This window comes from Phocoena sinus, chromosome 1 (assembly GCF_008692025.1).
Source record: "Phocoena sinus isolate mPhoSin1 chromosome 1, mPhoSin1.pri, whole genome shotgun sequence".
Taxonomy (NCBI): domain Eukaryota; kingdom Metazoa; phylum Chordata; class Mammalia; order Artiodactyla; family Phocoenidae; genus Phocoena; species Phocoena sinus.
Window position 1 is genome coordinate 89,230,774 of NC_045763.1, and position 121,896 is coordinate 89,352,669.

The 121,896-nt window shown below is 36.0% G+C and overlaps 1 protein-coding gene across 3 annotated transcripts; it reads left to right on the forward strand.

Annotated features, from left to right (window-relative positions):
• Window positions 1-41,273: 41,273 nt before the first annotated feature.
• AGL (amylo-alpha-1, 6-glucosidase, 4-alpha-glucanotransferase) lies at window positions 41,274-120,099 on the forward strand. Of its 3 annotated transcripts, XM_032630633.1 has the most exons (34): window positions 41,274-41,620; window positions 42,160-42,309; window positions 53,478-53,688; window positions 54,008-54,174; window positions 55,571-55,774; window positions 62,654-62,835; window positions 63,000-63,111; window positions 66,174-66,297; window positions 66,641-66,743; window positions 66,839-66,936; window positions 67,595-67,734; window positions 68,780-68,967; window positions 70,727-70,850; window positions 71,439-71,602; window positions 71,900-72,001; window positions 72,114-72,269; window positions 72,363-72,513; window positions 74,734-74,858; window positions 74,955-75,067; window positions 75,186-75,320; window positions 77,743-77,873; window positions 80,744-80,880; window positions 81,150-81,283; window positions 82,190-82,365; window positions 86,621-86,723; window positions 89,941-90,166; window positions 91,369-91,480; window positions 103,868-104,003; window positions 105,341-105,453; window positions 106,307-106,518; window positions 107,718-107,815; window positions 109,376-109,463; window positions 109,573-109,706; window positions 117,648-120,099. In XM_032630633.1, the coding sequence occupies exons 2-34, from the start codon at window positions 42,228-42,230 to the stop codon at window positions 117,763-117,765; spliced, it is 4,599 nt and encodes a 1,532-aa protein (XP_032486524.1). In that variant the 5' UTR covers window positions 41,274-41,620; window positions 42,160-42,227; the 3' UTR covers window positions 117,766-120,099. The 3 variants fall into 3 exon arrangements, with proteins under 3 accessions (XP_032486524.1, XP_032486531.1, XP_032486539.1); XM_032630640.1 differs by lacking the exons at window positions 41,274-41,620; window positions 109,573-109,706 and having other exon boundaries at window positions 42,172-42,309; XM_032630648.1 differs by lacking the exons at window positions 41,274-41,620; window positions 55,571-55,774 and having other exon boundaries at window positions 42,172-42,309.
• Window positions 120,100-121,896: the final 1,797 nt, after the last annotated feature.

The window sequence follows — 121,896 nt, forward strand, 5'->3', positions numbered from 1 at the left end:
ATATAATACCCAAACTTCTGTCTACTTGTCTCAAACAAAGACATTGAATTTCTCCTATAGTAGATGAGGATAATAGGACCTGTAGCATTCTATTTATATTCCTTTCCCCATCCCCTCCCATCTTCTGTCAATGACTTGGTCAAGGTGAATAACATATTTACAGTCTATTCTGTAACCCTAATTAGGTCTTCCCTGTTTTGCCTGTAAATTGATTTCAAAATTGAAAACTATAAAGATACCTACATTATGATTATTGATTATTTTAGTATTGTTCACTGAAGAGTCAAGATGGATTTCCTAACTTATGTCTCCAAGTCTTGATCCAAGTGCCACTCAATATGACAATGTACAAAACGGATTCTCTTTTCTTACTTCCCACCCATTGTTAGAAATCAGACTACACTTTGTGTTGCTTCATGTTTAGAACATTGACTTTCCCATACTGTTTAATGTTTCTTTGTTTTGCCTTGGGGTTTCTTAGAATCTTTTTGTTTTTCTTGTAGGATAAAGAAGTAAATGCATTCCACCCAATATCTTTAATATCATCCAGTTTCTTATTCATTCCATCTGTTGCTTAGAATCCATATCCATTCCATTTTCCTTTAAGTCTATAGATTTCCTATTTTCGACTGGATTTTAGATTATGAGTTTCTTGTATAGTTTTTTTTTTTGAAGATTTTAATTGTTTTTCCTTTCTAAAAAAAATGCATTGTATGCTCTTTGCCATGTCCTAAAGTTCTTACCTTTTTTTTTTAACGGATTCAGTAGTTTCTTAAATTTTTCTGAGTATTGAAGGGCTTTATCTTGTTTTCAAATAGCTTCTGTTCTCTGAATTATCTATTTCCCTGAGAATCAGGTTTTTTCTTTCATTATTTTAGTTCCTCTTTTTTATATTGTAGGCTTCCTGCAAATGACAGGAGGTTCAGCTGCTTATTTCAATTTAAGAATGTGGCAGTGGAAAGTCTGACGAGGCCTCAACAGGAACAACCTCACTCTTCCTCCGTTGTGTGTCTCTCACTCTCACACTACTGCCACACTCACTTCTCACACCAGATGTGTATGCATTTTTCCTCACACCAAGCAATTCTCTGAGACACCATCTAGGTGTTCTACAATTTAACTGAATTCTGACACTATCTACCTGGAGATAGCATCAGATCCCACAGGTTAAGGGCTCAGTTCTACAAGACTTCCCCCCGCCCTCCCACTTCAGATGCCAATCACAAGTCCAGGTTGTTACCTAGGCTTCTGACTGACTGAACTGAAGGTTCCCATAACCCCCTCCTTGGGTTCAATCAATTTACCGGAATGGTTCCCAGAACTCAGGAAAACAGTTTACTTCTAAGATTACCAGTTTATTGTAAAAGGACATAACTCAAGAAGAGCCAGATGGAAGAAATGCACAGGGCGAGGTGTGTAGGAAGGGGCACAGAGCTTCCAGGCCCTCTCCAGGCCAGCCACTCTCCCAGGACCACCACGTGTCCACCAGCCCAGAAGTTCCCTGAATGCTGCACTTTTGGGGATGTTTGTGGAGGCTCCATCATGTAGGCATAATCAACCATGAACTCAACTTTCAGCCCCTGTCCTCTCTCTAGAGAATGGGGGTAGAGGGCTGAAAGTTTGAAGCTTCTAATCACAGCTTGGTCTTTTTGGTGACCAGGCCCCCTCCAGGAGCCCATCACATGTCAGCTCATTAGAACAAAACACATTCACAAAAATCCAAGAGATCTCAGTGTCCGCAACCCAGGTCAAACACCAGATATTGGAACAAACGACTGCTTAGGAAATTACAAGGATATTAGAAGCTCTGTGCCAGGACCTGGAGGCAGAGGCCACTGTTCATTGTCTCTATTGCCTCACGCCTTTTGTAAGAGGACAGGGCTTACGGTCAGATCACTTTTGTTTTGGGGTGGGTAACCTATTGGAGAATCAGCCCAGACATCCTACTGGCTCCCAAATACCAAAAAGTTAATCAATAGATCTAAATATGTAGCTGTAGGTAAACTTTGAACATTACTGAAGGCACAAAGCAGATGTAAAGAAACTTCCAGTGGGACCACTAGACCAGGCTGAAGAATGTAAGCAGAAGCTCTGTACAAGCCCCAAGTGGCAGCAGAGTCCTGGAGACAGCCAGGCTTAAAAGAGCTGCTGCCATTGCCACCACAGACCCAGAGTGGCTACCCATTCAATGCTAGGAGCGGAGAGTCATGAGCAGGACTGTCAGAGAGATGAGTTTAGGGGGCAGGAGGCTACCAGGACTCAGAGCTGCCCTTGTGGTGCAGGAGCTACATCTTCTTCTTTAGGCTATATTTTTGTGTTCACCCCCGTAACCTCGGCTCCAGTAACAGTGCCTGGCACGTAAATAGAAGTTGAAAGTCTCCCAAGTGCTGAACTCTGAAAACATAATCAAATGTATCTCAGCAAAGAGGAAGAAGCAGCATTTGTGGCACACAACACTAATTTTTCCTCAGTGCTTATTCTTCCCTTCTCTTTTTAGTAATAGATACTCTTCCTCTTTTCAGCGGGGCATATGGTCACTCATCAAGGAAATACACTTCCCAGTCTCCCCTGCATTTAGGTTACATGATTAAATTCTCTCCAGTGGAATGTGAGTGGAGGTGACAGAAGAAACCAAGCCACTGGATGATCTTGAGAAATAAAACCAACAATAGGCCTTGGCTTGCCTGTCTACTATTGTGTAAAAGAAAAATACAATTATCTCACATTTTGTGCTTTCTGATACAGCAAGTGTGCTTATCCCTCAGCCAATACTGTATTCAAACAACATAATTTGACTACTGAAGGAGCTCTCCAACAATATCAAGTTTGAAACCAATGACTATATAGAAATGGCACCAAAGCCAAAGACTTATGACGACAGAGAGACTAAAGCCCAGAGTCAACTGAAGTATTTTAATATGCCAAGAAGATTAATAAGGGCCTACCTGCTAAGGAACGCTTAAAGTACGAGATTGAGGAAGATAGAATCTCACTAAGAGAGCCAGATAGTAAATTTAAAAATGGCAGTGGAAAATAGAACTATCAATGCCTATTTTACTTTTTTCTCAATCAAAGAGAATAATCTTGAAAGTGGAAAGATTAAAACAAACATGATCACAGAGAATAAAATGAACAAGAGAGAGAGATGATGAAGTGCAGCTTCTGCATCTTGGGCCCAAATTACTTCCAGCCACTGATGACTTTTACCTGAAGCTTTGGTTCTCCCAAGTTTATAAATCAGAGAGCAGGTGTCAAACGCCAGACTCACAGGTGCCTTAAAAAGACTAGTGAAAATATGCCCTTGGGGGTGGAGGGCAAGGCCTCAGAAGGTGTGGAACAAATGGCCTGATTTGTGAGAATTACTCGGATATGAATTCATTTGGTATTTTTTGTTTGTTTGTTTATTTGTTCGTTGTCTTCTTTCCACACACACACACACATCATGCGTCAACTAAAATGTAAACAGAGACATTGTCAGTCTTGTTTTCCACTGTGCCTAGAATAGTGATTAGTACACCCACTGAGAGGGTTGCTTGATTGACTCTCTTCAAGCTTGTTTCTGGCACACAGACATGTTGCTGTTTCTCCCCACTTAACAAAAAATTTCCGTGACTCCATTCCCCCGACCAAAACCATCCCATTTTTTTTTTTTTTTTTTTTTGTCTCCCTGTTACAACATAATGCAAGAGTTGCCTATACTCTCTGTATTGGTCTGCTCTGGCTGCCATAGCGAAATACCACAAACTGGGGTGGCTTAAACAACAGAACTGTATTTCTCACAGTTTTGGAAGCTGAGAAGTCTAAGATCAAGGTGTCAGCTGATTTGGTTCCCAGTGAGAGCTTTCTTCCTGGTTTGCAGACTGCTGCCTTCTTTCTATGTCCTCACCTGGCCTTACCTCCATGTGTGCACATGGAGAGAGTAATCTCTCTTTCTTTCCCTTCTTATAAAGCCACTAAGCCTATTCTAAGGGCCCCAATCTCATGATCTAATTTAATCCCAATTACCTCCCAAAGCCCCCATCTCCAAATACCATCACACTGAGAGTTAGGGCTTCAACATATGAATTTGGGGAGATACAAACATTAAATCCATAACATTCTACTCCTGGTCCCCTCGAATCCATGTCTTTCTCATATGCAAAATACATTCATTCCATCCCAACAGCCCCAAAGTCTTAATTCATTCCCACATAAGCTCTAAAGTCTAAGTCCAAAGCCTCATCTAAATAACGTCTAAATCAGGTAAGTGTGAGTCTCCAGGTATGATACATCCTGAGGCATACTTCCTCTCCAGCTGTGAAGCAAGGTATGTGCTTCCTAAATACAACGCTGGGCCAGGCATAGGAAAGACATTCCCATTCCAAAAGGGGGAAGTAATAAAAAGGGAAAGGTGATGGGTCCCAAGCAAGTTCAAAACCTAGCAAGGTAAATTCCATCAGATCTTAAGGCTCTAGAATAATCCTCTTTGGTTCAACACTGTCTTACTTTGTTCTGCGGTTTTGCTGGCAGTCGTGGGGGATGGGGTTTGTCATGCCCACAAGGCTCTGCAGGTGGTCCCAGCCCCATGGCTCCAGAGGGGACTCCTAGTCCCAGGGTTTTATTTGGAGGTTGGAGGCTGTCTGGCCTATTGAGACTGAGGTGGATGCCCTGCTGATCTCTGAATCACCTTCGGGGTCACTTTTCCCTCTTCCTGAAGAGCAGCACACATTCACAGCCAAACAGCTCTATTGTCCTGTCCCATCAAATCCAGGAAGTCCAAAAGCCTTCCTTCATTTCATCCCATTTCCATCCCATTCAGCTCATACTGGTAGTATTTCTATTTATATAATCCCATAAACTCTTTTTTTTTTTTTTTTTTTTATGCGTTACGCGGGCCTCTCACTGTTGTGGCCTCTCCCGTTGCGGAGGACAGGCTCCGGACGCGCAGGCTCAGCGGCCATGGCTCACGGGCCCAGCCGCTCCGCGGCATGTGGGATCTTCCCAGACCGGGGCACGAACCCGTGTCCCCTGCATCGGCAGGCGGACTCCCAACCACTGCGCCACCAGGGAAGCCCCCCATAAACTCTTTATCAAGTGAGAGTCCAGCCACATCCTTGGTATTCTCTTCAGAACACACTTTCTCATTTTTTGCAATATGGATAGGCCAAGAATTTAAAAATCTTTAAGTTCTGATTCCTTTTTGCTTAACAATCCCTTCTTCAATTCATATCTCTCCTCCCACGTTTTACTATAAGCTGTCAGGAGAAACCAAGGCATTCCTTCAACACTTTGCCTAGAAATCTCCTTAATTTGTGAAATAAAATTCATATCTATGGCAGGACAAGAAAAATTTAAACATAAAAATTCTTCTCTGCCCTTTGGCCTCCCCTCTCCTCGCACTGTGCATTGTGTATCCTCATTATGCATTGACCAAACCTCCCCCATCAGCAGGAATACCTTCTCAACCATAAATAGCAACATTCTCCTAGCATCAAGACAACTCCTTGGGACTTCCCTGGTGGCACAGTGGATAGGACTCCACGCTTCCAATGCAGAGGTCCTGGGTTCAGTCCCTGGTCAGGGAACTAGATCCCACATGCATGCTGCAACAAGAGTTCACATGCCACAACTGAGGAGCCCATGGGCGGCAACTAAGGAGCCCTGGAGCTGCAACTAAGGAGCCCACCTGCCACAACTAAGACCTGGTGCAACCAAATAAATAAATAGATATTAAAAAAAAAAAAAAAGACAACTCCTTAAAAGATAACATCCCTTCTTGATCTTGTAAAGGGTCACATGACCCACCACGATGGCACTTAAAACTGGTTTATGTAAGCTGTCAATAATACGTCATTTAACGTACAGCCCTCTGTCTCAAAAAACTTATATAAACTGTGTCTTGACTTCTAAAGGGTGGAAAGGTTCTCAGAGCATCCTGAAATGGTCTTCCTGGTAATGGTAATCCTCAAATTTGGCTTGAATAAAATTTTCCAATTCCTTCTTAGATGAACTGATTAATTGTCAGCAGTTAAACGTCCAATTTCATTGCTCAAAAGGTCTACCTTTCACAAATCTAAAATACAACACAAATGAACATATCTATGAAACAGAAACAGATTCACAGACATAGAGAATAGACTTGTGGTTGCCAAGGGGCAGGGGGAGTGGGGGAGGGAAGGATTGGGAGTTTAGGATTAGCAGGTGCAAACTAGTATATATAGAATGGATAAACAACACGGTCCTACTGTATAGACAGGGAACTATATTCAATATCCTGTGATAAACCATAATGGAAAAGAATATGAAAAAGAATAAATATATGTATAACTGAATCACTTTGCTGTACAGCAGAAATTAACACAACGTTGTAAATCAACTATATATCAATAAAAAAAATTTTTTTTAAGTTCTACCTTCCACAGAGCACTAAAACGGGAACACAATTCATCAAGTTCTTTACCAGTTTATGCTAAGGATCACCTTTCCTCCAGTTTCCAATAATATGTTCTTCAGTTCTATCTGAGACCTCACCAAATCACCTTTAATATTTGTATTTCTAGCATGAACCTCAAAATTCTTCCAGCTTTTACTCATTACCCAATTCCAAAGTCACTTCCCCGTTTAAGTGTTTGTTACAGCAGCTTCTCGCTTCTCAGTACAAAAATCTGTATCAGTCTCTGCAGAGAAACAGAACCAATAGGCTGTATATATTTATATATATACAGTGACTCAATTCCTTATAATAAAACTCTTTATATTTCCTTTATCTTTATATTTAATTTTAAAATTTTGTATATTTAAAAAATTTTATGTATATGAAGAGATTTATTATAAAGAATTGAGTCACACAATTATGGAGGCTGAGAAGTCCCAAGTTGGGCAGTCAGCAAGCTGGAGAACTAAGAGAGTCAATGACACCATTCTAGTCTGAGTTCAAATCTGAAGGCGGAGAACTCTGACATTCTAGCCCAAAGACAGTCAGACAAAGACTCTTCTCTTACTCAGCCTTTTATTCTATTCAGGCCTTCAATGCATTGGATGAGGCCCACTTTGAAGAAAGCAATCTGCTTTTCTCAGTCTACCAATTCAAATGTTAATCTCATCCAGAAACACCCTCACAGACACACACAAAATATCTAGGCACCCTGTGGTTCAGTCAAGTTAACACATAACACCAACCAACACACTCCCTGACTCCAGCTCTTCTCTTCCCATTCTCAGCTAAGCCCACCCCAACAGGTTTCTGTCCTCAGCACTTCATGGAAACTACTTTTGTCAAGGTCACAGTGTCCTCTGCTCTGCTAAGTCCATCTTCCTCATCTAGTTTGACATATTAGAAGGATTTGACATGGTGACCACCCCTCTTCCTTGATATATTCCATTTGACTCCCAGGACAGCACACTCTCTGTGATTTTCTTTACCACACTGGTTCATCTTTCTAAGCCTCCTTTGCTGGTTTCTCCATTTTTCCATGATGCCTTTTTTTTTTTTTTAACATCTTTATTGGAGTATAATTGCTTTACAATGGTGTGTTAGTTTCTGCTGTATAACAAAGTGAATCAGTTATACATATACATATATCCTCATATCTCTTCCTTCTTGCATCTCCCTCCCTCCCACCGTCCCTATCCCACTACTCTAGGGGGTCACAAAGCACCCAGCTGCTCTCCCTATGCTATGCAGCTGCTTCCCACTAGCTATCTATTTTACGTTTGGTAGTGTATATATGTCCATGCCACTCTCTCACTTTGTCACAGCTTACCCTTCCCCATCCCCGTATCCTCAAGCAAATTCCCTAGTAGGTCTGCATCTTTATTCCCGTCTTGCCCCTAGGTTCTTCACGACCTTTTTTTTTTTTAATTCCATATATATGTGTTAGCATATGGTATTTGTTTTTCTCTTGCTGACTTACGTCACTCTGTATGACAGACTCTAGGTCCATCCACCTCACTACAAAATAACTCGATTTCATCTTTATTGTGGCTGAGTAATATTCCATTGTATATATGTGGCACATCTTTATCGATTCATCTGTTGATGGACACTTAGGTTGCTTCCATGTCCTGGCTATTGTAAATAGAGCTGCAATGAACATTGTGGTACATGACTCTTTTTGAATTATGGTTTTCTCAGGGTATATGCCCAGTAGTGGGATTGCTGGGCCGTATGGCAATTCTAGTTTTAGTTTTTTAAAGAAACTCCATACTGTTCTCCATAGTGGCTGTATCAATTTACATGCCCACCAACAGTGCAAGAGGGTTCCCTTTTCTCCACACCCTCTCCAGCATTTACTGTTTGTAGAATTTTTGATGATGGCCATTCTACCAGTGTGAGATGATATCTCATTGTAGTTTTGATTTGCATTTCTCTAATGATTAATGATGTTGAGCATTCTTTCATGTGTTTGTTAGCAATCTGCATATCTTCTTTGGAGAAATGTCTATTTAGGTCTTCTGCCTATTTTTGGATTGGGTTGTTTGTTTTTCTGATATTGAGCTGCAAGAGCTGCTGGTAAATTTTGGAGATTAATCCTTTGTCAGTTGCTTCATTTGCAAATATTTTCTCCCATTCTGAGGGTTCTCTTTTCGTCTTGTTTACGGTTACCTTTGCCATGCAAAAGCTTTGAAGTTTCATTAGGTCCCATTTGTTTATTTTTGTTTTTATTTCCATTTCTCTAGGAGGTGGGTCAAAAAGGATCTTGCTGTGATTTATGTCATAGAGTGTTCTGCCTATGTTTTCCCCTAAGAGTTTGATAGTGTCTGGCCTTACATTTAGGTCTTAAATCCATTTTCAGTTTATTTTTGTGTATGGTGTTAGGGAGTGTTCTAATTTCATAATTTTACATGTACCTGTCCAGTTTTCCCAGCACCACTTATTGAAGTGGCTGTCTATTCTCCACTGTATATTCTTGCCTCCTTTATCAAAGATAAGGTGACCATATGTGCGTGGGTTTATCTCTGGGCTTTCTATCCTGTTCCATTGATCTATATTTCTGTTTTTGTGCCAGTACCATACTGTCTTGATTACTGTAGCTTTGTAGTGTAGTCTGAAGTCAGGGAGCCTGATTCCTCCAGCTCCATTTTTCTTTCTCAAGATTGCTTTGGCTATTTGGGGTATTTTGTGTTTCCATACAAATTGTGAAATTTTTTTTCTACTTCTGTGAAAAATGTCAGTGGTAGTTTGATAGGGATTGCATTGAATCTGCAGATTGCTTTGGGTAGTAGAGTCATTTTCACAATGTTGATTCTTCCACTCCAAGAACATGGTATATATCTCCATTTGTTTGTATCATCTTTAATTTCTTTCATCAGTGTCTTATAATTTTCTGCATACAGGTCTTTTGTCTCCTTAGGTAGGCTTATTCCTAGATATTTTATTCTTTTTGTTGCAGTGGTAAATGGGAGTGTTTTCTTAATTTCACTTTCAGATTTTTCATCATTAGTGTATAGGAATGCCAGAGATTTCTGTGCATTAATTTTATATCCCGCTACTTTACCACATTCATTGATTAGCTCTAGTAGTTTTCTGGTAGCATCTTTAGGATCCTCTATGTATAGTATCATGTCATCTGCAAACAGTGACAGCTTTACTTCTTCTTTTCTGATTTGGATTCCTTTTATTTCTTTTTCTTCTCTGATTGCTGTGGCTAAAACTTCCAAAACTATGTTGAATAACAGTGGTGAGAGTGGGCAACCTTGTCTTATTCCTGATCTTAGTGGAAATGGTTTCAGTTTTTCACCATTGAGGACGATGTTGGCTGTGGGTTTGTCATATATGGCCTTTATTATGTTGAGGAAAGTTCCCTCTATGCCTACTTTCTGCAGGGTTTTTATCATAAATGGGTGTTGAATTTTGTCAAAAGCTTTCTCTGCATCTATTGAGATGATCATATGTTTTATCTCCTTCAATTTGTTAATATGGTGTATCACATTGATTGATTTGCATGTATTGAAGAATCCTTGCATTCCTGGGATAAAGCCCACTTGATCATGGTGTATGATTCTTTTAATGTGTTGTTGGATTCTGTTTGCCAGTATTTTGTTGAGGATTTTTGCATCTATATTCATCAGTGATATAGGCCTGTAGTTTTCTTTCTCTGTGACATCTTTGTCTGGTTTTGGTATCAAGGTGATGGGGGCCTCGTAGAATGAGTTTGGGAGTGTTCCCCCCTGCTATATTTTGGAAAGACTTTGAGAAGGATAGGTGTTAGCTCTTGTCTAAATGTTTGATAGAATTCACCCGTGAAGCCATCTGGTCCTGGGCTTTTGTTTGTTGGAATATTTTTAATCACAGCTTCAATTTCAGTGCTTGTGATTGGTCTGTTCTTATTTTCTATTTCTTCCTGGTTCAGTCTCAGAAGGTTGTACATTTCTAAGAATTTGTCCATTTTTCCAGGTTGTCCATTTTATTGGCATAGAGCTGCTTGTAGTACTCTCTCATGATCCTTTGTATTTCTGCAATGTCTCCTTTTTCATTTCTAATTCTCTTGATTTGAGTCTTCTCCCTTTGTTTTGGGTTTGCGGGCCTCTCACTGTTGTGGCCTCTCCCGTTGCCGAGCACAGGCTCTGGACGCACAGGCTCAGCGGCCATGGCTTACGGGCCTAGCCGCTCTGCGGCATGTGGGATCTTCCCGGACCAGGGCACAAACCCGCATCCCCTCCATCAGCAGGCAGACTCTCAACCACTGCGCCACGAGGGAAGCCCAGTCTTCTCCCTTTTTTTCTTGATGAATCTGGCTAATGGTTTATCAATTTTGTTTATCTTCTCAAAGAACCAGCTTTTAGTTTTATTGATCTTTGCTATCATTTTCTACATTTCTTTTTCATTTATTTCTGATCTGATCTTTATGATTTCTCTCCTTCTGCTAACTTTGGGGTTTTTTTGTTCTTCTTTCTCTAATTGCTTTAGGTGTAAGGTTAGGTTGTTTATTTGAGTTGTTTCTTGTTTCTTAAGGTAGGATTGTATTGCTATAAACTTCCCTCTTAGAACTGCTTTTGCTGCATCCCATAGGTTTTGGGTCGTTGTGTTTTCGTTGTCATTTGTTTCTAGGTATTTTTTGATTTCCTCTTTGATTTTTTCAGTGATCTCTTGGTTATTAAGTAGTGTATTGTTTAGCCTCCATGTGTTTGTATTTTTTACAGATTTTTTTCCTGTAATTGATATCTAGTCTCATAGCGTTGTGGTTGGAAAAGATACTTGATACGATTTCAACTTTCTTAAATTTACCAAGGCTTGATTTGTGATCCAAGATACGATCTATCCTGGAGAATGTTCCATGAGCACTTGAGAAGAATGTGTATTCTGTTGCTTTTGGATGGAATGTCCTATAAATATCAATTAAGTCCATCTTGTTTAATGTATCATTTAAAGCTTGTGTTTCCTTATTTATTTTCTTTGGGATGATCTGTCCATTGGTGAAAATGGGGTGTTAAAGTCCCCTACTATGATTGTGTTACTGTCGATTTCCCCTTTAATGGCTGTTAGTATTTGCCTTATGTATTGAGGTGCTCCTATGTTGGGTGCATAAATATTTACAATCTTCTTCTTGGATTGATCCCTTGATCATTATGTAGTGTCCTTCTTTGTCTGTTGTAATAGTCTTTGTTTTAAAGTCTGTTTTGTCTGATATGAGAATTGCTACTCCAGCTTCCTTTTCATTTTCATTTGCATGGAATATCTTTTTCCATCCTCTCACTTTCAGTCTGTATGTGTCCCTAAGTCTGAAGTGGGTCTCCTGTAGACAGCATATATATGGGCCTTGTTTTTGTATCCATTCAGCCAGTCTATGTCTTTTGGTTTGAGCACTTAATCCATTTACATTTAAGGTAATTATCGATATGCATGTTTCTATTACCATTTTAATTGTTTTGGGTTTGTTATTGTAGGTCTTTTCCTTCTCTTGTGTTTCCTGACTAGAGAAGTTCCTTTAGCATTTTTTGTAAAGCTGGTTTGGTGGTGCTGAATTCTCTTAGCTTTTGCTTGTCTGTAAAGGTTTTAATTTCTCCGTCAAATCTGAATGAGATCCTTGCTGGGTAGATTAATCTTGGCTGTAGGTTTTTCCCCTTCATCACTTAAACATGTCCTGCCACTCCCTTCTGGCTTACAGAGTTTCTGCTGAAAGATCAACTGTTAACCTTTTGAGGATTCCCTTTTATGTTATTTGTTGTTTTTCCCTTGCTGCTTTTAATATTTTTTCTTTGTATTTAATTTTTGATAATTTGATTAATATGTGTCTTGGCGTTTTTCTCCTTGGATTTATGCTGTATTGGACTCTCTGTGCTTCCTGGACTTGATTAACTATTTCCTTTCCCATATTAGGGAAGTTTTCAACTATAATCTCTTCAAATATTTTCTCAGTCCCTTTCTTTTTCTCTTCTTCTTCTGGGACCCCTATAATTCGAATGTTGGTGCATTTAATGTTGTCCCAGAGGTCTCTGAGACTCTTCTCAATTCTTTTCATTCCTTTTTCTTTATTCTGCTCTGCAGTAGTTATTTCCACTATTTTATCTTCCAGGTCACTTATCTGTTCTTCTGCCTCAGTTATTCTGCTATTGATCCCTTCTAGAGAATTTTAAATTTCATTTATTATGTTGTTCATCACTGTTTGCTCTTTAGTTCTTCTAGGTCCTTGTTAAATGTTTCTTGTATTTTCTCCATTCTATTTCCAAGATTTTGGATCATCTTTACTATCATTATTCTGAATTCTTTTTTAGGTAGACTGCCTATTTTCTCTTCATTTGTTTGGTCTGGTGAGTTTTTGCCTTGCTCCTCATCTGCTGTGTGCCCATGACCTCTTAATGTTGGGATACGTTAGGTTTCAGTTCTTGGACATCTCCTCACCTTACAGTCTTTCCATTGGAGATTCTATTCCATGTCATGTGTATAAACACATCTCTATGTCCACAATTCTTAAAGTTACATCTTTAGCTCTAACCTCTCTGCCGAACTCTCAGTTCATATGTTCTACGATCTCTAATAGACATCTCAACCTCAGCATGTCCAAAATTGAACTCTTACTATCTCCCACCTTCAGACATGCTCTATTCACAGCCTTTTCCACCTCAAAAGATAACTTTCAGCTTACGTGATTTCCATGTGTCGTTGAATACTATAGGTCACTCCAGTTCTCTAGATATTTTCTTAGCTACTGTGACTCCACCTTCTCCTAGTTTTCCACTGATGGCCCTGGCATCCTGAACTCAGCCTCCTACATGGACTTCTATCTATACTCTTAAAGTTTTGGACTTAAACATTAAGCTTCCTCAGACTTTCGCACACAAATCTGTTGCAGGAAACAGATCTGTTGCAGGAAACCAAATGTTTAAGTTTAGGACTTAAACATTAAGCTTCCTCAGACTTCCACACACTAATCTGTTGCAGGAAACCAATCTATTCCAGGGCCCAAGAATGGGCTCTTGTCTAACCCCAGAAATGTATTGTCTGAGGAGATGCACATGCTGGCAAGAGAATTTATTGGGAAGGGGGTGCCCGCGCAGAGAGCAGGAGTGCAAGGGAGCCCAGGAGAAATGCTCTGCCACGTGGCTCACAGTTGGGTTTTATGGTGATGGGGTTAGTTTCCAGGTTGTCTCTGGCCAATCATTCTGACTCAGGGTCCTTCCTGGTGGTGTGTACATCTCTCAGCCAAGATGGATGCCAGTGAGAAGGATTCTGGGAGGTTGGTAGGTCATACAGACTGGTGTCTCCTCTCTCCTTTTGACCCTTCCCGAATTCTTCTGGTTGGTGATAGCTTGTTAGATCCAAATTCCTGACCAGGACCTCCTGTTGTAAGATACCTCATGCAAGTGGTTACTATCGTGTCTGGCCAGGGTGGGCAGTTTCAGTCAGTGGTTCCCCTAACAAATCTATTTTTCCAAATACTCATTCTCCAAGCTAGAAACCTGGTGCTCATCATAGTCTCCTTTCACTTATCCTCTATATTTTATTGATCATCAAATCAATACTATCCTACCTTCAAAATATTGTTCATATGCTTCCATGTTTTTCTACCCCCTCTATCTTAATCCAGGCCCTCATTGTTTCTTGCCTCCTAGCTGGTCCCCCTGCCTCCAGTCTTGTACCCCTTCTAAATCCATCTACTACACTGGTTTGTATGTATTTTTCTAAAGTATAAATCATTATATCATTTCCTTGATTAAAATCTTTTCCGTTTAAAATATTTTCCATATTGAAAGTCTTCTGTTTTCACTATCAAGTCCAAGCTCTATAGCATAACACTCAAAGCCCTCTAGAATATGATTCCTGCTTACCTCTCTGGCATAATCTGCTACTTAGACACCCCCTGCACTCACCACTGAAAACTCTTTGCAGTGCCCCACAGCCAAGCTTGTTTCAATTATGCTGAAAAGATAATATAGTACTTTCTGAGTTTAAGTTTATGTAAGCCTCTATACCAGAGCTAAATAAATACTGGTTTTCAAAAAGAGATATAAATTAAATTCTAGAAACTGCAGAGCTAGATGACAAGCCTCTAGAAAGCATTGGCTCTACAATAACATATATGAAATTTAGTGTACTTATAAAAAAAGTCGTGGTTGTATTTTGGGATCAAGTTAATGGTCTATAATGACAGGGAGTCATTCCCTGTCCCTACCCTTGCCTTTTAGCACCACTTTCCTACTCATAGTCAAGTGTTTCATGGGGTATGAAACATTTTTTAAATTAAGAATAAAGTTTAATATCAATCTAATAACTATAGCCACAATAGTGTAATACATCTTGAATCTGACAAGTTATCCGACAAGCTGTGAGCTCTCAGCTTTAGGCCAAGTTGTGCCACTGCTGGATTTAAGCCTGTCCAAGCTTGTTTGGGGAATGACATAGGCAGAACCCACAGAGCTCTCTTTGTGTGAGGAGCTGAGTTATCACCTGAGAGAGAAATTTTCCCATAGGAATCAGGCAAAACAAGCTGATTCAGTAACAGAGCCTTGGTGGGAGGAGAAGGACAATTCTGAGCACAGCGTGGTGATTTTCAATTATATTTACTGCCAAGAACAATCTCCAAGGACTTATATTGCAGTCCTGTGAAGGGGGGAGTAATGTAAGCAAAACCAAAGAACTGTGTACTCATTATCTATTGTCATATAACAAATTAGCACACATTTAGTGGCTAAAAACAACACACATGTATCATCTCACAGAACCTGGGCATAGTTTAACCAGGTCCTCTGTTTCAGGGTCTCTCATGATGCTGCAATCAAGGTTTCTGGCATCTCATCTGAAAGCTCAACTGAAGAGGGATCTGCTCCCAATTTCACATGCTTGTTAGCAGGATTCAATGATCTATGTCCTGTTGGGCTGGGGACCTCAGTTTCTTGCCTGCTGACAGCCAGTAGCTGCCCTCAGTTCCTTTTCACTGGGCCTCCCATACGTGGATGCTTGCTTCATGCACGCAAGCCCAGAAGGCAGTCAGGGGAGTCTCCTAGCAACATGGAAGTTTTAGTGCTATGTAACGTAAGTATGGAAGTGACACCCCATCACCTCTGCCATAGTCTGTTGGTTAGAAGCTAGACACAGATCCCACCCACAGTAAAGGTAAAATGGTTACACAGGGCATCAATACCAGGAAACAGATAATTGGGGACCATTTTAGAGTTTCTCTGCCTCAAACTGACTTATCAAAAACTCAAAGTCATTGACGTATCAGCAGCATGACTTTAGTACTGCTTTAACACAGTGCTACAAAAGAGAAGAGTATTTAATGATGGAACCTCATTGTGAGTTTGAAAGCACAGGGAACCTAGAGGGGACTTAGGAGACAATCTGAGGTGAAGAGCACAAAACACACTTAAAATTCTTTGTATTTTGGCTTAGGACAAGCCTTTATGGGAAAATACTCATTTGAATTCAATAAATGTAAATACCCACAAGGTGGCAGTAGATGCCAGGAAATTCTAGGTAATTATAAGCCAGCAAGGTACAGAAGAGCAAATTTATCTTCCTATATGGCAACCCATGTTTTCCTTTTTGTCTAATGCTTCTTTCTGAGAAGACTCAAGAATTTCCGGGTCCTCTTCAAATGGATGTGATAAGGGATTGTCTCCTTCTTTATGTATATTCTGCCACAGTCTCCTCAAGCCCCATAAGTCTAGGATATTCCAGAGAGACTCCCTCAGAAATCTCTAGACTAGAAATAGGCACCAGTCTCTATATTCATGTTTACCCCAAATTCCAGAGGGTACAAGTCAAGTTCTCCTAATAATTTCATCACCATACTTCCATGACAGCTCCAGGGGAGACCTATGTGTTCTGTGACTCAGCAAGCATCCAACTGAGAAATAAATGCCCCTCTCCTGCTTCTTGCAGGCTTAACAATCTTTTCAATTAACTGTCTTAATGCTCTCCTGGATAGATTTGATAGATTCAACCCTTGGGAAAATGGTTGGGGGAAGAAATGAAAAGAACAATGATTCTGGAGTCATGGTCAGTTTGAATAGACTCCTTTTCTATAAGAATAGCATGAGGGAAGTGAGATTGCCTATCCTCATAAATCAGCTACTGCTGGTGCTCCAGGTCCTAGGCAGCCCTAAAGCAAGGGATTTAGCCCCAGTTACGCAGGGAAAACTTCTGAATTGAAGACAGGTACCTCCAGGGCAGATGTCAACAAGACAGCATCAAGGTGGTCTGGATCAATACCAACCTCACTCTCACTTGTTCCTAAGTACTGATAATAAGTACACAAGGATTTCTGGACAAATAAAAGGAGGGCCTTGAGGGAAACGGACCAGAACTGCTGCCAGTATAGGCCTGTAGAGCCTCATGTTCTGTTCTATATCACTAATGGGAGCTATTTCTACCCCAAATTATAAAAACATTAGCCTCAATTACTTTTTTTAAATACTAGGGTTTGTAAAGAAGATTTCACAACTGAAAATAAGTGAGCCAATGCAATGTTCTTCACACCCTCAGGCAGCCTCCATCCATTTGATGCAGCTGTCTGCTGAAATATGCCAACTGGGCAGTTAAAAATAGATGGCAGCTCCCTTAAAGGAGTTGCATGATTGATTTCTATAGCCTTCCATATTTATTTGTCTAGATCAGTTGTCTCCAAATGTTTTTTCCTGTGTACACGTAAAAGAAATTTGAAAAACAATGTATCCTTCACGAATTTTTTAAGTTGACCATCTAATGTTTTTTAATATGTTTAAAAGTTTATTTGTCCTTGGGTTAATATTACCTTATTACTAGAATGAGTCAGGATTTAGCTATTCCTGTTTTTCATTTATATTTATAGCACTAAAAAATCTTATTTTTATACATAATTAGATGAGAATGAAAGTTTTGTTAGTAAAATTTTAAATATATTAAGGATATATTTTGCATCTGATAATTAGAACAATATATTAACCTCAGAGAGGGAGAACTTGATTTAATAAAGCTGGTTTTCTGAAGTTTAGGGTACTATATCATAGGTGACTTTTTTTTTAATTTTGTTCTACATTCCTTATATATTAGTATATGTCCTACTTTTTTAAAAGCATGGAAAGGAATCATGAGAAAAACAGAAAGACAAAGAGGAAGAGAAATAGAAAAAGTATCAGGTCCAGGGATGGATTCAGGTTTTGTTAGCCTGAAGCCTATATAACATGAGGCGCAGACCTCTTTAAAAAAAGAGGACAACATTATAAATTTTAAAAATTAGGTGGAAAAGTAAATACTTACGTAACATGAGAATAAAATCATGACAAAGTATGCATTTTAAAGGATGATAAATTCCACAAACATCATATAACCTAGAAAAGTATAACAATATCAATAACAATATTAATTAATATCTCTATAACAATTTTTCTACACTTTCTGGCTCAATACTTTTAATCATCTCTTCAAATGGCAATGCCTTTTTATACCATTTTCTATGGGAAAAAGATAATGGAGATTTTTCCTCAACATAGTTGGTACATTTTATTACTGATAGTTTAGAAAAGCTACTTTCTGCTTCATTGTTAGTGGAAGTTACTGGTTAAGCCACATCCACAATTTCCTCCCAGTTTCTTTCTCAGGAGGTGCTTCTTGCCAGGGCAAGCCCTTAGAGACTCTAGCCCTTTGACTGGCCAGGCTAAAGCTCTGGCATGGGGGCCACAGCCCTGGGGACAGCTCTGCCAGGTCTCCTTGACCCCCTTTCTCACCTACCGCGTGAGAGTGCTGCTCTGATATGACTCCCTCAAGAGTAACTCATTATTTGCTAATAGTGAGAATATGAAAGAGGTAAGTTAGTCAAACAACAAAAACAAGAATTGTCATTGCACCAGCTGTCCCACGCTATTGAATCTGGAACATCCCCAAAAGGGTCAAACTACCCCTTTACTAATGCCGTGCCTCACACTTACTAGACATTCATATTAGGCAGGAAAAGGCAATGGTCTATGAAAGGTTTATGATTATAAGAGGTTTCTCCAATACCAATATGTTGATTTTTCCTCTGAAGATTTTGCACCCCAGGTTGATGCATCATAGATGATTTGGGTGGATAAGAGGTATTTCTTCTGAAAAGTTGGGAAATGGTAACTGTAAAAGAGAATTTGGGCAAGGGAAAAGGAGAAACATCATTAATATATATTCTCTGGTTGCTGGATATATTATTCTCCAAGGCTATACTGTTCTCTGATTCAAGCCAACATCGATACTGTTACTCCCATTATTCAAACCTTCTGTATCTTTTCTAATATTTTATCTGCTTAATCTATCATTAATTTTGTGATATATGTTGAAATAGTCTATTGTAATTGTAGAGTTATCAGTTTCTCCCTGTAGTTCTATCCACTTTTGCTTTGTAAATATTGAGTATGTTTTATTAGGTATACACAAGTTTAATATTGTTATATGTTTCTGGTGAATTGAATCTTATTCTAGCATTTATCCCATTATATTAATTATTAGTTCAGGAGCTTCCCTGGTGGCGCAGTGGTTGAGAGTCCGCCTGCTGATGCAGGGGACATGGGTTTGTGCCCTGGTCCGGGAAGATCCCACATGCCGCGGAGCGGCTGGGCCCGTGAGCCATGGCAGCTGAAAAAAAAAAAAAAAAAAGTACAAACTTCGTAACTCATCATTCAAATTTCTCAATGACCTGAATTCACTCATTTTCTCCTCACATACTAGAAAAACAATCAAACTGAAATCCTCACTAGCCTTACACAAATCCTACATCCCTTCTGCTTTCCACATATAATATTGAGATAATGGTATAATTTCCCTTCGCACTCTGCAAGTTCAAACCCTTTAAAGTCAATCTTAAAAGCCTCTTCTGAAAGTTTTTGGCATATTCACCCCAATAAAAATATTCTCTCCTTCTTTTGAATGATGTTATGGACTGAATGTTTGTGTTTTCTCAAAAATTCAAATGTTGAAGCCCCAAACGCCAATGTGACTATTTAGAGACAGAGCCTGTGACGAAGTGATAAAGGTTAAATGAGATCATAAGGGTAGGGCCCTAATCTGACAGGGCTGGTACCCTTATGAGGAAGAAACCCCAGAGCTCTCTCTCTCCACCATGTGAAGGCACAGTGAGAAGACAGCTGTCTGCAAACAAAGGAAAGAGCTCTCACCAGGAATAAAATCAGTCGGCACCCTGATCTTAGACTTCCCAGCCTCCAGAACTGTGAGAAATACATTTCTGTTGTTTAAGCCACCCAGTCTGTGGTATTTTGTCATGATAGCCTGAGCTGACTAACACAAATGACAACATACTACTTTATCAATATCTCTTCTTGGGTTTAGATTTTTTCCATTGAATTATCATTGCTCATGTGGCATGGTTTTTCTCAGTTATTAATGTCTAATAATTAATAATGATTCAAAGAACCCAGCAACCTCCATACCAAATAAATAATCTCACATGCATGCTTGCAGAACAAGGTTTACTTGTCAGATTTATATTTATTTGGTATCTTGTCATCAAAAACTTGAGTCCTTAAAAGTTTGTTTACAAGATCTTATGCGATATTTTAAAAACTAAAATGATTCTTTGTTACATAATCCTTAACCTCTGAGACTAAGATATTTGTTTTCAAGGTTTGTTATGAAAAATTATGTCTACTTATGTATTTAATATAGGAATTTGAATATGTTCTTCAAATATAAAATATTTGAGTAATATTTTTAACTCAAAGGCTCTGATTTCACTAATTGTGTTAGAATGAATTCACCCAGCATAAAAATTGTTTGAATTCTCCTAGAATTAAAAAAGCACCTATTTCCCTTCTAGCATAGGTTGTGCAAGTAAAAACAGTGAATGACTATAGTAGAATTATTTTTAAAAACACAATGCAGAATCTCTACTTTTTCATCTATACAAATGTGCTTTGTATTTATATGGCATTTCTTTTTCCCAAACCCTTTAATTTATACATTACTCTGACAGTTACTGCATGCCTGATGTGTCATGAACTGTGTTGGCACTGAGGGAAAATAATGAGCAAAAAAGTAGATTTGCAACCACCTAGAGGGGTGGGATAGGGAGGGTGGGAGGGAGACACAAGAGGGAGGAGATATGGTGATATATGTATATGTATAGCTGATTCACTTTGTTATAAAGCAGAAACTAACACACCATTGTAAAGCAATTATACTCCAATAAAGATGTTTAAAAAAAGAAGGTTACGCTAATCTTTCTTAAATTCCTTAAAAATAAATAAAATTATAAGAGAAATTGACATTTCTACATAACCATTAATGGGATTAGAAACTGGAATAACTTTTTGGTAGGTGTGACAACTGTGATAATATGTGTGTCTAATTCTATGAGTAATTTGACTTTTAGGAATTTATCCTGCAAATAAACTTTCACAAAATGGGGGGGAAAAAAAGTGGAAGAGACAGATTATAATTAAATTTTTTAAATTACAACTGATATTTACATAGTGCTTACTATGTTCCAGGCCCTGTTTTAAGCATTGTATATACACTAAATCATTTAAGACTCACAACAACCCTTAATATAGGTTCTATTAGTATCCCCATGTTCAAGATAAGGAAACTGAGGCACCAAGAATTTAAGACCCAAGATTCCAAGCCAAGCAGTCTTGGTTTGAAAACCCTTGCTCAACTGTACTCACCTCACTAATCACACAAGTAAATGCAAAACTGCTACTGTACTATGCAGTAAGAAAGAGATATACAAAGGCCATTAAAGGCCTCCATAACAGGGAGTGGGAGCTGGTCAGGAAGAACAAGGAAGGTTCCCTGAGGAAGGCTGCTTGAGTTGAGATTGGAAGAATAGGTTAAGTTGCAGAGATGGGTGGGAGGAGTCTTCCTGGCAGACAGGGCAACAAATAAAATAGCCCTGTGGTAGAGCATGAACAAAGGACTGAACCACAGCTAGTTGCCTCAAGCAGGAACACAGGAGGGATGATGATGGAGGATGAGATTGGGGAGGGTAGAGAGCTATGAGAGGTAAGGGTGGAGGCAGATCATTTAGGCCCATCTAGGCCAATTTAAAGAATTTCACTCATCTTTTTTTTTTTTTCCACTCATCTTTGTCTATGTTATTCTGATTAAGAGCTAGTTTTCTACTTCAAAAGGTAGAGCTAGAAGCAGATTTTTTGTTTCCTCTACAAGAGAAGGCTGTCACGTAAAGACTCACAAGCTATGGATAAACTACTGTATCCAGCTTTTTGTTGTTGCTGGTGGTGGGAGGGTTGACCTGTTCACCATACTGAAGCTAGTTCATCAAAGCTTGACGCACAAGTATAAAGGTGAATATTAAAGCTCTGCATGGGGATGAGAGTCCCCAGAAAAAGAGCAGAGTAGAAGAGAGTGCCAACATTTAATTGTCAATTGGCAGAGGATGAGCTCAAAAGATTTAAAGAAAGAGAAAAAGAAAGGGTTTGGGGGAGAGGAGAGAGGGAGAGAGAAGGAAAGAAAGAGTGAAAGAGAGAAAGGAAGGAAAGAAGGAAGGAAAACAGGAAGGAAGGAAGAAAAAAGAACAATCTGAGGGGTAAAAGGAAAATCGAAAGAGTGTTGTCAATAGAGGCAAGAGAAAAATGTTACAAGGCAGGAGATGTTAACAATTTCAGATACTACTGAGCTACCAAGTCAGATAAGAAATGAGATTTAGCATCATGAAAGTCATTGGTAACCTAAGAGGAGCCATGGGAATAGGGCAACAATTCTAAATCAGAGGCAATTTTGCTTTGCAGGGGTCATTTGGTAATGTCTGAAAACATTTTTGGTTGTCACAGCTGCAGGGAGAGAGCTGCTACAGGTATCTAGTGAATAAAGACCAGGGATGCTGCTAAACATCCTAAAATGTGCAGGACAGTGTTGCAAATATAAAACATTGGCCTAAAATGCCAATAGTGCCAAGGTTAAGAAATCCTGAGACAGAGCAATGTAGGCAGAAGTTAGATTGGAAAAGGCTTAGAAATGGCTAGGTGGAAAGAAATAGAAACCGTTTTTCAAAAATTTGAACAGAGGAAATAGGGTAGTAACTAGAAGGGAACGAAGAAATCTAGAGAAAATTTCTCTCTCTCTTTCCTTTCCTCTCTTTCTCGTAATTGGGAGATACTTGATCCTGTTTTTAAAAGTTCCAATTGAAGAGAGTTTGAATATTCAGACAAAAGATAATCCATAATTTCAGGTACCTTAGAAGGTGGGAGGGAGTAAAATAAAAGTACCAGAGGAGGGGTTAGCCTCAGCAAAAATAATTACACCCATACTGTAACCGAAGGAAACTAGAATAGTATGGACAGATAATGGGACAGGTGATGCAGTTCTCATTTAAGGGCTTCTATTTTCTCTATAAAATAAAAATCAATATCATATTCTGAGAATCATGGGTGATGAGAGGAAGAAGGTTTGAAGAAGCTTGAAATAATCATTATGGAAAGTGGGAGAGAGCTTGGCTGAGAATCCTTACAGGATTGCTGTACAGTTTGAAGTTGCTTTAATTACTTTTTTGTAATATCAGTAGGCCCTATTGTGTAACTCTCTCCAGCAGTGCTTGGCTCCTCAGGCACAGATGCAGAGAAAGCAGACAGTTGGTCTATCTATGGTTGCAGTCTTTGGCAGATGCCACAAAGAAGACAGAAGGGGAAGTTTAAGCTATTAGCAACAGTATTATTGAACACTACATCATGGAATCTTGCTGGACAAAGACAGATATGAATAAGGGAGACATATGGATGAGAAGAAAATGCATGAGTTAACAGTCATCAGTAGGAGGACATTTTATCCAAGGCAAAATGGGAATATGGCAGTGACTTCAATCTATGCTACAAATATACAAACTGAGATATGAACTCCCCCAAAGCAGGGTATGCAGAACAAAGCCTTGATTATCATCAATAAATGTGCTGTACAAGATGGGTCCCCTGAGGTTCACCAGAGCTCTGGGTGAATTTTACAATATCATATTAAAGAATATGCTTTATCGAGGAAACTCAAGGAGTCAGCAACAAGAAAAGTCACAGGTCCTTTGATTTTCCCATTTTTCCCATGAGGAAGTACGCAGGGCCCCCGGTCATCTGATGGACACTTGGTCCAGTATTCTAGGGCAGATCCCCCACCTCACTGTTGCTCTCCTTTCTTACAGGGCAAGCATGATAGCAACCTTAATCAGAGGAGATAAGCACACAACATAAATGTTAGGCAGTCTGGATTGCATGCAATATATTTAAAGGGAGTAACTGTGAAAGCGAACTGCCCAGCACCTGAGGACAGCGGAGATCATAGAAAGCTGTAGTTCCTGCAGGAGGGTAAAATAATGCCATCAGTCTAATAGGAAGCTGAGTTCAAGTGTGGCTTCTCGCACTGGTTGAAGGGTGATTCCTGGTTCCAGGTAGCCCAGTGCTTCGGTAACCAAGAGTGAACTCTCAGGGTCACTTTCAGACAATCCTGCCCCTTGTGCCATGAACTTTTATACATTATTCAACAAATGACATTTACAATAGCTTGTTGTAAATATATTTCAGCAGACTTCTCTCACTTTATTTCTTCAACATCCTGTGTGGTTTTTAAAGAAAAGGAAGAAATAGAGGATATGGTTTCAAAGTGAAGAGAGGTCTTATGAAACAAACCATAATGTTGTTGGCACTTATCAACTAAAAATGTTTAAGTGTAACTTACAGAGAATATCTCTAAATGTGACTTATGATACAGACACAAAAATAATATACATATAAATACCTAAATTTCATAATGGCAACATATTCCATGAGGGGTTTTTCCTTTTATAACAAAGATAGGGAAAAAAAAAAAAAAAAGCTGGGCTTCCCTGGTGGCGCAGTGGTTGAGAGTCCGCCTGCCGATGCGGGGGACACGGGTTCGTGCCCCGGTCCGGGAAGATCCCACATGCCGCGGAGAGGATAGGCCTGTGAGCCATGGCCGCTAGGCCTGCGCGTCCGGAGCCTGTGCTCCGCAACGGGAGAGGCCACAGCAGTGAGAGGCCCGCGTACCGCAAAAAAAAAAAAAAAAAAGCTAAGAAAACAGAGAACAGAAAATGTCCAATAAAGATTTTCTTTAATTGGTTTAGAGTTCTAGAATAAAATAACAGAATGTTTATCACTAAGACACAGAAAGTATAGCTACTGCCAAGAGACATGAAATTTCTGAGGTCCAAGATTTCTGTAATATGAAAAGTTAAACAAAACAAAAAGTTGAACACAGCAGAGAAAGCTACCAAGTAGTCCTTTTTGTGGTTTTATTTTATTTTATTTTACTCTAAAGCTACTTAAAAATATGCAATATTGATATTAGTGGCAACTCACATTTATGATTGAATTTGGCAGTAAACAGAACCTCATTACCTCAATGTTATTGAGAGAGATGCCGTGGGAAAAAGTCTTCAAGTTGATCAGAGAGAGAATATGTCCCCTGGAAGCTAGAAGTGATGGTTTGTCTCCAAAAACAAAAATCATCAAGTGAAAAGAGGTGAAAAATATGGAGAATGCAAAAGAAAAAGTCCCTTCTCTGACAAAACAAGGAAGAGACAGCATAGGGCACACAATGTCACAGGTTTAGAATTTAAGAAACAACCAAATGAATTGGCTAGCTGATAGCCTACAGATTCCAGAAGAGTAGGAAGTAGAGCGTGCCTAAAAATAGAGGTTTAGGAAGGCATGACCTTGAGCCACAAAGGTATAACTAGTGCTTCTTAAACTTGAATGTGCTTACAAATCACCTGGAGATCTTGATAAAATGCACTCTGATTTAGTAGGCCTAGCATTAGACTTGAGATTCTGCTTTTCTAACAAGCTCCCAAGGGATACCAATGCTGCCTTGTCCTTGGATCACACTTTGAATAGCAAAGCATCACACTGATGACACCAACTTAATGTAGCATCCTGGGAACCCAAATAGAAACTTTCCACATATTTGTTCAGCCATAGAAATGTACAGACCTTCACAAGACTAGGAAATTAGTGACATGGAGAAAGAAGAGTTTATTAACTTTACATGTGAGTCATTGAATTAATTTTTGCCTTATGCTAACCAAACTTTTTTTTAAATTTATTTATTTTTTGGTTGTGATGTGTCTTCATTGCTGTGCACGGGCTTTCTCTAGTTGCGGTGAGCGGGAGCTACTCTTCGTTGGGGTGTGCGGGCTTCTCATTGCGGTGGCTTCTCTTATTGCAGAGCATGGGGTCTATGTGTGCAGGCTTCAGTAGTTGTGGGCTCTCGGGCTCTAGAGCACAGGCTCAGTAGTTGTGGCACACAGGCTTAGTTGCTCTGCGGCATGTGGGATCTTCTCGGACCAGGGATTGAACCTGTGTCCCCTGCACTGGCAGGCGGATTCTCAACCACTGTGCCACCAGGGAAGTCTTATGCTAACCAAACTTATTAACATAAACCTGTCATGAGAATACCTGTGCTATTTTTCAGATAATCCCAGAAGCACTGATAAAGCAATATATGCTCACCTGTCAACATTCTATGAAAATACACATGGGACTTATTATAAAAGACAATAGCACCCATTTTACATGGAAACTTCACAGGTGTAAATCTGTGGACTTATGTGAGCAGAGCATCTCACTTAACTGTCAGGTAAAGCACATGCTTTATAAGTTGAACCATGTGTTCAGGTGCCAAAGAGCACTGTTTCTTGCCCCTGCCCACTTGAGCTCTGTCCAGCAGAGAGGACTAAAGACATCTGACCAGCAGATTGCGCCCTGCTAATGAGAATACCTGGAATATGTCAAAACATCTACAATTAGCCTATTTTCCTTCTGTTTCACTTCTGGGGTGACATCCCCCAGCCTATTAAATAGCAGCAGTCTCCTGCCCAAACATCATGCCCAATTCTCACTATGTTTCTCCAATCTTTTAGATCTGAGCAGCTATGCCAGTCCTGACTTGTGTTCTAATTCTGCAGCTAAGACTGGAACCTGGCAAAAAATCCTAGACAATATGGCTTCTGGGGGCCCTGATATTATGCTTAAGTCCTTGTGACCCTTCCCCACTTCTTCACTGTAGATCTGTCTGTGGTCCAACTCTACCCCCAAGAACAAAGATCCTGACATTTGACTAAAAGTATTATAATTAAGGCTATTTTTACCATAGCTTACCCAGTCAGATTGAATCCTTGCCTATTTATGCCATCCTGGACAGGATTCATGGCATCTCTGAAATTGTACTGTTTTAGTCTACAAAAAAAATAGCAGTGTGCTCTAATATGTTCCCTCTGTCTGTATGTAGTCCATAATACCTTGTGACTGCACCTAGAAATCAAAAAACTTAGAAATTAGTTCCCTTCTACCACTGACTAGCCAGACTATATTACACAAGTCACTTTACATTTCAAGACACCATTTTTCTTATCTATAACATGGAGTTAGTTACTATCTTGTCTTCTTTGCAAAATTGTTGTGAAGATTAAATGAAATCATGAATGTTGCAATACTTTGAAAATCTGTAAAGTACTGTATAAGTATCAAATATTATCACTGATATTGCAAGTTTAATTTAGCAGATGAATAAATGACTTTTAAAAGCAATTTTTCCAAGTCTGGATTAATAAGTGACAGTTAACATCACATTCTGCTGGGATTTCCCTGGTGGTCCAGTGGCTAAGACTCCACACTCCCAATGCAGGGGGCCCAGGTTCAATCCCTGGTCAGGGAACTAGATCCCACATGCCTCAACTAAGACCCGGTGCAGCCAAATAAATAAGTTAATTAAATATTTTTTAATCTGCCTCTTGAACCCAAAGGACTAAAGGGACAACTTGATCTGTGGTTATGCTGCCAAATAAAATGCAACCAACTTACATGGCTTTAAGTACTCCTCTAGGTACTGACTAATAAAACATAACTACTGAACTTGTAGATGTCACAGTATCCTGTGGTTCACTTATTCTTTGTAGGAAAGCAAATTCTGTACTTCCATAATTTCTATTTTTTCTATTTTTGATATTATAAACCAATTAGATAATTATAAGATATCAAAAGGCAATTAGATTGTCTTGCACTGAGTAGGTTCCCAACAAATATAATACTAAATAAAGTATCAAAGAACTTTGTCAACCCAGAGATGATGCAACTCATGGTAAATCTGACCATATGAATATCTGACTATATGAATTATTCCTATAGTTTAATATTCATTTTCCAATATAGAAAATTTGGAAAAAATATATACAAAGTATAAATTGATTCCAAAGTATTCATACAAAAAAATCATATTATTTCACTAAATATTTCTCAGTGTTGCTGAGAAATTCCATTTTGGTCCAAGCTCATAGTATCTCAAATGAAGAGATGGATACAAGATACCTAGGAGGCTGGACACTAAGTGTTAAAGCTTACAGTGGTAGTGAGAGTCCCTGGAACTGAGTGTCCAATTAGGGAAGAGGACAGCTGTAAAGACCATTCTTAAGCTTACCTGTAACCCTGCCTGATCCACAGTGGATGACGAGCTCCTAACAGGAGTATTATGTAGCAGAAAGCGCAATGCCAAAAATGGTCCAAGGATCAGAACTCTCTCCTATATTTATGGGTCCCACCTAGATCCCTCAGGATGCCTGTAAATTCTATGTGGGAGAGAGACATGTTGGAAGTCTCAACATCCCCAGAGACTCTCCTCCCCATCACCATCCCACACCTCCTTACCTTGTTGAGTGAGGGCATGTCAGTGAGGCATGCTTGGGCTTCCTCAATTTACTGCTCAGAAAACAGCTATCTCATGAGTTAGGCTGTCCAAGATTCCTCCCAGTCTTCCTGAAACGCAATATCATCCAATTATGTTTAGAGAAATTGCTCTAATTTCTGAAGTATGGATAGTTCCTCACTGTGGATTCTATTCCTAATGCACATGTCCCCTATTTATGCATTCTAGCTTAGAGATCATTGTATTGACACAAAAATTAAGGCTTTAAGAGTGACTTGTCCAAACAACTAGTTAGTGACTCAGCAAAGTTTTTAATCATCCTATCTAATGTGCACTCTAGTGTCCTTCCTTTTGTGACACCTTGACTCCTAACAGTCCAGAATTAACACAAGAATGTTGTTTGACATCTTGATTTTAATGTTACTATTAAGATATAACATGAAGGAATCAGAAAGCACCTTAAATTTTCATTACTTTTTAAATTGTTATTTTAAAATATAAAAAAAAAGTCAATAAGCCTTGGGAAGGAGAGAAAGAAAAGTCAAGATGGGACCTAGAGAATATGTTAAATGAATATGATATGATTTATCAGTTGAAAGGCTAAATATTGAATCTGTTCTGAACTTAGTATATATTTCATATATTTGTACTTCAAAAATACCATTATTATCAAATTTAAGCCTCACTTTTTTCTTTTTAAAAGAAGAGTTATATTTCATTTATTTATTTTTAAATATCAATTACTCTATGTATTTATTTATTTTCAGACCTAAAGCAGGTATACTTTGCTATCCATTTTTCCTTCCAGTTTCAACGAGATATAATTAACATAAAGCACTGTATAAGTTTAAAAGTTGTACATCATAATGATTTGACTTTCATGCATCATGAAATGATTACCACAGTAAGCTTAGTGAACATACATCATTCTATATAGATGCAAAAGAAAAAAAATGTTTTTCCCTGTGATGAGATCTCTTAGGATTTACTCTCTTAACAACTTTCATCCTTCCCCCAACACCCTCCCCTGCCCCCCACTGCCTCTGGTAACCACAAATCCAGTCTCTTTTCCTGAGTTTGCTTGCTTGTTTTTTTGTTTGTTTTCAAAGTATAATTGACTTACAACGCTATATTAGTTCCTGGTGTACAACACAGTGATTCCCAATTTTTTTTAAAAAGTAAATTTTACTATGTTTGAATCTCTAACTAAATTCTTTCCAGTAAAACATTTTAAAAAAAGTGAAAACTTATTAGTATTTTTCTATAATCGAAGAAGCAATCATTTGCCTTGACAGGACATGTTACCTATGTTCATGGAATAAACTTTCCAAAGTGCTGATTAATTTAGTCTTAAAGTTTTGCTGATTATCCACTATGTTACATTCATGATATACAAGCCCTTTATCACTGTGTAAGCAGTAAAATGACTCCCACAGTCACTGTAAATTGAGAAGAGGGCTTTTTTTAAACCTTAGGCAATTAAAATAGATTGGCCTTTGTAGTTATACCATTGACCTTTCATCAGAATTTATTTGATCATCAGTGAAATACTTGGGTCAAGTGTTCTGCTAAATTAGGTTATGTTGGTCATCAAATTGAGAGTCTATAAAGCAGGTATCACTCATAGATTATACTTCATCTCATTTTATTTTTACACAGTGTACTGTGGTGCTTTTCATAACATAAAGCCTACTTTGAAAAGTTAGTCAAAGTACCTCTATTTTCCAATTCTGGCTTTATATTACAGTTTGTACATCTACCCTCAGACAGCCTATCAACTTAAGTTTTGAGAATTAAATAATGCATGAGCCTATACAGCTTTGGAATAAGAAAATAATCAATAGTGACATGGTTAAATAAAAAAAGTACATTCCTCTCTTAATACCAAAATCTAAATATTTCAATTCAACAATACTAAGTCAAATTAAAATGCACAATTGCTCACTTTTGCACTATTTGCAGAACTTGGATACTTTCATATTTATACTTCACAATAAATTAACACTATGAAAGTTACTGAGTCTGATGCAATCGCTCTTCGGGAAAGGAGACGGAATAAAGGGCAAGGGGAACACCGTTGTTCTTTGATACCCTCCAAGATGTTTTATTAAGTGTTTACTATACAACAATCTCCAGTTCCAGGTAACTGGGGATAAGGGGAAAAGATATACTCTCCCCTCAAGAACTCACTCTCTGGGTGAGACAGATCTAAGACTGTTATTGTCAGGATATTTTATGCATTCTTCCATTTTGAAAGCTTTGTTTTGAGAAGTTTGTTTGTTTTCCACCATTTGAGCTGGGCTGTGGCTTTCCACCATGAAATCAGCTGTCCAATCGACTCTAATTCATAACTGAGAAAAAATTTAAACTTAACCAAAATTAATAATAATAATTAATTAATAATAAGAATACTACTTTTGAAAAGACAGTAAATGCAGCATTGTTAGCACCATGCTAGCCATGGACTTATTATAGTGTCATGAGAAACAGCAAATTCAAGCCCCGTGGCCTTTCCTATGACATTTCAAAAGGGAAAAGGAAATGCATATTCTTAAAAAGAAATAAAGAATCACCTCAATTGGTGCAGGAAAAAAGCATTTGACAAAAGTCAACATCCTTTTATTTAAAAATTCAACCAGGGCTTCCCTGGTGGCGCAGTGATTGAGAGTCCGCCTGCCGATGCAGGGGACACGGGTTCGTGCCCCGGTCCGGGAAGATCCCACATGCTGCGGAGCGGCTGGGCCCGTGAGCCATGGCCGCTGAGCCTGCGCGTCCGGAGCCTGTGCTCCGCAGCGGGAGGGGCCACGGCAGTGGGAGGCCCGCGTACCGCAAAAAAAAAAAAAAAAAAAAAAAAAAAAAAGAAAAAAAAATTCAACCAACTAGGAATAGAAGAAAACTGCCTCAACAAATAAAAGCCATGTATGAAAAAACCACAGCAAAATCATACTCAGTGGTGAAAGACTGAAAGCTTTTCCTCTAAAATCAAAAGCAAGGCAAAGATGCCCACTTTCATCACTTTTATTCAACATAGTACTAGTCCTAGCCAAAGCAATTAGGTAGGTTAAACAAATAAATAAGTAAACAGTATCCAAACAGAAAAGGAAGAAGTAAAATTATCTCTGTTCACAGATGTTATGATCTTATAGTCGAAAACCCTAAAGATTCCATGTACACACACAAAAAAGCAATTACAACTAATAAACAAATTCAGCAAAGTAGCAGGATAATAGTCAACACAAAAAAATAAGTTGCATTTCTATACACTAACAATGAACATCTGAAAAGAAAATTACAAAAACAACTCCATTTGCAATACTATCAAAAAGAATAAATAATTAGGAATTAACTTAACCAAGGAGATAACAGAATTGTGCAATGAAAACTACAAAATATTGCTAAAAGAAATTAAAGACATAAATAAACAGAAAAATAACCTATGTTCATGGATTGGAAAGCTTACTATTGTTAAATGTCAGTACCACCCAAAGTGATACACAGATATAATGCAATCTTTATCAAAACCCAATGACTTTTTTTTTGCATAAATATAAAAATCTATCATAAAATTCATATGGAATGTCAAGGAACCCCAAATAGCCAAAAACTTGAAAAAGAACAAAATTGGAGGACTCACACTTCCTGACTTCAAAACCTACTACAAAGCTACAGTAATCAAAATAGTATGGTAATGGAATAAAGATCCATGGAATAGAATAGGGAGCCCAGAAATAGATCTTCATATATATGGTCAAATGTTTCTTTGTTTTTTTTTTTTTTTTTTTTTTGCAGTATGCGGGCCTCTCACTGCTGCGGCCTCTCCCGTTGCGGAGCACAGGCTCCGGACGCGCAGGCCCTGCGGCCATGGCTCACGGGCCCAGCCACTCCACGGCACGTGGGATCTTCCCAGACCGGGGCACAAACCCGCGTCCCCTGCATCGGCAGGCAGACTCTCAACCACTGTGCCACCAGGGAAGCCCTGGTCAAATATTTTTTGAGAAGGGTGATAAGACCATTCAGTGGGGAAAGGACAGTCTTTCCAACAAGTGATGCTGGGAACACTATATACCCATATCCAAAAGAATGAAGTTAGACTCTTAACTAATACTACATACAAACATTAATTCAAATTGGATCAAAGACTTAAATGTAAAATTATATAACTATAAATGTACATATAAATATATATATATATAAACTACAACTATAGTTTATATAACTATAAACTATAGAACTACAAAACTCTTAGAAGAAAACATGGGCATAAAGTTCATGATATTGGATTTGGCAGGGATTTCTTGGATATGACACAAAAGGAACAGACAATAAAAGCAAAAAATAGACAAATTGGACCTCATGAAAATTAAAACTCCTGTGCATCAAAGGACACAATCAGGGCTTCCCAGGTGGCGCAGTGGTTGAGAGTCTGCCTGCCCATGCAGGGGACATGGGTTCGTGCCCCAGTCCGGGAAGATCCCACAAGCCGCGGAGCGGCTAGGCCCGTGAGCCATGGCCGCTGAGCCTGCACGTCCAGAGCCTGTGCTCCACAACGGGATAGAGGCCACAATAGTGAGAGGCCCATGTACTGCAAAAAAAAAAAAAAAAATGGACACAATCAACAGAGTAAAAAGGCAACCCATGCAATGGGAGAAAATATTTGCATATCTATATCTGATAAGGGATTACAATCCAGAATGTATAGAGACCCCAACAACAAACAACCAAACAACTCCATTCAAAAATTGGCAAAGGACTTGAATAGACAGTTCTTCAGAGAAGATATACAAATGGTCAATAAGCACATGCAAATATGCTCAACATCACTATTCATTAGGGAAGTGCAAAACAAAATCACAATGATATACTACCTCACACCCAACAGGATCACTGCTATCAAAAAAAAAAAAACCCAAGACAAACCAAAAAAAAAAAGAAAATAACAAGTGTTGGTATGGATGCAAACAAACTGGGAACACTTATGCATTGTTCATGGGAATGCAAAATGGTAAAGCTGCTGGGGAAAACAGTACGATGGTTCCTCAAAAAATAAAAAATAGACTTACCATATGATCCAGCAATTCCACCTCTTAGTACATACCCAAAAGAATTGAAAGCAGGACCTTGAAGAGATATTGGTATGCCCATGTTCCCAGCAGAGGTGTAATCACTCCAACAAAGACTTATGGATGGATGCTTTGGGCCTTGGACCAGGCTGAGAATATCTCATATATTCAAAGGAGTCTGTAGTGAAAGTAAGATTTCAAGGAAGGCTGAGATAGCAGGAAGGGCCTCTAGGCTCTGACCAAGCCAAGAAAGAATGACCAAGAAATTATCAGCTACATACATCAGTAGTTTTTACCAACAGGATACCAAGAATAAGATGAGACAGACATACTTCAGGTGATGCCAGTCCCTGCACAATGACCAGTTCAGGGTCATAGAGTTCAACTCCCCCAATGCAGCAAGTTCATGTGAGACCCTGCTCTGTGTGCCAGACACCATCTTAGAAGTAAGCAGAGGAAGAGGGGTTGAAACCATAAAACAATGATTTCAAAGAGACAGAGTTAAAGAGTTACTTAAATAACTGGATCAGAATTAGTTTTAAAACAGACTAAATTTTTTTTTTTTGTTTTCCATGCCTACCTAGCAGTTGGGGAATGGTAAAGAGATCGGAGCAGTTTGTAAGAATAAAGTATATATGGAAACAACCTAAGTGTCCATCAATGGATGAAGGGATAAAGAAGATATGGTATATATACACAATGGAATATTCTTCAGCCATGAGAAAGAAGGAAATCCTGCCATTTGCGACAATGTCCATGGACTTTGAGGGCATTATGCTGAGAGAAAGACAACTACTGTATGATATCACTTATATGTAGAATCTAAAAAAGCTGAACTTGTAAAAACAGAGAGTAGAATGGTGGTTACCAGGGCCTGGGGGAAGGGGGAATTGGAGAAATACTGTTTAAGGGTACAAACTTGCAACCAGTAGATAAATCCTGGAGATCTAATGCACAGCACAGGGGTTATAGACAACAATACTGTGTTATAAACTTCAAAGTTGCTGAGAGACTAGATCTTAAATTGTTCCCATCACAAAAAAGAAATGAATAAAATATGGACTGTAGTTAAGAATAATGTATCAATATTGGTTCACTAATTGTAACAAATGCATCTTACTATGTTAACAATAGGGGAACATATTGAAACATAGAAACTGGGTGTGAAGTAGTCAGGAACTCTGTACTTTCTTTGCAACTATTTTCTTAACTCTAAACTATTCTAAAATATAAAATGTATTAAAAATTTTTTTAAAGAATAAAGTATGGTTTTCTTATTGTATCTAAAAAGTGTAAATAACTTTACAACTTGCCATCCAGAGACAGAAAACACAGCCCCTGTCTAAGGGACCCCAGTGGGAAAGGGAGCAGTTATCATACAACATAACACAACATATACAAAAAAGGATCATAGATAGGGAGCATCTACTCCAGACCCATGGGAGGGAGGGGAAGGAAGGGTAACTGAAGGAACTGTCCTGAGATGACTCTGTCTTAAATTAGCTAGAAAATCCATAGAAGCAAGAAAACAAACTCACTGTTGACACGGCCATAGATAAAGTAAGCAACATCCAACTTTAATTTCTAAAAACTTTATTGATTACCAGGCCATGGGGATAATGTTAGTGCCCTCAGATTTAGAGTTTACTGAACAGAATCACTGAGAATGCAATTGAAATCACATTCTTCCACTATCTGACCTTAAGCAAGTTACTTAAACTTGGGGACTCAGTTTCCTTGTCTTTAAGTTGGGGGTAATGACAGTGTTGTTTTGGGAATTAAATCAGTACATGTAATGGGCTTAGAACAGTGCCTGGTACCTCCTAGATGCTCACTAAATATTACTTGTTATTAGCTATTTATAGGGCATATATTCATTTTCAAAACATCTTATATATTTTATTTTTGCATATCCTTGGAAGAAAGATTACAGTTTAGGAATTGGGCACAAAAGAGGTTAAATGACTTGCATAATGCCTGAAGAAGAATGGTTTTCCCTAATTTTGTTTTCTTTAAAGAAAGGGCTTCCCTAAACAAACTCCTGGCTTCTCTTTGCTCTTTAACTTACTCCATTCCTGGGGAGGCAGAGTGACTTACCCGGTTGATGAATTTGGGAAGAATAACTGGGTGAGCTTGGCTCACCTCTGCCCTTCTTCCCTTTGGGAATAAACATGCAGTGAGCATGATTACCCCAGTCCTTTGTGACGTGAAGGGAAAGTTGGCCAGTTCTGAAGTTTAGTTTTAGCAAGCTCATTTGGCTGACAGATATAAAGCCGTAGTCTCCCGTTTGTTTTGCTTGTTTAGCAAGTGAATCATTGATAGATTCACCCCTAGGCTTTCTGACAGAAAACTGTGAGATGTTTGTGAAACATCTCTCAGTGCAGTCAGGCATGTTACATAATAAGTTTTTTTTTCCCCCTTGGAGACATTCCTCCTGAGCCTTCCATCCCCGTGCTCCAAACTGTATTGCTTTCTAATAAAGTAAAAAATAAAGTACCATGCAAACTGTGTCAGAGACTACCGGTTATCTGCCAAAATCCATTCTTTCTTTCTGTAATAACAGAACCCAGGTTTTGGGTAGTCTCACTGCTGACTAGATAAAGGTTGCATTTGCATGTACCTTGTGACTAAGTATTGGCTAGTGAGATGCAAGTGGAAATGTGTAGTATTTCCAGGAATTCTTAAAGGTAGGAAAATCACCCTTCTTCTCCTCTTCCTCCATTCTGTTCCCTGAATATGGATATGATAGCTGGAGCTCTGGCAGCCTTATTGTACTATGATGAGTTCCACATAATAAGAGGAAGGAAGCTGTGAACTAGAGAGAGTCTGGCTTCCTGATAATGTTATAGAGCTGCCATGCCAGCTCTGAATTGCTCACCTCACCTATGGACTTTTATGTGAGAGAAAAATAAACTCATCTCTAGTTTAAGCCACTGTTGTTTTGTTTTTTTCTGTCATATGCAGCTGTAGTCACCCTGACAAACATAGAAAATTAACTTCAAGGTCCTCTTCCTTGTCCTTTCTCCTCAACCAGACTGCCTACTCTAAACCCTCCTATATGGAAACTCTGCAGCCACTATTTTAACAGAAAGTTAAATTTACTTGCAAGGGAAAATGATTTAGCATTAAATTGGAGACCAAAGAACTTTTTAAAGATCTAAGAATAAAGAAAAGATCACCACTAAAAATGCCCTCTTGAAGTTCCTCCTATCATGCTTTCCAAGCATTCCATGCACTGCTTTGGGCTAATTTGTTATATCAATGCTTAGGAATTCTTTAATGACTTTTCCTATGTTAGCTCTAAGAGCCCAAGATATTTTGTTTCAATAGAAATACAACTATATTTCCCTCTATATATGTACATCTCAATAAATTTTCAAACAAATATTTACTATATACCGACACTTACTTCATTCTTAGTCTCCACCCTTCCTCAGTTTTGTACAATTTAGGCTGAAAACTTGGGCTCTGACTTTGCTCTTTGAATTCACCTTTATACTTCATGGAGTAAGAGACCTTTCAGTGATGTCTTTTGTCTCTGCCATGCCCTGGAATCCTCTTCATCTACTTTGTCTGACGGCCATCTTTGACCCAGCAAAGGCAACTATTCATCACCCCTTCTTTCTTATTTTTAATATTTATTTATTTATTTTATTTAAGCTGTGCCAGGTCTTTGTTGCGGCATGAGGGACCTTTAGTTGAGGCATGCGGACTCTTAGTTGTGGCATGCATGTGGGATCTAGTTCCTCCCCAGGGATCAAATTCAGTCCCCCTGCATTGAGAGCACGGAGTCTCATCCACTGGACCACCAGGGAAGTCCCCATCACCCCTTCTTTTTTAAGGCTATCCTTATTAAGTCTAATTTTTGCTAAATGCTAAATGACACTATTTTATTTTATTTATTTATTTCTGGCTGCGTTGGGTCTTCGTTGCTGCGTGTGGGCTTTCTCTAGTTGCGCCGAGCTGGGACTACTCTTCCTTGCAGTGAGCGGGCTTCTCACTGTGGTGGCTTCACTTGTTGTGGAGTATGGGCTCTAGGCATGCAGGCTCAGTAGTTGTGGCTTGCAGGCTCTAGAGCACAGGCTCAGTAATTTTGGCGTACGGTCTTAGTTGCTCCATGGCATGTGGGCTCTTCCTGAACCAAAGCTCGAGCTCGAACTCGTGTCCCCTGCATTAGCAGGTGGCTTCTTAACCACTGCGCCACCAGGGAAGTCCCCAAATGACACTTAAAATGCTTTCATTATTTCATCTCCTCTTCACAGTGACCCCACAAGTGAGGTGTTGTTCTCTCCATTTTATGGATGAATCAACTGTAATTCAGAGAGACTGAAACTAATCTGAGGTTTGTTTATCTCCAAAGGAGATGTTGTACTCTTTCCTTTTTGAAAAATCACTGTTTTTCCACACCTCTCTGACTTCAATTCTATTTCCTTTCCTATCTTCCCTTCTTCTCCTCACTGGCTATATCTGGATATTTCAAAACATGCAGAATAAATTATTCACCTTAGAAGGGATTTTGGAAACACAGTTCCAAATTTTATAAGGTAAAACTATTAATAATATCAGTATACTATTGCTACAAAACAAAATACACAGAAAATACTGTTGAATATAAAAACCAAATAAGGCAGCCTCTCTACTTCAGACCCAGAAGATCACAGAATTGGGACCTAACCGTAAATAATATCCCCAAATAACTCCTTTCCTTTCAGAAAACATACACATACATACACAAACCTGAAGAAAGCCCCTTCTGACCACAGCCCTTCTCCCACTCGCCAGCTGCATTAATATCAATGTTTTAGAAAACACTAGAGTCTCTGCCAAATAGCTGAGATCATCCATCAGTTGTTCCTCAAGGAGAGTCTTCTCCTAACAACTCCAGCATGAGATTATTGTGTATATATAGCTCGCTGTCATGCACAGGACAGGCACATGACAAATGTTCACCAAAATGAAGGCGGCACATGGCACCACTATTGCCCTAGACTGCAAATTCACTGGCATTCCAAGAACTTCGCAAATAGCATGCCAGGGTCTTTTCTTTTTAAGAAGGATAATATGTTGCTTATAAATTTAATCTTAGAGACACATCACATTAAATCATAATGTTTTCATTACTTAACATTCTTCACTTTCTTTCACAACATGAAATCTCCCAAATTAAACTCATTTGGATTAACAAATCTTCTTTTTAAATTTAAGCGTTTGTTTAAGAAGAATTCACAACTAAAGCAATTCACTTCATCAATCTGTTTTACTTCTTATACCTGGTTGAAATGCTGGGCACTGAAATGAGTGTTTTGCTGGAGGAAGGACAGCAGGCAAGGCTAATTTTGGAGCCCTGGTGAAGAGTGATCACCAGGTGGGCTGTGCGATGAGACAGTAATAGGAAAACCTGAAATCCAAAGGGGGTATGGAAAGGAGAGACTGAAGACAAACATAAATGTGGACTATGTTTCACAACAGGGTCAGCACTGATATTTGTACTTACACAGTACTTAGTATGTATTAGGCACAGTTCTTAGGTCCTTGTTTAATTAATAGTAGGTACTATTTTTATCCCTACTTCACAGTTGGAAAAACCAAAGCACAAAGAAGTTGAGTAGCTTCCAAAGCTTCACAGCTAGTTAGAGGCAGAGCTGGGATTCAAACCCAGGCACCATTTCATAATCATGAATTATTACGACTTTACACAGCATACATTCTACAGCAGTGGCTCTCAAACTTGTTTTTAACCTTGACCCCCCAGGAGAAATACATGACCCAGCATATCAAAACATAAGTAATAGAAACAGAAGTTTTGTGAAACAATACTTTTATTAGATGCAGTGCATTCAGAGCGTTATTTCTTTTTTAAAATTGCTGGTTGCAACAAATAAATCAATTTTACAACCCTTAATGGGTTACGACTCACAATTTGAAAAACACTCCTTTGGAGACCAGGGCTACAAATGGTAACTCAGTTTCTCCAGTTGGATGTTTGATGGTCATCTCAAGCAAGTGGACAGTCATCTTCATTTGCTTATTGACAGTCTACAACAACACTCCTGAATTTCACCCTCCAATCCTGCCCCTCCCCTTTGCTTCCTCTCTCACTAAATGACAGCTTCCTCTGCACTGTCCACATGCCACATGAAGCTATCAAGCACTTGAAATGTCGCTATCAGAATTGAGACATGCTGGAAGCGTAAAATATACACTAGATTTAGAAGACGGTACAAAAAAGGAATCTAAAATACCTCATTAATAACCTTTTATACTGATTGCATGCTGAAATCATGTTTAAGATACAGTTAAATACAATATATTATTAAAATTAATTTCCCCTGTTTCTTTTTACTTTTTTTTTGATGTGGCTACTAGAAGAATTTTAATTACCTATGTGGCATATTATATTTCTGTTGGACAGAAATAATGTCCTGGTTGCTCAGGCTAAAAAACTTTAAATCATCCTTGACTCCTTTCTCTCCACCAGCAGGTGGTGTAGGCTTCACCATTAAAATAGATTGGTAGCTCAACAACTTCTACCTTCACTGCTACACACACACACACACACACACACACACACACACACACACACACACCACTGTGTCTTGCCTAGATAACTGAAATAGCTTCCTAACAGGTCTCCTTGCTTCCTTCCTAACCACACCCTAAGGTTTATTTAGCTATTCCCTATAAAGTTGCCGAGTGACCCTTTTAAAAGTCAGTCAGATTACGTCACTGCTCTGTTCAAAATCCTCCAATGGCTCTTTTCCCCAGAGCAAAAGTGCAGGTCCTTGCAATGGCCTACAAAGCCTTTTAGGCCACTCACCCCTCCCCATCTATCTGTCCTAACTTTTTACCTCTAGTCCACTCAGCTACAGTGACCTCTTTGAATTCACCAAGTATGCTCCTACCTCCCAGCCCTTGCACTTCCTGTACCTATGTGTATAACCCTCTGCCCTGGATATCCTCTACCTTCTTTCTCTGTTTTGGATCAAATGTCAATTTACCAGCAAGTCCTTTACTCATTATTGTACTTAAAACTGCAAACCACCCTCTCTTGATTCTTCCATACTTTCCCCTTCTTAGCTTTATGTCTTATGACCTTTAATTATTGTACGTAATTCACTTAATTTATCTGTCTGGTACCAATCACATGTAGGAGTTCCATGAGGGCAGTGACTTTGTTTCATTGCCGCATTCCCAGCACCTATGTGCCTGGCAAATTGTAGGTGTTCAATAAATGTCAGTTGAATGAACAAACGAGCTGTGGGTTTCCAAACTCAGTTTTGCACCACTTGCAACTAGCCATTCTCAGAAAACTACTGAAACAAGCAAACATTTCAGTATCTTTAGTTTTTAACCCATTATTCTTCTTGGACCTACAGTAATTCCACAGTAAAGAAAGCAAGATTCTTCTCCACACTCCAGACCTTTTGTCCATTTTCTCATGATCCCTAGGTGCCCTCCAAAGGCCCTGAAAAATGGGCTTTCCTTTTCTCTCAGGCATAAAATCTCCCTAGGCATCTGCACCATGTCTTGAATGTCTGGCCTAAAATATGTGCAGCTATAGCCAATATAGATTCTTAGTCTCAGATGATCTTCAAGTCTACGCGGTGTACATTAGGTGCAACCAGACGTTGTAAACACACGTGTATTTGCCCCTTGGTCGTTCACAGACTGGCCACACTTCACCCACCTAGTCCTTACATGTCTGTATTCAGGAAGACGGGCCCCCGCTCTGTGATAGGACTAGAAATGTGGACACGCGATGGATGGAATGTCTGAGACTGTAGCCAGGCCCCTCATTTTAGACACGGGGAAACCAAGGCTCAGGGAATTTAGGCCAAGAAAACTTAGGCCACGTAACAAAATCAAAACGAAGACACAAAACATAATGTGGTAGAAATGGCACAGAAAGCCAGGTGGCTTGCCTCCCGCCATTCAGCGGGTCCACAAAACGACGCTGTGGTGCAGCTCAACCTAGCTCGCGGCCCCCTACCGCGGCATTTTAATGTTCAACCATGCGCTCGCAGACTGTGAAAGGTGAGGCACGCACGCCCCAGCCGTCTCACCTTCCTCCGGTTGAGAAAAAAGGCAGCCCGCCGCCTGGTCCTCAGCCACCTCCTACACCCGGGAAGCCCGCGTCCGGACTCTCGCGAGACTAGCGGTTGGGGCGAGCAGGTGCGGAAATTCCCGGAAGTGGACGAAGGGACTTGTCAGCTCCCACCCCGGTTGTGTGCTCTCGAGGCCCCGTGGGGATCGATGGTCTCCTCGGGGACCGGCGCGAGGCGGAGTCACGGAGAAGCTTTCCGTCACTCACACAGCGGCCTCGGCCCTGCCTCGGCTGCCGCCGCCCCTCCCTTTGCCCTTCACGGCGCCTGGACCTCCTCGTCGGCGGCTTCTTTCTGCGCCTGGGCAGCCTGCCTTTTCCCTTTAACTTTCCTTTGCGTCTCCTCCCCCGACTGTTTTAACAGCAGAGTCGCGGGCCCTGCAGTGTCCCAGAAGCGGCACGTATAACTTGCTCGGTGTAAGTGCTAGGAATGCCGCCGGCGTCCCGGGGAAATGCGTTCCTTCTATCTATAGCTCTGTATGTACGTTCTATGTTCACGGCAGCTATTCTAGGGACAACAACTGCTTCCCTCTGTTCTCATCTCCCCATTGGTGGCTTCCGACCCGAATTTGGGAATGGGGAGATCTCCCACCTGTTATCTTTGAGCAGGCTAATCTCTTGTAAGCAGAAGTGCCATATGAAAGTCTTCGAAGCCGGTTGGCTTGGGACTGGGAATTTTACCCCATCCCCCCCCCACCCAGCTCCAGGCTTTACAAAACGTATTGATTATGTAAAAATACTTAATTTTTTTAAACTGTAATTTTTGCTTCGGTCTTGTGCTCGAAGGGAGGAAACAACTATCAATTTGCTTTTTCTGATCTTATATATAAGATTCATTCTTTCTCGTTGCTCTGCTACGGTCAAAACACATTTTGAACATGTAAGTGTGGCTGTCAGCCTTAGAGAATCTAAGGTACAGTTATTTTCTTTATCTTGATTCCTTTTTTGTTTCGTAGGGGTACCTCATTCGATTTCGGAGTTCTTTTCATTCTTCTGAAAGATTTCAAATCCTCTAGAAGCCAAAATGGGACACAGTAAACAGATTAGGATTTTACTTCTGAACGAAATGGAAAAGCTGGAAAAGACCCTCTTCAGACTTGAACAAGGTCAGTAGTAAGTCATTTGATTAGCTCTGTGTCTTTTACATTTTTAATTCATAGTCATGTTAAAATTTCTTTTAACTTTTAGACATCATTTCCAAGGACCTTTCTAAACCTGATTTGTGCGAAGACGTTGCTGTGTTCTAAACAATATCACTAATGAAAGTGGATTTTAGTTGAAAATGTTTTATTTATATCTGTCATGTTAGAATAAAATTGTTCACTTTACTTTGCATTCTAACTTCCACTTAAGACAGAAGTTGCATTTATAATCGGAAGATTGACCGTATTATTTCCATTAGCATTTACTATTAAAACTTGGGAAATTGCTTCATAAGTAATTTTACTTTGGGTATATCTATAGTTTTGCTTTTTTATAGCTCTCGCTCTTTTCCTTTACCAGACATTTGAATTAGTAAAATAGATCACAGCAAAAAGTAAACTATTATTTATGTTTGTCAAAAGCCTCTCAACTATGGAGAAGGTAAAAAAGCTGAAAATATTTTTTTGCTGAAAAAGTGAAATAACTGATCAGGTTGTGTTGAAATATATTTGAACTGTGATTTAAAAGATCAAATTATATTTCTATAAGACATCAAATAGATGCTTTATTTTCTTAGACTTTATATTTTTCAGCATTAAAAAAAAGCATTTCACACTTATTTATGTTAATATAACTTGTGAAGTAGTCAATAGAAGTTTAATGTATGAAAAATAAAATACAATCCCCTTTATTATTGTACCAAATGAATGTTGATAGTAGTAAACATCTGAAGAAATTTTTTTTCCCTGAATTTCTCAAGAGCTGAATTTTTAAAAGAAATTTCATCCATCAAATGTGTTTCCTCCATGCCAAATCTTTATCTTCTTCCAACTTCAGCATTTAAGATCACTGAGTACTTAGGCTTTCCTGACTCTGCAGTTTTCTGGTTTTAATTTTTTTTCCTACACTCTTAAGTATTCCTCTCAACTTGGTGGTGTCTTTTGCTGACCTCTCCTCTTCCACATTTTAATTGTGTATATCAGCAAGGAATCCTTTCTTTTTCTGTTCTCCTGCCCTCAAAGAAGTATACATTCTCATGGCCTCAGCTGTTGCCTCCATACTGATGACTCCTTTTGGAAGAAAGGCCTTGAGCTTTGCTTGCTTCTTGGAAGCAAGCGAGTGTAATGGCAAGAGTAGGGAACTAGAATTTTCCTGTATCTGCTGCTAACAAATTGTTTGACTTTGGGCAAGTCACATTAATTCTAAACGTTAATTTATTTGTGATATGAAGGTATTAATTTCTGCTTTTCTACTTTCCTGAGTTTTGAGGCTCAAAATGAATAATAAATGGCTTTAAAGCCCTAAATAGATATAAGGCATTGCTAGATCGCTATACCTGTCTATTCTCACCATCGATTCTTGGCTTCATCCTAGTATCATGCTATGGAAGAACCTTAGGATAGCTCCAGTCAGATTTGCTTAAATTTAACATGTCCAAAACCATCTCCTCAAAATTCTCAAATGTTCTTTACTTCTCAGCTTCCCTGTTTACTCTTCCATTTTCATAGTTTCCAAGGCTAGAAACTTTGTACTATTCTTTGATGATTTTTTCTCTTTAACTGAAGTCTCTTTTTAAGCCCTATAATTTCTTTCCAGATGTCTCCTCTTGCCTGCCTGTCTCTTCCATATGCCTGAATATGGATGCTGAAATAATCTTCTTATGCCATCTCTTCTCTTTTTATTAATTGGTGTTCATAAGGTCAAATTTAAACACATCTGCCTGGCTTCCAGGACATTCTATAATGTCTATAATCTGCCTCCTTAGCCAAGATTTTATCTCATTGTTCCTCATTATTGGTGTCCTATATCTTTCCAGTTCCCTTGTTAATTCCCTCCCCAGTGGCTTTTCTCATGCCTGTTCTTACACCTCCACTCCTGTCAGATTCCTGTATATCTATTAAATCCCTTTACTATCATTTTATGTGTTGCCTCCCTCTCAGCCTTCAGCTAAAATTCCACCTACTCCATGAAGCTTTTCCTTAATTTGTTATTATCTCCTTTCCTTGATTTCTGATTACTCAATGGGCATAGAACAGTTAAGTGCTTAAGGATGTAGCAGTGTCTAAAAGCTTATAGTGTCCAACTGGAGTTTAAGATCTGTGAAGATAGAAATTATTACAAACCTAGTGCAGTGTACTACAGCTAACAAATCCTTGCTGGTTGATTACTAAAGTGCCATTTAAAGCTAGCCAGGCTATTTGAAGAGGGAACTCTGAAGGGTTTATAAAATAAGAATATGGTGACTCTGTAACTCTGGTTAAAGCCAGTAAATTCATCCAAATGATATAAATGGGAACATGTCGAATTTTTTTCATGCAGTAATGATGTCATTGTATTATTTTAGAAGATAATTATACTGTGAAAGATGAAGAGAAGGGACATTGGAGACAAGAAATCATGGAGAAGGCTATTTTAAAAACATGTCTGGTTTAACTACATCAGGGTTGAAAAAAAAAGGGACAGAGTATGAGACATTTTAAAATTCATAAGACTTGGTGACCAATTAGGTGTAAAGAAAAGCTCTGGCAATTTTTGGTTCTTTCACCAAGCCCTTCTTCATTTTGCCTTCCTTTTCACTTTTCCCTAAGAAATGATTCCTGTGCATTTTCAAGGCTAATATCTCTATAGACTCTTCTAATTTAACAAGTACAAGACTGCGTAATTATCTTTTCTAGCCAAATGATAGCCTGGCCCTGTATTTCCTATCTCTTTTAGTGGCAAATAATGAATAAAATCATTATTCCCTAAACCTGGAATTCTTCCATTTTTTATATAGGTTGGTCAAATTACAATTTCTATTTTTTTAAAAGAAAATATTTATAAAGATTCCTTGATTAGGAGTCAAGTTTATATAGATTGAGTGGAGGGAATGGGGTAGAAAAACTTAGTTTACAGTAATAGTTTAATCACTCGTCTTGCCAGTTTAATTGCCTGCAAGAGGGAAATGGCTAATCTGAGTAAAGTATTCCTTGTGTATGAGGAATAAGATAAACACACCATGTGCTGCTGTGCTAAGCTAATTTTAGCAAACCGAGCAATTAATTATGGAAGCTGATACACTCTAGGTATTCTGATGTTTCATTTACTGTATATAAAAATTTTAGTTTCAGGGATATGGATTAGAGGTCTACAGAGTGGCTATATATATATATACCCTTGGGGGTATGCACTGACCTGTCTATTGGGATATAGAAAGAATAGGATTTATTTCTCTTTCTTTTCTCTCTTTCTTTCTTTCTGTCTACGTATCTACCTATCTATTTTTGATTTTTAAAGTCAACTAAGGGGAATTTCCTGGTGGTCCATGGGTTAGGACTCTGTGTTCTCACTGCCAAGGGCCTGGGTTCGATCCCTGGTCGGGGAACTAACAGCCCACAAGCTGCGCAACACTACCAAAAAAAAAATTCTATTTTAATTAAAGTAATTAAATTTTGCTAATATATGAATTGATATTGATGCTCTCAGTTTGTACGTCAGATGCATTAATAATAAAAAAGATATATTCTGAGGAAAGAGTGGTGGTTATAGGTCTAGAAGAGGTTGACAGTCATACTGCCACTGGTTTGCTTGCATTATGTTGCCATGAATTACACTTTTACCTAAACTAGGTTAAGTAGATATACAGGCTATATTATCTTAAATAGTAACATCTTTACAATACTTTGTAATGAGAGGTAGTGTAATCGTACATGCCTCTTTTACCTCAAGAGGTTGTCAAACTTAAAGATGAGTTAGAAAGTGTTTGAAATTTGCTGTTTGAGTTTTGTCCTTTTCTGAAATGACACACAGCTTTTTCTATAGTATACTTAGAAAATATTATCAGAAAAAATAAACACAGTCCAACTCTGAGGTAAACATGAGTGTGAAAGTAAACTGCTTTTGTTGGGAATTGATGCTGTAGAGCAGAGTTCAACACATTTTTTTCCTGTAAAGGTTCAGATAGCAAGTATTTTCAGCTTTGCAGGCCATATGCTTTCTGTTGCAGCTACTCAGCTCTGCCATTGTACTATGAAAGCAGCCATAGACAATACATAAACAAATGGTGTGACTGTTCCAATAAAATTTTATTTACAGAAAGAGCATATAGTTTGCCAACCCTTGCTACAGGGAAAGCATTTTGAATATGTATTTTTAGTAACACTTTCATCATATGATTTTACCCATATAAATGAATATCTGCTCACTTTTAAAAGTTGATAACAAAGTTTTCTAATCTGTTTGAAATCTACCAAATAAAGAATTTCAGTTGGTTTTCAGATCATCTCTTTAATATATAAAATGGGACATCTTCTCTTTAGCTTGTAAAAGCAATTGATGTATGTCAAGGAAAATATTTATATTTACTAGCACATCTCAACAAAAATATTTACATAACTGATGAATGGAATTGAAAAGTTAAGGTCATGGACTAGTAAACATACCTACCAAGAACTTTATCCATTGGGATTTGGGTATCTTTATGTCATATTTTTTTCAAATCTGAGGTCATTGGACTTGGAATCTAAATTACTTTATCAGACAATATTAAACCAAGACTTTTAAAATTAATTTAATCACATTACTTTCATGACAGATATTACCAATATTAACTTTTAGTGAGAGCCAAAAGATTTGTTCCATTAATTAGTAAATAAAATTAATTATTTAAAATATTGTTTATTTTATTTACATCTTATTCTTATTTTTGTGTTTTATAAATTACATGATCTATTAAATTATCATACACGTATATTATATAAATAAATATTCAAATTTGGAGACTACTTGTCATTTTTTTTCTGAAGGTAGACCACTGATCCAAATACTGTTTTAGAGGTTTTGGATGAGTTTCAACCTTTGTTCTACAAGTTCTCTGAATCCTTGTGTAATTATAAAAACAATATTTGTATAAGCTGAACAAGGGACAGGTTATTTAGTTGTGCTCAGATGGCTAATCTCTGATATTTGTACTGTTCAAAATGACACCATTACTTCTGTAATAAATTTAATCATCCTTGCAAATATAAATATGGTTCTCACAGTCACTTAAGTATTAAAACTTCACATTTTAATTCTTTGGGCAATTACTTCTCAATCTATCTTTTCATAATTATAGCTCTAATATAAAAATGTTTCCCAATTTTATACCTTTTTATAAATTATAAAAAGTTATAAAAAGTCTTTTATTTATGCTTTTTGTTTCAAAACAAAATTGGGTTTATACTATCTAAACAATTTTGATACCTGCTTACAGTGTCATGGCATGTGAATTCCACCTCCCTGCTTACTGCCACATTTCAGTCATACTTTTTTCCAGAAAGGATTTGAAAGGATCTATATAGATGCATAAAATATAAGAAAACAGTAAAAGTAATCATGTTATTAAATATCCCTTGATAATATGATTTATAGTGGCTTTATACTATTCCTGCTTACAGAATACCATAATTTGTCCCATAATTTAATCATTTCCAATCATTAGATATTTAGTTTGTTGTGAGTTTATTTAATTATAATAAACTGTGATGAACATCCTTATATATAATCTATGTTTATATCACTGGTTAATTCCTCAGAAAATGTCTTTATGAAATTATTGAGCCAAAAAATCTAAACTTTATTAATATTCTTAGTATGTTTATGCCAAATTTCTTTATAGAAAAATTTGTTCATGTAGCTACTTGGAAAAGAAATTATTAGTTTCACTGTATAGTAAAAGTAAGAAGTAAAAGTGAGTCCCTCAATTTTTGCAAAGTTACTTAATAACTACATTTGAATAATTTGTTTATTGCTTGCTAAATCCATTTACTGTGAATAAATTTATATCCATATTTTGGTCCAATCCAGGAATATGGTTAGCAGAACTTATCACTAAATTATAATTTTTTCCAGGAATGCCTAGAACTTCCATTCCCTCATGTTATATGTATTGCAGTATATAAAACAGCATTCATATTTCTCTAGGCAAATACAGAAGTATTTAATTGGATTAGCATAAATTGGAAGAGTCCAGCATTCTCTTAATGTCTTATACTGATATCTTTTCTTCACAAAGAATATCTTACCCAATGTTTAATATTGTGGTGTAGAATTTACCACCTGTCAAACATCACTGTGAGAGATTTACTTCTATCAAAGAGCAAGTTTAGACATGACTGAAATATATCTATGTGTTCTCTATTTCAGCATTTGCCTTGAACCAAACTGACATTCTTTATATATAAATAAATAGCAGTTCACACTCATATTTCTGATTCATATCACCACAGCAGGGTTCATTGTAGCTGTCTCCCTTGCTTATTGGTAACAACTTTCTCTGACAGTGAAAAACCTGGCTCTTATCACCTTTGTTTTTGAAAGATATTTTCAACAGGTATAGAATTCTAGGCTGACAGTTTTAATCTTTCAGTACTTTTAAAGATGTTGCTCCACAACCTAAGTGTCCATCAACAGATGAATGGATAAAGAAGATGTGGCACATATATACAATGGAATATTACTCAGCCATAAAAAGAAACAAAATTGAGTTATTTGTAGTGAGGTGGATGGACCTAGAATCTGTCATACAGAGTGAAGTAAGTCAGAAAGAGAAAAACAAATACCGTATGCTAACACATATATATGGAATCTAAAAAAAAAAAAAAAATGGTCATGAAGAACCTAGGGGCAAGATGGGAATAAAGACGCAGACCTACTAGAGAATGGAATTGAGGATATGGGGAGGGGGAAGGGTAAGCTGGGACAAAGTGAGAGAGTGGCATGGACATATATACGCTACCATGTAAATGTAAAATAGATAGCTAGTGGGAAGCAGCCGCATAGCACTGTGCTTTGTGACCACTTAGAGGGGTGGGATAGGGAGGGTGGGAGGGAGGGAGATTCAAGAGGAAAGAGATATGGGGAGATGTGTATATGTATAACTGATCACTTTGTTATAAAGCAGAAACTAACACACCATTGTAAAGCAATTATACTCCAATAAAGATGTTTTAAAAAAAAGATGTTGCTCCACTGTCTTCTTGCTTGCATTGTTTCCCATGAGAAATCTGTCATCCTTATCCTTGTTCCTCTGTACATACTGGTGTCTTTTTCCCTCTGTGGCTGCTTATAAGATAATCTCATTTTCACTGGTTTTGAGCAATTTGATTTTGATGTTCTTTGGTGTAATTTTCTTCATATTTCTTGTGTGTGGGATTTGTTGAACTTCTTGGATCTGTAAGTTTGTTGTTTTCACCAAATTTGAGAATTTTTTACCCATTATTTCTTCAAATAATTTACGTCTCCCTTCTTCTCTCCTTTGAGGACTCTTTATATTAAGCCACTTGAATTGTCTGATGCTCTTTCAAATTTTTAGATTCTTTTTTCTCTCTTTGTTTCTTTTTGCATAGTTTCTATTCCTGTGTCTTGAAATTCGCTTATCTTTTTTTCTGCCACGTCTCACCATCCATTAAATCCATTGTCTGTATTTGTCATCTCAGACATTGTAGTTTTAATCTCTAAAAGTTTGATTTGGATCTTTTTCTTTTGTTTCAATATTTTCCATGTCTTGACCTAACTTTTTGAACATATGGAATGCAGTTATGATAACTGAAATCCTACCTTGTTTACTAGTTGAACATCTGTGACACTCCTGGGTCCGTTTTCATGGATTGATTATTCTCCTTGTTATGGGTTTTGTTTTCCTCCCTCTTCATATGTCTCATAATCTTTGTTTGGATGCCAGACATTATTAATTTTACCTTGTTGGGTGCTGAGTATTTTTGGATTCTTATAAATGTTCTTGGTCTTTGTTCTGGAATGAAGTTACTTGGAAATATTATAGTCTTTTGAGTTTTACTTTTATGATTTGTTAAGCCAGTCTAGAAATATGCCCTTTCTAAGGCTCATTATTCCCCACTACTGAAGCAAGATCCTTCTGAACTTTCTACCCAGTGCCTCATGAATTATGAGTTCTCCCGGTCTAGCTGGTGAGAACAAGCACTGTTCCTGGTCTCAGGTATTTTTCTCAGAGACGTGCACTGATCAATACTCTTCTGAATACTCAAGGGAGACCTTTGGCAGATCTCTGGAGTTCTCTGTGCAGCTTTCTCCTCCTTATCCACAACTCTCATCTGAAAACTCTAGCTGCCTTCGTCTCCACAGATTCTTAGTTCTGTCTCCTCAACACAGGAAGTCAGTTGAGGTCTGCCTGGGTTCCTTCTCCCTGTGCCCCAACCTGGAAACTCTTTCAAGGTAGTAAGTAGGCAGGGACAATTGTAGGGCTCATCTTGTTTACTTTCCATCTCTCAGAGATCACTGACTTTTGTTGCCTGATGTCAGGGTCTTGAAAAATCATTGTTTCATATATTTTGTCTGTTTTTTTTGTTTTGGGTGGTGGTTTCTTTCTTTTAAGTTTCAGGGAGGTGGGTAAATCCAATCCCTGTTATTCCATCTTTGCCAGAAGCAGAAGTCTCAGTCCTTTAGGTCTCTGTTTCCTCTGTGTGGAATGCCCTGTTCCAGATATCTGTGTGGTCAACTCCCTCAACTCCTCTTTCTGTTTAGCAGTTTTTTCTTGGATGCTGGACATTGTGAATGTTCTGTTTTTATCTCTGGATTTTGTTGTCTTGCTTTAAAGGAGTGATAAGTTTTATTTTAGAAGTCATTTACATTATCTGTGGATCAAGCTTAGTCCTTTTGAGGCTTGTGTTCAAGCTTTGATAGGATAGGTTTAGAGTAATTTTTACTCTAGGGCTACTTTAACCCTATTACTTAAGACATGACTCTCTTGAATACAACAGGTGTTCAGCAAGGTCTCTTAACTCTGGCTGCTTAAAAATTGTATTGTATCCCAGGCCTGAGTGAGCTCTGAGAATTGTTCAATTTACAGCTCCCACTAGTTGTTCTTTTCCCAGCCTTATGTAGTCAAACCCTACTCATGTACAGTTTAGTATTCAGGCAGACTCAAGATGACTCTAGGTAAATTCCTGGAACTCCGTCTCTGCATAGCTCCCTTCTTGTCGTACTCTGCCCTGAAAATTGCAGTCTCTTCACCCTCTGAAACTCTAATCTCTGTCTCCTCAACTCAGATTACTATTCTTGCTCCCAGTGTCACAGTCCAAAAAGGTCCCCTAGTCTGATAACTAGAAGGTTCATAGAAATCATCCTTCTCTCAGGCATCACAGTCCTCTCTACCTGTTTTGAGAACAGTTGTTAATGTAGTTCTTTTAGTTTTTCATCAGAGGGCAAGTCCAGTACCAGTTACTCCATTATGATCAGAAGCAGACATCTTCAGAAGGATATTTTTAACACACAAGACACGTCATGTCACTCCTGCTTAAAAATGTTCACTGGCTCATTTCAGTCAGTGAAGAAGCCAAAATACTTACAGTGACCTTTAAGACTGCATGATCTGGCTCCCTTGTTACCTTTCTTTCCTTATATCCTACTATTCCTCCCACAGCTTATTCCAATGTAGCCATGCTGACCTTCTTGTTATTTCTGGAACCACCAGGCATGCTTCCATCCTAGGTCCTTTGTGCTCTCTGTCTCCTGTGCTTGGTCAGCACTTTCTCTCCATGGCCATGGTGAGCCATAAGGCTCTCTCACTTCTCTCACTCTCATTGAAGCCCTTCAACTTCTCAATAACCATCCTATTTAAAGTTGCTACCATCTCCTCACCATCACTCCTTTCCCTCCTTTTTCTTACACTGCTCTGATTTTTGTCCCTTAGCATTTATCCCTTTCTGCCATACTACTTTTTCTTATTTATTTGTCATGTCCATTGTTTAATGGCTGCCTTCCCCCATTAGAACTCAAGCTTAACAAGGGCAGAGATCATTGTCTTTTTTGTTCCTTATTACATCATATGCACTCAGTACGTCATTTTTTATTACTTTGTTGGATGTTTAATAAGTATCAAAAGTATAAATATTGCTATACTTCTTTCTTCTCAAAAAGTTCCTTAAGCTTAAAGATTATAACCAGCAGAACTAAATTTCCCTGCCTTCATCAGTTATTATTGCCCATCATTAATTAAAATGTTACACCCATGTTTAAAATATATATGCCTGAATTTCTAATAGACTTTACTATAGTCAGAATTTTCACATCCTAACAATTATAATCAAGGTTTAAAGTCGGCCTTGAACCAATAAAAATTTTTCTTTCATAATAAAGTTATAACTGTAATGTGTTAACTTTTTTTCCTCTTAGGGCAAAATACTTGTAATACAGTACAGAAATCTCAGATATATTTTTAAAGAAATAGCCTAACTAAGGCAAAAGTGAGAATGTTTTGGCTTTCAGAATTCCAAGAAGGGCTTAAGTAACTAAACCATGAACAGTAGGTTTAGAGGCAGTAGCATGCTGGAGTTGCTGGTGTTGTCTCACAAGAGCTGATCATGCATATCTCTTCCCAGTTCCACATTCAGTGATGCCATGTTGGTAGCTTGAGATGGACCATGGTGAGACTTGTTTCCTCCAGAAGTCAGCAAACACTGCAAATCAGGGTTCCTCACCACTCCTACCCCCATCCCACTCAGCTCCACACAGCCACTTGTTAACCCTCTGTTACCACATCTCTGGAGTTGAGCCCACATCAGGAACAACTGGTATCAGGGGCTCAAATGCCTCTAGAACTGTTAGAAATCTGAATTCTGCCACTCTAGAGGTTGACTTCTCTCAGGGAAGACTGGCTTGCTCTACCTGGTAAGATAGTGTCCCATGATACCTCCCAACTTTTACGTACTATCACAGACTCTGATACCACAGAGAAACTCACTTTCTCTGCTGCAGTTTGAAAAATACCAGTGAAAGTCTCTAGTTAGATGCCCACCTCTGAGCAGTTCAGGAAGTGGAACGGAGGTAATCGTGGGGAATGGAATCATGTAAGAACTTGCATATCCCAAAGTAGCCATGTGACTAGGAATCAGTTTCCAGGAGAAGAAGAGAGGGACAGTACAGAACAGACAGTTCTATGGTTGTTTACTGTATGTTAAAATACAAAATTAAGCTAAATTGAAATGCAAAGTGGTTCCAGAGCAGCATTAAATGTTTGGAGTTCTTTTAAACATAGTTGAGAAATCATCGTTGTGTAATACTTTAAATAAAACATCTTTTTAATGTGGTAACTTAAGTCCTGCAATGAGTTTATTAAAATGTGCTTTTTGTTTAGGGTTTGAACTACAGTTCCGATTAGGCCCAACTTTACAGGGAAAAGCAGTTACTGTGTATACAAATTACCCATTTCCTGGAGAAGCATTTAATCGAGAAAAATTCCGTTCCCTGGAATGGGAAAATCCAACAGAAAGAGAAGATGATTCTGATAAATACTGTAAACTTAATCTTCAACAAGCTGGATCATTTCAGTATTACTTCCTTCAAGGGTAAGTCAGGCGTTCTGTATGTGAAAAAAAGAAGTTAATTTATTCTATAACTTGAAGTTATCTAACTTGTAAAAAGTTACCATATGAACCATGGCAGTCCAATTTTTACAGGGCTTTCCTGAGATGCAAATAGAATATGATCATTCAGTTTCTAGGAAGTAATTGTAAGCTTTTATTGCAACTTTTAAAATGTTTTTATGTGCCTAGAAATATATTTTTAAATGGGACAATTTACTTTCCAATTAGAGAGTCAGACTATTAGATGAGAATTATTTTTCCTATCATTAATTGAGAAGTTTTTGTTTTGTTTTTTCCTTAGAAATGAGAAAAGTGGTGGAGGTTACATAGTTGTGGACCCTGTTTTACGTGTTGGTGCTGATAATCATGTGTTACCCTTGGACTGTGTTACTCTCCAGACATTTTTAGCCAAGTGTATGGGACCCTTTGATGAATGGGAAAGCAGACTTAGGGTTGCAAAAGAATCAGGTAATGTCAGCTTTCTTTCTTTTCTTCTTCTTTAAAATAAATGTAATTATCTTCTGTGATACAGGTTCAAAGGCTTTAATTCTTTTAATTTCATTCCTTAGTACATTTAGCAACAAAAATAGAACTCTATGAAATTGTTGTTACTTGACCATTTTTAACCTACAAAAATGGCAAATTTTGTGGTTCAACTGAATAAATGAAGGAACTCTATGACAAAATAAGATTATTATTGTTCCTTAGACTTTACTTTGACATATAAAAATTACTAAGCTACCAGAATGTGTTGGAAAATACATTATCATGGACTTCCCTGGTGGCACAGTGGTTAAGAATCTGCCTGCCAATGCAGGGGACACGGGTTTGAGCCCTGGTCCAGGAAGATGCCACATGCTATGCAGCAACTAAGCCCGTGTGCCACAACTATTGAAGCCTGCGCTCCTAGAGCCTGTGCTCCTCAACAAGAGAAGCCACCGCAATGAGAATCCCTCGCACTGCAATGAAGAGTAGCCCCAGCTCGCCACAACTAGGGAAAGCCCTCGCACAGCAATGAAGACCCAACGCGGCCAAAAATAAATAACTAAAATATATCATCATTATATATAATTTTAATTCAACAACCTTGATTAATGGTCTTCCATGTGGAAGTCATGTGCTGCCATACATACCAAGAGTAAAATGAAACTTAAGGTGTATTTTACTCTTAAGTAAAGGGTAATGTTAATTTTCTACTTTCGACTTGAACATAGAGTGAAGAAAGAAATGAGAAGTTCACTGACATAACTAAAACAGAATACAAGTACTATGGAACATTAAAACTAGGAGAAAGGGCTTTCCTGGTGGCTCAGTGGTTGAGAGTTCACCTACCGGTGCAGGGAACACGGGTTCGTGCCCCGGTCCGGGAGGATCCCACGTGCCATGGAGTGGCTGGGCCCGTGAGCCATGGCCGCTGAGCCTGCGCGTCCGGAGCCTGTGCTCCGCAACGGGAGAGGCCACAACAGTGAGGCCCGCGTACTGCAAAAAAAAAAAAAAAACTAGGAGAAAGATGTACTGATATACTTGCATAGGATATATTTTCTATATATAAATATATCAATTTAAGAAATATAAATTGAACCCCTAATAGTAACTAGGCATTGTGTGTGATTTTTTTCAAATACATCATCTCATTATCCCTATCTTGCATATGAGGACACTGATAATCCTGAAAGATTTAAGTAGACTTGCTTGAAGTCACTTGTGGTACAGCTAGGATTTAAACCCAAGTCTTTAACCCCTTCTCGGGTAGCATGGTTGCCTTGCCATTTAGAATTGCTTATGGAAGTTTAACCTTACATTTTGCTTAGTTTTAGGTATGTTTTTTCTTATAGTGGTCTTTGTTTCTTTTCTTGTGTTGCAGGCTACAACGTGATTCATTTTACCCCATTGCAGACTCTTGGACTATCTAGGTCATGCTATTCCCTTGCTAATCAGTTAGAATTAAATCCTGATTTTTCAAGACCTAATAAAAAGTACACCTGGACTGATGTTGGACAGCTAGTGGAAAAATTGAAAAAAGAATGGAATATTCTTTGTATTACTGATGTTGTCTACAATCATACTGGTATGAGCTTCATTAACTACTTCTATTAATTTTAATGAGAATATTCTAATTATTTCATTCCTTGCTGTTTTATATAACATAAAGTTTGAAAACACAAGTGATGATTAGGTGTCCTTCAATTTAAAAATCACTTTATACAGTACCACTTTTTTTCTTTCAAAGAAAACAGTGTTAGTTGAAGATATAATCAATATGTAAGTATTTTACATGTGATGATTATAAAAACAGGAGTGTGATCATAGAAAAGACCAAATATTTCAATTTACAGTATTAATACTTTACAGACCAACTAATGAATCTATATAGCCATAGCTCTGTTACTATAGCATATATTTGAAAAAACTGAATGGTGTTATTTGAAGAGAAAATTATTGGTAAATTCTTAGAACTTAAATTTGAAAATTATATCTTTTACATGTTAAAAGATATTATTAAAGTTAACCTGTTTTGGGTCCCAGGATTTCTTACCAGTATACAAATCTATAAAAATGTATCAGAGGTTTCCAGATGCTGATCCTCAGGAAATGACTGCTTCCATCAGCTATCAGAGTAACTGGGTCTGGAGAAGCCTCTGGCCCTGATCAGCTTTCAGTTTAACCCAGTGTACCTTGCAGATGCTCTTTTCTGTTTGCCATGAGGTAGAAAAGTCAGGAAACCACTGACTTACTTATGTAAACAACAGGAATTCTACGTGGTACAAAACATTTAACAACAACAACAAAAATCTCTGGTGTGTGTGTCATAAAATTGTTTTCCAAGTAACCATAGGAACTATGAAGATGTTCAAAAGCTCAAAGATTTGGTTCATCAATATAGATAATAATCTCTAATGATAATAATAAACAATCAAAATTAGGCAAAGAAATAGGAACATTCTAAAATTTGTTTTTTCTGCATGCACCTGGAAACTAACCATCAGGGTCCACAGTGAAAACTGCCTAATGTCTAAGAATTCAGTATTCTTCGCTTGAAAATTTGACGTTATTGATAACTACTTTGACATCTTTAATACTATTCACATCAAATTTATCAAACCACATAATGGCAGCGTATGAATTATGATATGGCTTAGGCAGCTGTAACAAAAAGACAAAAATATAGTGACTTAAGATTTAAATTATACTTATTTCTTATAAAAGATTAAGTAGGCATTCCAAGACCAGTGTGGTAGCCAACCCATGATAGGGAACGAAGTTCTTTCTCTCATGCTGCTCTGCTGTCTCCAGCACTTTGCTTCCATCTCTTATCAAATATGGCCCCTCCAGTTCCTTATATCACCTCTACCCAGTGGCAATGAGGAAAGGGAAGTAATGTCTTTTAAGGGCATGATCTGGTGTATATATCCCTTCTGCTCACATTGCACCAGATAGGATTTTGTCTCTTGTCACACCTAGCTATAAAGGAGCTTGCAATGTAGTATTTTGTTTGTCAGCCATGTCTGTCGCTGAACCTTGAGAGTTCTGTCACTAAAGCGACAAAGGGAGTATAAGGTTTGGAGTACAGTCACAGGCTGTCAGAGACTGTATTTGCTAAAGCATTTGAGAGATTCTGTGTAATACAAAAGAAGTGAATGTTGCTTCCACCTTGCATGGAAAGTGTTGAGTATCATAATGTCCTTTCTATGATATAGGTTTTCATTAAAAAGTTACTGTCCAGGGAAAGTCAACTTCCAGAATGGCACTGTTAAGGGCTTCACAGACCCTCTACCTTGCAAAACAGCTGTAACTGTTGAAAATTATTTTTAAAAAACTAAAGTCTCCGAAAATTGTCCTAAGGGCATTCAGCATGTGGAGAGACATTTATGCAAGAATATGTACTAAACCTCAGAAAGAATAGTGAGAGTCTGTGACATTTGAACCACAACCTGCTCCTCCCTCCCTACCCTTCCCCAGTCAGAGTGATGATAGGTCTGTTCCTAGCAGGTGCTGCCAAGGACACCAGGCTCCCTTTCTCCCTGGCTCCCAGTCTAGGGCTGTGGTTGCAAGAGGCAGGCTTCCAGCGTTTCTCATTCCCCCCTTTCAGCACTATGTTACGGAAACTATTCTAGGCAAGAGCAGATGAGAGGCCTGGGGCTTCCTTCCTCCGCCCAGCCCCCACTCAGAGAGAGAAAGTTCTACTTCATGCATGGCAGGTCAAGAATACTGGACCCTTGCTCCAGCTTGCATGTGGGGTCGGGGTTCCACACCTGGAGGGGAAAGCCAAGAAAACCGGAGGCTCCTACCCCTGCCACCACTGGTGGAGCAGTGACACAGGTGTTCTGCCCCCGGGAAGAGATGTGCAGTAAGAACAGAGTAAGAATGGAACTGACTTTCTTTGGTACATAGCATGGGAAAGTTCAAGCCTGTGAGCACTGTTGAAAACAGTGGAGACTTTGGTGGTAAACAATCCAAAGGAGGCTGGTATCTTCATGAGAACAACATGCTAAACCATAGGCCAGCTACTGGTCTAACAGAGAGAACCAGGGAAAGAGACAGCTAACAAGAGCCTTCTTGGGATCAGAACAAGCCTCAAAGACAGGCCTCAAAAACTACCCATGCCAAGGGACCCAAATTTAATTGGATCATATTGCAGTGCAATTTATGCTCCAGAATATTATCAAAAATAATAGCACAGTCAGCCTGAGTAACAGCTCAGGAGAGAAATAGCTGAGTGTGATACCAACAGAAGCAGACAGCTTAACAGATTTCAGGGAAAAAGACACTTAAGAGAGCCCTGCTAAAAACCACCATCATCCCAGGCTGACTACCCATGGCCAAGGCTGCACCCTCTGAGTCGCAACATCAGAGTCTGCACACTGGGGGAAATAGACTTCCCTAAAATAGTCCAGACAAGTCACAAACCAGCAACCAAAAGGACCTGGAGGGGATGGGATCAGTATCCAGAATTGCTACAACATACTATCTAAATCACCAATACTCAACAAAGAATTGAGACATGTAAAGAAACAGCAAAGTGTGGCCCTTATGCAAGAAAAAAACAGGCAACAGAAATCACCTTTGAGAAGTCCTAGATGTCATTCTTGAAATAGACTTTAAAGCAAGTATTATAAATGTATTTAAAGAATCGAAGGAAACCAAATTAAAGCAGTAAAAGAAGATATTATGATGATAGCCCAGCAAAGAGGGAATATCATAAATAGATAGAAATTTTTTAAAAGAGCCAAATGAGAATTCTGGAGTTGAAAAGTAAATAACCAAAATGAGAAATTTCACTAGAGCTGTTCAGCAGCATGTTTGAGTGAACAGTGACTATGCAATCTAAAGAAGAGAGAGAAAAAGGATAAAAATGAACAGAGTTTCAGTGAAATGTGGGACATGGAAACACCAGAAGGAGAGGAAAGAATGGAAAAAAATACTTGAAGAAATAATGGCTGAAAACCTCCCAACCTCCAACATTAATTTACACATCCTAAAACTCAGGGACCTCCAGATAACATAAACAAAAGAGAGCTACACTCAGACACATCATAGTGAAAATTTTGAAAGCCAAAGATTTAGGGAATCTTGAAAGTAATGTCTTGAAAGGCAGAGATTATCAGAGTCAATTTAAAAATAAACAAATAAAACAAGATCCAAATATATGCTGTCTACATGCCACACACTTTAAATTCAAAGATACGGGTAGGTTGACAGTAAAAGGATGGAAAAAGATAAACCTGAACTGGTTAGTTTAGGAGTTCCCTCTCTGACTGCTGCAGAGATGGCTCAGCCTTGGGCATACACAAGGTCTTCCAGACTGCCAGAGGTGAATGGGATTTCTTTTTAAGGCTGGCTTCCTAGAAGTCACCCTAGGTCAGAGTGTACTTCGTTGTTCACTCGGTGTGCCTACCTCTCCCAGAATGAAACTAACCCCAGACTGGGAGGTAAGGGGAGAGGGCATCTCCCATCTTGGCCACACCTGCCTGGAGTAGAGCACTGGGGTAGAGCTTCCATAACACGTGGTTGGTCGGGTGGGATAAGGGAGCAGGTTGTGGTTCAAGTGCCACAGACTCTTGCTATTCTTACTAAGAATTAGTAGGTTTTCTTGAATAAATGTTTCTCCATGTGCCAGATGCCCTTAGGACAATTTCCAGAGTCTTTCTTTACTGTGCTACTCTGGAAGTCCATCTTTCATTTTTAATTTTAATATGTATTAAGACATAGTTTGGAGTTTAACTCCTCTTTCATATAGAATGAGAAAAAATACTTTTATTACCTAATGTTTAGAATTCTTTCACTTTACACTTGATTTTGTTTCATAAAATTGAGATAAGAAACAAAGTTTCAGGATTTTACCATGTAAAAAGTTGGGGTTGCCTTAGTATTTACTCTTAATAAACGAAAATCCAAATTGGATATAATTATCATGACATTTTTCTCTTATATAATCTTGAATTTCAATGACTATGATGATAAATCTTGGGAAAACTATCTTGATTCAAATTTGGAGAATTATCAATTTAACTTTTATTACAACATCTCTGCTTCTTATGTATTTTGTCTATTAAATAAATACTAAGTAAATCAATGACTTACTAAATGATTTATCATATACGTGAAACTAAAAATAATAATGATTTTAAAACTCTGTAAGGATTGTAATGGTTCTCAGCTGAGTGAACAAGGCATGGCCACATTCATCTCAGCCATAGAGCAGAATGGTTAGACTGCAGATTCTGAAGAGACTTGCCCAGTTCTTTTTCTGGCTGTGTGACTTTTGCTGAGGTACCTATCTCAGGCTCTCATCTGTCAAATGAACATGATAGTATGTCCTATATCCTTTGGAAGGGCATGAGGGTTAATAAATTAATGCACTTAACAGTTCCTGGCATATGGTAGGTATTGAATCATTGTTACTACTTTCATGTACATTAACCACTCCTGAGCATGAATTTACAGGGCATTAGTCCATTTTAAAGATGAAGCAAAATGTGTCTAGCTTTTATTTGTTTATTAATAAATTAAAACAAATTACCTCCAATGTTGTAAACACTTGAAATACCTTGCAAAACTCCTGATTCTGAACTTACTGCTACAAATGGGTAATAAGATACAAGCTATACCCTTGTTATTTGAGTATATTTTTTTTAGCAGTTTCTCAGCCTCACTTGTATCAGTTTTATCGAAACAATATATCTTATTAACCTTTCAAGATTAGCTATACAAAGAGGCTGCCTATGAGAGAACTGAGTTTTCTTCCATCAGGATTGTCTAAGCAAAATTAAAAACAAAAACAAACAAACAAAAAAACACTTTCTAGAAGGAAGGCTCCATGAGCACCTGAACCTTGCTCCCTTATTTGCTACAGAATATCTAGCTCCCAGAACAGTGCCTGGGATATATGACACTTTCAGTGTAGATATATGTGGACCTATGAATGGATTTTGAGTTAACATGCTGTCCCCAGGCAGTGCTATCATCACATGCTTGGGTAGATGTGCCTGGGCCTCAGCTGGAGTCTGGGCCAGTTTGAGAGATGTACTGAGAAGAGTGGGTGTAAGGAAAGAGAAGGACTAAAATGTAGCAAACCTCCCTCCAGGGTTTAGGGGAGATGAGAAGGAAAAGAGAGGGCACAAAAGAGAGAAGCAAAAATTTAAGGCAACCAAGATAATGACACCTTTTGAAAATCAAGGAAGAGGTCTTTTGTAAATCACGGAAGGACTAATCAGTAATGACAAATGTAGAGCTTGAAAGTGATGAAAATGAGAAAGTAACACTAAATTTCATGGTTAGGAGGCTGGAGTAATCTCGGTGGAGCGCTGGCTGTAGAAGCAGACTGTAGTGGGAGAAGGAATGAGAGTGTGGGGAGAAAGTGGAAGCAGTAGATACAGGTTGGATTTTCAAGATGTTTGGTCTCGATACTAATAGACCCTGCAGAACTTAGAGAAATAACTGCATTTAGATAAGTTGTGTGTTTGTATTCTTAGCTTTGGGGAGATACAAGCATATTTAAAAATCTAGAGGAAGGAATCTCACCTCCCTCTCCCACTCAAAAGAAAAAAAAACCCACAGGAATACATGATATGTAGGAGAAAAAGATATAAATGACATTTTGCATTCTAAGGATAGGTAAGAGAGAGAACCTAGAGCTTAGGTGGGGCCGAAGGAGGGCCCTGTCACTCAGGAGACCAGAAGTAAAAAGGAGAAGCTCCTGGGGAAAGTAAATGTCAGGGGGCTCTTCTGCCCTAGAACCTAACAGCCAGACACTGAAAAGCCCAAACCAGAATTGAAGATACAGGTAACTTTCTGCTTTAATGAGGCCAGAGAACTTGAAGTCAGGGCAAAAGCCCAGTCTGCCTTAAAGGAAAAGATGTCCTTTAGGTTTAGAAGGAGCATTCCAAAATATAGTTCACCCAAGGAGCATCAAAAGAGGCTAAGGGGGCTTCCCTGGTGGCACAGTGTTTGAGAGTCCACCTGCCGATGCAGGGGACATGGGTTCGTGCCCCGGTCCGGGAAGATCCCACATGCCGCAGAGCGGCTGGGCCCGTGAGCCATGGCCGCTGGGTCTGCGCTGTCTGGAGCCTGTGCTCTGTAATGGGAGAGACCACAACAGTGAGAGGCCCGCATACCGAAAAAAAAAAAAAAAAAAAAAAAAGGCCAAGGACAAGACCCTTCTTAACTCCCACTGCAATAGTAAACAATTTATACAATGGCATTAATAAATGTGTTGATCCTATTTACTATCAATTAAAAACTCTTACAACAGAAAAGAAAAATATATGGTGAAATAGATGATAGGATACCACAACCAAAAAATTGTTTTCATACTACAATATCGTTATAAAATATTGATATCTAATATATAAGAAAATAAGTGATAGATGTTGATATTTTATTTTACCTTTAAACTTAACTTCAGTTTAATTACATGATATTCCTTTATGTTTCCTTTTTCTTTAAGCTACTAAAAGTCAATGGCTCCAGGAACATCCAGAAAGTGCATATAACCTTGTGAATTCCCCACACTTAAAACCTGCCTGGGTCTTAGACAGAGCACTTTGGCATTTATCCTGCGACGTTGCAGACGGGAAATACAAAGAAAGAGGAGTAGCTGCTTTGATTGAAAATGATCATCAAATGAATGTCAGTATGTATAGAGGAATACCACACTAAAACAATAGCAGAATTTCTAAAGTGTAAAGTAAATGTGTGGTTGAAAATCATTTAGAACCTGTCTTTTAATATGCTAAATAATGTTTAGTAAAAAGATTTTAAATGTGTATATTTTAACTATTGATATTTTTCAGTGCATTCGAAAAATAATTTGGGAGGATATTTTCCCAAAGATCCATCTCTGGGAATTTTTCCAAGTAGATGTTGACAAAGCAGTTGAGCAATTTAGAGGACTTCTTACACAAGGTACAGGATATACACTAGAACGTTTCTATCGATTTTCAGAAATCTAGTATTGCTCTTGAAGCGATAACTCTTCTCTTGGTTAACACATTATTAAATCTGTTATTATTATATGATATTTGTATTGTTTTTGATGCTCTAAAACTATGATTCTGGAAGCTATCTTAGAGTTAGCAGAGATATCTAAAGGGCATGTCATAATACATACTTATTTCCCTCGGGGACTGTTTCTTACACTGATTCCTTAGCACAATGCTCAGAATACCGTAGAGCTCAATATGTATTTGTTAAATGCATGAATGGCAGGTAAGTAGAGCAGAGTATTTCAGCTGCCAAAGACTCAAAACAGTCTTTGAAACTGAGAGATGTATGTCCTCTGTTGGCTAACATAGGAATCTTAACTGAGGCTTCTAGCTGATGGCACCTACCATTAAGGCTACCTAACCACTAGTGAGACTGACTCAGGTACTAGCCAGTAGCAAAGATAAAGAAACAGATCTCCCTGACAAAGTAGGATAGAAAAAAACATGCTGAAAGGGAAATTAGGGTTTTTCGGAGGCAAATTAGAAAAATTATAAAGAATGTATCTTCAATTAGTATAGGACAGCCTAACAGCAAGGATCTTTGATGGCTAGAAATCCTCTTCCTCATCCAGAAACTAGAGCTTACGTAGGGCCCAGAAATACTGCCTTCAAAGTAGAAATCAGTGTGACCTGAGGCCCAGGAAGCCTAGGGTCAGATTTACTCTCTCAACTTTCACAATTGTGTAACATCTTAATACGTGAATTTTTTATATTAACTTTCCTTCATGTTTTATTTTACTGAAGAGCCTCCAACTCCCCTTCCCTCTGATGTTTATAAGCTGTATTATTTATTTGCAATAATGTGCAAAAATATAATAAATGGAATGTGTGAGTTCCTCTCGCCCAAAACCTACTTACTAGAAGGAACTATCAATTAATAGTTTCTTGTGTTTCTTTTCAGACTCTTTTTGAAAGAAATTCCAATTTTATCTAATTATATATATATAAATTATATTTGTAAGTTTTATATTTATATCTATTTTATACACACACAAATAAAACTATAGCATATGGATTGTTTAACAACTTGTTATTTTAGTTGACAGCATGATCTTATTACAGCTAATTATTTCTTTTAACCTCTAGATAGAATACACTGTTTTAAAGTACTTGAATTTCTTTAGCCTTTTAGATAGACTATTTGCAGTTCATTTCTCATTCATTCAATACGTATTTATTGAATCAACTGTTATGTGAAAGGCACTCTTCCAGGCGTGGGGATTCAATGGTGAACATAGTAGCAAGCCCTTGCCCTAGGAGAATTTATATTCTTATAAGCAGTACTATAGAAAATATCTCCTTGTACATGTTATCTTTACTTGCTATGTGAGTAAATCTGTAGGACAAATTGTTAGACATAGAATTCATGGGTCAAAGGGTATACAGATTTCATGATAAATTTATGATAGATATTGTCAAATTGCTTTTCAACACAAGTTGTACCAGTTTACATTATCACTAACTATACCATCACCAATGTTAGATACCATTAATCTTTATAATCTTTGTCAATAAGGGAAAATATTCATTATTTTAATTTACATTTCTTTGCCTATTAGTGAAATATCTTTTCACATGTTAATTAGCCATTTATAGTTCTTCCATTAATTCCCTATTAATGTTCTTTCCCTATTTTTCTACTGGGTTGTTTGTCTTTTTCATATTGACTTATTATTCTTTGTAATTCCTTATTATAGTGGCCTCATATATATCCTCCTAGTATGCTGTTGATCTTTTAACTCTTGTTTATGGTGGTTTTTCCCCCAGTGTAACCAAATTTTTTGATCTTTCCTTTTATGGCTTCTGATTTCACATTGTGCCTAGACCTTAAAACAGCAATCTATGTTTTCTTCTGATAATCTTATTTATATTTTACTTTTAAATATTTAGTATACTTGGAATTTATATAAAGAAGATATTTAACTTTATTCTTATTTTGAAAAATGATATTGAGTTGATAACCCATCCTTTTATACTGATTTGGGGTACCACCATGATACTTCATAATGTATAATCATACACTAAATACACATGGACCTGTTAGCTGTGCTATTCCAGTGATCTGTCTTTTAGTCTACCAGTGCTAAAGACTTTTATAATGTACACTGATTGTGTAGCTTTTTCTCTTTTTTAAGCACTTCTGGAATTTTTCATGTATGTTACTCATCTGGATTAACCTCAGAAAATACATATAAAAATCTATTTAATTTTTATCTTAGTTTGTTTGGGCCTTTATAAGCCCTTGCAAAATCTTTTTAGAATAAGCCAGGTATTAATTAATATAAAATCAAACCCAGTGGAGGCAATCCTGTACCAATAGCTGATTTATTAGGAACAAGTTCCAGAAGAAGAGTGAAAATTCCCCCCACAAAGGGTTTATTTACTTTTTCATTTTTTATTATTATGTAAGAATATGCTTGTTGATGAAAAGGAAAACAGTATAAAAACAAACCTGTGTGCTTCTTTCAGAGAAAGTTAGGTTGTTAATATGACTTACTTTTTAGAATAGAAAGCAATCTTTGAGGGAAAAAAAGTCCTAATGTTAATGTATTTGGTATTACCTGTGAAGAGAATTTGTACCATCAACATCCTTAATGCCGTAAAGAATATATAGACTAACTGAATGCCAACTGAGGTAGAAAGATGGGACTGAGATTGAACTGGTAGGAATTGCTGTGTTTTTCTTTTATAGTGTTTTTGGTTTTTTTTTCCTCAGTCAGTCTCTCTCTCTCTCTCTCTCTCTCTCTCTCTCTCTCTCTCTCTCTCTCTCTCTGTGTGTGTGTGTGTGTGTGTGTGTGTGTGTGTGTGTGTGTGTGTTAGATGGTGTGCAGGAGGATGGACAGGGAGGTAGGAAGGATGCTTATGAAATAAACATGTTTTATTTTCCAAGAAAAAACTGTAAACTAAAAATTTGAAATCAGTAACAGTTATAATCTCCTTATGCATATCTGCATTTAAGATATAATATTTTCTTTCTTTCAGAAAATAGGAAAACAACAAAGCCTGATCCAAAACAACACCTTAAGATTATTCAGGATCCTGAATACAGACGACTTGGCTGTACTGTAGATATGAACGTTGCACTAGCAACTTTCATACCACATGAGTATGTTTTATATTTTACTACATATTAAAGAGTACTATTACTTGTAAACCTTTATGGATAGTATTATTTTCATGCTATTGCTAAAAGCCTGAATATAAAATGAAAAAAAGTAATTCACCATAATTCTACTACTTCAAACGTATGACATTTCCCCTCTTGTCTGTGTGCTGGTCCATGTTCCTATACATAAATGTAAAAATGTATACAGTTGGAAAACTTCTTCAGCCATAATTAAGATCCTGATGAATATATTTAAAGTTTCTATGACGATTATTAGAAAATTTTTAAATGTAGAATTTGTAAAACCGTTAAATAATGTTTGTATTGCTTTATCTGTTTCAAGTAATGGACCAACCGCAATTAACGAATGCTGCAGTTGGTTCCAGAAGAGAATTGAGGAATTAAATTCAGAGAAGCATCAACTCATGAACTATCATCAGGAACAGGTTTTACCTACTTCTTTTGAACTGCTGTTTTTCTTTGAGTGTTAATACTGTTTCTTGTTGTTGTCGTTGATGTAATATAATTTCATGTTTTCTAGGCAGTTAATTGCCTTTTGGGAAATGTGTTTTATGAACGACTGGCTGGCCATGGTCCTAAACTAGGGCCTGTCACTAGAAAACATCCTTTGGTTACCAGGTATTCCATTTTTGTTTTCTTCTCATTAAAGGTTAAAAATTGAAAATTGTATTAAACTCTTCAAATTAACCTAAATGTTTCCTTTAATGTGTGACTTAGTACATTTCTTAAATTGAAATAGAAGTTTTGATCTGGTAACTAAGCTTAATATTAATTAATTTTGTTAGGCACATCTTTAGTTAGAGAAACTATCATTATTATGAACCAATTTATAATCATTTACATTCATGTTTCTGGAGGACTGCATACTTACTAATAAATTCAACTTTAATCAAATTAAGCAAGCATTTAGTTCCTTATACTTTAAGTAATGTACAACATAGATTAGGCAACTGAAGTGTAGTAAAAACCTTTGCAAAATAATGTCAATACCTCAGTGATTTTCTTAGTAATTTTATGAGATTTTTAAAGTTATTATTTAGAATGTTAATCAGATATGCTATAATACTAACTCAATTTCTCAAATCCTACTAGGTTTACTCAAAATGTCTACTGACGATTTTTTTACCTATATTGCAGTTTATTTCCCATAAATGGTGTCAAACTAATCTTTTCTATTCTATTCACTAGGGAAGAAGTTTAATTTTAATAGCGCTAATTCACATTCCCTCCAAGGAGTTTCTCTGTATGGATTTCATACTTGATTGTATCTCCCTAGATATTTTACTTTCCCTTTTGAAGAAATGCCCCTCTCCACAGAAGAATCTATGATTCATGTCCCAAATAAAGCTTGTTTTCTGATGGCACATAATGGATGGGTAATGGGAGATGATCCCCTTCGAAACTTTGCTGAACCAGGTATATCATTTTTGTTAACTTCTCTATGGATAGGGAAATAAAAGTTCACGGCAAGCTCAAAATATAAATTGTTTATTGATTTTTCCCCCCACTATGCTAGTGTTTTTAAAACTATTTCATTACAGATGCCAGAGGTGCATACAGTTTGAGAGAGAAGAGAAGGGATTGACAGGATGGGATTCACCTTCTTCTTTTCCCTCCTTTCCCTTTCTACCCCTTATCTCCTCAAACAGAATAGCTTTTATATATCTATTTTATATTGTGGTTCTGCCTAAGAGTTTATTTGGGCAACAATTTATTGCATTTTTAAAAGACATTTGAAACCTCTATTATTACAACTATTTACTATAAGAGATATTTTCACTCATTAGCCAGAGGAGTATTTAAGGTATTTGAATGGCAGTTAAACTAGAAACCAGTTGTTTTTAGATTCCCTCTCACTTAATACTAGCATCTTATTTTTCTACAGCTATTTCATTGCCAGGAAGAATTTTGCAGGGGACCTATCAATATATTTATTTTTTAACATTTTAGAATTAGAAGCCTGTTTTAATGACATTAAATTTAATTCAGAAATCTCATTTTTTTAAAAAAAAGGAGTGTAGCTTTGGATTTAAGTATCTCTGCCCTCTCCTTTCTAACCATTCTAAATGAAAAAAGATATTCTGCTCTACACTGTGGATTTAATGTAACCTATTGCCAAAAATTGGTAGCAAGGTGGAGATGGAGCTTTAAATGTTTTTGGTAGAACTATAGCTTTAAAGGCCTACTATTATTGTTTTCCTTCAAGAAGTAACTTAAATTTTTGCCATTAAGCACACATTTTTAGAAGAGACAATAAGGTACAATTTTAGCAAAATAGATATGAGATCCAAATTACTATTAACTTTAAAAAATTTTATCCCATGCTATTTTAGATGTAATTTTAACCTATATATGGTTTGTGTTAGAAATAGTAAATGTGTTTTAAAAACAAGTTTTTCCTTGAAGTAAATGTTTTCATTTTGTTTCTCAAACCATTGAAAGCAAGCTCCTTTCTTAACAGGTTCAGATGTTTATCTAAGGAGAGAACTTATTTGCTGGGGAGACAGTGTTAAATTACGCTATGGGAAAAAACCAGAGGACTGTCCTTATCTCTGGGCACACATGAAAAAATACACTGAAATAACTGCGACTTATTTCCAGGGAGTCCGTCTTGATAACTGTCACTCAACACCTCTTCATGTAGCCGAGGTACAGAAAAACAATTCATCTACATTAAGAAAAGAAATTCAGTATTCTCTCCTAGCTTTCCTTAAATAGAGTATACAAATATATGTTTCCTTTTGCTAGTTGGATACCAACATTGATTTGGTGGTAGTATTTACCACTTGCATAATTTGCATAGTTCTGACAATTTTTTGATGCAGCTGTTATGGAGTACTGGGCTATAAAATGTTTGAGTTAATATTTTTATTTTAAGTTAGGGAAGTACATTATATTGTCTCTGATAATACACACACAACCATATTGCTGTATATATATTATTAAAATATTCATATTTTAATATTAATATTTTAACAGAATTAATCTTATTAATATTTTAATATATAAATATTAATTTGTCTTATTCTTGTTATTTTTAGGTTGCTTTCAATACATTAGTAGCCACTGTGAAGTTGAATAGCTTATTTCATATTATAATGATTATTTAAACCCTAACATTACAGCATATTGAAACTATTTTAGCCTCATTGATTCAATTTTTATTAATTGTTTATAAAAATGTAAATGTAAACATAAAAGTTTTCTATTCCTCTTTGGGTTTTTTACAGTAACTTAAGCAATGCCAACACTTACAGCATTATCTTTTACATTTTGCAGCTTTGTAAACACTTCAAATTTTCATTCTGTTTATAAGATATTTGATAGTTTTCTAGTCACAAGTTAGTGTTCTTTGGAAATGTGTGCTTATCTGAAAAACATCTATTTCTATACTTTTAAAGCAGTATTATAATGTATATGTTTCAAGTCCTGTGATGAAAAATTGATTTGATTTGGAAGAATTTAATGAGCATTAGTTAAGGTGGTAGACGTTTTTTAGCTTCAAAAAATGGCAGAGGATTTTTTGTGTGTGCCTTTATAGCAACATCAAAAAAAATACACTTTTAAGATTGTTATAACATTATGGCAAAAGTTAGAATATTAAAATTTAATTTGCTTAATTTTAAGTTACATAATCCTCTAGGATCTTACTTGATAGAATTTCAAGTATTTTATTAGTCTTTGTGTAAATGTTACGTTAAAAAAAAACTTTTTGGAACTGATCTGATTTCTGATTAAGAGTTTTGGGGGAAAAAAGAAAATAAAAAGAGTTTTGGGGAATTCCCTGGTGGTCCAGTAGTTAGGACTCAGTGCTTTCACTGCAATGGCCCCAGTTCAGTCCCTGGTCAGGGAACTAAGATACTGCAAGCTGCAAAGCATGGCCAAAAAAAAAAGTTTATTATCATCTGTAGGAAAAACTGGCTTCAGTCTGGTCAGACCTAATCTTTGCAATAGCTAAATGATTCACCAGTAGGGAATTTATCATGAATAGCTTAGTCAAGTGCCTGGAAATTAATGGTCTGATTAGAGGTATTAAAAACAAACATAAAACGGGGGGAAATCCTAGCAGAACTGCAGTGTTATGGTTTACATTTTTTAATGTGACACTAACATTTTTCTTCTTTCTTTTTTCCTCCCCCTTGTGTCCCTATATCTGCAAAATCTAATCTTCCTTTTTAACTGTTATATTGTCTTTATAAATTCTCTTGTTTCCTGTGTGTATTGGTCTGTTTTATGTTTTCTTACATATGCACAATTACTTTATTTGGAAATTCTTCTTGGATTTCCATTTTGTCTTGCTACATGATATTTTCCTTTGTCAAATCCATGCCTAATCTTGCCTCCTCTCCTTCCCCTGCACCATCTTGCTTTTCTCTTTCTGTTACATTTGTAACTGTGCTTTTTGCAGTACATGTTGGATGCTGCTAGGAAATTGCAACCCAATTTATATGTAGTAGCTGAACTGTTCACAGGAAGTGAAGACCTGGACAATATCTTTGTTACTAGACTGGGCATTAGTTCCTTAATAAGAGGTAGGCTTATTGAAAGTGTTTTTCCCATCTAAAGCTTTAGTTTTTGTTTAAATAGATTAAAAGGCATTTAATAGCTTTATATACAGCATTTAATAATGTTCAACATAGTTACTGTTCTTTTAAATATTCTACTCAGAATTTCCTAGTATAACTTAGTCTGTTTCATCAGTAAAAATTTCCACTTTGGGGTAAAATATCTCATTTTAACTTGAAAGAGCAGTGGAATGAACTGATGATTCATGAACAAAACCATTTTTTTGGTTGTTGAAAATATACAAATCTGTTTTTCATCTCCTACCTGCCTATGTGATATAATCTTTAGATTTTTCTTCATAGATTTTATATAACCAACATCCTAATAAACGACATATGTTCCCTTTTACCTGAATGAACCATTTCTCTGGTTAAGTTACAGAGAAGACTTTTTTGTCATTTAAACTAATGGACATTTGTTTAAATGTTTAAAGCTGTTTTATTTTTTATAATATTTATGTGGCCTTTTTTTGAAAATCAGTCATGATACGAAATCTAATCTCTCCTTGGACATTGATAATGAAGATTGTTAAAATATTCTGTAATGCCTTGCAGAGGCAATGAGTGCATATGACAGTCATGAAGAGGGCAGACTAGTTTACCGATATGGAGGAGAACCTGTTGGATCCTTCGTTCAGCCCTGTTTGAGGCCTTTAATGCCAGCTATTGCACATGCCCTGTTTATGGATGTTACCCATGATAATGAGTGTCCTATTGTGGTAAGCATCTAACGTGTTTCTTGTACTTACCGATTTTGCTAAATGTTTTGATATTTAGTTCCCTGCTATTTAGTGGTAGTAGTATCCACAAAACTTCAAAATAGTGCCTTAGTGATTGTGATACAAAGGTTTTTGAGAGTTTTGTTATTTGTTTTAAAGCAAATGAATGTATCTTATCGAATGTATTTATGCACTTATCCTTTTACTTCATTATGCTATAGGATGGCACTTTGCATTTGAAAGAAAATAAACTTTGGGTTTTTTTTTGTTTGTTTTTGTTTTTTTATTGTTTTCTAGCATAGGTCAGCATATGATGCTCTCCCAAGTTCCACGATTGTTTCTATGGCATGTTGTGCTAGTGGAAGTACTAAGGGCTATGACGAATTAGTGCCTCATCAGGTTTGTTTGTGTTGTTTTTTAAAATCTACAAGGCAAAAAACTTCAATCATTTTTACCAAAAGTTCTCATTGTAATTAAAACGTACACATGGCTAAGTTTTAATTTTGTTCAGATTTCAGTAGTTTCTGAAGAACGGTTTTACACTAAGTGGAATCCTACAGCATCACCATCCAATTTCGGTGAAGTTAATTTCCAAAGTGGCATCATTGCAGCCAGGTGTGCCATCAATAAACTTCACCAAGAGCTTGGAGCCAAGGGTTTTATTCAGGCAAGAAACTAAATTTTCTAGGTTTCTTTCTTAAGGTTCAATTTTAGAGTCTTCCCAATTTGAGCACTAATGTGTTGTCTCTTTGTTTCTCAGGTGTATGTGGATCAAGTTGATGAAGACATAGTGGCAGTAACAAGACACTCACCTAGTATCCATCAATCAGTTGTATCTGTGTCTAGAACTGCTTTCAGGAATCCCAAGACTTCATTTTACAGCAAGGAAGTGCCTCAAATGTGCATCCCTGGTAATGGGATCTAAAAAGTGTTATTGTGATTATATTGTTAAATTGTTAATAATAATAATAATAATAAATATTATTAAATTGTTACATATCGTATATATTGTAACACAGTGCAAGTGTAGATGTAGTTGAGAAAAAGCATTAGAAATTTTTGATAGCTTATATTTTTACTACATGGAACAAAACCTGAAAATACTCTCAAAGGTTAACATTTTTTGAGTTGTGAAGTGATTTTGTTTTCATCCTAATACATTCCCTTATCTCCTAATTTGTATAAAATGAACATGTATTTCTTCTATACCCAGGAAAATATATATGTATGTTCGTGTGTTTGTATATATGTATATACATATATTCATATGTGTGTCCAAGTGTTTTTATGTATGTGTATACACATATTTACATATATAAACCAAAATGGAAAATAGTTTAATATTTAAGGCTCTTTATAATCCATCCTCACCTACCTTCCTGGCCCTGTGTCACTCCACTATTTCAACCAGATAGATATTTTCACTGTTCCCCAAGTAGTCTTACTTACACTTATTTATGAATTCTTTACATCTTTCAAGGACTAAAGTTTCACCTCCTTTGAGAATCTTTCTCTAAGTATTCAGTGAACGCTCTCTCCTCTGAACATAAAGTAATTATATTCTCTCTATATCACTCTGACACTTAGTTATAAAATACATCCTTGAGATATATCCTTAGTATTGCTTGATTTTTTTCTAGACATGTGTATTTCATTTCCTTCCTTATTATTATATATAATATATTATGGCATAACATGTTCCTGTGCATACAGCAGCTGTCCAAGTCTGTTGATTAATTGAGTGAATGAAGATTCTCATAAAAATCATCATATTCTATATTGGTTGCTAGTTGCTAAATATTCATAACTCCCATTTTTAGAAATTATCAACTTGAATAGTTTCAGAGTTAAATGTTTATTACTTTTTTTGACTAGTCACATGTTTATATTCAGTAATCTTATTTGGTTGTTGCTAATATACATATATAGTTTTACATGGCTGCACTCAGTGTATACAGTAGTTTCTCAGGGATTTTTTTTTTTTTTTTTTGGTCAGTGATCATCCTTAAAACATTTTCGACTTTATCAGTCCACAAAATTGTGATTTTCATTATGTTAAATATTTCATATTTTATTATGTTAGTATTCCATTTTTAATATTTTGGGGTATGTTCAGCAGTGTGCTTTAAGATTTGAATATACACTAGGAATAATTCTTTTTCTTTTGAACAATTATCTTAGTATATATTTCCAGAAGTAGATTTCTGGATCAAAAAGTCTTTCGTTGTCAGATTAATGGTTCAAATTATTTAAATAATTTAAATAATAATGTTACAGTTTTATATATCCTTTGGTCCAGCAGTCCTATTCCCAGGTATATATCTGAGAAACTCTTCTGCATTTCCATTAGGAAATATGCACAGAAATATTTATTGTAACATTATTTATAGTAGAGAAAAACAATAACAATGTTAATAAAATGAATGCATTTTGGTATATTCATACAGTGGAATACTATTTGGCATTTGAAATAAATGAGGTAGAGCTAATTTATATTAGCTGAACAAACCTAAAAAATACAGTGTTGTCCAATAGAAAGGAAGTTGCAGAAATGTATATATAACTTGAATCCACTTAAATAAACTTGGACATATGGAGAATAGTATATATTGCTTAGGGAAACGTACATATGCAGCAAAAATTCACAGGATCAATGAACCCCAACCTTCAGGTAGTGGTTGCCTCTGAAGGGGGAGAAAGGGTACACAGGGACATCAGTTGGATTTGGAATGTTTTCTTAAGTGAGGTAAAGAGATCTGGGTGTTTTAAATTTTTCCCTATTTTTTCTGTCTTTGAAATATTCCATTTTTTAAATGTAAGCCTTTCAAGTGATCTACTTTCTCTCCACTCAGTATTAGGAAGGTTGTATATTGTTCCCCAGAGCTAAGCCATTATTACTTGATGAGATCTCTTTTCAAATAAAGCTTTGTTAATTAAGCTGTGATTTTTTTTTAAAGCATTGTGTAAAAGTTGCATCTTGGGTAGAATTATCTACTTTCAGACTGTTTTTTTTTTAAATTAACTGATATTTCATATTCAGCTTTAAGTTAAGTGATTTAAAACCTCTTTACCAATTCTTAATTTCAGATGGTTTAATATGAAATTTTGCTAAAGTTTTTATATATTCCTAGGCAAAATTGAAGAAGTAGTTCTTGAAGCTAGAACTGTTGAGAGAAATACGGAACCTTATAGGAAGGATGCTAATTCAATCAATGGAATGCCAAATATCACAGTAGAAATTAGAGAACATATTCAGGTATTTGGGACTCTCATCCCACTACTGTGTTTAACATTTTAAGGACATTAGAATTATTTATTGAACAGTTTTATATAATATATAATTTTTTTCAAGCTTAATGAAAGTAAAATTGTTAAACAAGCTGGAATTACCACAAAAGGACCCAATGAATATATTCAAGAAATAGAGTTTGAAAATTTGTCTCCTGGAAGTGTTATTATATTCAGGTATGTTAATTAGAGTTCAAACTGTTAACTTTACTTATATTTAAAGTGTTTTACATATCCTGTTAATTTTGAATAAATTATTCCTAAAAATTAACCATATTTTAATTAATGTTTTCAGAGTTAGTCTTGATCCACATGCACAAGCTGCTGTTGGAATTCTTCGAAATCATCTGACACAGTTCAGTCCTCATTTTAAATCTGGGAGTCTTGCTGTTGACAACACAGATCCTATATTAAAAATTCCTTTTGCTTCGTAAGTATGCCTTATTTTATGGTGATTTGCACTTTAATAACTGATAAGTTACCGCAAGCCTGATTTAAGCAGTTTTAAGAGTCCTGTATATCCTTGTTGCTTAAAGGGTGGTCTAAGGACCAGGAGTATTTTCATCACCTAGTGTTAACATTTTGTCCTGTGGCTTGTGCCTGTGTATGCAAGCATGCGCTCTCACTCATACACTCCCAGATAGATAGATAGATAAACATGTATACATATATATGCTATACATATCTATCTACATACACGTCTCTGTACACATATACACACAGTTTTTCTGAACTATTTGAGACTAAGTTGCATACATCATACTTCTTACCACTTCATTTATTTAATGTCAATGCATTATTCTAATATATGGCTATACCATAATTTATTTCATCAGTCTACATTTTTTGGACAGCTGAATTGCTCCCAATTATTCCCTATTATGTATGTCTTTGTACGTTCATCTTTGCATAAATCCTTAGTTATTCCTTTACTAATCAGATTAGCCCTTGCTAGGTGGTACCATATAGTACTAAAGAGTATGGGTTTTGAAATTTAAGGCTGGGTTTAACTCCAGCTTCACCACTGTCAGTATGATCTTGAACAAATTATTTAGACTTTCTTCATCTCAGTTTCCTCATCCGGAAAATGGGGCTTATAATAGTTCCTACCTCTTAGATTTTGTAAGGATTAAATAGGATAATGCATATAAAGCACTTAACACAATTCATGGCACATAACGAATACTCAATATATGTTTGGTATCATGAGTACTAGGATAATTTCCAGGGTTGGAATTTCTGAGTTAGACTGTCTGTATATATGAGGCTTTTAATACTGCCAAATCTGCTCCAGAAAGATTATATTAATTAATATTTTCAGCTCTATGTAAAAGAGTCTAGTATCGCACATCCTTACTAATACTGAGTATATATTATTGTAATGTTTAACAGCATAGAGGATGCGACTAGACTGCTAGGGTTTGAGTCTAATTTCAGACTCTTAGCTGTAAGACGTAAAACCTTGGGCAAGTTACCTAAGAGATATAATTATAGTGACTCACAGAATAGTGTTTGACACAGAGTGAGTGATCAGTAAGTGTTAGCTATTAGTCAAATTGGTAAATATAGAATACTTTAAAATGATATCTCAATTTATTTTAAATTTTAAGCTAATTTTTTTGTTCATCAGCCATTTGTATTTATTTGGTGATATGTCATTTTACATATTAGCTCATTTTTCTGTTCCATTCAATTGTTTTTGTTGTTTTTTAAGAGCTTTTATTAATAAGGGTATTAACTCTTAATTCAAATCATACTTAGTAGTTACATTCTAAAGAAAAATCTGTGATGAAGCAGTTTTGTGTTTCTATGGAAGGTTTATAAAATGCACATTCCTCATCAGAGCTACTTAGATTATTTTGGGACAAGATCAAGAAATCTACACTTTAATATGCTTTGCAGGTGATTCTTATGCAAGGAGTTCACTGACTACATCTTGAAAAATACTGCACTAGAATGGACTTGGTACTGAGGCTACTGATAGGTTTGACTCACTCTTGATTCACAAATTGCCGAGGAAGGGTCAGTCCCAGCTGGGAGGAGGGAGGCTAACAAAGACCGAGGGAACAAAGCACAGCTGACAGTTTTCTAAGCTCAGAGGATATGTATTCAGTTATATAAAATGAAATTATATAACTGAGTAGTGAAGTGCAAGGAAAGAAAGTAGGGTTTCAGTTGCATTCAGGTGTAGTCATTTACACAATCTCACTGCTAACTGGACAAAGGGAAACCAAGGCGATGATAGTTAAAACTTCCTTCTGCTCATTATCAAGAAACATCTTTATCTAAGAAAATCTGGTTTCTTAAACAACCAAGCTGAAGGGTAATGCAACCTTAGGAGCCGAAAGGAGAAGAGGAGAGGAATGTAGCAGTAGAGTAACACATGATTTCTAAGGTCATTAACTGTGACTTTTGATTATACTTTTATTGGTCCTTTGATAATTATTTTGAGTTTAAGATAATTAGCATAAAAAGTTCTTATTGCCCCACATAGGAGAATATAAAGAAGAGGAAAAACTAAGTCTGAACTAGAAAGATTAAAAACAAATTTATAAGATAAAGGATATAGCAACCAAAAGATTTTTCCAGTATACTTCTAATTAATAAAATTTAGCACTTGATTATTTCTTTGGCTTGGGAGAAATGTTACTTCTAATTGAGTTTTTAGCATGTTTATCCTCTAATTATTATGTATAAATGTATATTGTGTACAATGTATAGTATAATGCTGAGTTCCTAAAACATACATTGCTAAAACATTTTTTGTTATGATTCAGATTTTCTTTATTTTTATTGAGAGCAAGTGAAATTTCAGTATGTTTAACCAGTTTTCTTTATTTTCCAACTTTTAGTATTGCCTCTAAATTAACTTTGGCTGAGCTAAATCAGGTACTTTACCGATGTGAATCAGAAGAACAAGAAGATGGTGGAGGGTGTTATAACATACCAAACTGGTCATCTCTTAAATATGCAGGTCTTCAAGGTAAGCAAGTATAAGGATAGTGAAACTTTTCGGGGTTTTTTGTTTTTGTTTTTGTATTTAAGGGTCATATGATGTCTTCCTTATAGGAATAAGAGTATGGGCTCAGAGTTCAACTGCTTTGGTTCAAATTATGGCTCTGCCACCTACTCATTGACCTCTGGCAAGTAACTTAAATTCTCTGTGCCCCAACTTCTGCCTCCATAAAATGTGAATAATATTGTCTGATTCATAGACTTTTATGAGGGTTAAATGAGATCATTCGTTTGGGCTCCAAATGGGACTAGGTTGTAAATATATTCATCTTCCTTTTTTGTCTAATTGGAAATATTTTTTTGTTGCATATTTGTTTTAACCTACAAAGAGAACTTTCAGTTAAATATTATGCAGTTAGAGTAGTTGTAAAGTGGGATACAGGAACTAAATATTTAACTCTCAGTTTAATTCATTTGGCTGGTAATATTTTCTTAGATTTTTATCTAGGAAATTTGGTTTCTCACACATGTATTCCTGGTTCATATAGTTTCCCACTTATCAAACCTCCTTTTCAACTCCTTATTTCTCTGTCCATCTAACCCATCTTTAAGGGCCAATTCAATTCTTAACATCTTCCACAAATCCTTCCTTAACTATTGCTTTCACAGTAATTTCTTTGTCCTTCAGACACCCATTGCATTTATCTATTATGTCTCTTATTAGCCCTTGGAATTTACTGCCTTATTTTAATAATAAATATAATTTTTGTATGAATCTTTATTATGGTGGTCAAGAAATAGGCTTTAGAACCACACTTTGTGGGTTGCACTGACTAGCTGTATAACTATATGGTAAACTCTCTGTGGCTCAGTTTTCTCATCTGTAAAATGAAGATAAAAACAGAATCTACCACAAGGGGTTACTGTTAGGATTAAATGAATTAATACATGTAAAGTACTTAGACAATGCTTATAGTTCATAGTAAGTATTCAGTGATAATTAGCTTTAAAACTCCACTACGTAGACTGTACCTTGAGAAAGAACAATGTTTGCCTTTTGGGGGATTCTTGGTTTTTAGCTTTCATACCTTCTACAAAATCAAGCACATAAGAAGCTCTCAATAAAAATTTGTAAGACTTTTTGTGCTTATAACATTTTGTTTTTTTCTAAAATATTCTCATTTTCAACAAAAAATGTTTTGTGCTGTGAGTAATAAAGAAATATACATCTTACCACTCTTAAGCAGATACCTACCATTTTCACTCTGAGCTGTTAAACTCCTTCTGTTTGCCTGAAAAGACCATACTTGTGTGAACTTCTTTTCTGGCCTTTATGTTTCTTAAAGTTAAGTCCGGTTTTTTACTAATTTCTCTTTACCTTCTCATGAAATGATTTTTCTCATTCTTTCTAAGTATAATTGCCCTTCCCTGATTTATTTTTTACTCTATACCAATCCCTTTACCCTCTGGCAATTTAGTATTTCCAGCAGCCACCTGATATTTCCAGCAGGCAGTTAATAGCAACCTCAGATTAAATCACACTTAACCATTTCACCGACCTTTCTCTCCTCTAACCAAAATCCCCCTTCCCTACTTCTTGTAACAATACATATTCAGTCATGTTGGAATCCAGGAATCCACTTTTGGACCTGCCCCTTTTATCCTCAACATTTGATAAATAATTAATCAAAATTATTGTATATGTGTTCACCCCAAATCAATAATCATGAATTCTGGATTTTTTTCTGTATTCTCTTTTGGTATACTATTTCCTTTTTATTTCCGCGGTTATCATCCTGTCTAGGACTAAGTCCTGTCTACAAAACCAACTAACCAGTTTTCCAACCTCTTGATACCTTTTCCACAAATCATACCATCCCATTGGGTATCATCAGACCTCTCTTCTAAAACACTGCTCCGTCAGTGGAGCTAACACTTAGTGTTAGTGGAGCTAACACTTACTGAGCAATATTTACCTTCCCTGAAAATGCTAGGGTGTATATAGACCATTATTTTATACTGTCTTGTTTTCTAGATTTTTTTATATTTTAAGCTTTGTTTCCTAAAGAAGATTATAAGCTTCCTGAAGGAAAGAATATCTTAAATTTATATATTTATTTTTTAATTTCTCAAAACATGCTATATACACAGTAAAATTAATTAAATTCTAACTAAATAAATTTATTTGAAATGAAGTCAATGAAGCCAATATAATTTTTTAAGGTGGAAATTACTACCTTATTAAATAATGAAAGTTGTACTCTTGCTCTGTCATTGAAATAATAGAATGTGCTATATATGCATAGGAATTCTAATACTTCTATCTGAGTAGTACTTGAGGATATGCCTGTATACCTCATTTTGATACTTCATTTAGTTCCAAGTACCTCCTGTTATATTTCAAAGAGCCTCTCCAAAACAGACTTTATTTATTACCACCATAGGTGCTCTTGCTGTCTCTGAAACCAGTTCTATGATTTTCTTAAATCTTGCCTGAATATTAAGGAATCCACCACTTTCCAACTGTGAAAAGATATAGACTTATCAGTTTTCTTCCCCCAGATCCTTAGGGCAGGGAAACTATGCCAATTGCCTTTGAATATTGTAATATTAAAATTCAAAAGAGCAGGACCAGCCCCAGAAAATAGGAATCTAGGAAAACTCCGCATAGCTCCTGTGACAGCAGTCCCCTTCAGTATGCCTTTGTATCTTGGTTCAAGTCAGTGTTGCCACACTTATCTCCAGCCCTGGGAAGTGCCACTAAGGACTGTGCAGTCCTTCTGTCTACCTGTATATGTGTTCACCCCAAATCACTAGAGACTAGCAGCAGCCCAGGCTCTGAGAACAAACTACCTTTGCCAGTGATTAAATTGTCATGATATTTCTCTGAATTTTCAGGATTAATGTCCATATTGGCAGAAATAAGACCAAAGAATGACTTGGGGCATCCCTTTTGTGATAATTTGAGATCTGGAGACTGGATGATTGACTATGTCAGTAACCGGCTTATTTCACGGTCAGGAACCATTGCTGAAGTAAGTAAAGCTATATTCTAGTCCAGAAAAACAAGGGCACAATAAGAAGTATATTAACATACTACATATAATATTTATATTGTTTTCTAACCTGAAACATTATTTTCTAAACTGAAACATTTTCCTCCCTTCATCGTCTTTCAGTTCTAATACGTGAATATCTGGTTAATAGATTGCTAGATAGTAGAATTGCATGTTTGGATTTAGCTTTTAAAATACATCTAGCCTATAAGCACATCAAATTAACTTTTAAAATTATTTTATAACAGGTTGGTAAATGGTTGCAGGCTATGTTCTTCTACCTGAAGCAGATCCCACGTTACCTTATCCCTTGTTACTTTGATGCTATATTAATTGGTGCATATACCACTCTCCTGGATATAGCATGGAAGCAGATGTCAAGGTATATCCAGCAAAGCTTGAGTAGATAAGCATGTTTGTGTAGAAGCCACATACAGTCAGTTTAAACACTCTTAAAAGACCAAAACATGAGGAATTGTCATACACGCATAGAGCTGAAAAAGTTGATAAGTGGATAGTAAATTTATTAACATCCTTTAATCTGGAGCACACAAAAACAAACAGTTATTAAAATCTGTTCTATAAAACTAAAAAACGTATTGATGGGAAATTTTAATTGTTTTATGTTATCTGTTTCTATTTATTCTTTGACTTGTTAAATTAAGGGATACAATTTCATAAATCTACACACAGCATTCTTTTTTCTAATTTTTCATTAATTAACAGAAAAAATATTCTGCTATTATTATAAAGGAAATTTGCCTTTATTGGTGAATTTCCCTAAAATGAAACCACAGGTCGGAATGTACCAGTGAAGAGCTGCCAAATCAATTTGGGCATGATTTCAGAAAGAACAAAACTTCAGCCCTACCATTTGTTTTACAGCAGGCCTTTTAAAGCCAGCTAGACAGAATACTGGGTGAAATGAAAGCAGTTCTGAAACCTTACCCAAATTGAAAATTTTGTTCTACTGATATTAGCATTGTTACACATTTGTGTAGAGAGACTTTTTGAAGGGAAGAAACCAAGTAAAATAATACTGCCAAAAAGTTTTGAATCAATGGGTGTAAAATTTCAGGTATGCAAGATAAGTAAGTTTTGAGATCTGATGTACAACATTGTGGCTATAAATAACGATATTGTGTTGTACTCTTAAATATCTGTTTTACACAGGTAGGTCTCAACTTAGTTGTTCTTACCCTAATAAAATTTTTTGAATAAATAAATGAATAATAAAAAATTTTGTATTTCTACACATAATATTTTGAACTCTATAACATTGTTGCAGCTTTGTTCAGAACGGTTCTACCTTTGTGAAACACCTTTCCCTGGGTTCAGTCCAAATGTGTGGAGTAGGAAAATCCCCTTCTCTGCCACTTCTTTCACCTTCCCTTATGGATGTACCATGCAGGCTGAATGAAATCACAAGAGAGAAGGAGCAGTGTTGTGTGTCTCTAGCCGCAGGTAAGAAATTATGTACAAGGTTAAATGTGTAAGTCAGAATTAGAGAGGACATTATGAAGAAATTATTATTAAAAAAACTCATGATGTTATTCAAGATTTCATGTTACTGCTTAGTAAAATTTCATAGGTATTCACTTGTAAAAATAATAACCGTTCTAACTATTTAATTACCACTGTGCACCAGACATTTATTTATGTGCATTTTTTATTGTGGCCAGTTAATCCTTTTTCGCATGTTTATTTTTCCAACTTATGACATTTTGCTTTTTTTAATCAAATTTGTTTTACTACCCTTTTTCCATTACACTATACTTGTTTCCCAATATTAAAAATTAACCCAACCTTGTAAAATTAACCCAACCAAGTTACAAAACACGAAACAAATGTTAAATAATTTTTATTATGTGTCTAATTGCAATCAAATGCTTTCAGCTCTATTGGTATTTTTCCTGAAAGTAGATTTAAAACCTGAATCAAGTAACAAGTTGAAATCTAAGCAAAATAGGCTTTTGGTTTCTTCTTAATAAATTTCAAGCTATTTCTAAGAAGTATTTAATATTTGAGTCCACTGAAGTTTAGAACTTTCCAAACTAAACTGAAAAATACTAAGTGCAGGATGAAAGTAACAGTGTTGTCCTTGTGAATTCCTCTGTTTACCCTTAAATTTGCATTTGATCAGACCAAGAAAAAAGACCTAGTGGACCCAACAACTAAAAAAGAAGTTAACTTTTCATTTGGAATGATCATGTGAACCTTCTGAAATGTTTTAATTATGTAATTGTGTTTTAGATTTTCACTCAACTATTTGATCTCCTTCTGGTACTTTCTCCTGTGAATCCATGCAGATGGTCATAAAACTGAACAGGACCATTGTGAAAAAAAGTTGATAGGCAGAATTTGATTTTAAAGCTTATTGTTTAGAAGCCTATTACATAGAATAGTGATCTCAACATTTTTGATTATTCACTACTGTTGTTAAGCACTCCCAAAATAAATATACTGATATATTGATATCATAAATGATATACTGATATAAGTTATGATACTTGGTATGTTTACATATCAGGTACAATGTAAAACAAAAAGAGAAACTAAAAATATAAGTTCATAAATATAAATAAAAGTTCTGGGATTTCTTTCTAACATGCTAAAGGAGAGTTTTATATACTCCATACTAACAATATATAGGACTGTACTCAGATTTGCAGATAGATTCCTTCATCTCAGTTTTAAATGAATACAAAGGCCAGGAATACCTTCCTTTGGTGACAGTGGTGCAATATATATATATAATTATAAGCTTTTATAATAATTGACAAGGCAGAAATCATTCAGAAGATGTGTGACCTTAAGTCATATACTCTGAGAGGTCAAAAAGTTAATACAAACATTTCCACACATCAGTGCTAGAGATTTTATAGTTTTGACTTTTTAACAAAGATTAACTGCCTGTATTTTGGGGCATACCAACTCAAACTCACCCTTGGATCTATCTATACTTACATTTTATGCAAGGTGTTAAGTGGGTTAAAGTACCAGAAAGTCTGTGCCGCACAGAGTACTGTATGTATATATATATATATATATATATATATATATATATATATATATATATATATATGTGATAGCTGCTGTCATCATCATCATCAGAATTACATCATCAACCATATATTGGGTTGGCCAACAGGTTCCTTCGATTTTTAAAGTAAAAATAAAAGACATGTTTTTAATTTTCACCAAGAAGTTTATTGAACATCATATGTACCGTTTTGTTCCATTACCTTCCCAAAACTTTTTATCTTTTTGAGCAAAGAACTGTTCCAGGTGCCTTTTACAGTCTTCCAGGGAATTGAATTTTTTTTTTTTCCATTAAGAGAATTTTGTAAAGACTGAAATGAATGGAAATCCAAAGGTTCAATGTCTGGTGAATACAGCAGATGAATCAGAACTTCCCAGCCAAGATGTACCAGTTTTTGACTGGTCATCAAAGAAACATGTGGTCTTGCGTTATCCTGATGGAAGATGATGAGTTTTCTGTCGACGAATCCCAGACGCTTTTCGTCGAGTGCTGCTTTCAGTTGGTCTAATTGGGAGCCGTACTTGTCGGAATTAATCATTTAGTTCTCCGGAAGGAGCTCATAATAGAGGACTCCCTTCCAATCCCACCATATACACACATCACCTTCTTTGGATGAAGACCGGCCTTTGGTGTGGTTGGTGGTGGTTCATTTTGCTTGCCCCACGATCTCTTCCATTCCACATTGTTGTACAGTACCCACTTTTCATCACCTGTCACAATTTGTTTTAAAAATGGAATGTTTTCGTTATGTTGCAGTAGAGAATCTCATGTGGAAACGGTCAAGAAGGTTTTCCTCACTTAACTTATGTAGAACCCAAGATCAAAGTGATTAACATAACCAAGCTGGTGCAAATGATTTTCAGTGCTTGATTTGGATATTTTGAGTATGTCGGCTATCTCCCATGTGGTATAATGTTGATTGTTCTCAATTAATGTCTCAATTTGATCACTTTCAACTTCAACTGGTCTACCTGATCATGGCGCATCGTCCAGCGAGAAATCTCCAAAACAAAACTTCGCAAACCACTTTTGACAAGTTATCAGTCACAGCACCTTTCCATACACTGCACAAATCTTTTTGTGCGTTTCAGTTGCATTTTTACCTTTCTTGAAATAATAAAGCATAATATGCCAAAAATGTTGCTTTTTTTCTTCCGTCTTCCATATTAAAATGGCTACACAAAAATTCACCAATTTTGATAAGTTTTTTTTTAATGCACGCTGATATGACAGCTGTCACAATACAGTATAACAAAATTATTTTGAATGAAGTTAAAGACAACTAAGCGCTACTAGAGCCATCTTACGGAAAAAACCAAACGAACTTTTTGGCCAACCCAGTATATAAACTGTATATGTGAACCGTGTATAAATGATACACAGAGTGTTTAGGGAAATTTTGTACCACTGTTTGAAAGACAATATAGAAGGAAACGTCTGATGTTACCTTTAGTTCTGATGTTTTCTTAACAGAAGAATATACAAGGTGAAGACCCAATAAACACAAACTTAAAGTTTTGTGAAGTATTGCCAATTTTTGTTTATCTTAGTCAAATTCTTTCACCTCTCAATTTACCTTTTATAATTAATCTTTTATTTCATTCATTCAGTAAATTTTTATAGTGATATGTACCAGTTACAATTTTCAGTGATATACTTTGGTAAACAATGCAAATGAGATTTCTGTTATCATGAATCTTATTTTCTATTGGGGAGAGATATTCATTCAACAAACCAGAAAACAAACAAGATATTGTCAAATAGTGTTAAGTGCTTAGAAAATAGTTATGAATGAATGCTGTGAACATTTTATGACCTCAGTTTTCCCTTCCTAAAATATTTGTTACATTTACTTCAGCAGAGTTGGTTTTCTTGAGTGAAATGCTAATTTCCTTTGCTTTACTTTCCTACTGATTATTGTTTTTAGTACAAGTACAGATAACAGTTATATTCTTTTCATGTTTTGTAAGAAACCAAACTCAATCTAAAAGTAAAATTTTCGATTTTATCCACCAGTCACTCTGTTTTACTTCATGCATAAAAGCTGCAGTTACCTAGAATGTTCAAGTTATTTGGCATCTGAAATCCTTGTTTTCATCTGTAAAAATTGTCTCTGGCTAACAAACTATAACACTTCTAAGTCATTTTAAGTCAATGGGAAATTTGGTAATAAAGTAACTCTATAGTGATAGATTAATAAACATTTAATTATGTATCATTAAGGTAATCATCTCATATTTAGATTAATTTATTGCCTTCGAATTGCACATAGGACCTTTTAAAATATATCACTACTATTATATTAAGAGTTCCTTGATGTGTTAGATATTTGACCTCTGATTTTAATCTTTAACTTTAATTTACTAAAAGAAAGTTTATCTGTGTTTAAAGACTCACACGTTTGAACCAATTCAGATAAGCATCGCTCTCTAGCACTGATTCTTAATCTATTTTGGGTGACAGATTCCTTTAAGAATCAGATATGATTATGGAACCTCATCACACAAAAGTTGACATAAGTATAGCCATACATTCTGCAGATACCATAAGAGGGTTTGAAGACTCTTTTTAGCTCATCCTTGACCCCCAAGTTTAGAGCAACTCATCTATAGTAATGGAGTTCATAGGTTTGTGTATATTAAGGTTAATATATTACTTTGTTGTGTTTTCTGTTAGGCTTACCTCACTTTTCTTCTGGTATTTTCCGCTGCTGGGGGAGGGATACTTTTATTGCCCTTAGAGGTCTGCTGCTGATTACTGGACGCTACTTGGAGGCCAGGTAGGAAATCTCTAAAAAGTTGCAATGCAGGTTTATGTTCGAATGTTTTTCACATGCTCTTTAAACTTTTCTTATTCATCTATTCTCAACATTTGGGAGGCATGTTTTCCTTAGGTGTGTTTTTTAATTTTATTTTTTATATATTCAATTAATAGGATCATAGAATTTCAAAGAAGTGAAAATCTTTAAAGATACCAAATTCTAACCCTTCATGTTACAGATCAGGTTATCTTTAGCATTTGCTACTTTATTTCAAGTAAAACTAAAAAATGTATAACCATATTACTAACATCACTCACTAAAGAGTAAAATTTCTATGCCCAAGTTAAGTGTAAGAACTCAGATGAACTTTTAGGTAAAATTGGAAAGTCTGCCATTTTTTGTTCTTCCATAATGAAGGCATTGCTGGCTTTTTGACGGAGTCCGGTAGAAAGAATTATAATACCAGGTTTTCTTCTTTTTAATGTCAGACCTCGTAACCTCCAGTTTTATGTTTTCTAGACTTAAAATAGTGTTTTCTTATGTCACAATATTATGTATGAATTTATCGGAGGTAGAAAAGAAAGGCTCTACATCAGTGCTGTATAGTGTTCCACAAATCCTCAGTGTCACCATCAACTGACAGCTTGTTAGAAATGCAAATTCTTGATCTCTATGCTGGATCTGCTGAATCCAAACCTGGGGGTGGAAAGGGCAGAGTTGGCAGATGGCAATCTGTGTTTTCACGGGGTCTCCAGGTGATTTTCAGCAGCCTAAGACTAAAGTTTGAAATCACTGCTCTGCAAGTTAAAACTTGTAGCAAAAAAAGCATTTATATGATACCTTATTTTGATGTCACCCAAGAAGTAACTGGAGGTTTGCCTCTCCAAATGACAAGTTTTATTTCTGATCCTTTTAAAATTGGAAATTTCTAAGTGAGCATCTAAAATGTATTATATGCTTCCCTATACTAACCTAATATATAATAAGACATTTTATTATGGACTTAAGATACTATTATGGGGCTATAGAAATTTGGGAGGCTGTGTGCTTCTTCCCCAAATGCCCCTGAATGACCGTGATTAAGAATTAGGAAGTGGAACGTCAGGAGCATAGTATAGTGGTTAAGAACTTGGGTTTGGGCCAGACTACCAGGTTCTAATCCTGGTTCCAAATGCCCGCCTGACAAATTATTTGTTCTCTTTGTGCTCTTCGTAGAATGGTTATAGCACTTACCTTATAGGGTTTTTGTGAGGATTAAATAAGCTAATACAGTTAAAGTATCTAGAGCAATGTCTGCCACATGCTAAGCACTCCATAAATGCTCATTTTAAAAATAATTAGTTACTTTTATTGTTATCTGGGCTCCCAATGATCACTTCTATGTACTGTCAAAATTTTCTGCTACTTAGTTTTACATATGACTGTCTAGATCAGGCATCAGCTAACTATGGCCTGTCAATTGTTTTATATGACCTATGAGCTAAGAATGGCTCTTACATTTTTAAAGGATCATTAAATATATATATATATATATATATATATATATATATGATGAGACCATATATGGCCAACAAAGCCTAAAATATTTACTATCTGACCCTTTAGAGAAAAAAAGTTTGCTTACCCCTGATCTAGATGATTTCCCAGAATATAATGCATTTGTTACGGTAGTGCTAGCTGCTATGAATTATAAACTCTTAAATTTCAATGGCTTTTCACAAACGAAATTCATTTGCTTCTGATCCTGTACGGGTGTTGAGGAGGGAACTTTCTACTTAGTGGTGAAGGGATATAGGCTTCTTTATATTCAGGATATACCATCTTCCAGGGACTCTAGGTTCTCTCCAGTCAGCTGGCAGAGAGCGAAAGAGAGCCTGAGGAACACACACCTGTTCCATGTACTTAACATTCTTTTGCCTTAGAATGCAGTCATCTGGCCACAGCCAAGTGTAAGGTAGGCTGGGATGTATAGGAAAGCCATTTTGGTGGACACATGGATGTCTCTACCACAGATCGTTCTACTTCCACCCTCTGCAGAGATGTTCATGGACAGAGGACTTTTTATTCAACTTTCTCATGTATGACATATTCTAGATGATTAAGATTGCTAATACTCTGACTTTTTATTAATTGGAAGTATCACAGTCCATACTAACACTTTTGTACTGCGAAGATAAAAAGTTCCTCTTACACTATAATTTAAGAGATGGGCATGGGACTTCCCTGGTAGCGCAGTGGTTAAGAGCCCACCTGCCAATGCAGGGGACACGGGTTCAATCCCTGGTCCGGGAAGATCTCACATGCCACGGAGCAACTAAGCCTGTGCGCCACAACTACTGAGCCCATGTACCACAACTACTGAAGCCCGCATGCCTAGAGCCCGTGTCCTGCAACAAGAGAAGCCACTGCAATGAGAAGCCCGCACACCACAACGGAGAGTAGTCCCCACTCACCACAACTAGAGAAAGCCCATGCACAGCAATGAAGACACAACACAGCCAAAAATTTTTTTTTAATTTTTTAAAAAGAAATGGGCATTGAACTGATATATAGAATTAATTAAATTTCTAAATGGTTTAGCCAAAAAGCGTTGAGGCCTAGAGATTTTAAATGCCTTTTCCAAGGTCATACAGATGGCAACACTAGGATTTAAATCTCAGTCTTCTTATTTCTCAGTTTCATGCTCTTTCTAGAATGCCATGCCATCTTACAAAGTTGTCATTTGGTGTATGATAGTAGACTAACACTTTGAAAGATAAAATTTTCTCTACAAGTTTTTGAAAATAAATTATGTTTTTCAAGGTCAGTTTTTGCCCATTTATTTTCTTATATGGTTGTTTTATTCTTGGTATCTGCTACTTAAAGTAATAAGATTCATGTTCTTAGTTCCTCAGATTTTGAAATACGAGGGATTTCAAAAGTAAAACCTAGAGCTATGAGGGACCTTAAAAATCACCCAGTCCAATCCCAAACTCCACAGATGAAAAAAAATTCTCCCAGAGGTGGTTAGTCACACAGATTGTTAGAGAGAAAGACAGGGCTAAGATCAAGGTTCCTGACTTTTAATTCAGTGCTTATTTTATATTATGACCTCTTTCTACATGAAAATACAAAGAAATAAGGGCAGGAGAGAAAATACATAAAAAATAATGATTACCAAGAGTGACTTTTTTGTCTTCAATTTTTTAAGTGATTGTTTTCATGTCAAATGATTCACCTAATTCTGTTGTTTTAGGAATATTATTTTAGCATTTGCTGGTACCCTGAGACATGGTCTCATTCCTAATCTCCTGGGTGAAGGAACTTATGCCAGATACAACTGCCGAGATGCTGTGTGGTGGTGGCTGCAGTGTATTCAGGATTACTGTAAAATGGTCCCAAATGGTCTAGACATTCTCAGGTGCCCAGTTTCCAGAATGTATCCTACAGATGATTCTGCTCCTTTGTCTGCTGGTACACTGGTAAAGATCATTTCTTAAAATAATTTTTTTTCCTGAAAAATGACTTTTAGCTTCTAATATAAAATACATGTAAAATTAAGAATCTGAATCTTACAAATTCTTCAAATATTGGTATTTATTTAGCACCTGCTGCTACTATGAGAGATTACAGAGATAAGACTTGCTGTTTGCCTAAAGAGCTTGCAACATGGTAGAAGAGGTGATGTGTATATAATACAATCATTGCAAAAAAGAGGGAAGTGCTATGTAGTCTCATAAAAGAAAGAGAGATGATCTAGTAGGTGGGTCTCAGGGAGGACTACAGAAAGTAACTAAAATTTCACCTAAACTAAACCTTGAAAGGTGAGTAGGATTTCATCAGAGATGAGGGAAGTTGTGAGAAGATATTAAAGATGAAATGAATAATAAAGCACAGGGTGGATTGGCGCACAGTTTAGGACATACTGCTCAGTCTAGTTTGGCTTTTTGTGTAGGGTACCTATAGGGTAGTAAGGGATTGTGGAAAGGGTGGACCAGGTTGGAGAGCCTTGGCTACCAATCCAGGGAGTTCAGAGTTTATCTTATGAGCAGTGCAGAATGAATAAACATTTTTTTGTGTTCTTTTTTCCCCCAGGGATATTGTACTTTTGCCACTTCTGATCTGCATTTATGTTATAGTTTATTTGGTATGGAGGACTTCTAAGCTACCTCAGGGCTAGCATAGATTTATGTCACTACAATGTTTCTATCATGAAGTGTTCAAAGAATATTTGTCCAAAAAATTTTGTAACCTAAAGTAAATTACCATTATAGTATATAGTTTGTCTCCATTGCTATGTATGTGGATGAATTAGAACAGCAATGCCAATTTAAAACTCAGATTTCTGTATAATAAGCTAGATTCATTTATTAGCTGAACTGTTCACTCTAACGCAGATTACACAAGCTCACAAGATTATTTTTCATGTATCAGCAAATTACAAATTATTTCATGTCACAGAATTTATAGTTAAAACTACAGTATGTTAAATGTTCATATGCCAAAGGTCTGATCTATTATATGATGTATAGGAGCTGCTTCTTTCCCCAGTCCCACCCCTTATCCCCGTTTCTCCTTTTAAGGGAAAAATATATGTTTCCACAAAACTTCAGTTGTGGAATTTGGGAGACGATAAGAAAAATGTGATTTCTAACAGAGGTAACATCCATTATATCTCAAACAGGATCAACCATTGTTTGAAGTAATACAGGAAGCTATGCAAAGACACATGCAGGGCATACAGTTCCGAGAAAGGAATGCTGGTCCACAGATAGATCGGAACATGAAAGATGAAGGTACATAACTTTAGGTACATAGTAAAGATTTAGTGATGAGATGAAATTAAACCTTGTAATTGTTCATTTATTTCACAAGTATGTTATTTGTGTATAAAACTTCAGAATATAATAATGAAAAAGATTAAGAGTTTCTGATCTCAACAGTTTAGTTTTAGTTTCTAGAGGAAAGATAAAATGTTATATCTTTTGTCAGCCAGTTTGAAAGGTAATTTTGGTGCTTGAATTTATAATCATAACGATAATTGCTAATAATTGAGTGCTTGCTATGTGCTAAGCGTTGTGCTAACTACTTTACCTACGTTATTCCCATTTAACACTTCTGAGAACATTGGGCATGAGTTACATTGTTCCCTTTTTTCTTGATAAGGTGACTGAAGCAGAGTAGTTTGCCCAGAGTCACACAGGTGCTAAGTGGCAGAGCTAGGATTTCATCCATAGTTTGTCTGCCCCATAATCTAGGCTCTTATAAAATACTTTTTATAAAGAGGTTTATTTGTATTCAGAGTTAAAATATACTTTTATAACCTCTTTGAAATTCATCATATTCCTATTTTTATGGCACACTGTCATCATCATTAGCCAGTGCAAGGCTAACAATAATTTATTTTATTACTCATTCCCCTAAGAGACATTCCAATGGGTTTGTTGTATATTCATGTATTGTCTTACAAAATATATATTGCTTTAAGCGCATGTAGACCTTTTTTTCAACTTTTTAATTTTGAAAGAATTGGGGACTGATAGAAAGTTACAAAAATGACACATAAGCGTACCCTGAACCCTTCATCCAGCTTCCCCCAATGAGGGCATCTTATATAACTGTAGTACAATATCAAGATCAGGAAATAGATATTAGTGTCATACTGTTAGCTAAGCTATAGACCATATTCCTTTTTCACCAGTTTTACGTTAACTCATCTGTGTGTGTGTGTATGTGTGTGTGTGTACTTCTGTGCAGTTTTACCTCATGTATAGTTTCATGTAACCACTACCACAGTCAAGGTACAGAGCTGTTCCGTCACCAAAGAGGTTTTCCTTGTGCTATCCCATTATAGTCACACCAACCATCCCTGGTCTCTAACAACTGCCAATCTGTTCTGCATCTCTATACTTTGTCATTTTGAGAATGTAGATAAATGGAATCACATAGTATGTAACCCTTTGAGATTGGTTCTTTCACTAAACATAATCCCCCTTGAGAACTATCCAAGTTGCTGCATTTATCAATATTTTATTAGTTTTTATTGCTAAGTAGTATTCCCTTTTATGAATGCACCATTCATCTTTTGAAGGATATTTAGGTTGTTTCCAGTTTTTTGGCTAATACAAATGGAGCTGCTCTAAACATTCATATACATGTTTTTGTGTAAACATAAGTTTTCATTTCTCTGGGATAAATGCCCAATAATGTGATTGGGTGATGTGGTCAGCACATGTTTTGTTTTATAAGAAATTGCCAAACTATTTTCATTTCACATTCCCACCAGCAAGCTGGATAGATCCAGTTTCTCCACATCCTTGCCAGAATTTGTTGTTATCACCTATTTTCAGATGTTCTGATAGTTGTGTAGACCACTACACATTGTGGTTTTGATTTGCATTTCCCTATTAATGGTTTTAAACATCTCTTCATGTTCTTATTTACCATCCATATCCCCTCATTGATGAAATGTCTATTCATGTCTTTTATCCATTTTCTAATTGGATTGCTGGTTTTCTACTGTTAAGTGTGTGTGGTGAAATACACGTTTACCATTTTATCATAAAGTATATCATTTTAGCCATTTTTAAGTGTACAGTGCAGTGGCTTTAAGTACATTTGCACTGTTTTCCAACCATCATCGCTATCCATCTCCAGAACTTTTTCCATCATCCCAAACTGAAACTATACCCAGTTAGCAATAATTCCTCATTCTCTCCCTTGCTAGCCTCTAGTAGCTACTAATCTACTTTCTGTCTCTATGAATTTGACTATTCTAGGTACCTCATATAAATGGAAGTATGGAATTTTTGTCTTTTTATGTCTGGCTTATTTCACTTAACATTGGTATATCAGAGCTACATATACTATACTCTTATGACCTTTGTTTAAACACTACCACATTCCTTTCCAGAATTACTGCACCAGTCTCTATTCCCATTAACAATCAAAGTAGCTTCTTAAGTGTCCATATGCCTACCAACATTTGGCATTATCCTCTAATGCCAAATATGGGTGTAAAGCCTTATGTAATTGTTTTAACTCGCAATTCTCCTGTTACTGAATTTGAGTATTTGCTCATATGTTTATTGGCCTCTTTGGAAAGTTTCCTTTTCTATAAATTATTTGTTCATGTTCTATGCCTTTACTCATCTTTCTTTTGGCATTTCTGTATTTTTCATGTTGATTATCAGGAGTTTTTTGTTTATTCTAGATATTTGTCCATCATTAGTTTTAGAATTGCACAAACCTTTTCCCAATTTATCTATGGTGTCCTTCACCATATTTCATTTCAGAAATCCTACCCCACCTTCATGTCTCAAAGATAATCTCTCACATTAACTTCTATTAACTATGTGAGTTTGCCTTTTACAATTTTTTTTTTTTTTTTTTTTTTTTTTTTTTTTTTTTGCAGTACGTGGGCCTCTCATTGTTGTGGCCTCTCCCATTGCGGAGCACAGGCTCTGGACACGCAGGCTCAGCGGCCATGGCTCACGGGCCTAGCCGCTCCGTGTCATGTGGGATTTTCCCGGACCGGGGCACAAACCCTTGTCCCCTGCATCAGCAGGTGGACTCTCAACCACTGCGCCACCAGAGAAGCCCTACAAATTTTTTTTAAAAGAAACAATTCTTTCCACTTTAATTCATTCTATTTTTGTTCTTATGATTCTTGTTTTCAAGACCTATATCTGTATTAATTTACCATGTCTATGTTCATTTCTTTAACTTATTAAAATCCATATTGACCCCTAACAGAATAAGTAATTTAGTGTGTGCCCCTCTCCCCGAATTCCTATTTGATATTATCTAGGTGGAATTTCAGTTTGAATTGTTATGACTGTACTTCTTTTTGTTTTCTTTGGTTATTGCTTTTTCTTAGGCAACAATAAACTTTTATGTGTAATTTGATCATCTTTTCATTCCATCTCTCTTACTAGTATCCTCTAAGATTTATTTCTTTCCTTATTTGAGTTAATCAGATGAGCTTATTTATTTATGTTAATATATGAAAACCTCTCAGAACAGTGCCTACTACTACAGTGCCTTGCTGTAGTCATTTTATTGTTGCTATATGAGTATCTTTAGTGCTGCTATATGAATGTTTTTAAAGTTGGAACTTACATGTCAAGAGCTCTGAGGCCTTGTATGGCTGGCAGTATTTTTATTATGCTTTCATATTTAAATGACATAAGACATAAATGCTTTTTTTCTTCAATGCTTTAGAAAATATTACTCTGTTGACTTCTTGTTTCCAATATTGCTATTGAAAGGTATATGGACCTATACCTTGTTCCATTAGAAGTGATCTACTCTTTCTTTCTTGAAGATTTTAGAACCATCTCTTTGTCTGAATTCAGGATTTTACTCTAACTTTCCTTATCTGTTTCATTTGGTACTGTATGAGTGCTTTTAACCTGAGATCTTTCTTGATTCTAGGATATTTATCATTTTATTTCTTCAAGTATTTTCTTCCTTCTTTCTGGGGATACTTTTGTCAGGATGGCTTTTGATTTAATTCTATCCCCATAGCTTTTATTTTATTTTATTTATTTATTTTTTTTTTTTGCGGTATGCGGGCCTCTCACTGTTGTGGCCTCTCCCATTGCGGAGCACAGGCTCCAAATGCGCAGGCTCAGCGGCCATGGCTCACGGGCCTAGCTGCTCTGCGGCACGTGGGATCTTCTCGGACCCGGGACACGAACCCGCGTTCCCTGCATCGGCAGGCAGACTCTCAACCACTGCGCCACCAGGGTAGCCCCCAGTAGCTTTTAGCTCTTTTTTTCTATTTTCTCCCTTTAACCATTCCTGCTACCTCTGGAGAATTTTTCAATCTTATCTTCCATCTCACTAATTCATTCTTAGCTGTGTCTATCTACTATTTAGTCCCTTATTATCACTTTATTGTTTTCTTTATTTCAACTATTAAAAATTTCAGACCTAATGTCTCCACTTAGTCATTTTTAATCTCTTTTGTTCCTGCTTCATGTTAATAATATCTTACCTATGTCTTTGAGGATATTTATTTTGCTTATTGTATATTATTGGTCCATCTGTTCCAGTAATTCTGCTTCATGTGAAATATGTTACTCAGCTTCTCTCTTTTATATAGTCATTAGACTCCTCTGGTATCTAATGTTTATCTTTTCCCAATAAGCTCATATTCCCTTGATTATTAGCTACTCTGTAAGCACTGAAAAGAAGCAATCTCCTTAAGTTGTAACACAGCAGCCTTACGAGCCGAGGTGGAATAAAAGTCCAAAGTGTCTGGTCAGGTCTCACGTATTTTTTGTTTGTTTTGTTTTTTTTGTTTGTTTTTTTTGGAGGGGGTTATTTTTTTTAAGGAATTTATTTAGTTTTGGCTGTGTTGGGTCTTCATTGCTGCACACGGGCTTTCTCTAGTTGAAGTGAGCAGGAGCTACTCTTCTTTGTGGTGCACGGGCTTCTCATTGCAGTGGCTTCTATTGTTGCAGAGCATAGGCTCTAGGCACGTGGGCTTCAGTAATTGTGGTCTGCGGGCTCAGTAGTTTGTGTCTCATGGGCTCTAGAGCACAGGCTCAGTAGTTGTGGTGCACAGGCTTCATTGCTCCGCAGTATGTGGGATCTTCCTGGAGCAGGGCTCAAACCCGTGTCCCCTGCACTAGCAGGCGGATTCTTAACCACTGCACCACCAGGGAAGTCCTCACGTGTTTTTATTAGTTTCTCCCAAACATTATGTGACTTCTTCACGTCAATACCTCACATATACTTCTGTAGCTTCTCCAGGGTTGCTTGTGGGGAGGGAGCCAATAGCCTGGAATACTTTGCCAACTCATCAGAAAGTGCAAAAATAAATTTTCTACCCACTTTTTGCATTTGAAACAACCTATTCATTCATAGTCATTTTGACTTGTGTACCTTTTTGTATGTGTTCTTATGACTTTGTAGCTAAATCTCTGAGATTTACTCACTAAACATTGACTATCCAATTATTTAATATCAAATAAATTAAAAAGCTCTTTGCCTTTGTGTCATATATTTAATATCAAATAAACTGAAAAGCTCTTTGCTTTTGTGTATCACTTGACAAACATTTTCCAGAAGCTAGTACCTCTATTCCTAGCTCATAATAGAGGAAATAGGAGGAGGTAAAAGTAGCTTGCCCAAGGACATACATCAACCATCCATTAATAAACATAGGGGGAAGCATTCAATCTCACCAGTACTCAAACAAATTCATGTTAAAGTAGATCACTCTCTCTCTCTCTCTCTCTCTCTCTCTCTCTCTATATATATATATATATATATATATATATATATACCACATCTTCTTTATTCATTTATCTGTTGATGGACATTTAGGTTGTTTCCATGTCTTGGCTATTATAAATAGTGCTGCTGTGAACATTGCGGTGCATGTATCTTTTTGAATTAGAGTTTTCATCTTTTCTGGATATATGTCCAAGAGTGGGGTTACTGGATCATATGGTAGTTCTATTCTTAGTTTTTTAAGGAACCTCCTTACTGAAGTGAGCCAGTGAACAGTTTTGAGCAGGAGTGATATGACCTAACTTAGATATTAAAAATATCACAGTGACTGCACCAACTTACATTCCCACCAACATTGTACAAGTGTACCCTTTTATCCACATCCTCTCCAACATTTTTTATTTGTAGGCTTTTTGATGATAGCCATTCTGACAGATATAAGGTGATACCTCATTGTGGTTTTATTTTCATTTCTCTATTAATAGCTGTGTTGAGCATCTTTTCATATGCCTATTAGCCATCTGTATATTTTCTTTGGAAAAATGTCTATTCAAGTCTTTTGCCTATTTTTTATTTATTATTTGGGTTTTTTTAATATACTGTGTTACATGAGCTGTTCATATATTTTGGATATTAACTGCTTATTGCTTGCATCATTTGCAAGTATTTTCTCCCATTCTGTAGGTTGTCTTTTTGTTTTGTTGATGGTTTCCTTTGATGTGAAAAAGCTTTTAAGTTTAATTAGGTCCCATTTGTTTATTTTTGCTTTTATTTCTTTTGCCTTAGGAAACAGATCCAGGAAAATATTGCTGTGATTTATGTTAAAGAGTGTTCTGCCTATGTTCTCTTTTAGTTTCAGGTCTTACATTTAGGTCTTTAAATCATTTTGAGTCCATTTTTGTACATGGTATGAAGGAATGTTCTTATCTCATTGTTTTACATGTGTCTGTCCAGTTTTCTCAGCACAACTTATTGAAGAGGCTGTCTGTTCTCCTTTGTGTATTCTTGCCTCCTTTGTCATAGATTAATTGACCATAGCTGCATGGGTTTACTTCTGGGCTCTCTATTCTGTTCCATTGATCTATGTGTCTGTTTTTATGCCAATACTATGCTGTTATGATTACTGTAGCTTTGTAGTATAGTCTGAGGTCTGGGAGGGTTATACCTCCAGCTTTGTTCTTTTTCCTCAGAATTATTTTGGCAATTCAGGGTCTTTTGTGGTTCTGTATAAATTCTAGGATTATTTGTTCTAGTTCTGTGAAAAAAACGTCATGGATATTTTGATATGGATTTAAATCTGTAGATTGCTTTGGGTGGTATGGCCATTTTAATAATATTAATTCTTGCAATCTAATAGCACAGGATATCTTTCCATTTCTTGGAATCATCCTCAGTTTCCATCATCAATGTTTTATAGGTTTCAGAGTATAGGTCTTTAACCTCCTTGGTTTAGTTTATCCATAGGTTTTTGTTTTGTTTGTTTTGTTTTGTTTTTTTACTTTCTCTTTCTGATATTTCATTATTAGTGTATAGAAGTGCAACAGATTTCTATTTATTGATCTTGTATCTTACAACCTTGCTGAATTCATTTATTAGTTCTAATAGTTTTGGGATGGAGACTTTAGGGTTTTCTATATAGAATATCATGTCGTCTGCAAATAGAGACAGTTTTACCTCTTCCCTCCCAATTTGGATACCTTTTATTTCTTTTTCTTGTCTGATTGCTGTGGCTAGGACTTCCAATACAGTGTTAAATAGAAGTGGCAAGAGTGAGCATCCTTGTCTTATTCCTGAATTTAGCAGGAAAGCTTTCAGCTTTTCACCATTGAGTATTTTTGTTGGCTGTGGGTTTGTAGTAAGTGGCCTTTATTATGTTGAGATATGTTCCCTCTATACCTATTTTGATGAGAGTTTTTATCATGAATGAATGTTGAATTTGGTCAAATGCTTTTTCTGCATCTATTTATTTCTTTTTATTTATTTATTTTTGGCTGCATTTGGGTCTTTGTGGCTGTGCAAGGGCTTTCTCTAGTTGCGGTGAGCCGGGGCTACTCTTCGTTGTGGTGCGTGGGCTTCTCATTATGGTGGCTTCTCTTGTTGCGGAGCACAGGCTCTAGGCATAAGGCTTCAGTAGTTGTGGCATGCAGGCTGAGTAGTTGTGGCTTGCAGACTCTAGAGCACAGGCTCAGTAGTTGTGGCGCACGTGCTTAGTTGCTCCACGGCATGTGGGATCTTCCTGGATCAGGGCTTGAACCCGTGTTCCCTGCATTGGCAGGTGGATTCCTAACCACTGCACCACCAGGGAAGCCTTCTGCATCTATTTAGATGATCATGTGATTTTTTTTCTTTCCTTTTGTTAATGTGGTGTAACACATTGATTGATTTGCCTATGTTGAACTATCTTTGTGACCCTGGAGTGAATCCAGCTTGATCATGGTATATGATCCTTTTTATGTATTATTGGATTCAGTTGGCTAATATTTTGTTGAGAATTTTTTCATCTATATTCATCAAAGATAGTGGCCTGTAATTTTCTTTTTTGTAGTGTTTTTGTCTAGTTTTGGTATCAGGGTGACAGTGGCCTAGTAGAATGAATTTGGGAATGTTCCCTCCTTTCAGTTTTTTGGAATAGATTCAGAAGGATAGGTATGAGGTCTTATTTATATGTTTGGTAGGATTCCCCTGTGAAGCTTTCCACTCCTGGAATTTTGTTGGCTGGGAGTTTTTAAATTACAGATTCAATTTCACTTCTAGCAATCAGCCTGTTCAAATTGTCTGTTTCAAAAAAAAAAAAAAAAAAATTGTCTGTTTCTTCTTGACTCAGTCTTGGCAGGCTGTATATTTCTAGAAATTTGTCCATTTCTTCTAGGCTATCCAATTTGTTGGCATATAACTATTCATAGTATTCTCTTATGAATTTTTGTATCTCTGTGATAGCATATATTATTTCTCCTCTTTCATTTCTTATTTTGTTTGTTTGGATCCTCTCTATTTTTTCTTGATGAGCCTGACTAAAGGTTTATTAATTTTCGACAAAGTAACCTAGGTTGTAGGTTTTTCCCTTTCAGGACTGTAAATATATCATGCCACTCCCTTCTGGCCTTCAAAGTTTCTGCAGAGAAATCCGCTGATAATCTTATAGGAGTTCCCTTGTATATGACTCTGTTTTTGTCTTGCTGCCTTTGAATTCTCTTTATCTCTAACTTTTGCCATTTTAATTATGATATGTCTTAGTGTGAGCCCGTTTGGGTTCATCTTGTTTGGGACCCTCTGTGTTCCTGTACCTGGATATCTGTTTCCTTCTTTGGGTTTGGGAAGTTTTCAGCCATAATTTCTTCAAATACATTTTTGATCCCCTTCTCTTTTCTCCTTCTGGAACCCCTATATATTGACACATTTTATATTAGCCCATAGATCTCATATGTTGCTTTTTTTTCCCATTTGTCTTTTTGTCTGCTGTTCTAATTGGATGATTTCCATTATTCTATCTTCCAGATCATGTATGCATTCTTCTGTGTCATTTAGTCTGTTATTCATTGCTTCTCAAGTGTTTTCTATCTCAGAAATTGAATTATCTCTTCTTTATTGGGTCTTCCTTATAGCTCCTTGTTAAAATGATCCCATGCTTAGATCAATTCTCTTTCTTAATTCAGTTAGCATTTTCATTACTAACTTTTTGAACTCACTGGTAGACTGATTATCTCTGTTTCATTATTTATTTTTTCAGGGGCTTTCTCTGGCCCTTTCAGTTGGGAGTTCTTTACCATTTCATTTTGCTTAACTTTCTCTGTCTCTATGAATTTAGGTGAAACAGTTATTATCATGGTCTTGAAAGTGTGTTTTTATGTGAGGGCATCCCTGTGTGGACTACATGTGCCAAATATCTTTACTGTGAGGGCTGGATTTGATGTGGACACAAGCCATGCCTTTCCTCAGGGTGTACTGGCCACTATCACCTTGATATGGGGTGTAGGTGGTCTTGTAGGAGCTGGAGCCTACACAGGGTGTGAGGTGGGATTTCTTCTCTGTTCAGTGGCAGTCACTGCCCTTTCAGGGTCAGGGTCTGCTCCCAAGTTTCTGGAGCAGGTGTCCTGAAGGTCAGGCTCGAATTGGCTCTGTTCCCTTTAAGTGTGTATTTTTCCTTCTCCCCACACTGGGGCCTTTGCCCCAGAGGTGGGGGGGTGCTATAATAAGTGGGGCTCATACACTTACAGAGGTCCAGTGTGCTGCCTGTGTAGGCATCCACTCAGACACAGTCCAAGGTCACATTTTTTTCCCCTGTTGTAGTTGTCCCAGATCTAGTGCAAGGTTATGGCCTGGAGTAGGCAGGGCTGAAGCATTCACTCAACTGGCACTGGGATTCATGGCATTGTGGTTGTGGGAATTGAAGCAGCTTCACTCCTGTCAGAAATCCGGGATGTTTCTCTGGCACTGTTTGAGTAAGTGCCAACAATGGCCACTGCCACCCTACCTGGACCACAATCCAGGGCCCCAGACTGCCTTCTGTGTCCCTGCATGGAGTCTTTTCCCAGGACCTGGCTGCCGTAAATCCAGTGCCAAGCTGTGGCATGGAGTGAGTGGGGCCATGGTGTTTACTCAGCTCAGATTGGGGAGCACAAGGAGGCAATAGCCACTAGGTAGACCTCTCTCTTCACCCTGTCTTATGGAAAGCCAGCACCCACATACTCCTCACAAGTGGAATCTGGGCATCTCAAGCCTTTCCGTCTGTCCCAGGAGTTCTCCAAACAGCCAAGGGAGCTTGTCTTCTCCATATAGGACCCTAGAACTTGGACACCCAGTCTCTGGCTCTACCCACTCACTTCCCAGGGTGAGTGTCTGCCCATGTGATCTCCCTTTTCCCTTATTCCCCTCCCAGGGGCACAGGTTCCAACCCAATGCCTTTCTTTTCATCCTACTTGATTACATGGGAATAATTTTTGCAGCCTTGGTTGTGAAGGAGTTCTTCTGCCAGGTTCCAGTTAGTTTTCCATGAGAATTTTTCCAAATGTATATATATTTTTGATGTGTTTTGGGAAGAGGGGTGATTTCTACATCCTCTTACTCTGCCATCTTGATCCCCCATTGAAGGGAAACTTTTTCTTCTTTCTCAAAGTTGTTTTGGCTCTTTGGGGTCTTTTATGTTTCCATGCAAATTTTAGAACTAGTTCTGTGAAAAACGTCATTGGTATTTTGATAGGGATTGCATTGAATCTGTAATTTGCCTTGATAGTATGGTCATTTTAACAATTTAATTCTTCCTGTCCATGAGCACTGTATATTTTCCATTAGTTTGTATCATCTTAGATTCCTTTTATCAATGTCTTATAGTTTTCCAAGTACAGGTCTTTTACCTCCTTGGTTAGATGTATTCCTAGGTGTTTTAGTCTTTTTGATGCAGTTGTAAATGAGATTTTTTTCTTAATTTCTGTTTCAGATAGTTCTATCAGTATATAGAAACACAACAGATTTCTGTATGTGAATTTTGTATCCTGCAACTTTACCAAATTCATTGATGAACTCTAGTCATCTTTTGATTGGTGTCTTTAGGATTTTCTGTATATAGTATCATGTCATCTGCAAACAGTGACAGTTTTACTTATTCCCTTCCAATTTGGATTCCTTTTATTTCTTTTTCTTGTCTGATTGCTGTGGCTTCCAATACTTCCAATATTTTGCTGAACAAAAGCAGTGAGAGTGGGCATCCTTGTCTTGTTCCTGAATTTAGCAGGAAAGCTTTTAACTTTTCACCATTGAGTATGATGTTAGCTGTGGTCTTTTCATATATGGCCTTTATCACGTTGAGGTACATTCCCTCTATACACACTTTGCTGAGAGTTTTTAATCATAAATGGATGTTGAATTCTGTCAAAAGCTTTTTCTGCATCTGTGGAGATGATCATATGATTTTTATTCTTTAATTTTTTTAATGTGATGTATAGATACCACATTGATTAATCTATGAATATTGAACCATCCTTGCATCCCTGGGATGAATCCCACTTGATCATGGTATATGCTTTTTCAAGTTGAATTTGGTTTGTTAATACTTTGTTGAGGATTTTTGCATCTGTGTTCATCATCTCTGAGTTATTTAAATTTTTAATTTTAATTATGAAATATCTCAACATACAGATAACGATGTAAATTATGCTTTGAACCTAGAACTGAAATTAGACAGATATTAACAATTGGCCAGATTTTCTTCAGATCGTTCTCTTTTGTTTTGAAAAGAAATAAAACACCACAGATACCGCTAAAATTTCATCTCTATCTCTTTCTCTTCCCTCACTCTCTAGAATTAACAACCATCCTATAATCAGGATTTACTATTTCCATGTATACTTTTGTATTTTGTGTGTTTATGTGTGTTTGAGTATGTGTAAATTATGTATGATATATATTATGTAGCATATATTCAGTATATCATAGTATATACTGTATAATGTATATATATTATGTATTTTATGTTTTCTAATTTTATACAAATATTATCATATTAGACATAGCCATATAGACATACGTGGTTATATGTGTTAGTATTATCTATATTTTAAATTTTACAGAAAAGGCATCTTATTATGCATATCTTTTGTAACTTATTTACTCAGTCATTCTGATTTATCCATTTTGCTTTATGTAGTTCATTAATCTTAAATGGTATAGAGTTTCCCATTATATTACTAGACTAGGGTTTTTCTGTTCCTCTTCTCAGCAGTTATTTATTTTCTTGCTAATACAAGCAGTGTTGCAATGTATATTCTTGTATGTGTCTCCATGTTCACATAGGTAAGCATTTCTCTAAAGTGTATGTCTAGAAACGAAATTATTATGTGGTAGAATATGCACATCTTCAACTTTTAAGGTATTACCAGATTACTCTCTAGAGTAGTTGTCCTAATTTATTATATTTTTATAAATGTTTTATTTTTCTTTTTTAGGTTTTAATATAACTGCAGGGGTTGATGAAGAAACAGGATTTGTTTATGGAGGAAATCGCTTAAATTGTGGTACATGGATGGATAAAATGGGAGAAAGTGACAGAGCTAGAAACAAAGGAATCCCAGCCACTCCAAGGTAGTGTTTATTTTTAGTGCTTATATAGTTATATCATTTGTAAAACCACATACTTGTGGAATCTTTTATTCTATTAACCATGAAATCTTCATGTTAAATCAGTCAAAATCTTCCTTCCTTCCCCCTACTTCCCCTTCCACACACTCCTTTGTCTCCCCTAATATACACATACACAATCCTCTTGATATAAGTCATCAAGTAAAGCTCTCTGTTCTCTTCTGGACATCCTCATGGGTTGACTACCTGCAGGCACCTCAAAGGAAAGTTTTGTGACTTATTATCCCCATGGTTAAGACATTTCTTTATAACATGAAGTGTTTTCTTTGTAAGTATTTCATTATTATTATCTTTTGTAAATATAGAAAACAACCAGTTGTCCTGTCTTTTATGAAATCCTTTCACTTTCTGAACATTTTCCCCTTAATTTTTAAATCTTTTATCCCATCATTTCTTTTTATGATTTCAAGTTCTTACTACAATATCAAGTCTGAGAAACTATTTTCTTAGTCCAAATTTTATCTTCAATCAGAATTGTCAAAAAAAATTCTTGAATAGTAGTTGTCATTACATGTTTTACAAATTCTTTTAAAGACCTGTTTATTTTGGTGAGTTATTAGATCTTATACTTCCCTTTCATTTTCCCTAAAAATGAGCTTTCAAATTATGATGTTCACCTTCCCTGGCTTTCTTCAATTCAATATCCCATATTTTCTATCTTTTTCACTGGAACTCTATCCCAGTATTCTCTGACTCCTACTTCTGCCTTTTTCCAGCAGCTATCTCCTTTTACTCCATAATCTCTATTCTACTTCATAGAATTTTTTAAAAATACATTAAGTTGATAAGCAATGGCAAAGTAATAAGAGAAATGATTTCTTTTTTTTTAATTGGAGTATAGTTGCTTTATACTGCTGTGTCAGTTTCTGCTGTATAGAAAAGTGAATCACAATTTCTTATATATGCAGTGCACATTCCTATAAAGTGAGGATTTTTTTATAGACAGTCATTTTTATAATGTGTTAGTTATATAATCCTTCAAAGCTGTTTTTTGAATGCCCTTTCTTAAAAAAAATATTTATTTATTTGGTTGCACCGGGTCTTAGTTGCAGCTCGCCAGCTCCTTAGTTGCGGAACGCGGGCTCCTTAGCTGTGGTATGCGAATTCTGATTCATTGCAGCATGCATGTGGGATCTAGTTCCCTGACCAGGGATTGAACCTGGGCCCCCTGCATTGGGCGTGGAGTCTTTCCACCGCACCACCAGAGAAGTCCCTGAATGCCCTTTAGATAGTGCTTAATTTACTCATTGTCACAGAGTAAAATTTATTTTTAATTTTAGAGATGGGTCTGCTGTGGAAATTGTGGGCCTGAGTAAATCTGCCGTTCGTTGGTTGCTGGAATTATCCCAAAAAAATATTTTTCCTTATAATGAAGTTACAGTAAAAAGACATGGTAAGCTGTTTCTTTTGTTTACAAAGAAACTCCAAATGTACTGTCTATATTCTTAACCTACGTAATCATCATGTGACTCAATGAACTAGTATTAGAAAACCCTTAAGATTAAGGGGAAAGACAAACCATTAATTTACTAGTATGAAAACTAACAAACCTGATTACTAACCATATTTTTATAGCAACTTTGAACTGAGATATGAAGAGCATCATACTTATTTTTTTTCCTCAGTATGACTGTGAGCAAGTCAAGTTTTGGTGAACAATTATGAAATCTTTACATCTCTTTTTCTAGAGCAGTGCTGTCCAATAGAAATATAATTTAAGTCACATACATATTTAAAATGTTCTAGTACCTACATTTTAAAAAAGTTAAAAGAGACAGGTGAAATTAATTATGATTATATTTTTTATTAACTCAATATATACCAATTATTATTTCAACATGTAATCAATATGAAATTATTCATGAACTATTTTACATTCTTTTGGGGAGTACTATGCCTTTGAAATGCAATATATATATAAATATATATATATATAATTACAGTATATACTTCTGGCATCTTTCAATTCAGACTAGCCTCCTTTCAAGTGCTCAATAAAGGTAATTTTATCAAATGTAAGAGTGAGCCAAGCAAAGACAAATGATCTGGGATCATTTGTTAGAGTCTAATCCTTTTTTGGTAATACAGTGAAAGATAATTTTTAATTTCTGGGTAGTGTTCTTCAAAAAGCCCTGACAGTTTTAAAAAGTGGATAATTTATTGACTAAATATTACTCTTTAGCTGTAACTAAATGTATGGGTTTCTTTGAATGCCTAAAACTACCAAGTCTTTTGTAATGTTTCAGGAAAAGTTGTGAGAGTCTCATATGATGAATGGAACAGAAAAATACAAGATAACTTTGAAAAGTTATTTTATGTGTCAGAAGACCCTTCCGACGTCAATGAAAAGCATTCTAATCTGGTGCATAAACGTGGCATATACAAAGATAGTTATGGAGCTTCAAGCCCTTGGTGTGACTACCAGCTCAGGCCTAATTTTACCATAGCAATGGTTGTGGTAAGTGATTTGTTCTGTTCTTTCCAAATTTCAAAAATGTTATGATAGGGTTTATTTAGTTCTTTATTCCCATTTGTTTTCAAATTCATTGAATTGCTAAAAAGTGCATTGTTTACCAGCTAGTTTTATATGGTCTTTTCTAATGAATAAAGCATTATGCATATCACCATTAACCTATAACATTTGGTGTCAAAAAATAGAAAATAATGGATGATGACTAATGAAGTTCTTCTCAATAACACACATAGAAAATGATGATATTTGTACAGCACGCTGGCCCAAATGGATTAGGTCGCTGCCAGATCCAGCTGCTTCAGTTAGCCCCAGGCCCTACCCAGCTGTCTTGAAAGCAGAGGGCATCTGTATTTCAGCACACCTGTGCCATGACCAGTGCCTCAGCACACTAGTTGGAAACATCTGGACTAATGAACTAATATGGGTAGCTTCAATTCACATTCCGTTTTCTTTGTTGTATTGCACTAATGAGTTCTGTCTAGCCAAGAATTCTAGACTCTCCTTATTTTCTCTATACCTAGTCTAAAAATACAGTAAAATAGAGAATGTATGTGTTCTTCTATGCCCGCCTAGATGTTGCCACTTTGTCAAAAAGAGTATTAAATGTAGTATTATTAATTATAGTAGAATAAAAAATACTAAGGTACATAACGGTAGCTTTGATTCAGTGTGCATTTGATTTCATTTAACATTTAAAATTAATGCAGATTCTTAGTCACCAATGCTTTCTCTCCTTCTCTACATCACAAGTAAATTTACTCATACTATTGGAGTGCAAATCCTTCTGTATTATATTATGACCCTAAAAGCAAAAAATGAGTTCCAGATGAACTTAAAGGAAGCTATTGTAAATCTTCTAAAGAATGAATTATATGGGTTTAAATGTGTTCTGCCTTCACTGTAGCTGTGACAGCTTCATTCTGGAGCTAGTATACTTTCTTAAGTGACACAAGGAAACAATCACCTCAAACAGCTTTCCTAACCCTCTAAGGCCGAGATCAGCACTTCCAAGTCGGCCTGATAGGATTAGGTCTGATGAGGCATCTGCACTTGATTTCTGACCGGCACTGTACTTTTAAAGTTTTCGTTACTTTCCAAGTTTATAGTCTATTTTCCAAAGTGGGTGGACACTAATTCTTCTGTGATCTTAAAAAGTTTGTATATTTGTTTTTAACACTCATTAGGCCCCTGAGCTCTTTACTACAGAAAAAGCATGGAAAGCTTTGGAGATTGCAGGAGAAAAATTGCTTGGTCCTCTTGGCATGAAAACTTTGGATCCAGAGTAAGTTATAAGTATTAAGAATTTTGTTCATATTATACTTAATATACAATTATATTCATATTGGCATGAAAACTTTGGATCCAGAGTAAGTTAGAGTATAAGTATTAAGAATGTGGATATTTTATTGCATCAAGCCATAATTTTTTTGCTTATCAATAAAATCCCTAAAATTGCATTCAAACTGAATTTTTAAAAATCTGTTTTGTATCTTCATTAAACATCAATGTTCAAAATGCCTTTGGCTTGTTCTATATTCAATAATCAGTAAAAGAATTTTAATTTTATAAACTAATATGTCATGAATATTTTCTAATGCCTGTTTTTTCTGACTGTAAAAGTCATACATGATTATTATTAACATTGGAAATATAGATGTATTGTCTCCTCAGAGACAACCTTGATTTTCTAAATTGTTGCTCGTAGTAGTTCCTTCCATATTTCTAAATGGTATGTGTTTGCACCTGTTTCTTGATTCTTGTAAATATTAGACATTATTTGCTTACTGCTTGCGATGACAGATGAGGATTTAACTCTGTCCTTACCTTGCCACAAACTCTTTCCATCCTCTCTAAGTAATTACACCACTATTTTTACTGAAACCAATAAATAATTTTGTTTTTATGGTTATGTGTTTATCTCATTTTGTATTTCTTCTCTTTTTCAATTTTTTTTGAGTTTCTAATGACCTTTCTGTTTTTCTTCTACTTTTTTGCTTTAAAGCTTGATACCCATCATCAATTTGCTTTCTCTTTCATGTATGAGAGATCCTCATTTTTGTAGTACCTTTACCTTTGTAGATTTTTCCTGACTTATTGTGTACTCATTTCGGTCTTGAGATGCAAAATTTTATATGTGTGTACTTATCTGCATTCTAAAGTATTCTCAATATTTTCAGAGGTGTTAAGAACCACTGGTCAAAACTAAAACCCACAGTAAAAGCTTACTCATTGCAGGTTCTATCTATCTCACTAAAAGAAAAAAAAAAGTAATAATTTAATTAAACAAGAGTGTAGATAACTGTCTTGTATTAAATGTTGCAGTGTTTGTAACTTTAATTTGTAAGTATGTGTAAATTGTGTGCATTTAGTTGCTATTTATAATCTAATAATGTACCAAGTTTACTTAATTTTAAAATAACTTCATGGAGAAGTTTCCAATGAAGTTTCCAAAAAACAACCTTTCCAATATATAATAATTAATAAAACCTTATCTTTAATGTTTACTAATTCAAATTATTCTGTGTATATTTTAATTGTTATAAGTATATTAGAGGCCTAGTGAAATAATTAAATTCAACCAATATTTAGTGCCTCCTTGAAGGCAAGATATCTGAATATTTTATATTTTTTGTATTAGGCAGTAAGTGTTTCTTAATCATTCCCTAACACATTCTGAACTCAGTATATACTAATTTAAGGTTAAATGGATGATGAGCTTTAGTCTAGAGATTGGAAAACAAAATAAGTTGATTAGTTCTTACCTTTGCTATTAGGAAATTTTTCTAATGCTTTCTGTGTAATGCCTGATCTTTTTTTAACCTAAATTTCAATTATTTTGCAGTGATATGGTTTACTGTGGAACTTATGACAATGCCTTAGACAATGACAACTACAGTCTTGCTAAAGGTTTCAATTATCACCAAGGACCTGTAAGAATTTAATTTTTCTTCCTTGAGTTTTCAATTAAAGTTATTTTTCAAATAATTTTTGATATCCACAGCTCTTTTTTTCCCTTCACTTTTAAATTATCTTTTTCAGGAGTGGCTGTGGCCTGTTGGGTATTTTCTTCGTGCGAAATTATATTTTTCCAAATTGATGGGTCCCGAGATTACTTCAAAGACTATATTTTTGGTTAAAAATGTTCTTTCTCGACATTATGTTCATCTTGAGAGGTAATTTGTCAGGGCATGTAATTTTCAAAATTAATGTTTAGGGGCTTCCCTGGTGGCGCAGTGGTTGAGGGTCCGCCTGCCGATGCAGGGGACGCGGGTTCGTGCCCCGGTCCGGGAGGATCCCACATGCCGCGGAGCGGCTGGGCCCGTGAGCCGTGGCCGCTGGGCCTGCGCGTCCGGGGCCTGTGCTCCGCAATGGGAGAGGCCACAACAGTGAGAGGCCCGTGTACCGCAAAAAAAAAAAAAAAAATTAATGTTTAGTCTATTTATTAGCTAGTAAATGGCATTTCCTTAGAATTCATTTCAGTATATTCTATGTGAAATTTGAAAGCTTTACTCTTTAACACAAGTTCTATGTAATTTTCACCTTCTTTTAATTATTTTAGGTTGTTATTTAATTTAAAGACTTGATATTGCATGACTTATACATGTGGTAGAATAGTCTTTGGTTTTTAAAATTTAGCTGATATTTTTGGGTATGGTTAGCACAGGATAAATACAAAAACTAGAAGTGTCAGGCCTTTTGAGTTAACTGATTTAAAGATATATCAATAAATAATTTTCAGAAATGATTTCATTATAATTAAAATATCAGTGTTGGTGTTTTGACTATTTCAAACCCATTTGTCACCTCCTTTGTCCTAATTATTAGCAGATAAATAGTATCAGAGTTATGTGTCTTTATAAGATGATATAACTCAGTCAAAAGGTATCTTAATTTCACAAGTTCTAGATTAAACCTAGATATATGTACATCTTATTGCTCAGAATAATTATGCATAAATATGCATAAACAACATAGTTTTATCTCCTCTATTATAAGAACATGAGGGACTTCCATCTAGCAATATGAATGTTGTCAAAATTTTTCTTTTTATTTAAAGTTTATTTTCATTAGCTTAAGTATAGTCACAGAAACCCTAATCCTGTCACACTTCTACTTCATCTAGAGATTAAGTCTGAAGTCTGTGTGATGTGAACATTCTTATATTCCATCCTTTACTGGCCAAAGTATTTCTCAATATTTGCATTGCTTTTCTCTTTCTTCCTTTTTTTCCACGAGGAGTAAGAATATCTTGCACTGCAGAGATGATTCTTCTACTTTACCTATAATCACATACCTCCTACCTGTTCCATGACCTTGTCAAATAGTTATCCTTTCTTGGTATTCCACTTGATCCCTCCTTCCTAAGCTACAAAGATATCTGTCAGCCTATCCTAAAATAAAGTCCCTTCATGCTGTTCCTGCCTCAAGCCTTGTTTTATCATTCTGTTCTCTTTTCAGTACATTTTCTATACAATTAACCTCATTTATTTTTCTTTTCTGACACCCAGTCAGTCATCACCACGTACAATCTGGCTTTTGTTTTGCCCTCACCACTCTGGTGAAGCCACTCAAGAAGATCCTTTCTGGTTCCCAGATCCCATGGCTTCCTTTCAGTTCTCTTCTTTGACCTGGCTATAGTATTTGACATTGTTGCTTTCCTCTTTTCATGAAAAACATTATGCTAGCCACAGCATTAGGTTTCTCTTGTTAACCTAGTAATAGTAACCACTATAATAATAGCAAATAATATTTATTGAGTACTTACTATCTTCAGATATTGTTCTAAATGCATTCATATAACATTACTCATTTCATCCAAAAAACTATATAAAATAGCTACTACTATTATTATTATCCTATTATTGTTATTCACATCTCCACTTACTAGCTATGTGGCTGTGGGAAAGTTACTTAACTTCTCTGAGCCTCAGTTTCCTCATCTTAAATGGATGTGCTGGTATTGTTTTGAGGATTAATATATTAGTACATGTAACACAGACGAGATACTAACTCAAGATATGAGCTACTGTCTCCATTTTATAAATTAAGCTTAGAAAGTTAAGTAATTTATACAAAGTCAAATGGCAAGTAATTTGGTAGAGCTCTTATTGAACTCCAGGCAAGCTGATTTCACAGGCTGTGCTCTTAACCACTTCACTATTGGCTCTATTTACTGTTTTTCTGGCTTTGCTTCCTGGCACCTAAATATGTTCATTCTCCAAAACTCTATCCTTGATCTTCCTTTCTTTTCTATCTGACTTATCTTCTGTTATATTTCACCTAATTTCACATCTTCACTCTTCAGGTAATTTTTAACTTTCATAAACTCCACTTCTATTTTTTAGCTACCTGATAAACTTGTTACCTCGGATGGCCTTCTGCCATCGCTCATTTTCTCTCACATGTTTTTTCTTCCTATAGTTCCCATCTTTGTTACAGTATTACCATTATTCCTGCTCTGCAAGCTCAAACACCCCAGGTACTTTTAAATTTTACTTCATTACCTCTCCAGAACATCCAGATAGTTGTCAAGACTTGATTATAGTTCTGTTCCTTCTAACAGCCCACCGTGTTCCTTTCTGTTGCCAATGCCTGATTTGTAACTCATAACCTTTTCTATGGACTAGGCAATAACCTCCATACTTCCACTCTCTTTTCTCCATTTTGGCATATTACCCCAAACAAGATCAATCTTGTGGAAATATAACTCACAATTTTAATCTTATGTTTAAAAATCTTCAGTAACTCCCCACTGGCTACAGAATGAAATCCAAATTCTTTAATTTCCACAATTTTTTCTCAAACTACATTTCCATTTTATTTCTTGCTGTTTCCTGTAGCTACTTTTGATAGCATAATATGCTTTAACTGTGAGCTTTGGATTCAGATTGAATTTCAAATTCTGTCCTTGCTGCTTATTTTTGCATGTGACTTTGAACAAGTTACTTAACCTCTCTGAAATAAATTTCTTCATCTATAAAATGAGAATAATATCTCATTACTTGCTGTCAAGACTAAATGAAAAGATAGATCAAAAATACTTGTCACCTGTGGGGAGGTGCAAGGCCAGCACTGTCCCCACTAAGTCCTCAAGGCTTGTTCTCTTGGCTACATGAGGCTGGAAATGATGGAGTTCTGTGTCACTGCTTTCTACTGCTTTACCCCAATATGTAAAACTTTTTCCTCAATAAATGATAGAATAAGTAAAAAAAAAAAAAAGTCACAATTCAAGAAATGGTTTCATCTAAAGTGCATTATTACTTTTTAAATTGTCTATAGAATCTGTAGTAATGTCAATATTCTCATTCTTGATATTGATAAGTTGTATTTTCTCTTTTTTTTTCCTGATCTGCCTGGCTAGAGGCTTATCAATTTTATTGGTCTTCTTAAAGAACCACCTTTTGATTTCATCGGTTTTCTTTTTGTATTGGTTTTCAGTTTCTATTTTATTGATTTCTACTCTACTTTTTATTATTCTCTTCTACTTACTTCAGGTTAATTTGTCTTTTTCTGTTTTTTCAAGGTGTAAGTTGAGGTCATTGATTTAAAGACCTTTCTTCTATTCTAGTATAGGTACTTAGTGCTATAAATTTCCCACTATGTACTAAATTAGCAATACCCCAAAATTCTGATGTGTTGTGTTTTTTTTTTTAATTCAGTTGAAACACTTTCTGTTTTTCCCTTTGTTTTCCTCTTTGACTCATGTGTTATTTAGAAAGGTGTTATTTAGTTTTCAAATATTTGGGAATTGTCCAGAGATGTTTCTGTCACTGATTTCAAAATAAACTCTATTGTGGTCAAAGAATATATCTAATATGACTTATCTTTCTAAACTTATTGATACTTATTATATGATGCAGAATATGTTCTAACGAGGTCACTAAACTCTTTGCAAGTGAAAAACTGTGCCTCGTGCTGTTGTTGGGTGGAGTGTTCTTAAAATGTTGACTAGGTCAAGTTGGTTGGTAGTGTTATACAAAGTACTCATAGATTTTCTGTCTACTTGTTCTGTGAGTTACCTAGAGATGGGTATTGGCATTTTCTGCTACAATTATGGATTTGTCTATTTCTCCTTGGAGTTGTATGGGTTTCTGCTTCAAGTATTTTGAAGCCTTATTATTAGATGCATAAGTGTTTGGAATTATTATGTTCTCTTGATGAATTGACCCTTTTATCATTACGAAATGACTTTCTTTATCACTGGCAATATGCCTGTTCTCCAAAATCTTCTTTGTTTGATATTAATATAAGCACTCCAGATTTTTTGTGTGTGTGAATCTGTTTTTTTAATTGAAGTATAGTTGAGGTATGTACAATATTATATGTTACAGGTGTACAATATAGTGATTCACAATTTTTAAAGGTTATACTCTATTTATAGTTATTATAACTCCAGATTTCTTTTGATTAGTTGTGAGAATGATATATATATTTCCATCTTTTTGCTTTTAACCTTTTTGTGTCTTTATATTCAAAGTAGGTTTCTTATACATAGAGCATATAATTGGGTCTTATTTATCTATGCAGCCTGATAATCTCTTCGTTTTAATTGGGATGATTAGACCATTTACATTTAATGTGATTATTTATATGGTTAAGTATACATCTATTTGCTTTCTGTTTATCCTGTCTGTTCTTTGTTAGCTTTTTCTTTTTTCCTGCTTCTTTTAGACTGATTATTTTATTTCCATTTTATCTCTTTTGTTGGCTGATTAGCTATTCTTATTTCAGTTTTTTGAATGTTTGCTTTAGGCGTATAGTATACTCTTTAACTTATCATAGTTTACTTTCAAGTGAAGATATAGCGCTTCAAGTGTACTATAAGAACCTTAAAATAGTATAGTTCCATTTCTTCCCTTCAGACCTGTATGCTGTTATTGTCATCTATTTTGCTTTTACATATATTATAATGCCCATACTACGTTGTTATATTTTTCTTTCAATCAGTTATCTTTTGAGGTTATTTAAATAATACAGAAAAAAGTCTTATGTAAATACATAGTTGCCAGTGTTCTTCATCTCCTTGTGAATATCCATATTTCCATCTGGTATCATTTTTTTCTGCCTAAGGACTTCCTCTATTATATCAGGTCTGCTCATGATGAATTCTTTAAGCTCTTGTATGTCAAAAAAGTATTTGCCTTCAATTTTTGAAAGGCGTTTTTGTTGTGTATAGAATTCAATGTTGACTAGTTTTTCTTCTAGTACTTTAAAATTGTTGCATTATTTTGACAAGAAATCTGCTGTCATCCTTATATCTAATTTGCCATTAATTTCATTCAGTGTATTTTTCATTTCATACATTGTAGTTTTAATCTCTTGAAGTTTGATTTGGGTCTTTTGTATATCTTCCATGTCTCTGCCTAATATTTTGAACATATGGAATACAGTTACAGTAACTATTTTAATGTCTTTGCTTGCTAATTGATTTCTGGGTTGGTTTCACTCATGATATTCTCTTATTATGGTAAATATTATCCTATTCTTTGCCTGTTAGTGTTTTATTGGATGCTAGATGTAAATTTTACTTTCTTGGATGTTGGATTTTTTTCTGTATTTCCATAAATCTTCTTGAACTTTAGTTTGGAATGCAGTTAAATTATTTGGAAACAGCCTGATCTTTTCAGGACTTGATTTTAACTTTTTTTGGACCTAACTAGAACAGCATTTAGTTCAGGACTAACTAGTCTACACTAATGAGTCAACACTCATCTGAGTTCTCTATCCCATTTCCCTAAAATTACAAAGTTTTCAAATCTACCTGGTGGGAATAAGCACTGTTCCTGACCCTCTCTGAATGGCAGGTACTACTTCATCTAATACTTTTGGGTGGTTCTTTCCACATCCTTGGTTAGTTTTCTCTTGTGTATTTGCTGATGATTATGCTGCAAATACTTGAGTGGGACCCTTTACATGTCTCCAGAGTTCTCTGTTTGTGCAGTTATCTCATCTCTAGTACTCTGACCTGAAAATTCTAGCTGTCTTGGTCTTTCTGGACTCTCAATTCCATCTCTTCAGCTCAAAGAGTCTGCCAGGATCCACCTGGGTTCCCCTCCCTTTGTCAAATCCTAGACGCTCTCTCAAGACAGGAAGGTATAGTAATCATAGGACTCACTTCAATTTTTTTCTTATTTCTTAGGAATCATTCTTCTTTGTTGCTTAATATTCAGTGTCTTAAAAACTACTGCTTCGTATACTCTGCTGTCGCCACCACATGGACCCAGCTCACCCTGCTTTAGCTCTGACATCCCATGCTGGGGTGCCACAAGACATAGATGCCCTCTTCACCTTCCTTGGGCCTGACAACCACATGTAGGCCACTCTTATGCATGGATGCTCTCCTTGCACCACTTGGGCTCTGAACTACCCCCACCCTTGCTGTGAACTCCTTCCTCATACCCCCTAGACTCTAACATTCTACTCAGTGCTACTCCTGCTACCCTTCTCTCCTTCCCTCCTCAACTGTAGTTACTGACCTTCTTGGTCCCACCTAATGACTTGAGGAATGAATTTTTCAGAAAGCAAGGGAAAGGGGACTTCTTTATACAAGTATGGGTATCTTCCACGTTCTTGTGTTCATATCCAATTATGAGCAGCATTTAATGGTTCTGTAAGTTTGTTTTGTTTCTTAATTTTGGTGCTGTATTAGTTTGCTAGGACTGCTGTAATAAAGCACCACAGACTGAGTGGCTTAAACAACAGAAATGTATTGTCTTATGGTTTTGGAAGCCAGAAATCTGAAATCAAGGCATCTGCAGGACCATGTTCTGTCTGAAGGTACTAGGGAAGGATCTCTTTCAGCCCTCTCTCCTAGCTTCTGGCATTTCCTTGGCTTGTACAGCATAATTCCAGTCTTCTCATGGCATTCTCCTTGTGTTCATGTTTGTGTCCAAATTTCCTTATTTTGTAAGGACACCAATCATATTGGATTAGGGGCCCACCCTGATCCACCTTAACTAGTTACATCTGCAACAACCCTTTATCCAAATAAGTTCACATTCTGAGGTACTGAGGGTTAAGACCTCAACATATGAATTTTGAGGGGGACACAATTTAGCCCATTATAGATACTCAGGATCCCAACTTCAGTAATCTGACATGTTACTCTGAAGTAGTTTGAACACTTGAAAATGAATAAGTTTTCTATGTTTTCTGTTTCTCTATGACAGTTTTTTGAAATATGGTACTTAGCTGATATTATTATTAATTATTATTCAAAATATTGCCATATTTACCTAATTGAATCATTTTTCATTTTTATTATGAAATATTTCATATCTTCAGAAAAGTATATATAAGTTACAAAGCATAATAATGAAACAAAAAATGAACCAAAAAAATGAAACATTACAGAATTCTGTATTTTTTTAAATTTCATATTTAAGGGATTACGTTACATCAAAATGAAGAATAAATTTGCTATGCTAATAATGCTGTGTTTTGATAGTGAGATCTGGAACAAGTCATTAACCTTCATAAACTTCTCTTACCTCCTCTATAAATAGGAATAGTTATGATACCTACCTTATAGAGTTGCTGTGAGCATTAAATGAGACAATGTATATAAATCACTTAGTATTAGAACATAATTAATGTACAATAAATACTAACTGTACTATTATTCAGGATAATGAGAAATTAGTATGGAAATTTAGATTGTTTTTAATTGGCATTCTTTTCCTAGTCATAATCCAGTGTTTCTTCCTCATTTCATATTCATTTTATAATTTTGTCAAGATCAAACATAATACAGTCACATAATTACAATTTGAGTCTCATAAACTTACTCCAAAAGAAATAAAATTAGGCCTGAGAGGATGTTTGTATCTATACTTATATATTGCTTGGGATGGTAGTTTCCTCTGTTTTTAAGACATAAAGGGATTCCTTTGTAATTGAAAGTCTTAAATCCAAAAGATTGAATATCAAAGAATAATTTCAATCTAAATTCTTTATACATAAGCTTTAGGATATTCTGTTTTATTTTGTAGTAAATGAGTACATATTGTTTTCTAAAAGAGAAGGCAAAATCACCCAGGTGTATTGCCTATTTTGTTAATCCAACAAGATATGTGTTTGATTATATCTCATAAAATGGCTTTTCTTTCTTTAAGATCCCCTTGGAAAGGACTTCCAGAACTGACCAACGAGAATGGCCAATACTGTCCTTTCAGCTGTGAAACACAAGCCTGGTCAATTGCTACTATTCTTGAAACACTCTATGATTTATAGTTGACTCATGCATATGATTGCATTAAGTATGCAATCAATTTTATTGTTGAATGCAAGGTAATAATGTAATGTAAATGCTTTATATGCACATGCTAAAGTCATTCTTAAAATCTCATTCATATAATACTGATGCCCAATTTAGGTAAGACTGTAAAGCATTAGTTTTTCTTTTTCTTTTTTTTTTTTTAAATAGGATGTTTGTCTTTTGAATTCAGGAAGTATTCTTCAAATGCCTAGAAAAATCAATAATTTGAAATCCAGAGTTTGAAAATGAAAAAAATCATGTAATCTTCTATTTGTACATAAGTGAAAGTGAAATATGAGAATGTAATAATGAAAGAAATGAAAAAGTATCTTTAAATGGTGGTATATATTTTCTTCAGTAACAATATATACCAAATAGGCTGTGGTTAATTAATACTTTTACTATGGTATTTCTAGCACCTTCCACACTGCATTCAATAGATACTAAATGAATGCTGAATCACAGAAGTGTCCACCTGCAATATGTGTTCATAACTGGAGCACAGATGTTTATAATGTGCTTTTATTTTTTTCACTGATATATTAACATGTTTTTAATATAATGAATTTCAACAGTATATTTAACATAATTTACTTGTGCTAATGATGCATAGGATATATGAAAAAACCACAAAGCATTAGGAATTTATTTTCTAAAAACAGTTTTATAAAATTAGTCTTGAGTGCCAGTGTCCTACTATGAGATGGTTTACCTTTTCGTAACGCAAATTGTTGGCCATGTTTATGAGAACTTTAAAGACAAAAAATACTATATTAGTTTTCTAAAACTTAATAACTATTTTTAGTTTGTGTGTAAAAGTGTATTATACTGGTTTCCTAGTAACCAAAATGTGTTGACAAGTTTAACATTGAGAACAATCTTAACATAATATAAATAGAGATATGAATTCAGTAGTTATCTTGAATTCAGTATAATCATTTGAAAAGTTTTTCATGTTATTTTAACACACCTTAAATCTGGAAAAGTCATAAAGAAAAAAGGCTTTTAACATTTATATGATTTGACATTTTTTAATAGTACTTATTTTCTAGATGAATTTTTTTTTACTGTCTGTTTTTGTCTCAAGAAGGCTCTTAAATTAGATCATTATACTTACAGTTGAAAGGAAATAGTTGCAAAAATCCATTTCATTATTCAATTGTGTATTTACAGTTAAAATAATGGTGCAATAACACTTTTCTCAGCTAGAGGTCACATATCCAACCACCTTAACTCTGAAGAAGGAGTAAAAATAAAGAAGAAAAACAAGTAAGCTAAAGCTTCTGGGTAGTAAAAATGTAAAAATGCTTCAGATACCAAATACCCATTCTCGACCCTCCTTTAGTTTTAACTGGCTTCGTTCCTGGTTTCCCAACCTAAGGCAGATTAAATCCTACAGATTTAATGACCATTGTGATAGTAATCTGACCACTGTCTATAAACACATTGATTTCCAAGTTTCCCTTCCTTCTTTATTGCTCAATGTATAACCTTCTCTAACCTGTGCAGTTAAAAAGAATGACCTTCCTTGAGAGGCAGAACCATTAGTCATCAAAGATTCACATAGTTCTATTGTTCTAATTTAACTCCTATATTAAAAGTGGTAAGAAAAGTAACCGAAAACCAACATTAAATATGTTAAATATAAAAGCAAGAAGCAATGGCTGGCTCATGATTAAATGTGATAAATAAATAAGTAAATGAATATGTTAACTCTAATAATTAAATAATTGTCAAACAAGTTGACAATTTTAAATACATAACCATATTGGGTTATCTATGGTAGGGCAAATATCCACCTCAGTAAATTTTTAGGATATCGTGTTGCAGTAGAAAATTAAGTGATTCATATTCCTTACTAGGAATATTAATGAAAGAACATTGTTATAATCTGCATGGCCTATTTTAAAGTTTAAGAAGCATGTTACACATTACTTCATCAAAGGTTGTTAAAATAATAGTTTTAGACTTTAGAGGGATAAATGTTGACTAAAATAGAATACTTCATTCCTGAGTGATGTTGGACGAGGTAACATTATATTACATATTGAAAATGGTTCTGTGCCTTGGTTCTTAATTAATTCAAATCATTCTTACTTTTTAACTTGAGAAGTTTGCCAGTATGCTGTGATAATTTAATACATTTCAAAGATAATTGAGGAAACATGATACCTGTCATCCTGTCTATGAGCATTATAACCTATGTGAACTGCAATGCATTTCTGATATGTCTTCAACTGCTCTATCTAGTAGGCAAATGTCATTTTTATGTCTGTGTGCCAAGAAAATAAAAATCTTTTCTAAAGGACTATATTTTGCATTTATTCCATTATTTACCAGTTAACTAATTTGTTGATGCTGACTACTACCATTTATTCAGGGCTTGCTTATTTTGGGTGCTTTATCTTTTTGCAGGATGTGTGGGGACAAAGAGAGGAAGAAGAATTTTAGGCTGTTCGGTAATTTATTTAATTAGCTATGTTGAAATTAGAAGCAAAGTTAACTTTTGATATACAAACTAATCTATTAGCAGCTATACACTCCCCAGGTATTTCTTGAAATCTTTCACGCTACTGTGAATTTTTTGTTTACCTTTCTTTCATGAGTATGAGTGAATCTGTCAAACTTGCCAAACTTATTTATATAGATCCTCAATGTGCCAAAATAATAAACTCAAGTAAGTTGCTCAGTTTTGGGGTTTTTTTCCATTTGTATGAGATTTGAATTATTAAGTAATACTGATACTTTGTTATTTTGACACAATTTTTTCCTAATATATATTTCTTAATATATCTGGTATTGGTTGGAGGTTTTTTGTTTAACTTACAAAAGCTTTTCATTTTCCTTTGATCAAATTTTTTAGTGTTTATCTTTGCGAACTCCTCTATCTCTTCAAAATTTAATTGAAATTTTAATTGATCCAATAATTTAATAAACTTTTGTTTCGGTGTTATATTCTGGTTTTATATTTATCTATTTACAGCAGCATACAGTATGAGTTGAGACATTACTTAGCTTTTCTTTCAAAATTGTTATATCCAAATTCATGAATTGAATTTGATTTGTAGTGATTCCTTTTTTAAATTATTGAATTTTTATGTAATAATAGGGTGTACTTCTGGGATGTACCGTTGAAATTATCTGTGCCTGTTCACTCATTTAACTATTATAATTTTTGTTTTAATATTTGTTAGAGCTTTTCCTCACTGTCTTTCTCTCACTAATCCCCTACTCCTTTTTTAGAATCTTGTTTTATATACCTACCTATTTGTTCTTCTCAAGTACTTTTCCATGTCCAAAAAGTGTTCTCTTACCATTTTTACTAAACTTATACTTAACACTGTAATGTAATTTGATAGGAATTGACATTTACAGTATTTAATCTTCTAAGAACATAGAGTGTCTGCATTTATTCAATTTTTATTTTTTTAGATTGCTGAAATTCTTCCTAATGTTTGTTTTGCCAGTTAGAATAAAAAACTCAGATTTAACAAACATTTATGAGCCCCTACCATATAATGGGCAATTTTATATTGGAAGTATTATACCCATTTTATGTATGAGAACATTGCTATAGCATCTTGCCCTAAGTCACACGACTGATAAATTACTGGACCAAAACTCAATCCCTGATCTTCCTACCGCAAATCCTTTTGCAAAGATCCTCAAAACTGAAGTCTTCTGTGCTCACCTTCATGCTTCTTGCCACCATTCATCCACAGGTCGAGCTGTGGCTATTATTAGTTGCCCACATGATTATGGAAATCCTTAGATGCTGTTCTGCTTGGGTCTAGATATACTCCCTTAATATCCTGGTCAGATAATACATTTGACTCCCTGGTCAAAATGTATCTGCAGCAATCTGCCTTGATAGGATAACTGGTATATTACTGGCTCAATATTCAGACTCAGAATGCATGAGTTAGGTTACACAACTTGGATAAATTTACAAATATAAGTGTCTTATCAAAGTGAGACAGAGAAAATTCAAAGGCGGTAGGGAACATATTGGTCCATGAGAATTTTGGTCAAAGGAAGCAAGTTATATCTATAGAAGTTCACTAACAAATATGGTACTTAATTAGGCAAACACTCAATGTTAATAT

Bases quoted from the DNA above. Each gene is read 5' to 3' on its own strand.
- AGL (XM_032630633.1), top strand. From the start codon at position 42,228: ATGGGACACAGTAAACAGATTAGGATTTTACTTCTGAACGAAATGGAA. The intron at 62,836-62,999 runs GTCAGTATGTAT...GATATTTTTCAG, and splicing joins AAAATGATCATCAAATGAAT to TGCATTCGAAAAATAATTTG. The intron at 91,481-103,867 runs GTACATAACTTT...TTTCTTTTTTAG, and splicing joins TCGGAACATGAAAGATGAAG to GTTTTAATATAACTGCAGGG.